The sequence below is a fragment of the Protopterus annectens genome, chromosome 2.part0 (genome assembly GCF_019279795.1).
Source record: "Protopterus annectens isolate FY-2018-M chromosome 2.part0, PAN1.0, whole genome shotgun sequence".
In the NCBI taxonomy this organism is placed as follows: domain Eukaryota; kingdom Metazoa; phylum Chordata; order Ceratodontiformes; family Protopteridae; genus Protopterus; species Protopterus annectens.
Window position 1 is genome coordinate 960,747,753 of NC_056728.1, and position 144,179 is coordinate 960,891,931.

Genomic DNA, 144,179 nt, shown 5'->3' on the forward strand with positions numbered 1-144,179 from the left:
GTTAATGTGGGCGCTAGATTTGATTTTAGCGCCGTATGTCTTTTCCGGCGGTTGCCTTTTCGGTTTAGCCCCTGAAATAAGGTAGATGTCCTCCTCATTATTTCGGGAAGCCGGAATAAAGTTAAAAGAAGCTGAATTGTTATTTAGTTGGGTACGCGTATCTTTCCTCGGCGTGCAGGTGAGCAGAAATGGTGACGAACTCCTCCTTTGCCCATTCGGGATGTCATCTTCACTCGCTTGGCCAATAGAGGAACGAGACAGCGCTGGTACATCCGTTGTTGTAGGCGGGTTTTGAGTTTTTAAAGAGCCCGGTTTGGGAGTAAATAATTCAATTAGGCGAGTTAGTTCTCCCTTGATTATAGCCATCTCGGAGTGCAGTTTATCCACTTCTTCACGGGTAATGGAAGCTCCTAAACCCGATACATCCTGCAGTGAATCCATTAGTCAACTAAACTCACACCAAAGTTCCTGAAGTCCACAAAATAACTCACAACTTGTAAGCCCAACACGGCTCAAAGAATCAGGAACCACGATAGTACTGCAGTTAGTTTATTTTATTAAAAAAACATGCACCAACGATGACACTATTGGCCTTAATGAAGTAATTCCTACTAAACCCTTAGTGAGGGTATAACCTTGATTTTGTGGAAATATTGAGGTAAATAAACAAGGTTTGATATCATACAAGACAAGCTATCACTTTGTATGCAAAAATAGTTATCGTGTTGGTGGATTCTTTTTGTACTGCATATTTATCAAATTTTGTATTTTGAGCATAACATATATATCTATATATTTTTTAATCTATAATAGCAGTATTTGTACATACAGTAATAACATGATCCATTTGTGAATACTGATGTATTTTTAAGTTATATTTTAATAACAGTATATTATGTAGTAAGTTTGCAATAGAGTCAAATGATATGATGGCTATTCAAGTTTGAGATGGATATCCTACTGCATATGAGATGTATAGGGTTAAATATATGCAATTGGGTAATTGTTTTTAGAAAAAGGCGGGTAATTTAAGGTATTTAAAGTGTATTCACATAGTTTGACTGATGTTCTGAAGAAATCTAGAGTTACTAGATGAAAGCGCTCAACTAATAGTGTCATCGTTGGTGCATGTTTTTTTAATAAAAGAAACTAACTGCAGTACTATCGTGGTTCCTGATTCTTTGAGCCGTGTTGGGCTTACAAGTTGTGAGTTATTATGGTGCTGCACTGACATATCATATGTTTGCAACCCTAGACTCCATCTTAGCAACTTGGCATTTTGCTGGCTGGCTATGTTTAACCATGTTAGGGGATTGTGATCTGTCACTACAGTGGAATTTCTAACATACAGATAAGGCTAAAGTTTCTGCAGTGCCCACACTATGGCTAGACATTCCTTTTCTACAGTTGCATAGAATTCCTCCCTGGGTTGGAGCATACAATTGAGATAAACCACTGGGTGCTCTTCTCCCTCTGAAGAAATCTGGCTAAGTAGAGCCCCCACCCCATAGTTCGAAGCATCCAACTGCACAACAAATTATTTGCTGTAATCTGGACTAGCTAACACAGGGGGTCCTCCCAAAGCTTCTTTAAGCTTCTGGAATACCTGTTCCACATGCTGTGGTCTACATTAACTTATCTGGCCTGTTCTTCCTTTTCAGGTCTGTGTGGGGAGCAACTATGGTACTATAACTGGGGACAAACTTTCTGTAGTACCCTGCTGTCCCTAAGAATGCCCTCACCTGCTTTTTGGTAACAGGTGCAGGCTAGACCTGATCGGCTTCTACTTTGGCAGGTTCTGGCCTGATCTTACCACTCTCCAGTCTATGTCCCAGGTAGGAGACCTCTGCCATACCCACCTGACATTTGCTGGGCTTAATGGTCAACCCTGCCCTCTATAGTCTGCCCAGCACCTCCCTGACATGTTGAAGGTGCTCTTGCCAGGAATGGTTGTAGATGGCAATATCATCTAGGTAAGCAAGGGCAAACCCTCCTGCTAGGATATGATCTACCTGGCTCTGGAAAGTTGCTGGGGCATTTGCCAACCCAAAGGGCATCTTTGTGAACTCATACAAACCAAAAGGAGTCACAAAGGCTGACTTATCTCTAGCACTGGGAGTTAAGGGCAACTGCCAGTAACCCTTGATAAGGTCAATGGTTATAAGATACTTAGCCCCACCCAGCTGCTCTAGGGCCTCATCTGTCCTAGGCATGGGGTAAGCATCTGACTCTGTGTGACTATTTAATTTCCTATAGTCCACACAGAACCTGGTGCTGCCATCCTCCTTTGGCAGCAGCACCACTGGGGAGGCCCAGGGACTGTTGGGCTCTTAAATTACCCCTAGTTCCAACATCTCCTGTATCTCCTCCCTCAGAGTCTGTTTGACTCTCTCAGGCTCCCTATAAGGGGCCTGTCTAATAGGCATTTGGGGTCCTGTATCCACCTGGTGCTGCACCAGGCGGGTGCACCCTGCTTTCCAGTGAGCACATCCCCAAATCCCTATAATACTGCTCGGATTTCTCGAACCTGGGTAGGAGATAGCTGCTGGGACATTAATCTCCTCAGTGAGGCTCAGACTGACACCCCAGTAGAAGAGGTAGCAGTCACCAGATCTCCCCCAGACTCCTCTTGCAATCCACTGCAAATACTCGGCACAAGGGCCTCCCTATCATGGTAAGGTTTCATCATATTAACATGTTAAAATTTGTGCTCCTGCCTCCTGCCTAGCAGTTCCACCATGTAGTTAACATCACTTGCCTTTCTTACCACCTTGCAGGGTCCCTCCCAAGCTACTTGCAGCTTGTTGTGCTTGACAGGAATGAGAACCATTACCTGCTGCCCTACAGCATACTGTCTAGCTCGAGCATTCCTGTCATACCATACCTTTTTCTGTTGTTGGGCTTCTGCCAGGTCCTCCTGGGCCAAGCCCATGAGTTCCATGAGCCTTGTCCTGAGATTTAGGACATATGCCACAGCAGACTCCTTGTGAGTGTCACACTCACCTTCCCACTCATCCTGAATTAAATCTAGAGGTCCCTTCACCCTATGCCCATACAACTCAAAGGGTGAAAAACCTGTGAATTCCTGGGGAACTTTCTGTAAGCAAACAGACGGGACAAATATTTGTCCCATCCCCTCTTAAACTGGTCTGCAAATGCCCGTAGCATGGACTTGATTGTAGAGTTTAACCTCTCAACAAGACCATTAGTCTGGGGATGGTAGGGGGTGGTCTTCAGGTGCTTCACCCCACAGTACTTCCACAGACAAGCCAGCAGGTCTGACATGAACTTGTCACTTCTGTCAGTCCGTATGTCTTTTGCGAAACCTATCCTGCTGAAAATCTCCAGCAAAGCATTTGCCACTTTTTCTGCCTCAATGGAGGATGAAGCCACTGCCTCAGGGCATCTTGTAGCAAAATCTACTACCACTAGGATATACGTTTTTCCCTCTGGAACTTGGGGTACTCAGAGGCCCCACAACATCCATAGCTACCCCCTGAAATGGCTCCTTAATCACAGGCAAATGAATCAAAGGAGCTCTCACCTTGTCTCCTGGCTTGCCTACCTTTTGGCACTGGTCACAGGTCCTGCAGTACCCTGTTACATCTCTCGAAATTCCAGGCCAATAAAAGTTCAGCATAATACATCTCTTTGTACATTTTATGCCCATATGACCTGCAAAGGGAATATCATGGGCTATGGCTACAAGCACCAGATGGTAGGCTCTAGGTACTACCAACTGCTGTTTTCTCTCACCTTCTAGCCCTCCCTCAGGAGTCCACTCTCTATACAGTAACCCTTTGTCCCAGTATATAGATTCCCCCTTCCCTTGAGAATCAGGTGCCTCACTAGCTACCTGCCTCAGGCCTTGTAATGTAGGGTCTGACAGCTGAGCTTGTCTCAACTCTCTCTTTGTAACCCTTCCCAGCTCCCCTTCCACAGGAAACCTGGCATCCTTTGACAGTGGTGCCTCACTGTCAGACTGGGTACTAATACTCACCTCTACCTTGCAGTCACTATGTCCAAGGGAACATCAGTACCCACAAGCAGCTGTGTCTCACCTCCCATCTCACTGCTACAGAGTAGCTTACTCCCTGAAGTAACCACCTCACCAGTCCTGGCTGCAAGTATGCGGTCTGACTGGGGCTCCCCCAGGCTACCAGGCCCACATGCTTGTTTTCAAACCTGACCGCATGTAAATGCATAAACACATGGTACTGCCTCATCAAAATCCTACCTTATCAGGACATCTGCAGGATGGTAGTTTGGTACCCCTGTTGTCTCAAGACAACCTACTATTGGCATTTTGTCTTTCCCACTTACTGGCTCGCTCACCTTTTGTTCACCACCTTGCCTCCATGGACATCTGTATGCCACATGGCTCCACTGGTTGCATTCAAAACCTTTAACTCAAGGTCCTAGATGTGTACCTGGACTAGTGACTTCCCCTGCTACTGGCAGATTCTGTTGGGGCAGTCTGGGCTGCCCATCATGGGTTCCTTTAGACTCATGAGCAGTACTGGGGGTCCCTTTCCTGTGCAGGGATGCCCTGCTTGCTAGGTATAGGTCTTCCTTCTTCCACAACTCCTCTGAAGTAGCACATTGACTATTAGCTAACAGGATCCTCATGTCCTCAGGCAAAGTGCTAAAAGCTTGTTCCCTCAACAAAAGGTCTGCCAGCCCTTCAGACGTGGTGACCTGACATCCACTCACCCACCTATGAAAATAAGTACTCAGTTCAGCAACATATTCCACACACTTTCATCTGCCTTGTGTCTATGCTCACAAAACATTTTCCTATAAGTTTCAGGTGTTAGCTTAAAAAATTCTAACAAACAGTTCTTAGCAGCAGTAAAATTAAAACAGTCAACATCAGACATTTTGGACAAAATAGTTACAGCTTAACAATGGAGTAAGGGGGTCAGGAACTGTACCCAGAGCCTTTGGTCAACAGCATACTGTTTACATACCCTCTCAAACATATGAATGAAACTATCAAAATTATCCCCCTCTGTAAACTGTGAAAGAAATTTACTGACCTTTTGTTCTAGGATCCGGTTACTCCATTCCCCATTACCTCCATGACTCTGGCGAAGTGTCAGCATCTCCTTTTCTTGCTGCCTCTGCCTTTCCTTGTCCACAGCTTCCAGGTGTAGCAGTTTCTCATTCCCCTCAGCCTGTAGACATCTCAGTCTCTCTGATGCTTCTCTTTCCAAACACCTGGCCTCCAACTCAAGTCTCTTTAGTTCCAGATGGATTTTAAGTCCTCTGCAGAAAGGTTGAGCTGTCCATTCTCTGAGTGTTGTACAGCTCCACGGCCAGTCTGATCTCCCTCCTGATTGCTGTTTTCTGATGCAGCTGTGACCAAAGCTGCAATCATGTCTGCCATAGTCAGGTTTCCATGCACCAGTCCCTTAGCCTGGCACATCTCAGCCAACTGGCTACTTGACAGCTTGCCATACTCCTCTGCTGACATGCTTGCCTGCTGTCCCTGACTAACTAAGCTAACAAAATAAATAAAACAATTGTGATCTGAACTCAGAATGTTCACTGTATGGCTGATTTAGAGTACAAAAACACCTGCAATGATCACTGTACACAAGCTGCAGGAATTCACTATCCAAACCACTACAAGCCAATTCTCAACCAATTAATATCTTCTTCTTTTGGCTGCTCCCATTAGGGATTGCCACAGCAGATCAACTTTTTTCCATTTCTTCCTGTCCTCTGCATCTTGCTCTGTCACACCAACCACCTGCATGTCCTCTCTCACCACATCCATAAACCTTATCTTAGGCCTTCCTCTTTTCCTGTTAACTGGCAGCTTCATCCTTAGCATCTTTTTCCCAATATACTCTGCATCCCTCCTCAGCACATGTCCAAACCAATGTAATCTTGTCTCTCTGGCTTTGTCTCTAAACCTTCCAACCTGGGCTGACCCTCTAATATACTTATTTCTAATCCTGTCCATCCTCGTCACACCCAGTGCAAATCTTAACATCTTCAACTCTGCCACGTCAAGCTCTGACTCCTGCCTTTTTGTCAATGCCACTGTCTCCAACCCATATAACATAGCTAGTCTCAATACCCTCTTGTAGACCTTCCCTTTCACTCTTACTGGTACTCGTCTGTCACAAATCTCTCCTGCCACTCTTCTCCACCCACTCCATCCTGCCTGTACTCTCTTCTTCACCTCTCTTCCACACTCACCATTACTCTGAACTGTTGATCCCAAGTATTTAAACTCATCCACCTTTGCCACCTCTACTCCCTGCATCCTCACCATTCCTCTATCCTCCCTCTCATTCACACACATATATTCTTAGTCCTGCTGACCTTCATTCCTCTTCTCTCTAGAGCATATCTCCACCTCTCCAGGGTCTCCTCCACCTGTTCCCTACTCTCACTACAGATCACAATGTCATCTGCAAACATCATAGTCTACGGGGACTCCTGTCTGATCTCGTCTGTCAACCTGTCCATCACTATTGCAAATAAGAAAGGGCTCAGAGCTGTTCCTTGATGTAATCCCACCTCCACCTTAAAAGCATCCGTCAATCCCACCTCAGATCTCACCGCTGTCACACTACCCTCGTACATATCCTGTACCACTCTTACATACTTCTCTGACACTCCCGACTTCCTCATACAATACCACAACTCCTCTCTAGGCACCCTGTCATATGCTTTCTCTAAATCCACAAAGAAACAATGCAACTCCTTCTGACCTTCTCTGTACTTCTCCATCAACACTCTCAGAGCAAACATTGCATCTGTAGTGCTCTTTCCTGGCATGAAACCATGCTGCTGATCACTAATCATCACCTCCCTTCTTAACCTAGCTTCCACTACTCTTTCCCATAACTTCATGCTGTGACTGATCAGTTTAATCCCTCTGTAGTTACTACAGCTCTGCACATCACCCTTATTCTTACAAATAGGTACCAAAACACTTTTTCTCCATTCCTCAGGCAGCCTCTCACTTTCCAAGATTTCATTAAACAATCTAGTTAAAAACTCCACTGCCATTTCACTTAAACACCTCCATGCTTCCACAGGTATGTCATCTGGACCAACAGCCTTTCCGTTCTTCACCCTCTTCATAGCTATCCTTACTTCCTCCTTGCTAATCCACTGCACTTCATGATTCAATATCTGCACATCATCATCCAACCTTCTCTCCCTCTCATTCTCTTCATTTATCAGCCCCTCAAAGTACTCTTTCCATCTGCTCAACACACTCTCCTTGCTTCTGAGTATGTTTCCCTCATTATCCTTTATTACCCTTACCTGCTGCACATCTTTACTAGCTCGGTCCCTCTGTCTAGCCAATCAGTACCGGTCCTTTTCTTCCTCCTTAGTGTCCAACCTTTTATACAACTCTTCATATGCCTTATCCTTAGCCTACGTCACCTCTCTCTTTGCCATGCACCTCATCTCCTTATATTCTTGTCTACTTTCTTCATCTCTCTGACAATCCCAATTCTTCTTTGCCAACCTCTTTCTCTGTATACTCTCCTGTTCCATGACCAGGTCTCTTTGTCCTCCTTCCTCTTTCCAGATGTCACACCAAGCACCTTTCTAGCCATCTCTCTTACTAGCTCTGCTGTAGTTACCCAGCTATTCAGTAACTCTTCACTGCCACCCAGTGTCTGTCTTAACTCTTCCCTGAACATCACCTCACAATTACCGTTTTTCAATTTCCACCATTTGATCCTTGGTGCTGCCCTCACACTCATCCTCCTCTTCTTGATCACCAATGTTATCCTACAAACCACCATCCTATGCTGCCTAACTACGCTTTCCCCTGCCACCACTTTACAGTCTCCAGTCGCCTTCAGACTGGCCCTAATACCTAAGATATAATCCACCAGTGTGCATCTTCCTCCACTCTTGTATGTCACCCTATGCTCCTCCCTCTTGTTAAAATACATATTCATCACAGCCCTGTCCATCCTTTTTGCAAAACCCACTACCATCTGACCTTCTGCATCCCTTGTCTTAACACCATACCTACCCATCACTTCCTCATCCCCTCTGTTCCCTTCACCAACATGCCCATTGAAATCTGCTCCAATCACCAGTCTCTCACCCTTGGGTACAGTCATCAATCACCACTTCATCCAACTCACTCCAAAATTTGTCTTTCTCATCCATCGCACACCCAACTTGTGGAGCATATGCACTAATAACATTCATCATTCATCAATTTCCAGCTTCATAAACATCACTCTATCTGACACTCTTTTCAATTCCAAAACACTCTTAGCATACTGTTCCTTCAGGATAATGCCTACGCCATTTCTCCTCCCATCCACACCAGGATAAAACAATTTGAAACCGCCTCTGATACACCTAGCCTTGCTCCCCTTCCATTTTTTCTCTTGCACACACAATATACCAACCTTCCTTCGGTCCATCATATCAGCTAGCTCTCTCCCTATACCAGTCATACTGCCAACATTCAAAGTTCTGACCCTCACTATCACAGTCCTAGCCTTTACCTGCCTTCAGGCATGCCTTCCCCCTTTTCTCCTCCTTCGGCCAACAGTAGCCCAATTTCCGCCAACACCCTGTTGGCCAACAGTACTGGTGGTGGTTGTTGTTAACCCAGGCCTCGACTGATCCTGTATGTATATCTGTACTGTTGTCTGCATGTATGATTTGGCAAAATTTTACACCGGATGCCCTTCCTGACGTAACCCTCCCCATTTATCCAGGCTTTGGACTGGCACAAAGAAATGCACTGGCTTGTGCATCCCCAGTGGCTGGGTTTCCCAACCAATTAATATGTGGTTTAGATATCCCACCACTGCCACCAATTAATATGTGATGTCCATGCACTGCCCCAGCAATCAAGGAGCCTCAATCCTCACCACTGACACCAGTGAAGGGTATCCACATTGGGAAGGATAGCAAATACACATACAGTAAAGTACAGTTTCCCTTAAGAACACACATAGATCACAGTCAGTCTGGTTCTGGTTTCTCCCTTTGTCTCCAGATTTCCAATAAGACTCCCCACTGGCACAGCTGTAGGGTCCAGATCTCAGCCTAGTGGTCAAGCTACAACCTCCAGCATCGTCTCTGTCCAGCAACTGCTTCGTATCCCTGCCCAAGTAGCTGACACACACACACACACACACACACACACACACACACACACATTGAGATATGAATTATATACAAACACACAGACACTGTTGGGGAAGGCTGGCACAGGTTCTCCAGGTATGCCCCTTCTGCCCAGACTATACGGTAGTACAACTTGTCACCAACCACTAATATCAGCTACTAATAAGGCCCTTATCAAAGGGTGTTCAATTATTACTGTGCAGTATTATCCAAATGGTAAGTGTGATGAATAACAAGGCTTATTTGAGGTGGCTTGAACACTATACACATGCAGTGTACTCTAGAGCTTAAATTATCTCTACATAAAACAGCCACAGTTGAAAGGTTTAAAATATTTAATAATAAATAAGAGCAGAAGACAATATTTCTTACTACACAGTGCTATTCAAGAGTTCAGAGACCACAGGAAAATCCTTAATATAATACAGTAGAAAATTTCTGACATTAATACAGAACACAACTAGTCTAAGCTTCCTATTTCCTAGATATTTCTATAAGAGACACTAAAGTCTAAGATCCTACTTACATACAGAGCACAGGCAGAGTGCTTGTGAGTTGGATGTTCTCAAGTCAAATGCAAAATGCTCTCTCTCTCTCTCTCTCTCTCTGTCTCTAAAAAAGCCCTTTAAATTGATAATACATCCTGCTGACTCATTTTAGATCACATCATTCTTAACAATTCTCTGGTTCCAAGGCTGATTAGAAACTCTACATTTACATTTTTTAGTAAGCTTGCACCTGGTCAAGAAACACAGCAATAAACGACATTATACATGTAAATTCTAGCAATGAACTCTGGTCTCAAAACAGTAGGAAGAATTTCTTCATCCAGACATCTCAGCTCCGAGTTTTGAGATCAAACAATTATACAATGCTTGACTTATCAGCTTTCCTCCAGCACAGTACAATGTGGTTACATTTTTGAAGTTCAACATCCAGTGCAATTTTCTTATTTAACAGAACAAGTCTGTGGCTTATCTTAATATTTACCAATGACAGAAGTATCTACAAAATTCCATCTAACTAGGCTGGCAGCCTTCACACCCTTACTTCTAAGTTGCTCAGCATAAAAGGATTTCCTCACCACTGTGGCCATGTGGTGGTGAAAGGTCAGGTACTGTCTATGCGATTACCCAGTTCCTTCACTACTGGGTCAACTCTTAGGTGTGTATTACCAGTATGATAATTAAGGGGTACAATTATGCATTTATCAGCAATGAGTTGAAGATCATGGCTTTGGTACCATTTAGTAGTCAGAGATCTTCTTGAAGAATGTTAGTTTATATCCCAGTTTGTAATCATCTGCAAACTTAGTCCTACATAAACCTTTACATTTGCTTCCATTTCAGGGAAACGGATGGCAGAAAGGAGCAGGCCTAGTACTGAGCCCTAGGGGGTATTGACCTCACTTATTTTGACCTCCTGGGTCCTGTCAGTGAGCCAGTTGGCTATCCAGTGAGTGTTAAAAGTGTTTATAGTTAAATTAGTGAGCTTGTCTACAATTCCTGAGTAGGGTATTGTATCAAAAGTCTTGTCCAGATTGAGGTAAGCTGTGTGCATAGTCTTTCCTTTATCCAGTGCTTTGGTGACCTCTCAAAAAAGTTCACCAGAAAGGAGGAGGTATTGTACTCCTCTTTCCTAAATCCTACTATGTAGCCTCCTTCTCTAACAACTTTACTGCAGGAAAGAATAAGGTGAAATACCAGATGAAAAGGCAAGAAATGTGGAAAATCCATAAATATAGTCGGAAGTATAGAAAGGTTCTGGTAGAAGCTCGTGTTGATCAGGACTGAACATAGGAATGGTTAAGGAGAGGTGAATTCAAACCAAAAGATGAAAGGTTAATATTGACTGCCCAAGATAGTGGACTACGCACACAATGGTTTACAAAGTCCATTGAACATGTGGCTGAACAGACAAATATAGGTTTTGTAAAACAGAATAAGAAACAGTTGCACACCTCGTTGCTGGTTGCGACATACTAATGGCAGAAGGACTGTATACTGAAAGGCATAATAATGTGGCAAGACTGTTTCACTGGGGATTGGGTAAAGATTATGGTACTGAAGTAGCTGAAAAACTCCGGAAACATGGGACACACAGCATTATAGAAAACAATGAAGTCTACATCACATGGGATCACCCATTCCCAACCATTCATACTCCAGTTCCAGATATAGTGGTCCATGAAAAGAAGACAAAAGTAGCATTGATCACTGAAATTGCTACACCCAGTGACTACAGTGTCTTGAATACGGACAAAGATAGTCACAAAATATCAGGATCTGCAGGCAGAAATGAGAGCAATGTGGAAGAACGATACCCAGACAGTTTCAACAGCAATAGGATCAATGGGTCTTATAAAAAAATAATCTACAATCATATTTAGATATGTTACCAATACATGCAACTCCATAAGAATTGCAGAAGGAGTCATTACTCGGCACATTACAGGTTCTGCAAAGAGCACTTTTGGCTGAAATCAGAGATTGAAACAATACTAATTTCATGAACTTTAATCGTGCTTTGACTTAGGAATGGGGGTTCACTCCCACCATGGTAATAGAAACCCAAAAGATTTGAAGAAATTAAAAAAAATACAGAAATTCTTATCTCATTCCTGAAAATAAATTAAACCAAAAACCTATGCATTGTATTTCTTTATACTCCCCCCAGGCAATAATATACCCATTCTAGAAGCTATCCTAGCCTTGCTCTACAGTACAAGTAAAAATGAATCCATTATATTAGGATATGTTATTATTAACTGGTCATATCTCCACATTAATTTCCCATCCTCTAACATCAACTTATTTAAATTTACTCAATTAATTACATCCCCAACTAGATTTAATAAAGGTAATATTGAAGGCTCCATCTTAGATTATGTACTTGTCAGTGACCCAAACAAAATTTACTCAGCAGGTGCTCTCCCAAATGCTCTTAGTGATCATCTCCCTCCATATGTACTCACAACATCCCCTTCCCTCCAAAAAGGACATCACTACAAATAGACACAGAATTACATTTACCAACATATTGAAGCACATGGACTGGAGTATCTTGAAAACCACTGTCTTAGATGATGCAGTCAACTACTTTAACACCACATTTCTAGAAATTCTTAACAAACTTGTACCCCTTCAGACTACAAGAATTAAATCTAACTGTGCCCTTTGGTTAATCAAATCTACAAAACAACTAATACAAAACAGAGATAAAATGTAGAAACAGTGGCAAAAAAACAAAACAAAAATCAATTCATCCTTTAGAATTTCAGATGACTCTGAAATCAAGTTAAAAAACAGGTTACCAAAGACAAAAAAGAATATTTTTCAATCCCAAAACATGAATAATCCTAAAAAAAAATCTGGACAGACATTTCTTCACTTCTAAACCCTGGCTCTAAAAATAATCCTACTCCTTTTCCTAACAAAAGTCACCTTGACATTGCCAATCTCTTTAACACCCACTTTATTTGCATCGTATCTAACATTACATCTAACTTCCCCCAACCCCACTCTGATCCAATCTGCACCACTATTGGACCATCTTCTCCATCCCACCTTACTCACCACTCTTCCTCCCCATCTTATCTCAATTCCACTGATGCTTCCACCCAACTAATGTGTTTTTTTACTCTAAAACCCATTCCTACCTCTATCATTAAAATACTCCTCTTCAATCTACAACCTGGCTGTAACGGAGCAGACGATCTACCTTCTGAATATCTAAAACTTTTGGCAGAAGTTATAGCTTACCCTATTATCATAATTATAAACAGATCCATTCTTGAATTCTATGCCCCAAACACCTAGAAAATTACTTTTATCTTCCCTGTCACAAAGGTGGTGACCCCACAGATCTCACCAACTACTGCCCTAAACTGTAGCTATTCTTTCTCTCATTTCCAAAATCTTTGAGAAGTGTGTACAAGCTCACCTTCTTGACTGTCTCACTCATAATCAAATTCTATCACCCACACAGCATGGCTTCAGACCAGGTGACAATACTATGACCACTTTGATTCATTTTATGGATACAGTCAACAAAGCTAGAAACTCTGGAAAATTAGTCTCCTCACTATTTCTAGACCTTTCAAAAGCATTTGATACAGTAATTCATCCACTTTTTCTTAACCAACTCCCCCAAACTGAACTGTCCCCTTCATCACTCAATTGATTCACTAGCTATCTGTCTAACCAACAATAAGCAGTTAGATGGAACTCCTCCATGTCCTCCTATCTCCATAACCCCACTGCTGTTCCCCAGGGCTCAATACTACGGCCTCTCTTATTTAGTATATTTATCAGTAATCTACACTCTTCACTCACTCTTGGCTCTACTAGTCAATATGCTGATGATTCAACTGTCATCTGTTCAACCAACTCACTAGCTGACTTCCAACAGACTACACAACTTACTTTCACCTCCACAGAAAAACAGCTTTACAAAAATCACGTTACTTAACCCAAACTAAACCAAGCTAATTCTATTCACCCCTAAGAAAAATTCTCATAGACAAATATCATTTCACTATACTCTCTCAAAACAAAACAGTTATTGAAGTAGTATCCCACACTAAATTATTAGGGGTAATTATAGATGAACACATAAAATATGACCTACATATTCAGCACAATATCAAAAAACTCACCAAAAGCTCGGCATTCTATATAGATAAAAACACTTCCTAAGTTCCTCCAGTAAGAAAACCTTTGTCATTACATACCTATTACTCTCCCTAACCTATGGAGCACCATTACTCAATAATTTACTTTATACCCTCCAGTCAAATTTAGAAGTATGTTACAACAAAGTTATTAAGTTTGCCACCAATGCGATGTCCTTCAAGGATGCATCTGCAGTCCTAACATATGGGTTGTCCTGCCTCAGGCAGCCCTTCGGTCGGCCGGATTCCAAAGTCTGGGTCTGGCCTCGGCTGATGTCGCACTTCACCCGACGTCATAGCTGCTGTGAATTGGGTATAAAGGCATCAGCCGACGCCATTTTCCTCAGTCTTTCTTGCTGTGCGGTGCCCGAAGCAGAAGCTGTTCGCAAGTGCCGGTCGGTCAGATCCAGAGATTTCTACTACCGAAGACTTCTAAAAAGCTAAGTACCCCGTTGGGGACTCTTTCTTGCCTCAGCCGATGTCAGAAAAAGTAAATAATTGTTTAACTTGTGGGAAACAAATACCTCATAAGGATTTCCACTCTTACTGCCTTCCTTGCTTAGGCCCTGACCACGACGTATCAGCTTGTCTAGCCTGTGCTTCCTTCAACCGACGGACACTTAGACGTCGGTCGGAGTTTGTGGAGGAGTTTTTTGGTCCTGCTTTTGCTTACAAAATGCCGTCGGAGACCCCGACTTCACAATTAGCTAAATAGCATAAGGAAAAGGACCGACACTCGCGGTCCGCGGTTTCGGCCGAAACCACGGTTAAGCCAACCGCGAGTGTCTCGGTTTCGGCCGAAACCGAGTCCTCGGTTCTTCCTTCGGCCAAAAGCTTGCCTCCTATAGCCGAGGCCTCACAAAGCATGGCTGAATCCGCTACTGAACTTGCCCCTGCTGTAGCAGGCTCCCAGGATTTATCAGATACTATTCCTTTAGACATATCTACTCCTGCACGTGGAGCTGCTAGGCCCCCTGCATCTATGTCTATCAAGGCTTTTTCTAGGGCTAAAGCAGCTAAATCTTCTAAGGCCTTGTCTGCTAAAACCCCCTCACATAGGCCTACCTCCAGTTCCCAAATGCTCAGCTTGGCTGAGGATCTCATTTCTTTGATCAGGGGATCCCAACCTCACCCAGACAGGGCCTCTCAACCCCCTCCAGAGAAGAGGCCTAGAGCAGAGCCCCCGGATCCTGTTTCTACAGACTATTCCTCGGATGATTCAGAAAACTCAGGCCCTCCAGAAGGCCCATATTCTCCTTATGAGGATTCTGATGCAGAAGACTCCATTCCTTCTGCCTCTCCTCCTGAGGAATTTTCTTTTGGGGAAACCTTACATGCTATGAGAGAGCATTTTCAATGGCAGGGCCAGGATTTTTCAGATTCAAGGAAAAGGCTAAGGACCTTTTTACATTTACCACAACATAGGCCTTTAGCCATTCCTCCAGTACTTACAGTTGTTGATGATGCTTATAATGATGCCTGTACTGCCCCTGACTCTCTTCCCCCGGCCCCTGCCAAGCCCGACAGATATTACAGGGTCCCGGACTCACACTTTCACTTGTATAAGGCTCCTATTGCAGATCCTGAAACCATTTCTCAGGGCCCCAAAGCTGTAGCAGCTGCCTCTGCCAAAAACCTCCCCTCTGAAAGAGAATCTAGAGCATTAGAGAGATGGGGTAAAAAAGTTTATACTTCTGCTACTCTTTCGGCTAGGGCCTTAAACTGTCAATTCCACATGATTCAGTATCAGGAATTTTTGTTAGACCAGCTAAATAAAAAACTGTCCTCTCCTGAACCTATAGACCGTAAGTCTCTTCAGGATTTGGTACATAACACTCAGCAGGTCAGTAATCATTCATTAAAATGCGGCTATGATGCACTGGAGGCTTCCTTTAGATCAGCTATGACTGGAACAGTGATTAGAAGGCATGCCTGGTTAAAAGAACAATCCTTACCAGACCATGTAAAGTCAAAGCTTCTAGATGCTCCCATGGAGAAACAGAGTTTGTTTGGCTCCCCTGCACAGCAAGTGCTAAAGAAGGTGGAAGAAAAAGCAAAATCTGTCCAAACAGTCAAGGATTTCTTACAGGTCCAGCCTCCGAGGTTTAGTAGAAATTGGCCTTCGAAGAATTAGTCCTTTCCAGACACCACCAGAGCACAGATAGGCAGAAATAGGCACCCAAGAGGCAGAGGTCAACCCAGAGGTGCCTACAGGGGACGTCAGTGGCAACCTAACAACCAGAGAAGTACTGCCACAGATTCAGCTACGACCACCCCCACAGGACAGACACAATGACTTGACTCTGATACCGCCTACCAGGGAACAACTGCAAGCACCCTTAGGCGGAAAGCTTGCCTTATTTTCCGTAAATTGGCATTACATTACAGGAGACAACTGGATTTTACAGACAATAGACAAAGGCTACAGGTTTCACTTCCACACTCTACCAAAAAAGAGAGGAATGCCAAACCTACCACCAAACCAAAAAACAAACGCTCTAGCACAAATCAACCACCTACTAAGGATGAGTGCTATAGAAAAGGTACCGCCTATGGAACAAGGGCAAGGATTTTACTCCAGACTTTTCCTGGTACCAAGGAAAGAAAACCAATGGAGACCTATTCTCGACCTGTCCGCTCTGAACACATATCTCATTGTTCCAAAATTCAAAATGCTGACACTACAGCAACTCCTTCCCATGCTGGGCAAGGAGTCTTGGCTGGTGACTCTAGATCTCAAGGAGGCATACCTGCACGTCCCTATATGACCAGATTGCAGAAGATACCTCAGATTTCTTGCAGGATCAGAGCATTATCAATTCTCAGCATTGCCCTTTGGCTTATCTACTGCGCCCAGAGTATTCATGAAATGCCTGGCATCAGTAATTGCTCATTGCAGGCTTCAGGGAATTCAAATTTATCCATACCTGGATGACTGCCTGATACAAGTGGACAACAAGACCAAATTAACAAAAGATTTGGAAAAGGTTATACAACTACTGCAGGCCCTGGGATACACAGTCAGCATGAAAAAGTCAAGGCTGGTACCATCCCAAAGGATAACATTCTTGGGTGCAGAACTGGACACATCAAATCAAATGGCATTTCTCACAGCAGAAAAGCAAAAGCAACTACCACTCTATTTCATGGCATTAACAACGCAGAACCAGCTTGCAGCAAGGAAAGTCCTGCAAGCCCTGGGATACATGGCATCCTGCATAATATTGATTCCACATGCCAGGCTACATATGAGGAAGTTGCAATGGTACCTAAGGAATGTATGGTCTCAACACAAGCACAGTCTAGAAGCCCAGATTCCAATAATTCCATGCCTGAAACAAGAATTCCTGTGGTGGGCTCAGGCCTGTCAGTTGAACAGAGGTCTGCCCTTCCACAAACCTCACCCAAGCCAGACTATCACCACGGATGCCTCGGACCTAGGCTGGGGGGCACACATGGTGGACAAGTGTATACAAGGCCTATGGACACAAGATCAGCTGAACCTACATATAAATCAAAAAGAGATGCTGGCAGTGAAACAGGCACTGCAGACATTCAGACCTTTTCTTCAACAAGGTCATTTGCTGATAAGGACGGACAACACCACAGTCATGTGGTATATCAACAAACAGGGAGGCACACACTCATATCCTCTATGCCGGATGGCAATGGACCTGTGGAATGTGGCCCTGAACCACAACATTCAACTCCAGGCCAAATTTGTGCCAGGAAAAGAAAATTCACTAGCAGACGCCTTAAGCAGAACTACCACGGATGCCCACGAATGGATGCTGCATCCAGACATCTTCAAAACCATTACAAAGAAATGGGGACTACCAGAAATAGACCTGTTCACATCCCCACACAACCACCAATTGAGGAAATTCTGCACAAGGACATACCATCCACTGGCTTGGAAGGTGGACTCCCTATCCTTCAGTTGGGAAAACCTAACAGCATATGCATTCCCACCTCTTCCTTTGATGCACAAAGTGCTACTGAAGATCAAAGAAGATCACCCAAGGATCATCCTGATAGCTTCAGACTGGCCGAGGCAGCATTGGTACCCGCTACTGAGGAGTATGTCTCGGACACACGCATGGCCTCTACCTCTAGTTCCTTTACTACTAACACAGAACAACTACAAGATCCTTCATCCAAACTTGAAAACACTGCAGCTAGCTGCTTGGAATATTACATAAAGCAAAATAACCCAGACTTATCCCAGAGGGTTAAAGACATTATCCTGGAGGCTCGCAGACCCTCCACAAGGAAGACTTATTCAGCCAAATGGAAAAGATACCTCATTTGGAGTGCAGCAAAAGGAGAAAAAGTATCATTAGCAAACATAGCTAACATCCTGGAATACTTAGCAGAACTTTTCCACAATGGCCTGTCTTACTCCTCCATTAAGATTCATGCATCAGCAATTTCAGCAGAATACAACACGGATCCTCCAGTCTTCTCTCATCCTCTACTCAGGCAGTTTCTGAGAGGAATTAAAAATGTAAAGCCTCCAAGGAAGCCACCTTTGCCTACATGGGACCTTAACTTTGTGCTGGAAAAGTTAACACTTCCCCCTTTCAAACCAGCAGCAACAGCAGAATTACAGTTCTCATCTTGGAAAACTGCTTTCCTGCTTGCAATCACTTCAGCAAGAAGGGTTTCTGAATTACAGGCATTAATGGCAGTACAGCCCTTCCTTAACTTCCATCAGGATAGAGTGTCCTTGAGAACTAATCCTACTTTTATGCCAAAAGTGGTCTCCAGGGTATCATTGAACCAAGCAATCCACCTGCCAACATTTTTCCCCAACCCACAGAACAGGGGGGAAAGACTACTACATACATTGGATGTGCACAGACAATTGCGCTATTATCTGGACAGAACCAAGACCAACAGAAAGACTGACCAGCTTCTGGTAGCGTATGCATCAGGAATGGAAGGAAAAGCAATTTCAAAACAGACAATCTCAAAATGGATAGGAAATTGCATTAGATTTTGTTACTCTTTTCATGAAAGACAACTCCAGAAAACATCAGACCTCACTCCACAAGGGCTACAGCCACTACTACAGCTTTCCTACGAGGAGTGGCTACCAAAGACATTTTAGAAGCTGCTACTTGGAGCTCCGTGCATACATTTGCCAAGCATTATAATCTACCTTTATACTCCAGATCCCGAGCAGGTTTTGCAACTGCTGTTTTGCAAGGGATCTTATCTACACCATAATCATCTTAGTGCCTCCACCCCCAGTTTGGCTATGGTATTCTACCCATATGTTAGGACTGCAGATGCATCCTTGAAGGACATAGTACAGTTTTGTACCTACCATAAATGTAGATGTCGGAGAGGTATGCATCTGCAGTCAGGATTACCCACCCTCCTTCCCCTCTATGGTACTCCTAGGGTATTTGCCCATCTTGTAGCTAGCTGGGGGAATCTATTATGGTGTATTTGTTTGTATATATGTATATACATGCTTATATTGTTTTTTCTCTACTGTTTGGAACCATTTGCATTTATCCAAATTTAGCCTTCCTAGAGGGCACCTGGCATCTGGGGCAAGAAACACTGAGGAAAATGGCGTCGGCTGATGCCTTTATACCCAATTCACAGCAGCTATGACGTCGGGTGAAGTGCGACATCAGCCGAGGCCAGACCCAGACTTTGGAATCCGGCCGACCGAAGGGCTGCCTGAGGCAGGACAACCCATATGTTAGGACTGCAGATGCATACCTCTCGGACATCTACATTTATGGTAGGTACAAAACTGTACTTTATATTCCACCCAGCATTATAAAGCGCTACACTATCTTAAGTGGCTTGAACTGTCAAATTATCTTTCCTACATACAATTAACAACTGCTCACAAATTAGTAAACAAACCTTCTGAATGTCCTTCTCTCACCACACTTTTCAGTAATTATATACCCAAACGGTCCCTTAGATCCAAAAATCAACATCTTCTGCAGGTATACAAACCCAACCTACCTGCAGGTCAACATCTATATTCTTACTCAGTAGCCAAAATATGGAATTCTCTTCCCTTGTCACTTAGATCTAGCTCAAACCTTGTAGCCTTTAAAACTTAATTGCTTGCTTACTTCTCCTTTATATGTAGATGCAATTGTACTTCACCTCCAACTTTTATGTTCCGACAACATTCACCTCCATAGTTCCTCTCTCATTCCTTCACTGTATATTCTGTTTGATCACTTTTTTATTTAGCTATTAACAATTGTGCAAAGTTTATACACTCCTTGTAGTGTCAATTTCCAGATGCTGAATACCTCTGTGAATCTCACCAAAATGTCAAATAATCAGATTTATCTAATACTCTTCTGAGTTAACTTGCTTCCTATTGTAATTTCTTTGCATAATCTTGTTTAATTGTTCATGCTTGTTATACTTGTCTGTGAAGCTTTTCTCTGTGGGCCTCCACTGAAAATGGGCTCTTTATGGCCAAATGCAAATAAAAATAAAATAAATAATAATAAATTTAATAGGCATGACCTTCCCTTAACAAATCTGAACTGTAATGGGTCCAGCTTTTGCAAGTTGCCTGTGTCCTCACTTATGTCCATGCTGATTCTTTCCATTATTTTACATGTGAGGCTGACAAGACTTATGGCCCTGTAGTTATCTGGATCAGTGGTTGGACCTCATTTGTGCAAGAGAATGACTGTAGCCATCTTCCATTCCTTGAGCATAAATCCTGAATGAAGGCTCCAGTTGAAAAGTGATTCAAGTGGACCAGAGAGGCCTTGTAGCATATACTAGATCCAGGCCTGCTGAATCTAGCTTTGTTTCCATAACTTGAGCACTAATCCAGGCCTTCTTAAAAGTATTCAATTGTAATTATTACTGCTTGGTAGTAACCTGATTAAAGTGTAGCTATCATTCTAAGCCTTTTGGTTTAGGCACTTGGGCTACAGACTAGTTGTTTTACATTAAGAAGGTTTGTGGTCTGCACTGTTGTGGCAGGACAGGTAGCTTACATCCTTCTAAGTTGGGAACTGCTGATTGAGGGTTCAGTGTCTGTTATTCTAAAAGTGTATTTGTTCTGGTTTAAGCACTTGGGCTTCAGGCCAATTATTTTACATTAAGAAGGTTCATGGTCTGCACTCTTGTGGGAGGAGAGGCTGGACTCCGCCCTTCTGAGCTGGGAATTTCTGGTTAAAGGCTTATAGTGCCTACATATTTGAACTGTTTCTTACTGAAATTGGTGCTCCTTGTTTGCTGTAGCATAGACTAGATCCAGGCCTGCTGAATCTAGCTTTGTTTGTATAACTTGAGCACTAATCTAGGCCTTCTTTTTTGGAGAAGGTTCCCCTGCACCCCAGTAGCAGGAGTGTGCTGTTAGAACTTGTCTGATTGAAGACTACAGGAACAGGGCTCAGTTTTGAGATTTCTTTACTGGTTAATTGGGTACTTTGTTTAAAAGCCTTTTATGATTGCTTGTAGTCATCTAAAGCTGTTTTAAGTGTATTTTTTACTATTTGTAGTCGTTCAAAGCTGAAGTGTACGTTTTACTGTTTTTGCCTTATCTTTTAAAAAAAATGTTTTCCTTTTTTCCCCACCTTTCTAAGCTAGTATAGTCCAGTTTTCAAGCTAGTGCTGAATTCAGGGCTGTTACAATTTTCTGAGTTGCCCATACCTTACTTGAATAGGGGGAGGTTTCTCTGTTCACCTGTGAGAGAGGGAGCTTTAAGCAGCCATCTGTCCCTGGAGGAGTGGTTCCAGCCCAGAAGTTAGTGGTTTATAGACCATTTTGGGCTAATTTCTCTTTCTTTCATTTCTCTGCTGTAAAAAACGCTTTTGCATGGTTTTGCACGTCTGGGCAGTGCCAGTTAGCTAGGGTTAAATTTATCCCGGCTCCACCAAATCTCCTCTTCAGTCTTTCCCTTGAAATTAGTCTAAATCTCAACCTAAGCACTTAAAAAGCATCCTACAGTCCAGCACTTGCTCAGACCTAATAGCAAGCACTAATATACCCCGACACTTGATTGCCCAGCAGGGCAAGGCTCATTATTCACCCCTCAGCAACCAAGTGACTAAGCAGCTCACCCTACTATTCAGACATGACCAAAGGGCAATTTCAGATATACTTTCCAGTCCAGCTGGTGAACCTCAGTATCCTGAGGCAATGTTACAACTGCCTCATGTACACAGACAATCCTCTCCTCCTACCACAAAACATTAACATATGCAAGAGATGCAATTATATAGATAAACTGGAGGCTAAGCTCTCTCCACCCAACACTGGAACAGGCAGTCATGAGGAGAAGGTTAACACTTGCACCACACCTCCAGCCTTACATAGACATACTAAACCAGCACTGGCAAAAAATACACATAAATACAGGAAATCATACTTGAAGGCTCTAAATAAAAACCTGCAAAAGCATCACTGACCTCCAAAGCAGACACCCAAAAAACCTGCATCTCCCGTCACAAACCAGACAACACATAAAACACAAAATCAGTGTGTCGCACAATCACTGCCCTTAAGGCGAAATAACATATAACACACTAGTAATAGGCGACTCTATAGTCAGGCACATTGACGTCCCACTCACTAGGCTGGACAAGGAGAAGGTTACTGTTAGCTGCCTGTCGGGAGCCAGAATCCGCCACATAACACAAGCACTCAGGTTACTCCAGAACAAGTACAAATATGACTCTGTCATTGTTCATGTTTTTTTGAATGACCTGAGACGTACCTCCCTGGATTACATGAAAAGAGACATAGAAGAGCTCTCTGATCATGTAGCCCAGGTGGGTATGACCCTGACCCTGGGTAGCATCCTGCCCTCACCAAGAATGATACCGTAGTATAAAGAAAAAATGATCAATTTCAACAATTGGCTCAGCTTCTGGTGTCACTCAAAGGGGATCCAGTGTCTGTCAGCCTGGGACGACATGCTCAACAGGCCTCATTGCTTCCCAAGAGATGGCTTGCACCTGTCACCCCTTGGCTTTTGAATACTGGCCAAGGTTCTTGCTACCCCCATAGTGCCTTTTTTAGGCAAGGCTCAAAAGTCAAACCCACCTCCATAAACAGCAAACGTAAAAAAATGAGGGTTATGCTACTCAACGCCAGGAGTTTAAATCTCAAAATGCATGCACTCAAAACACTCCTCAGTATGGAGAATGTTGACATCTGTGCAGTAACTGAAACCTGGTTCAAGGCTCCACAGAACACCCCAGTACTACCGGGCTACAACTCATACCACACATTTCAGCCACAGAACATGGACCAAAACACAAAAGGAGGGGGTGTATCCATATTCATCAAGGATACCTACACCTTCAGGTTAGTGGCGCAGCATGATACCTCCAAGTTCATCCATGTGCAACTAACATCAGGCAAATCTGCAATGCAAATTGTGGCCTGCTACAGATCACCCTCCATGACCCAGGACTACCACTCCACCTTTCTGGAGACACTGGAAAACATGAAGGTCCTACCAAACACCCTGATATTGGGCGATTTCAATTACCCTACTGTTAACTGGGAAAACTACTCAAATACAAACTCCCAGGTCCAGCGCTTCCTGGAATTTATCATCTCAAATGCCCTGGATCAGCTGGTAAACTCCCCTACCAGAGGTGAAAACATATTGGACCTGGTCATCACCAACATGGGCGACAGGTGTTCCACACCAGAGGTCAACCTGTCACTGGTTGGATCAGACCATAAATTAATTACTCTGGATGTCCACACCACACCACTACCTCCAACCAAGGAAACCACAGTGAAAAAAGGAAACAACAGTGAAAAACTTTTCTACAGCAAACTTCACCTTACTTAAGACAGAGGTGGTAAGTTTCACAGCCCCCATGCTAAAGGATCAGTGTCCAAGATGCAGGAACCTTTACAAATGCACTCTATGAGCACCTACAAGGATGAATGGATCATGCCATCCCTAGCAAAACCAAGAATCACTCCCCTAAGAGAAGGAAACCAGTCTGGTGGACCCCTGCCATAAACAGGCTATACAATAGAAGGAGGAAACTAGTTCAGAAAAAAAAGCAAATCCCAAGAAGGAAAGACATCCCTGATCAGTATCAGTAAAAAAATAAGGTCCCTCATAAAATCATCCAAGACTAACTTCGAAAGAAAAATAGCCAAGAATTCAAAAGATAACTACAAAGCTATCTTTAGCTATGTCAAGAATCTAAGTGGCAACTCACAGATATGCTCTGAGCTAGTGCAAAATAGCACAAAATATACTGAACCCACTGATATTGCCAACATCCTGGCAGATAGATTCAGTGCAAACTTCACCCCCCCTCTCACCTCCAAAAGGGCCCACAACAATACCGGAAAAGTGTAGTGTCCTGGAAATAACAGACGCACTGGTGAAAACAGCCCTTTCAAAAGCCAAAAGCACAGCGTCAATGGGACCAGATGGTGTCCCAGGCTGCATCTTGCACAAACTACAGAATGAACTAACCCCCCACCTAAACACACTGTTCAACCTCAGCCTCTCCACAGGCTACGCGCCCATAGAATGGCGCACAACAACAGTTATTCTGCTCCACAAAGGAGGGGCCACAACTGACCCTGGTAACTATTGCCCCATAAGCCTGACTACCCTGGTCAGCAAGGCTATGGAGCGCATCATTATGGAACTCATTAACAAAGACATTGGGAACCTCCAAACACTTGACCCAGCCCAGTTTTGCTTTGTTAAGGGCAGATCATGCCTACTAAACCTGGTTGACTTCTTTGAGACAGTCACCAAGACCATAGATGAGGGGAAGGTAGTTCACACAGCCTACCTTGACCTCACCAAGGCTTTTGACACCATTCCCCACTCAGGAATTATAGATAAACTCACCAGCTGAACATAACCCCCTACATCACGAGATGGGTTGCCAACTGGCTTACAGACAGAACTCACACGGTAAGAATAGTGGGCTCCAGGTCCGACTCTAAACCAGTCACAAGTGGTGTCCCACAAGGCTCGGTCCTGGGAACCCTACTGTTCGGCATATACTTCTCAGAAGTACAGGCAAACACAGGAGGACTATGGCTAACTAAGTTCGCTGATGACTGCAAACTGGGAGCCATAATTGACTCTCTGGCTGACACAGATATTCTCCACAATAGCCTTACTGAGACGGACACCTGGTGTCAAAGTCAGGGCCTCAAGCTAAATGCCAAAACATGCATAGTCATTCCGTTTGGGAAAAACAAAACACCCATGATTTACCACATAGGTGGCAGCCCCCTTAATACAGAAGAGGTAATAAGATATCTGGAGACCCAGGTAGATAGTAATCTCTCCTTTGACAATCATATTGCCAAAGTAGTTAGGAAATCCTTCTATGTAGCCCATCTAATTACTAAAGGGTTTGCATCTGGAAATAAAGAGGTTATAGTGCCCCTCTACTCGTCACTCATCAGACCCATCATAGAGTACAATGCCCCGTTTGGGATGTACCTCACAAGACACTTCCAACAGCTGGAAAGACCACAAAAGTACCTCACCAAGAGGATTACTGGTCTCAAACATATGTCCTATGCAGCCCGACTGGAAAAACTCCAGCTGTACTCAGTGGCATATTGCTTACTCAGGGGTGATCTCTGCCTGACTTACAAAGCCATGTCCAACTTAGAATTGATGGACATTCTTCACCTAAAGAAACCCAAGTCACTGCGAGCCACTCGCTCTAGTGAGCTAAACCTCACTACAACAATAAATAGAACATGCTGGAGGGATAGATTCCTGTCACAGAGACTCCCCATGCTTTGGAACAAAATTCCTAATGACATTAGGCAGAGCCCCTCACTAACACTCCAAGAGAAACCTTGACGAGTGAATGAGTAACAAAGAATACACCCCTGGGATCACTTCATTGGCTCTTCTTGACAGAGGCTCAGTTAATTAATCAATGAGGTGGCAAAAGCTGACGCACTCTGGCTATGCTTACAAATGCCCTCAGGCAGATAGCCTAGTACCTACCTATGAACTTATGAACCTATGTTTCGTGCTGTTTATTAAACATCCTGGAATGTTATCTGGGCCCATTAATGCAGTGTTTTTGGCCTCGAAAAGTGCACTAATGACCTATTATGTAGTAATGGTTGGTGGGATTGTGTTAAGCTGTATTTCCTTTGGACTATCAGGGGGAAGCTGGGGGAGAAATTTGAGCTGAATCTCCTAGCCAAAACATTGGCAATGGCCTCAGGCTCTGTGTGGGTGAAGCCATTTACAATAAGTTCTGCTCATTGTTGTGTATTTCTTCTGAGGTTAAAATCATAGCTGTAGAAAGCTGCTCAGGCAAAAACAAAGCTATTTTTTCTTCAAATTTAGCCTTTGAAGTATTTATTAACCCTCCTAGCTGTCTGTTTAGATTGGTCAGGGGACTTTCAGTATGTATGACTTTGTTCCTCCTACACCTAATGGATTTTGTTTTTTTTTTTCATTTTGTTATATAACCAATTGATAGTGTGATTCCACCAGGGTGTCTTGTCTTTTGAGTTTGTCTTATTCTTAATATGAGTGGGCACAGCTTGCACCCTATACGGCTATTGATATGGTTGTACAGAGATTTTGTAAATAGCTCAGTGTATTCCATGTTGTTTACTGGGTTTGGGGGTGCTTGGAATTTAGCCAAGGTATTGCTTAGTAGAGAGAGGTTGACCTTGAAATAGTTCCTAAAGGTTTTTGGTTTTGCTAAATCCCCAGATTTAATTTTTTTTCAAGTAATGCTGTCTTATGATCAGATGTGACAAGCAAAGATATTACATTGGGTGAGGAACATCACCACTGCTCCATGTTTTTGAGTACTAGGTCAAGTATGTTTGTACCCTTGGCAGGAGAATGGACCAACTGGTCCAGGATGTTGGTATTAACAAAGTTTAGGAATCACTGTTTTTTTTTATTATAAGTGGTGTAGGATTCCCAAGCTATAGAGGGGTAGTTGAGATCTGCCATGAAGATCATAATGGGTTGAATGTTGAGGGACGCTAGTATATTGAGATAGGTAGTACAGGTTTCTTGGGACATTGATAGGGGCCTATAGATTGCAAAGATATGGTATTTGACCCTGTTTATGGTGAGTTGCACATGTATGAGTTCCAGTGGGTCATAAACTTTAACTAGTCTGGATGTGAGACTAGTCTTAATATAGAATGACACTCCTCCACCTTCAGTTCCCTCCTGTGAAGTAGCTGGTTTAAAGGTATGACTTTGCCCCTGGCTATTTCCAAAATAAGAGAGAACCATGGTTGACTGGGCTAGAAGGGAGTCACCGCAATGATTGTGGGGGATTTCTTCTGAATCTTCCGAAGAAACCAGGATATTAGTGCAAAGGGTGGAAAAGCATACAGGAACATTACTGTGCAGGGAAAAGGAAAGGTATATGTCTTCCAGGCCTTCTTGCTGGAGCAGAATCTTGACATAGATTTTTCATAGAGAAGGCAAAGAGGTCTACTTGAAGAACTCCCTACAGATGGCTCAAATCTTGATAAGGCAGAGAAATGATAATGTGATACATGCAAAAAAAACCATGAGAAATATCTGAAGTTTGGAAAAATAGGGATATGATGATAAGCATCTTTTATGTCTGGTGTTGCCAGGAAACTTGAAAGAGGAGGAAGACATAACAAGTTTTAAAGTGACATCATTATGAATTTGGGCACTATCGCAAACAGGTTTAGGAAAGAAAGATCCAGCAGTGGTTTTCAAGACTTTTCTTTCTTTGGCACGTGGAAAATCCTTGAATAAAAACCCTTTACCATCTATGAAGGAGGAACTGGTTTTTATCACTCCTTGGGATAGCATTTGATGAAGTGATTTAATCACTTGGGCTCCAAACCAGTTATTTTAGAGTAGGAAAGTGTGTGGTCTAAACTCCTGTGGCAGGAGATGATAGCCTACAACCTTCTAAGCTGGGAATTGCTGGTTGAAGGCTTATTGTGCTTATTATGAAAGTGTCCTAATTCTGGTTTATACACTTGGGTTCCAAACCAGTTATTTTACATTAGGAAGATTTATGGTCTACACTCTTGTGGGAGGAGAGGGTAGCCTTCACCCTTCTGAGCTAGGAATTGCTGATGAAGGCTTACTCTGCCGGTTATTCTAAGTGTATTTGTTCTGGTCTGTGGTCTACATTCTTGTGGCATTACTGTCTAAACAGATTTTTTTCTTAACTACTAGAGCATCTAGTTTGCTCATAGCTGAGCATTGCTCATCAAGTTGCCTGTCTTACTGACTTGTTCAATATTTAAGTCTTTCTCATTCCTCCCTAGTAGATCAGTGGACATGTAAATGCACTTCCCCACTCTCTCTGTGGCCAGCCTGGTTGAGATGGATATTCTGTGGCATTGTAGCAATTGCCTCATGTATACTGACAACCCACTTATTCTTAATAAAACAGATAGTGTATGTGAGAGGTGTAAATACACTAACACTGGTGGTAAAACTCTCTCATACAACAAAAACTAATACTACAGAGGTTGTCAGTGACACTTGCATCATGCCTACTGCACAGAGTAAAGACCCTACACATAAAACTACTTATACTGAGACACTTACAGGTAACCTTCCTAAAACACTAAGATCTCCTGCACAGTACATTCAAAGAAAGGATCCACAGCCATCACATCTGTTAAAACAGCACCACAGCTACACACATTAACACTGTATCCACTGCCTCCACTGCTAAGCTCTTAAGGCAAACCCAGCCAAATTTACTGGTCATTGGTGATTCTATAGTGAGGCATACTCACCAGACTGAGTAAGGCGAGAGTCATGGTTAGTTGTCTTTCTGGGGTAGGATCCGTTGCACTCACGTCACTGAAATACATTTATCAGTATGACTCTGTCATAGTCCATGTAGATGTTAATGACCTGAGACGTACCTTTCTTGATTATATGAATTGAGACATGAATCAGGGAGGTAACAGCCTAGCACTTAGCAGCATACCACCTTCTCCAGGATGATGCTACATTACCAACAGAAAATGATTGATTTTAACAATTAGTTTAGCTTCTGGTGTCAATCGAGGGGGTGCCATATTTGATGGCCTGGGAGGACATAGTTGACAGATGATGATGATGGTGCTTTACCAGGGTTGGTCTGCACTTGTCCTGTCTAGGGTTTTGAATACTGCCAAAGACCATTTCAACCACCGTAGTGCCTTTTTTAGGCAATGCCAAACTGAAAAAACTACCTACTTAACTGAGCCTATGAAGGAATATCTGAAGATGGTACTGCTCAATGCCAAAAGTCTTAACAAGAAACTCCACTCCCTGCAAGTGTTCCTCTCCCTGGACAGTGTAGAAATCTGTGTAGTAATAGAGACTTGGTTTAAAATCCCCCACATAGGGGGTAAGGGGGTAAGGAGTGTCTGGTGTTCACTGATTCCTCCTCTTGTGGGGGACTACTCCCATCTCACACCCTCACTAATTATATACAGCAACTTCAAGATCAAACCTTTACAAGGGAATAATATTATTGTTTATTAACATATAAAAGGTGTCCTTTACTTTATCTTATACAGTGTGCACTTTAGAAGGTGTTTTTCAGAATGTTATTTTTGTTTAGTTTTAGTTGACAGCATCATCGGACACTCACAATATTGGCCAAATGTAACTATTCAATGATTTGATTTATGACGGAATGCCTACATGACAAAAAGGAGTTTTAATGTTTAGCATTCCATTAAAAGCGGTTCAACAAATGTTTTCTTTGACAATTAAACATAGACCCACTTTTGAGATGTGTTTGTGTTTACCAAAGAACACTGTTTTTGATTTAGATGAGTTTCATTTCTTTTTACAATTAAAGCAGACAGAACACTTCTCTTTTAATACCCTAAATATGCTAATCCACCTCTAACCAATTAAAATCATCTCCCTTCAAGCAAGAAAAAAATAACTGCTTCAATAACAGAAATAACACATAGACCTTACATTCTAGGCCATGGACTTTAGAGCCCAACTGCCCTTTTATTGTAATAGTTAAAACACTTCTTGTGGTGTGGGTTTGCCTCTTGTTGTTGTTGTTGTTGTTGTTGTTGTGTCTTTCAGCTTTTCCCGGTTAGGGGTCGCCACAGCGGAACTCCGGTCCGCTAATGACTGGTAGTTGATTTTTACATGCCGAGTTACCAGCCCTGGTGCACAACCTTCAACGAAGGTACTCCCATTCACACATGTTGCCACGCAGAAGATGCTCTAGCTGAGAATCGAACTAGACAGCGTCTTACTGTGAGGCGACAATGCTACTGCAGCACCACCACCGTGGGTTTGCCTCTTGTTGTATATATATATATATATATATATATATATATATATATAAAACCTACCCAATTCTGCTGACAAATGTTGTAGACCTGTTCTGTTATTTTGCAAGAACATTATGTAATCTTCAGTATAGTCATTTGTTAATTTGCAAGGACTTTGTTTGAACACTAATTTGACTGTTGGTGCTGAATAGGTATATGAGGATATGGTAAATAGGATCTGAGGTTAGGATATGCAGGTCCTAGTTTAACGTCATGACTGGCAAGAAATTCTATGAATGTCTTCAGAGTGGGTGACCATGAGGTCTAGAGTGAAGTTAACTAAAAATTCAAAACACGTTCTATTTACTTGCAGCAGGAATAATTTGTATGATGTGAGACTGACATTGTTTTGTAAGAAGATGGGGTGGCAGGGAAGTAAATGGAATGTGGATTTGGTATTTTTAATAAAAAGATTTTTTATAACTGACCAGCTGGGAATTGATAGAGAGGTGGAGTTTGCTTAAGAAAACAGTTTTAGATGTAGATGAAATTTATATAGTAATAAGTAGATAGTGTTTGCTTAAAAATAGGGTGGTATTCATAGTCCCATGATTCACATATGTGAAAACAATCAGTAAAAAAAAAGCACTATGTCTATATGCAGATTGGTAAGAAAATTTAAGTTCTGTGCCAAAATGCCCATGAGAGATTCACCTACATTCACTGGCATGAAATTGATTAAAACTACAGAAGTTATATGAGGTAGAAGTTATATGTTTTTAAAGTCACAATTTCTTTTGGCCACATTCTCTATATGGCAACCTTGCAGAATGCTCTTGAAATTTCTTTTATGGAAATCTGCAGGGAGAGGCACTCAAAGCAAATCTCCAGCAGTAAATTCAAACAGCTATATGGTTTTATTTATTGAATGCAAAGATATTCTTATACAGACACCCTGACTGGTCTTTAATATAGTTGGAAAGTGGGAAGATGGGAAAACTAAAGATGAGGGAGAGAGAAGGCACGGGACAAAGGATGAATACATGAAGCTGGTTTGCTGGGATAGAAGAGGAGAGGCACCATTTTCTTTTTATATAAGGGGAAATTAGGGAAGTATTAAGGGAAGAGAGTGTAGGACAGAGAGAGACAGAGAGTTTGAAACATAAAAGACAGATGAGATAGATTATGGTGGTCTGACACTGGTGGGGAGAGAAAAGACATACAGATGGCAAATACAAAATGGAGAGGGGGAGGTGGTCTAAAGTGCGGCTCATACCCTGGTCTGGAGGACTTGGATTATTCTCCTCTTTAACACACTATGAGAGGTAGATCCGATGGTGTGGTGTTGCCCCCTGGTGTGTTTGGAGCTGACTGGGTCTGCAAACCTTGCACCTGCTGAAGTACTGAATAGTCTGTAGATATGTCTCCACCGCCCACTCAACTACTGCCTCTATCAGGTCCTGAAGCTTGTGGTCTTCATGGCATACCAAGCTTCCATGCACCAGGGGACCCACAAGACTGTGAAGGTGTCTCCATATGGGCAGATGTGCTCATCAACACAGCTCGCCCACAGATATCTGAATGGGTTTGCGCCTAATATATGGCACACCTACATGAACAGCAGTGAGATTTGTAGAGTTCATGGTTATGGAGACTCACATAATATTTCCTAATTCTATGAGAAAATATTTTCAGTCTGATGGCTATCAATATACAAGTATCAGTTAAATGCAAACCATCTCCATTAGTACAATTTCTCTTTTTTTTTAATTTGGTGCTGTTCTTTATTGTCATTTTTTATCCTCTGTACTTCCTTCATTAATAATTTCTGTCCAGTAAAGTTTAACACATTTATCAAGACCAAATGACATTCTTATATCATCTGAAAAAGTTTTGACAGCTTGCAGTTGTGCTTTCAGTTCCTCATCTGATGAGCTATACAGTTTTAAATCATCAACAAAGAGAAGATGAGAAGTCTTTACATTTTGTTGTTTTCTAGGAGCCAAGTTATAGCCATGACCTAAGCTGTTAAGTATACAGCTTAATGGGTTAAGGGCAAGGCAGAATAGCACCAGTGACTAAGTCACCCTGGAATATCCCCCTTTGAATTTTTATCCCTGGGATAATAATTTGTCCTTTATCATGGCTTAATTGCAAAGTGGTCTGCCACTGTTTCATGGTCACTGTAATGTAGTCAATCAGTGTAGGGTGCATCTTATACATTTTTAAGCACTCTTTTATCCATGAATGTGGGATACTGTCAAATGCTTTTTTATAGTCAATCCATGCCATACTTAGATTCTTCCCCTTTTTACAGTTCTCCACTATGACATTATTTAACAACCACAGATCCTTTGCTCAACATGACTTTCTTTTAGTGCCCCTTTGTTCTACTGTGATAATTGAGCTTTCTTCTAAATAACTATAAACTCTGTCAGCATCAATTCCTGTGTATAGTTTATATGTCGTCAGAAGACAAGTTATTGGTCTATAATTTTTAGGGTAGCTTGCAGGTTCACTGTTAAGCAGAAGCATTGTTTTTCCTGTTGTTAACCAGGTTGGTGTCTGTTCGGAGTGAGCATATAAATAGTTCTCACTCATGGCTAAATATTTGTGTAAAGATGTTAATACTTTCAGCTAAAAGTTAGGTACTGTATCTGGGCCTGGGGTTTTCCAGTTAGAGGCTTTTCTTAACTTTGTTTCAATCTCTCTGGCTGTTACTTCATCCTATTTCATATCCTGTACCTTTAAACTTCTTATACTTTCGTTAACTTCTATCCATTTAGTATCTTTGATATGTTCCACAGGATCTTCGTAGATACTTCTCCAAAATGTATCTATTTCTTCTTTTTTTTGGCAGTCTTTCAATTCCTTTTACCTTGTTTAACAATTCTCTAGAAAACTTTTTGAGGTCATCAATAAGTTGCTTATTTTGTGCTTTTCCCTTATATTTTTCTTCGTATCTTCTAAGTTTTTCCACCTGTGCTGACATTTTTATTCGTTATTTGCAATAGTTAATGATGTTAATGATAGATACTGGTCTGTTCTAATACTCCACATTACTTTTATTACATCTATCTTTCTTAGTATTTTTGTTGATCTGTTCCCTCTTCTGTAGTCTACTAACAGTGCCACTTCTTGTCTTAACTACTTTATAGTTTTCTCTATTTGATACTTCCATGATGTTATTCAATTTCTCTCCTTCCTTTCCATCACTACCCTGTGTTTTTGTGGTAGAACTTTATCAGTTATTAATTTAGCTGCACAGTAATATATCCTGTTTACTTCTGTTATATTGCATGGACCTCTATGAACAGTCCTAATTACTGTGTTCATTTCTTTCATCTGACTTTTGGGGTCTTATTAACCTTCTGTAGTTTATTTTTTTCATAGGTTCATAGGTTTATACTAGGCTATCTGCCCTAAGGCATTTATAAGCCTAGCCCAAAGTTTTGTGGCTTACGCCACCCCTTATATGAAAAAATACTGTGCCCATTAGTTTGTTGTGCCTCTGTCCAGCAGTGACACAGAGATGATTCCCGGGGTAAACCTACGATCTCCCATCCACAGGTCAAGATTTCTCTTGAACAGGGCCAGCAAGGTGCTCTGCCTCACATGGACCGGGATTTTATTCCAAAGCATAGGGAGTCTCTGAGTGATAAATCTATCCCTCCAGCACATCCTATTTATATCCGTGCTAAGGTTTAAGTCGCTTGCTCTAGTGGTTTTGGTGGATTTGGATTTTTTGAGGTGGAGCATGTCCATTAATTCCGGGTTGGACATGGCCTTGTATGTCAGGCACATGTCACCTCTGAGCAGACGGTATGCGACTGAATAGAGCTGGAGTTTCTTCAATCTGGCAGCATATGACAGATTTTGGAGTCCGTTTATCCTTTTGGTGAGGAACTTTTGGGGTCTCTCCAATTGCTGCAGATGTCAGGTGAGATACATCCCGAATGGGGCATTGTACTCAATCATTGGTCTGATAAGTGAAGAGTACAGGGAACAATGACCTCACTAGATCTGGATGTGAATCCTTCATGATCAGGTGGGCAATGTAGAAGGTCTTTCTAACCACTTTAGCAATGTGAGTGTCAAAAGAAAGGCCACTGTCAACCTGGGTCCCCAGGTCCCTGATAACCTCTTCTGTGCTTAGTGGATTGCCACCTATATGGTAGCTTGGGGTTACCTTGTTTTTCCCGAAGGGTATGACTATACATTTTTGGCGTTTAACTTCAGGCCATGGCTCTGGCACCAGCTATCTGTTTCCGTGAGTCCCTTCTGAAGGATATCCGTGTCCGATGCACTTTCCACTGTGGCGCCCAGTTTGCAGTCGTCTGCAAACTTTGTCAGCCAAAGTCCTCCCATGTTGGCCTGTACTTCTGAGAAGTAGATGCCGAACAATAGGGGGCCAAGGACCGAGCCCTGTGGGACACCACTTGTGACCGGCTTGGAGTCTGACATAGCGCCAGCAACTCTAACCCTGTGGGTTCTGTCCTTAAGCCAGTTTGCAACCCATCTTGTGACATATGGGTTTACATTTAAGCTGGTAAGTTTTTCTACAATACCCTTGTGGGGTATTGTGTCAAAAGCCTTTGCAAGGTCAAGGTAGGCTGTTTGGACTGCCTTTCCCTCATCAATGGCCTTGGTGACTGTTTCAAAGAAGTCGACCAAGTTCAAAAGGCATGATCTGCCCTTGACGAAGCCAAACTGGGTTGGGTCCAATGTCTGCAAGTCCCCTATATCTTTGTTTATGAGCTCCATTATGATCCTCTCCATAGCTTTGCAGACTAGACTTGTTAAGCTTATGGGGCGGTAATTACCAGGGTCCGTAGAGGCACCGCCTTTGTGGAGTGGGACCACAGTTGCCGTACGCCACTCCTTGGGCACGTATCCTGTGGTAAGGCTGAGATTAAACAGCTGCCTTATGTGCGGGTTTAATTCCTCATTTAGCTTGTGTAGCACACAGCCGGGGACACCATCCGGTCCCATTGATCCTGTGTTTTTAGCTTTAGAGAGAGCAGCTTTCACCTGCACATTTGAGATGTCTGGGAGGCTACACTCCGCTGGGATAGTTATCTCTCCTTTAGGGGGGGAGAGGGGGGTGAAGTTTGCACTGAAACTGTCTGCCAGTATGTTGGCAATGTCTGTGGGTTCAGTGATTTTTATATCATTGATCTTAATATATCTATGTCTGTCTATTAAATCAAGCAACTCTTCAATTAGCTCATTTTCTTCCAAAGTGAGGGCACATCTCTTGTTTTTCATTTCCTGCAGGCATTCTGTAGAAGGTTCTATAGCATCTTCCTATGGCACATTCTCTTCCATTTCATCCTGTACCATCCATTGCTCTGTCATATGAGAACTCACTGGCCTATCACTCCTCAGCATTGACTGCATCAGTTTCCTGTTGCTTCCCCTGCTGTCTAGCTTCACATGAACATTTATACTGGTTTCCTGTGGAAGGCTCCAAATTATCTTCACATGGTACCTGATCAATTACTTCCTGTTCCACTGGTTTTGCCTCACTTTGGATATATATTGCTCTATCCTGTTGTGGTGCTTTCTGAATTAGATTTTCTACACTGAATCCTTCACTTTGCAGGTGCTCCATAACCTCAATTTCTATTTCTTTAACTTCTCCATTACTAATCTCCTTTTCCTCTTTGTCTTATTTTTTTGTACTGTAAAGTTTTCTATGTCCAGATTCCTTTGCCTGTATTTCTCTTTGAATATCTTTGATGCTGCTTTCTTTATATTGGTTAGTTTTGCTTTCTCCTTTGCATAAATATTAGACCATATTAAATCTCTTTTTCTAGACTGCGGTGGTGGTGCTGCGGTAGCGTTGTCGCCTCACAGTTAGACGTTGCACGTTCGATTCTCAGTTAGAGCGTCTTCTGTGTGTCGACATGCATGAATGGGCATTCCTTCGTTGAAGGTTGTGCGTTAGGCCTGGCAAGCCAGCACGTAAAAATCTACTGCCAATCATTAGCGGACCGGAGTTCTGCTGTGGCGACCCCTAACCGGGAAAAGCCGAAAGACAGCCATTAAATCTCTTTTTCTTTCCTACATCCATATTTCTTCTTCAAATATTTCTGGATGTTCCTGCTTCTCCTTAATTTGGGGACTCACTCTATCATGCAGTGATGAAACAATTTACCTTCATGTGTGCATATTGCACAAGGGCGAACAGCAATTGTCTGAAAGGCAGTTTGCAAAGTTTGCAAACGCCGAACAGAAAAAGGTTTGAATGTGCAATGAACGAATGCACAGTGACATTCGCTCGTTGCACATTCGACATTCTGGGGCAGATTGCACTATAGCGGGGATCAGAAAATGGTCCCTTTCCCCACTGTAGTTCGATCTCGGAGTTAGAATATTAAAGTGGGGGGGCACAGGAGTGCTTGGCCCCTTCCTTTACACTTCTTTAGAAATTTCGTTCGATATTTATGTTCGAAAATCAGCGAATCTGCTTTTCGATTTGCTGATTTTTGAACATATTAAAATGTCACTGTTTTGACTTTCTTGGTTACGATTCGCTCATATGGGCAATCGCACCACTGTCATTCGGTTATGTAAAGGTAAACCGATGAAACTTGTGTTAGACCTTCTAAACCAAATCCTTCACTTCGCAGGCACTCAATAACTTCAAGTTCTATTTTTTTAACTTCTGCTTTAATCAATATGAATAAGGCAGCCCCAAATGCTTCCTGATATGTAAAATGTCACAATAAAAAAATATCTCAAAGATGGAACATGGAAAAGAAGATTAGTAATTTGGCTTTTTCCTTTGCATAAATATTGCACCATATCAAATCTCTCTTTCTTTCCCATGTCCATATTTCTTTTTTACACTTTTCAAATATCTCTTGGTTTTGTTTATATTTTCGCACTTCATCAGATACTGCTTCTCCAAACAGATCAAAGTTTCTTAATCTATATACTGTTTTTCACAAATCTGTTGTATTAATGAACACAAATTTTCATTTGAAGCTTCTGACAGTTTTTCTTGTGGAAGTATTTTTCTTTCCTCTAATTTCTCTCAATTGTTTTGTATATCTTGCATTTGGAAATTTTGGGCTTTTTGCATAATAGTAACAACACATAATTTCTTTCTTATCGTCAATAGTCCACTTTATCGTCTTTATGGCTCTTCTTTGGCCTATCAGTTTCTGTGTTTTTTGTGGACTACTACTTCCTTCTACAACAGGGGAGGGGCAATCCTCCCCCTGGGCCTGGTCTGGCCCCATTGTAGGAATGTTTCCATATTTTGAGGATTCTACACTGTCATCTTTTCCAGTCCTGGCACCATTGTGCCTACCAGGATTGGGCGCTTTTTTATCCTGGGTGTTGTGCATCCAGCTCTCTTTTTTTTTGTTTTTAACCTACTTCTATCTGTGATATTTGCTATATAAATACAATCTATATATCAGTGTTGTTTTGGTGAGATTTAGTGAAAACAAGGTCTACCTCATGAAGGTACTCCCCAACACTTAAGGATAAATTCATTTTCAGCAAAAGTACCCCTTGCTCGCTGACTTATCTCTCCATTCAGACCTATAGCTGTGCAGTGTTAACTGGTGAGTAAAGCTTTACTGCAGTAGAGTAGATAGGATGCTGTGGGAGATTTAATCATACCTAGATGGGCACTGACAGCATCAGTCAGAATACTGGCACATGTCTGTTTGCAGTGGTGACTAAAGAGCACTGATTGGTTAAGTGACTTAAGAGTCATACAGTAGGCAAGAGGAAGGAATCAAACATTGTACCTGAGGTACAGGAAGCATTTAACTTAAAGCCTTAATCATCTGTGATATCTGATATGAGGGTGCATCCTCATATATATGGACTCCAGAGGCAAAGATGTGATGATGTCACTCTACAAGGCCCTTGTCAGGTAACATCTTGACTAGTGTGTAAAGTCCCAGACCTCATACATGTACAGGAATATCTTACTTCTAGTTTCATATGTTTATATTAGGCTAACTATCACCTGCATCTTTACAAGCCAAGTCATGCAACCCAGTCCAGTTTTGTATAAGAGTTCCTGGATGCCTATATGATGCGCTATGTAAGTAAAGGCATAGATAGGAGTTATGTTGGGGGCTATGTTACTTGGTGATTAATTTACTTATTGTCAACCTCTGTCCATCAGAGAGACATGAGGGCCAGACCATGGGTGAGCTCCCACAATTGGCCATACCTAGGTATTTGTTTTGGTACATAAACATTACTGTCTGATGGTTCACCCCCCCCCCCCCCCATCAAGGTGATATAACAGATTTGTCTGTGGTACCTGTTCCGGTGATGCACACAGTACATAAATAGCTGTTTGACAACATTGATAGCATGAGTTACATTTGTGACAGTGTGGATTGTGCCATATATATGCCATGCATACCTGTCAACTAGCCTAGCTTGACCATAATGTCACACACAGGTATAGCACTGTCCCTCTAACACCTTTAGCAGATGTTATAGTATCAGGACAGTGTGCCTGATTACTCTCATAGATTTCTGACAACTCATAATAGTTGTACAAGTGCATTCATGCCGAACCATCTATGATCACTCAGTCACATATGTTATGTCATAGACATGGGATTACTGGTGGTATTATTCAGATATTCTCCATGATGTTGCACATTTTGTTTACTGTTGACCATGAGCCTATAACTGTGTCCCCCACTTGATGGAGACCTAGCTGACATAACAGCCATATTCAGACAACTCATTTTGCACAATTTCACAATATGCAACTAACCCCTATTCTATATAACATTCCTGATAGATGTCCTTTCTATTGTTCATGTCAAAATGCCTATATCGCAAAGACATCCTTCTCCATTGTTATGTCACCTTGTGTGACAGTCACATAATATGCATTTCTATTGTGCAGGCCATACTTTATCATGTCGATATGTGACTGGTGTTCCTGCTGCAGCTGTCTTGATGTACAGCAGCTGAGGACAAGCAAATTAAGATGCATCACCTGTCCTCTTTCCCTGTGTTCATTCCTACAATTCATCTGTGTGTCCCTATTCAGTACAAACACTTCCCCTGACTGTTTATTTTAAATGGCAGTCCATGTACCATTAAGGTCAATTACACAACATTTGTACAGAATACCTGAAATGGGACTCCACAATTATGGTGTTCTGACTAGACACACATATATACACACACACACACACACACACACACACACACACACACACACACACACACACACACACACACACACACACCTGACTTTTAGAAGGCTGCAGGACAATTTATAATGGATGACATCATCATTGCAGATGTTGGGAGGCCTGTATGAAATGGATGGCAAGCCATGTACAACTGTCAAGATCTTAAAGCTCTCCATGTTACCACATTTATGAGTGTGCAATGTGTAGCATTTGCTATTGTGTTTCCAATGTGCAGGTATACTGGACAGCTGTTTGCATGTAGTTTGTGACTCTTAATGTATACCGTATACATTAAGAGTCACAAACTACATGCAAACAGCTGTCCACATTACAGCAGTGTTCCACACCTGAAGTCAGCGCTTCATTGGTCCGATCTGACCATAAGCTAATTACCCTAGATATCCACATCCTGCAACCATCCCCCATTAAGGAAACCATGGTAAAAAATTTCTCCAAAGCCAACTTCATGCTTCTTAAGACAGAAGTGGTGAACATCATGACACCCATGCAGATGGACAATACAGTTACGACTACTGAATCCTACACAATTGCATTTTATAAGCACTTACACAAGAGCATGGATCGTGCTATCCCAAACAGAACCAAGACGCTATCCTCCAAAAAAAGGAAGCCAATCTGGTGGTCCCCTGCCATAAACAAACTGTACAACAGAAGGAAGAAACTGTTGCAAAAGAGAGAAAAATCCCATGAGTGGAGGAGCTCCCTGGTCAGCCTTAGTAAGAAGCTGCAATCCCTGATAAAATCCTCCAAAGCTAGTTACGAAAACAAAATTTTCACTGATTCTAAAGACAACCACAAAGCATTCTATAGCTATGTCAAGAATCTCTGCTCTGAGTTACAGCACAATGGCACTAAATATACAGACCCAACTGATATTGCCAACATCCTGGCAGATAGGTTCATTGCTAAATTTACCCCCTCTCACCCCCTAAAGAGCCCATCTCTATACCGGAAGAATGCAAAGTTCCTGTAATCACGGCTGCACAGATAAAAACCACACTCTCCAAAGCTAAGAACACAGCATCCATAGGACCAGACAATATCCCAGGCTGCATTCTACACGAACTACAGAATGAACTGGCACCCCACCTAAGTACCATGTTCAGTCATGGCCTCACCTCAAGCTTTGTGCCTGCTGAATGGTGCACAGCAACGGTTATCCCACTCCATAAAAGGGGAGATCCACCATGGACCCTGGGAACTACTGCCCCATTAGCCTGATGAGCCTGGTCTGCAAGGCCATGTCATCATAGAACATATCATCATAGAACTTATAAACAAAAACATTGGTAATCTCCAAACTCTGGACCCAACCCAGTTTGGGTTTGTAAAAGGCAGATCATGTCTCCTAAACCTGATAGACTTCTTTGAAGCAGTCACCAAAGCCATAGATGAGGGTAAGGTGGTTCACACAGCCTATCTAGATCTTGTCAAGGCTTTCGACACCATCCCCCACTATGGAATTATAGATAAACTCACTAAACTAGGTATAAATCCCTATGTCACAAGATGGGTTGCCAACTGGCTCACTGACAGAACCCACCCTGTGAAAGTAGCAGACTCCCAAATCCGACTTCAGACCAGTGACAAGTGGAGTACCACAGGGTTCAGTCCTGGGTCCTCTCCTGTTTGGTATCTACTTCTCTTGAGTACAGGCTAACACAGAAGGTCTTTGGCTAATGAAGTTTGCAGATGACTGCAAACTAGGAGCCATAATCGAAACTCCTAACGATGTGGACATCCTACAAAAGGGCCTCATTGAGACAGATGCCTGGTGTCAAAGCCATGGCCTCAAGCTCAATGCCAAAAGGTGCATTGCTATCCCCTTTGGTAAAAAGTCTGTACCCATGAACTACAACATAGGCGGTAGTATACCTAACACCGAAAGTGTGATAAGAGACCTTGAGACACAGGTGGACAGTAGTCTCTCCTTTGATAATCACATTGCCACAGTAGTCAGGAAATCCTTCTACGTGGCACACCTCATCACAAAAGGTTTCTCATCCAGAAAAAAAGAGGTCATTGTTCCCCTCTACTCATCACTCATTAGACCCATTTTAGAGTACAATGCACCTTTTGGTATGTACCTCACAAGACATCTACAACAACTGGAAAGGCCACAGAAATACCTCACAAAGAGGATTACCAGCCTCAAACAGATGCCCTACGCAGACCATCTCAAAAAACTCTAGCTTTACTCTGTCGCATATCGCCTACTCAGATGTGATCTCTGCCTAACATACAAAGCTATGTCAAACCCAGAGCTGTTGGACATGCTCCACTTAATGAAATCCCAATCTGTCAGAGCTGCACACTCTAGGGACCTAAACCTTGTCACCACAATAAACAGAACATGCTGGAGGGATAGATTCTTGTCCCAGAGACTTCCCATACTCTGGAACAAACTACCTATCTATATCAAACAAAGCTCCTCATTAGCACTCTTCAAGAAAAATCATGATGATTGGATGGGAAATAGGAAATTCACCCCGGGGATCACTTCTGTGGCTCTGCTTGACAGTAGCACAGGAAAATAATTTTCTTGGGTGGCAAAAGCCAGGGTACCTTTCTGGCTGGGCTTGTATAGGCCCCAGGGCCGATAGCCTAGTACCTACCTATGAACCTATGAACTACTGGAAAATATGATGTGTATGGTATGTAAGAAAGCATTTATTTATTTATATAGTGTAGTTGATATACTTATGAAGAAGTACTGAGAGACCAAGTTTGCAGTGCATGGAGGGAGGTAACAGATGGCTGCAGTGTAAGTGTGTGTTGGTTTCTTTAAAAGTGCCTTTCTTTTGTTTGTGTTTTTATATGTACTTTCATGGGATTAAGACTACATGTACACTAAACATAAATAATATGTCCTTGTGGGATAGGTGCCCATTTTTTTTAACTTCAGTAAGAGAGGAATACTGGGTAAGGGATGTAGGTATTTGTGGGTCAGGTAAGTAGGGTAGGTGAGGAAGCAGATGCAAACAAATAGGGCAAGCAGCACAATACATAAGGATGGTGAGGGACACAAAAGGTTGGGAGACACAATGATTTGGGTTAAGGAGGTGATAGCAGAGGTTCATGCCCATCAAACATGGGGACAGTGAGAATCTAATCCTCACCTACAGGACTCTCTGCCAGTACTCCTGGAAGGTACCACAGCACCAGCTGCTGGGGTAGTGCAAGAGCAGCAGAGGCAGTACTGCCAGGTTGGGTCCCAGATGTGCTGGGCATTGCTACCGGAGCTAGAGGAAAAGGGACAGGCTGAGCCACTGTGGCTGGCCTACCTCCCTGTGCTGTATTTTGTGATTTGTCAGAAATGGATGACATGGAAATGTTTTGACAACACATATAGAAAAAAGAGATAAGGGTTTGGGTGACAGGAAAAAAAAAACAGATAAAATTAGTATCATAATATGTGACATACAATGCATTACCACAATAATAACAGTATTTTATCTGAACATTTTAACTACTACATCTTAAGAACTACAAACTATAATTAAGGATTGCCGAAAGTAACCCTTGCAATGTGCAGATATTGCACAAATAAAGACAAATAAAAAATACCAAAATGACATAATTCAGTTCATCAGTCCATCTAATATACCTTATGATTAATATCATACTATCATAAGGTATATTTAGATGTGCTGAACTGAATTATGTCATCTTGATCTCCAGGGGGAAAAAAGTTACTGGATCAGCCAGGGTAAAGAAAGCTCTGCATACATACCTGAAGTACACTTAAAAAAAAAGTCACACTTACATTTTTACTGGAGTGGAGGTGTGCTTCTGGTTCTGCCGTTGGTATCATGAAATAATTTGAACTTTTGTGGAGTGAGTGGACTGGACAAGTATTCTGTACCAGGTACAGACTTCCTGTGTGTGCCACAGACACAACCTTTTTCCCATCTAATCAATACTACATAAAAGATCATTTTTGTTTTTTTTCTGTCACTGTTACTTTTTCCATAAAATGGTGATCAAAGCATGTTGAACTGGTACTTTTATAGACCTCTCACTCTTGTGAGATGCAGGATTTCAGCTTTGGTTTCTGGTGCGCTGCTGAATCTGTGCCGTTTGGTTATCTTGGTTTCCAGATGCAAGCTGAGCTTAATCAGTCAGCTTCAAGAAATATGGGATTTTTGGGAGCAGGACAGAATTCTGGATTTACATTTCAAAATCCAGATAACTGTATAAAGCCCTTTATTTCTGGACAATCCATAAAAAAATGGGCAGGTGGCTCCCCTATTAACACCTGATGTCAGAGTATCAGCAAACTCTGATGGTGATAGTGGGCCAACAGAGGCACAGTCAGGGGGTGCAGAGGATGAATCTGGCACTGAGGTTGACATTTAGCCATCCCCTGTAATTCCATTGGACACAGCCAGTGGGCCTATGCTAACCCATTCCAGTAAGCCTTCAGATATTGGCCAGGTGGAACTTGAGGCACTCAGTCAGGGTAGTGTGGTTACTGCAGCTTCAGTGCTTGTTGACTCTGGAAGTATCCAAAGTGTGGGCAAGGTGCCAAGCAAGAGAGTTGTTATGGGTGCTCAGAGGAAGCCTATTATCCATCCTCTGCCCGATCCATTTGTGTCTTTTTGTGCCATTTGATGTATGTTTATGGCCATCATGAAGGTACAAGCTTGTTCAAATAGGGCCGCTGAAGAAATGCTTAGGGTTGTAGATGTGGCACAGGCTAACGTGTGACATGCCTCCATCATTTTGCCAATTCAGTAGATCTGATGAATGACACTGAATGGGCAGTGTCTGTGATGAAATGTCTGCTTGGAGGGGGGCAGCATCCATGTGGGTGTAGGTAAACCACATCATCTGATGCTAACTGATCTTGCTAAGTGATCATGACTATGCCCGATCATGCTTCCACAGTGGCACTATTTCCACTGCTCCATCAGTGGTTGGAGGTGTCCACACCCTGATGTGGCAGGCAATGGGGTAGTGGTCCTAGGCGTACTCTTGAGGAGAGCTCATTCAGCAGACATCAATCATGTTCAAGTAGTGGCAGTGCATCTGACCACGGGTGCGAATTTGCCAGTACAACTCCTGGCAGAGCCAGTTCTCGTGATCGGTTATGAAGACAAACTGCCACAACTACTATATGCAGCTCACAGCTGTCTGACATATCAGAATATAGAGCAAGCACAGAGCTTGGGTGTGTTCTTGCAGACACTCAAACACCAATTTCACCTGGAGTGCCCACACAACAATTACATGGTTCAGTCGTGAGGCTTAAAGCTCATTCTGTCTCAGTGGCCATACTTTATCCAAATGTCTGCTCATTTCCCCTTCTTACAAACATGCACTCACTTACCTTTTCTGTCAGCCTAGGCTCCCCCCCCCCCAACACCCTGTGCAAGTGATAACTGTGCCATATCCTTGTTTTCTATCTTTTGGATTCAAGGATACATAAGCTTTGTGTCTGATGCTCAAGGTGCATAACTGAATTGGTGCTTAGTATACATGTGTTTGTGATGCTGCTTTGCTAACTGTACTACTTTCTTGCAGGTTTTTGTAATATGTACATGCCTCCCCTACTCTTACAGCAACAAAGCTGCACCAAGCCATAAATAAAAGTGGGACAAAGGCTGAACAATAGGGAGACTTTTTAAATATTTTGGTCTTACTAAGTTAGACAATTGATAGAATCAAACAGTTTTTGCATCACTATTTTTCAGATTTTTCTGAGGGATATGAAGTCTGAAACTGAAATGTGTTTCATTCATTTCTAACTTCTCTCTTTAATGGTTTGTCAGTACAAAAGTATGAATCCAAACTGAGGACATTTGGTGACCATCAATACTTCTGACAGGTATGAATATGTGAATATTTGATGCCTGAGGCTTATTTGATAGAGGACACATGTATTCACATAAGTTACTGCTGCCACATGTTGAAGTCATTGCTGTACAAATCAAGCACATTTTACTTACTTGCATTACCAAGTAACAGTATGCAAGGATATGCCATTCATTTGTATTATTACACTTTATTAACACTTCAGGTTCAACACTTATCTTGTAAATCCAGGAGTTGCTACAATTTTAGCTCAGGGCTGAGTCTGTCTGATGCTAGGAGTACACAGCCATTACATGGAGGTAAAGGTTGTGAGCATTGCCTGACATCAATGTTACTGCATGTATGTCTGTAGGATGAAGGTTTTAGCCCCTTAGGTGGTGTGAGTGTGCTATGTGTTGCCTCTTAGCCAATGCAAAGGCATATTGAGCATGCCTACATCTATGTACACTGACAGCAGCTGTTGGTTCTTCCTCTGACTCCTCACCTGCATGCGGCTGTGATGACCTTGCCATTGGTGGTGGGATGTGTGCCCCTTCTCCTTGTTGATCCTGCTAAAGCTGTTTTCTCAGGATGATGTTGTGAAGCATGGCACAGACAGTGAACATTTCAGTTCATGTACCAGGATTGTACTGCAGGGCCCCCAGATGTATCTAGGCAGTGGAACTATGACTTCAGCAGCCTAAACAAAAGCTATATGATACTTTTGATTTGATGTGTGCCTCATTATAGCATTATTCAGTTGGTGTGTGTGCATTTCTGATGGGTCTCATCAGCCATGGTTCCAGTGCATAACTTGCATCCCTCAGGAAATAACCCTGTGGGATATCACCCCTAGTAAACATCTCATACATCTGCGAGTTGTGCCAGATACGTGAGTCATGGTAACTTCCTGGGTTGCCAGCACACACATTCAAGATGATTCCCTTAGGGTTACACATAACTTGACAGTTAATGGAGTGGAGGCCCTTTCTATCTATGCACAACCTTCCGTGTTGCCCAGGTGGTGCCTTGATTTCTATATGTGTACAGTCTATGGCACACAGTATTTCAGGGTAATGTGCTACAGGACAGAACTCTTGCATATTTGTGTCCCTGTCCTCAGGTGTATGAGAAAATATATGTAGTCACTGGCATGTTGGAGCATAGCATTCAAGAATTGATGGGGGATCCTGGATGCTGATGTCTGTGATGCCCCCAGCATGTCCCCTGTTGGTCTCTGAAAGGTTTCTCTAGCCAAAATTCTAAGTGCTACACATATGTCTGTCTTCACTGGTATTGGTTCCTCTTGGTTTGCCCTTGGTTTGAGTTTAAGATGGTTCCCCTCAGTTTGCCATTGGTCTGAGATGCGGACAACAGATGTTGCAGAGTGTGAAAGCTGCCAGCCCAGCTAGATAAAATTTTGTAAATAATCCTGTCATTGGAAATATTAATATGATCCACAGGCTTGTTTTACAAATGTAAGAAAACTGTGTTATGTGCTAAGCTTCAAGATTGTAACCACAGTCCACCCTGCTGGAAGAAAGGAGAAATGTGTATAAACTCTATGCCTATGTAACATATGTTTCATAGTATAAATTGGAATATACAGAGTTAACTTGCAAAACTCTAAGAAAATAAGTTGGTAAGTAAAGAGTATTACGATGTGTTATAAAGTCAGTTTATCTCAAGCTAAGAGACAGGATGTCTAGGCTAGGAGTTTATTTCTATTGTTTTAAAACCAAGATAATTACTAGGTTTCACATGTAAAGTGCTTTTGTATTGCTCTGTGACTTCCTATCAGCTGTACATCTGAGAAATAAGCATTTTGACAGAGACATGTTAAATTCTGTTGCTATCTGTTTAGCCTGGGAACTAGATGCAAGTGTCAAATAGTAATGTCATCTAACTAACCCAGCAGTAATGTGTATCAGCAATTTAAGAACCATCTCAGAGAGAAAGAGGTGCATTTTGTATTTGTTTCTGAACATGAACACATCATCTCACCAGCACTTTGCCTTGCTCTGTAAGTAAGTTATTTAGAACCTAGTTTCTCTTGGAGATAGATAGGAATATAGCAAGATTAGTAGATGTTTTCTGTTTTTATGCGAGACTGTCCTGCTATGTTATTTTAAAGTATTCCCTGTGAATTGTGAACTCTGCTGTCACTGTGTTGAGTTAATAAGTATTGTCTTGTGCTTTTATTATTTATTATTAAATATATTTAAACCTTTTAACTGTGGCTGGTTTTGTGTAGAGATATATAAGTTCTGAGAGTACTCGCATGTATTTGGTGATACTGTACAAGCCACTCCTAAATAACTTTCAAGTCTTAGTCACAGTTACCAATTGGATAACAGTAACATTGCACAGTAGAATTGGTCACCCTTTGGTAAAGGCCTTATAGTAGCTGAAAAAGGTGGTTGGTGGCAGTTGGTACTACCTTATTGTCTGGGCAGAAGGGGGCATAACTGGAGAATCTGTGACAGCCTTCCCCAAGAGTGTCTGTGTGTTTGTATATAAATCAAATCTCAAAGTGTGTGTGTATGTGTGTGTGTGTGTGTGTGTGTGTGTGTGTGTGTGTGTGTGTGTGTGTGTGTGTGTGTGTGTGTGTGTGTGTCAGCTACAGCTACTTGGGCAGTGACACAAAGCATTGGTTGGACAGAGAGGGTGCTGGAGATTTTGGCTTGACCACTCAGCTGAGATCAGAACCCTATACCCGTGCCACTGGGGAGTCTTATTGGGGATCTGGAGAGAGAAGGAGAAACCAGCCCCAGACTGACTGTGATCTCTGTGTGCTCATAAGGGAAATTGTACTTTACTGTGTGTGTACTTGTCATCCTCACAATGTGCACATCCCTAACTGGTGTTAGTGGTGAGGATTGAGGATCCTTGATTACTGGGCCAGTGCACGGGCGTCAGACAGAGTTTCTCTAGTGTCTCTCTATCTGCCCTGTAGCACTGTACAATTTCCACCTCATGCAGATTGTGATCAGTTAAATGGGTCTAAAAACTCTTCTTCTTCTTGGCCGCAATCTATTAGCAGCAGCAACTGCTGCTGCATAGACTTCAGCCTGCTGCACATACACTTGAACTAAAGCAACAGCAGCCCCTAACATTCTTTCTGTGTAGACTCCTTTCTGTGGCTGTATTCCAATAGGTTTTGGAATTTACAGAGAGAACTAGGACAAAATCTACATGGTTGCTTTGTAGCTTGTTGAATAGCTCCTTCATCTTGGATTGGTTGATTAGCATACATTTCAACTGGTTAATCTGTAATTAGCATGTCATGGTGTTTACCTTGGTTGCATGGCTCTTCATGGTGTGTAGAGCCACTTACTGAATCCAAAATGGATGTGCTATCATGTGCACTTCTTGCCACTATGGGCAAACAGTCTTAGCGAACCATGTAGGTTCACTGAGTATGCCCTGCAGTCTATAAAACACTGTGATAGTCAGTGCATTGCTCTGGATATAAAACCATACACAAGAATGATGCTTATGCATTTTGCCTAACAATCTGAGTATAATACTCTCAGACATATGAATACAGCTGCATATAATGTTTATCTAAAAGAGATTCATCCATTGTATCTGCAGGTATAGAAGTATTGTGCATAAGAATCTCTTGACTCAGGTACATTCCATTTATAAAACAAAATATTTTAGTGCATTGTACTTAGCAAAAGATAGCAAAATAACTATAACCTCAGTACCATTTATATTCTAAAGAAACTGATTTTCATCCTCTTCCTAATACAACTTTTTCTGTGCAAAATCCAAAAATGATTGCAAAGAAAACCAACAAACATCTTCTTTTAATTTTATACTGTAAAAGATTTTCACCTATATGAACTCTTAATAAATGATGTTCAGGCCAAACCAAAGTTTCTGGATCAAAAAATGGATTATCTGGTGTACTTCTTGTGATATAAAGTACATTTTAACCATTGAATATGATTTACATTGAAATGAATGAACGTAGACACTGGAAATTGAATTTGCCACCCATCAATTACTCCAAATTCTCAGTGTTACTCTCTGTTATAACTCTTTTGCTATAAATGTCTTAATCCAAAGATTAGAATTTAGAAAGGACAATAATTGGAAGCAAATATTCAAAATACTCTGGTTATACAAACAACCAAGTATAAGATACTGTACGATTTATTTACTTATCTGTTCTTAACAGCACTGCCCATTATCTGCAAGGCTAAAAGGCTTTTTTTTATCTCCGCTAGATCCAACCACATACTTAATATCCTGACCTTGTTAAAGACAGATAATGCCCCTTCCCTAGCTCATTGTACACCCTCAGGAATCAAGCTACTTTTTTCAAAAGCAATACTTCATTCAAATTATTTAGACCCCAGTTTTCCATAACTGATTGTGAAAAAATAATTTACCAAGCTTGTCACTGTGTGCTGTGTGTATATATTTTATATTTATATATATATATATATATATATATATATATATATCTATATATATATATATATATATATATATATATATATATATATATATACACACACATACAGATACAATGCATGGGCCATGGTGCTTATGCTCCAAAGTTCAGGAAAAGACAAATCAGTTAAGAATTAAAGTGATGCAGGACATAAGTGTAACAATTGTTAAGCACCCCCTGCTTAAGTTACTCTACCAGTAATGACAAGTAAATCCCAAGGGATAATGCATCCCTTCCTCTTACAATCTTCAGTGCATCAGAGCTGAATAGTTTGCACATTAACAACATTGTGGATTCAGACTGGAGGGAGAAGCTAGAAATGAAAAGCAAAGTTTACTTTCTCCCCTTTCTTTGAGATTGTCTGACTTCACAGTAGATACATTTAGAGAATGGGGCCGTGGTTACATTATATATTTGATTTAGAACATATAACAAGTACCCAAATGGAAAAACATGATAGACATGGCCCAAAGAGGTAAAGGCAGGATCACATGCGGGCATGTTGACACATCTAGGAAAGAAATGTATACAACATTATTCCAACCTTATATACAAAAAAATTAAGCAAGCCTTTAAGTTAAAGGTAGTTAGACCTTGGAAAAACAGACCACCACCAATAGGTTACACTACTTATAGTAACAAGAAGGCAGACAAAAATGTAATGAACATTTAAAAAAGAAAAAAATGAGATCTTGGAAGCAGATTATAAAATGAGATGAAATAAAAAATAGGATGAAGCTAAACAAATGTCTGAATTAATGAGCCGGACTCAAGTATAAAAAATAATATTTCTGGTTTAACAAAATTATTATTATTAAACCTCTGTGCATCTTCCTTGACTCTAACATGAGGCCAGAAGAGAAACTGCACACAAGGAAGGAATATTAAGCAAAACCTATAAGCAGTGTTAAATTTGAAAAGGCAATATGGTGTTAAGGTAAAAACGGCATGAAGTGCAGATGACCAGTTGAGGGGAATATGTCTTAAACCTAAGGTAAACAACTAAATCTAGAACATTTTGAATTTCTGAATACCAACAAAACCAAAAAAAATTTAAAAAATATAATCACAAAACTACTGACCCTTAAAAAGCAATTTTGTTACCTCCAGCACCTCTGCAAAAGCCTTTACTGAGTACAAATTTTGAATGTTTGCATGGAACAGTTCTATTATCACTACAAGACTTGGAGAAGATGTTCCTGCAGACAAGAATCTTGAATATGTAAATGTTCAGAAAGATTCTGTTGGGACCATATATTTTGGAATGTTCAAAGATGCTTCAGAACAAAAATGGTTGGAATAATATGCTAAGTCATATACTCAAAAGAGAATTGAACCTGACTCCAGAGATGTGTTTCATTGATGGCCTGTACTAAAGAGATAGATGTGCTGCAGTCTTAATTCTTATAGTAGATAAGAAAGCTATGAACAGAAAATGGAAATTGATAACAAACCATCAATAGAATAGTTGAAAACGATGATTACACAAATTAGTAGTTCTCAGTTCCTTATTTTCTTGGAGATTGGAAACAGACCTCCATATTAAAAAAAAGGGGCTTTTCAGTGGAAATTGTCCCAGGTCTGTCACCTCTTCAAGCTCAAAGTACCCATGATATATATCTATTTAATACAGTAGACTGCAATACAAGGCATGAGGTAACTGGATCACTTGTTAAGATTTAACAGTGTGAAAATGAATCAATGCCATCACTAGTTAAACACAAGTTAACTATTAACAATATCATTTGAGATCAGGAATTAAGTGTCTTTGTTTAAGGATGTTAAATCAAACTAGAGATGAAGACTAGATATAACAGTTGGCTGTGATATTTGGATTTATATGCTTAACAATAGCAAAGTTGAATATATGCACCAGTTGTCAATGGATCATCCAAGCCATAATGTACCCTATTAGACTTCAATCGCACTTTTCAAATTCTGAATATCTTATTTTGTTATCGTAGAAACAAGATAGTAACCAATAGATAGTTAACATGAAGATCATAAAAAGTCTTTTGCATAGTCACTTTTTTTGTTAAGGTAACATATAACTAAACTGCAATTAAACAAAATTGATGGGAAAACAGGCAACAGCAAACATAATTTTATATATAGCTATAGCAGATGCATATTATAAGCATTTTCTGATAATGTTTTGTAGTACAACCAAAAATTAAACAACCTATCAGAGATAATGCATTTGAAATATATTACCATGAAAGCTTTAAGCTTATTTATCTGTCAAGGAACCATTCAGAAATTGTTTTAGTTCCCAGGTCCAACTTTTGTAAACAGTCAACCACAAAACTTACTGCATATGTTCTAGATAAACCACATTAATACAGCATCAGTCTTTTTATTTACCCATTTGAGTCAGTGAGTGTCTGACTTACAGATAGGACAGAAGAAGTGGTACAGCAATCTGCTGTATGAGATAGGAAAATGAATGTCGCTACTGAAACTAGGTACAGAAGTGGACAGAGGAAGTAAAAGACAGCATAAGCAGCTACATAACAGATGCAAGACATGTCACAAGTCAAACAGTAGTGGTATCTGGATTATTCACTATCAAAACTCTTTATATTCCTTCAGTGTATAAGATATGGACCAGCACAGAAGGTGTATACCTTGCATGGCAGGGCATACTGTTTTCTAGATGTTTATTTAAACAATTAATTTATATTCATTATGCATCTATTGATGCCCTGTAAAGCAGATTACTGCACTGACTCATTCACTTGATTGGAGGGCTAAACAAAAAAACAGCAGCGTAAGTTACAAAACATGATGGACAAGAGAAAGGACTAGCAATTCATGACCTGTGTATCTATGAGGTAGTGCACAAATGCATTGCATGCAATTACAATGCACTACACATGATATCTGTACCTTTGATCTTGTATTTCATAGTGTGACTGATCTGAATCTCGCCATCTGACAATTAAAGGAATGGCATGCCCCCTATGCAAGTCTGCATGTTATGTGAAGCAGCACTCATTTCAGTACCAAGATCTGATATTACACTTAAAAGTGTTGATAATTTTCTTTTTTGTGTTTTTCATTTGTTTGTGATGTTTACAAGTAGTTCAGTTATGTTTTACTTATTAACAGTATTGTATAAAGATGAATAATACAGATATACCTCCTTAGTAACAATTTTGCCTCCACATCTCTTATATTACATTGCAGTATCCACGGTGGTGCAGCGGTAGCATTGTTGCCTCACAGCAAGAAGTTCTCTCGTTCGTTTCTCGGCGGGAGTGCCTTCTGTGCAGATTCTGCATGTCCTTCCTGCAGTCGAGTGGCATTCGAAAGACATGTATAGAATGGGTGTGCCTTCATTGAAGGTTGGGCATCGAGCTGGCACCTCGGCACCCGTAAAAAAAATCTACTGCCAATCATTAGCGGACCGGAGTTCCGCTGTGTCGACCCCTAACCAGAAAAAGCCGGAAGAACATCTCTTATATTACATTGTAAATTCTTAAGCAACTTATAAGCAGAGGTAAAACAGCTTTGTAATGTAATAATTTCATGTTTGGGATTTTGATATATGCCTGATTGCGTTAAATGTTTATGCCTTTTTCAGAATATGTTTCTTTTGTGTTGATATTCTGTGAGAAATGTTGTTTATTTTGTATGGGCCCAGTTGCAGTAGAAGAATAATTTCATCATGTGTTGTCCCTAAAATTACAAGTTGGTATTCTTCTTCCACTTATTTAGGATTTTGTAATGTGAGAGGTAATCAAAATCAGTGCAAACTTCATAAAATAAATGTGTTTTGTAAATGATTTATTGTAGATGATTCATATTGTATTACCAAATTAAAATGCTTTGGGGGATTCCCTTTTGTTTAGTTTTTCTTTTCTTTATAACATTGCCATATAGTAGAAAATTCAAAAAGTAGCTCATTTTAAATGTAGGCTGCTTAGGGGTTTAAGGAAAGTAATTGACATTCTCTGATGTACTGATCATCCAAAGTGGATACTTTCCTTAAGTCGAAGTTGTTCTTTTTTTGATTAAAAAAATCTGTTTAATTATTTAGATATAAGTGCTTTTGTTGAAAAGAAGTAAATTTTCACATGCAGTAGCAGCAGTACCAGCTTTTTTTACCACCCCCAAATACATAAACAGTCATTTCAGTGATGTAAATATTTTATCTGGCATGAATAGAAAAGGTATGCAAATATCTTAACACATAAAAGCTATTTTATTATTCTTATTTTCCAGTACTGCTTAGTAAGAATAATTAATATGAAACTACAGTTTGAGTAAAGAAATGCTTATAAAAATTATCATTCTGAAACACTTTGAAATTCCAGTAAAAGTAACTCAAGATGTTAAATATATGCAGTTGTACTACTTCTGCAGCATCCTTTTTTAACCAGTAATCGGTCATTTCTATGGTGCTGATAATGTTTTCTTTCCTTCTTTGCAGATATTTGAGCTGTACCATGGAAGCAATGACAGTTTTTTTTTTTTTTTTTAAACAAGTTTATTAGTTTTAACATACAAAATAAATATTGTAACAATCTTATGCAAGTAGTTAACATATAAACAGTTATAACATTTGATAAAACAACTAAAGTATTTACAAAGACATCCACTCTAAATCAAATCAATTAATTAAACTGTAACATCTTACTAATGAAACTAAGACTATTTTAACAAGTTTTGTAAGGTATCCCATATATTATAGTAAGATACTAAACTGAATAAATGAAAACCAGGACTAGTTGCTTCAGGCAGAACAAACAGACACTTTATTACGTGAGCGCTTTCGGGAAATTCAATGACTTCCCATCCTCAGACAAAAGCATATGCTTGCAAGCTTCAATAAATAGCAAGCCTTAATGCATAAATTAAACAATCAAGTAATTAACAAAAATTAGACATTCTTTAAAGATAAATCAGTTAAAAAGCCAAATGTAAGCTTAAGAATTAAATACTACCCATAAAGCAGAACTTTAAAAAGGCACAAGCTATAATAATTATTATAGCTTGTGCCTTTTTAAAGTTCTGCTTTATGGGTAGTATTTAATTCTTAAAATGAAATTCTGGAAATGATATGCCCCCTTGAGACCAACTATTAGTATGTTTCTTTAATGCAATCCTAGGTCTATTAGGTGCCCATAAGAAATTTAACATTTGTGAATTTAATTTCTTAATAATTATTTTTGTAGGTGGGAGTATTATTGATTATATTATGTATAATATCTTCGGGAATATTATCATTTAAATAATTGTGAGTCTTTCTTCCATGGTAAAAAACATATTGTTCCAGCTATTGAAATGGTTTTGTATATTATGAAGACAATTACTATAATTATTATGTATAATAGATTTAATATCTTTAGTTAATATTATGCCTAAATAAGTTATTTGACCTGAATTGGGTATATATTTGAGAAAATCATTAGTGAGAACATTTTTCCCTGTGTATATTGGTAATATTTTAGTTTTTTCTTCATTAAATATCAAACCAGAAATATTCTTGAAATCTGTCATCTTATCAAATAATGACTGCATAGAAGAATTTGTTCCTGCTGATGTAATTAAAACATCATCTGCAAAAAGTTGGATTTTAGATATTGTATTTTCGTCTATATCGAATCCTTCTATATCATTGCTGTTTCTAATCAAATTAGCCCAAGGCTCCATTATTAAAGTAAATAATAATGGTGAAAGTGGACACCCTTGTTTTGTACCTTTTAATATGGGTATTTTTTGTGAGACATATATTCCTATTTTAATGTAAGCCAATGCTCCTTTATATAGATGTTCAATTAAATTCACAAATGTATCAGAGAAATTTGTACACTTCAATAAGATAAACAAATAGTCCCAACTTACTGAGTCAAATGCTGAACTTATATCAAGGCTGATGAGTGTCAAATCTTTCTTTTTTCTGTTTGCATAATCAATCAGAGTTAAAGTTCTCCTTATATTATCAAAAGTATTTCTATTTATAATAAAGCCTGTCTGATCTATATCTATTATACTTGGAATGATTGTCTTTAATCTGTCAGCAAATATATTCATGAACATTTTATAGTCAACATTAAGTAATGAAATAGGTCTATATGAAGTGCATCTAGTTGGATCTTTATTGGGTTTCAAAATTGGTGAAATAAATGTGTATTGCCAGGATGGGGGAATTGACAACTCATTTTGAGCTGAAATGAAAACCTTATGTATTAATGAGTAGGTACTCTTAGGAAGGATTTTATAAATCTCAGGAATAATACCATCATTACCTGGTGCTTTGTTTGATTTAAGTTTATTTATTTGTGTGATAACCTCTGTATATGAAATATTTTTATCTATTAATCTAGTCTGTTGTTTATTAAGTTTTTTGTTCATGTTTGTAATTATAAAGTTCTTTATTTTATCTTTAGAATCCATATTAATGTTATTATTGTTAATTTTATGAAAGTGATTTCTAAATTCATCTAATATTTCTGGTAAACTAGAGACATTCTTCTTTTTCCTTGGAGAGAAAATTTCTTTGATGTGATTTTGTTTATTCAGCCTTTTTGTTTTATTTTTAAGTCTATGTAAGTATTTGGGACTTATTGAGTAAGACAAACATTTATATTTCTCTAATGTTATTTTGACTTTGTGACTTAAAATTTCTTAGTATTTCTCATTTAATTTATTTATTTCCTCAATTACTTTTTTGTCCATAATATTTCCCTTATTATTATGTTTATATGAGTCTAATTTGTTTTGAATGTCTATTAATTCCTTGTCCCAAGATTTCCTTTTATTATTATACCATCTGATACTTTGTCCATATAAATAAGATTTTAGAGCATCCCAAATGTAAATAATGGAGATGTCAGGTGTAGTGTTTAAGTCTAAGAAATGTTGCACCTCTGTAAGTATATAATCTTTATAATCTTTTAGTTGAGTTAGGTATGCTGGTATTCTTTTGATCTGAACATTATAAGTAATATTTACCATAAATTTGAAGACAATTGAATTATGATCTGATATAGGGCATGAAATGATCTTAGAATTAATTAGGTCTGTTACCAGTTGGTTAGAAATAAAGACTCTATCTATTCTTGAATAAGTTTTATGTCTGTTAGAAAAAAAAAGTATATGGTAATGATTTAGAATCTGTCTGATTATTAATATCATTCAAATGATATAAATTAATGAAATCCTTTAAATGTTTTGCATTGGATGTGATTTTCCTTTTTCCTATAGTAGTAGTATCTTTTTCATGCAGGATACAGTTAAAATCTCCTGCTAAAATAATATCTCCTTTAGAAAATGATATAATCTTATTGAGATGGTGTTTCACTGTATTAGTGCCAATTCCTGGTATCCAGTATACATTAATCAATGTATATGTTTTCCCATTAATCTGTATTGTAACCAGGCAGAACATTCCTTTGTCATCTTTCTATGACTTAATAGTTTTAGGTATGGGCATATTTTTGTTCCATAAGATAGCCACTCCTCTTTTTTTCTGTGTGTGTTCTGAGCTAACCAAGACTGTATATTTATTAGTGGCTAATTTACCTATATCTTTTTTCAGGAGATGTGTTTCCTGAAGGAATATTAAGTTGGCTCTATGCAGATTAATATATCTCATTAAACTTGCCCTTTTACTTGGGTTATTCAATCCATTAATGTTTAAAGAAATTCCTTTTAAAGTTACCATTTAACTTTTATAAACATATAAAACTTATAATCAGAATAACATTTACTAAAGTAAGTATTATTATGTCTCCTCCTTTAGGTGTTCTATTAATTATAGCTGTATTTAGTGAAAATCTTATGGAATTTTGTGAGATTTTAACTTTTATTTGTAGTGACAATGAGTTTATAAAATGTGATATGGATGTCAAAACTATATACACATAACAATAATCAGGTGAAAATATTGTTTGGATTAAACAATGCATCCAGCCTGGAGTTAAAAACTCCAACTTCGAGTAGCAAATACCACTCAAGTTATCCCCCTATCCTAAGCAGCAGTACTCCAGCTGCCACCAAATTAATTATATGTTTATGCTCATTTGAATTCAATAACATTTGTTATCTCAGGCTATTATGACTCGGACATTACTTACATTACAGTATTCACATTTTCTGCCATAACAGTACTGTTAGTAGTTTTAAAACTTTAAACTACATGCACTAGAAGCTTCCTTCTCTTACTTATTCTTACCATTTAAATAAAAATGATTATTCTCAGTATATAAGTTAAAAGAACATACTACAAAGCAATGTTGATCCCTAGTTATGCATAAATCATTGTGATGAAAGCCAGCTATATCTTGTATATCTGCACTGCAGTTTTAAAATGTATCACATGACATTTTCTTCTGAAATAGAATCATAATAATGCACATACTTATTTATCTTAGTTAAAATAAATGCATTATAATATTATATATCCTTAAATTATAAGCATCTATATGCATTAAAGTGCAGCAATTATATAAGCTTTCAGAGTCATATATGCATGAGTTTTAGCTTCTATGCATTCTAAATTATCTCATTTGTTTACTATGGCATATTAAGCCAATTAAAATCATTATAACTTTTACATTTTATAAGTTACATCTTAAATAAGTAAATTATTATAAAGAAAAACTCACATTTTGTTATCATAAAGTTCGTTTTTCATCATAATACCGCATTTACAGCAGTTCTACTTCCTGAAACAGGTTTACTTCTTGAATTTGCGACAAGTCTGTGAGAAATCAGGGGCCAAAGTTCAAAATGGCTGCTTTCAGCTTCTCTGTGCATTTTCTGAATGTTGAAGCTTTTAAAACGGCTCGAGGACACTATTCACGAGGATACCTATAACTTAAATTGTCTCTTATAACATTCTGGTGGGAATTTTAATAAAAGTAAGTGACAAACAATCATTTTGAATGCAAATGGATTTATACAGTGTAAAACCTTCTCGAAGTACTTCACAAGTCATTGCAGTCTCTATGGCAGTGAAACCAAACCTTCAATTATTTAACATAAACATTACTTATGTATGTTACAAACACATATCAGTATTATCAGAACCTTGTTACCTTAAAAAAAAAAAAAAAAAAAAAAAAAAGTACCTACATAGATATTTACTTGCTGTTTGTTTTAATAAAGTAAAACCTGAGACATATTACTTACAACTGCTTTAGTTCTAGTCAACTGCAGTTATATCATGACATATTATTTAATATCATGTATTTAAGCAATTTAGTCATAGTATAATATATAGCAGTAATACTTAAACAGCATAAATAATTTTAAAGAGATAATAGATTATTTTTCCCCTTTTTTCCTTCTTTTCATCCTTCCCCCCTCCCTGCCCTCCCTCTCCCTCCTCTATGTGTTTAGTTTAAAGAGAATGCTATTATTTAAAATAAGAAAAGAAAGGAAATATATCATATTACTAACCTTAGCTCTCTTTGTCACAAAAGAGAAACAAGTTGATTTATATCAGGTTATTTGTTCCTCATGAAAGTTTGATTATTCATAAAACAAACTTCAGTTCTTGCACATTAAAATAACTTTGTATAAATCATTAAGATATTTGTGGTTTTCTTGTAAATGCAGAAACTGTAATTAAAGAGTTCAAAGAAATATAAAACATGTCATTTGTTTTTTAGTCTTTTTTGTTTCTCTGATGTCTTCCAAGAAGTTCCTGTTGCCATTCTTTTTAACGAAGGACTTGCCCATTCCATATCCTCTATTTTATCTAATATTTTATTTTTTTTAATATACAACAAAGCAGAGTCCAAGTCTTCAAAAATTCTAGGGCCATCAGGTAAAAAGATTTTTAGTCTGGAAGGAAATAAAAGATGAGTTTTGAACTGTGCTTTCTTAAGCTCTCTTATTAATGGTAAAAAGACCTTTCTTTTTGATATTACCAAAGAAGAATAGTCATTGTCAAAGCGCACAGTTGCTTCATAAATTTTTATAGGTGATTTAGCCCATGCAGATTTTAATACCATCTCCTTGTCATAAGATGATAAAAATCTTACAATAACTGATCTAGGATACTTTTTATTTGTGTAAGAAATGGATAAAGACCTATGGGCTCTTTCAATGCCAAAAGAAAATGCCTCTGACAGATCTAAAGTTTTGGGAAGCCAAGTATTTAAAAAAGATGTAATGTTATTACCTTCTATATTTTCTGGCAGTCCAAAAATCCATATATTGTTGCGTCTGGATCTGTTTTCCAAGTCATCTAATTTGGATTGAAGGTGCATGTTTTGTTTCAATAAGAATTCTGTGTTTATTTCTTCTTCCTTAATTCTGTTGTCCATATCATTAAGTGTCTCTTCTATACCTGTTATCTGAGCTTTCTGATGTTGTAGATCTTGGTGTAGCACATCCATTTGTTTTGTGGTTTTCTCTATAAAGTTATCAATTTTAACATCCAGTCTGTCCATTTTAGTTGTTAGTTGCTGTATAGTTGATAATAATGTCTGAAGCTCTTTCTTAATGCTGGAATCCTGACTGTTAGCCTTGCTGGAACTCATACTGAACAGAAGTGATGAGAAAGAAATTTCCAAAAAGATTTCTGACAGGAAAATTAGTTAAATTTTCTTTCTTTTTTTGGATATTATTCAAGGTACTGATATTCCCAACATTTTTAGAAAGAAAATTATTCCATTAGTTGAATTTTGAAGTAATAATTTCCTGTTAATGTAGTTATGTTGGTGGAGCTGAAGAAATCTGCTGCTATCCTGTGTTCATCCTTGGCCACGCCCCCGGAAGCAATGACAGTTTTGACATAGTCTGAAAGCTATTTCATTCTTTTTTAATATTACATTCATAAAATCACAACAAAACGTTTAAAACTTCATACTCATCTCTGTTTGCTTATGTTAAAGAAATGTACATGCGATCTGATTATGTATGTAGGCATTCTAAATGCTAATATACAGCTGGTTCTGAGTCATTAACCTCACACATACTATGACTTAAACATGTTACAAAAAAAAAAAAAAGCATTTCTTCATTTATGTATTTACATTTGATTACCAGGAAGTCCAGCTGGGAAGGAGCCCATTTTCAGCAGAGGTCCAATGAGAAAAGCTCCAAAAGTAGGGCTTGTAAAATGCATAGCACTAATCATTCACTGTATTGTTAATAGTGTATAAATATAACATACTTTTCAATAAACACATAATTTTTGAAGTCGGCTATCGTGTGTGATGTTACCTTATGATTATGGATTATTTCTAAAAAATTACTTTTGTTTCTGTGGGGATATTTCCTTGTCATTTGTGTATTACTGCATAAAAACGTGCTGTGTAATATAAGCCTAATGCCACTATAGCTTTGAAGTAGACCTACTTTTGAATGATTTGAGCTGAAATTGCTGGTAACTTTTAGTAATCTGGTTCATCTTCTCAAAGCCATGCTGTCTGTTGGTATCAGTTACATAAAATACAGTTGTGTAAGTTGCACTTACCGACAGTAGTAGATGAGGAATAAGAGAGGCCACATGATAACAACTCACATAAGGATCTAAACAACAGTGGTATAAAATCCTTGATGGGTCCCTAGTCATTGGTTAGATGCCAACTAAAAATATTTTGCATTTGCTAATATATGATTTTCTAGTAGTAAACTATTGTGCCTCCTTCAATACCTGCAGCATGTCCTCATGAAAGAGGTGCCTAAAACGTATCAAAATTGAATCATCAAGCCGGTAAACTGAAGTTCTTTTATGCTGGGATGCATCAAACTCCCCTTGTCTTGTGTGAATAGATCCAGTCTGTGTGGAAGCTTACAGCAACTGCTCCTGGCCAATTCCATAAAAACATTGGATTAATTTTGTCTGGGCCAGAAAGGTGTCAGAACAATGATTTTTGGACAGCCTTTTGAAATCTTCAGAATGACCCTGGAAATCATTGGAAAGGGTGGAAATGGATACAGGAACATTCCTGGCCAGAAGAACAAAACAGCATCTGTTTTCCAGGCCTGCTTGCAGGACGTCCTAGGACAGAATCTGCTAATTTGTCTGTTTTGAAAGAAGGTGAATAGATTTGAGGTTCTGTCAGTCTAGAACAACTTCTGGAAGAACTTTTCACCGAGTTTCTATTTGTGAGGGTGTGCCCAGGACCTGCTTCACTTGTCTGGCACTATGTTTTACTGATAGTATTTAAGTGGCCTGAAAAGTTAAGGAGTGCTGTACAGGTAACTCCTAAACTAGCACTTACAACCAGCACAGAGGGTAGACCTGGTGCACCCCGGTTGTTTGTATACCACATCACCATGGCATTGTCTGTATTGATCTGCAGGAGGCTTGTTCATAAAGATGATGCTGAAACTTCATGGCATAAATCACAGCCAACATTTCTTTGATAACCAAACAAAGCTTTAGGCTGACTTCTGATCCTGTGGAGCCTCAGAGATGCATCTGCTCGAGGCAGAAAAAATTACTGAAATTTTTTTGGTTACTCTGGCTGTTTATATGCAGCCAGAGTGACATTGTGGGTGGAAGCTGAGTGGTTCCTGTATCTTTGGCAGGATACAACCCATACGCTATTGCTGCACTGAAAATAGGGAACATACATTGTGCTGGTCAGCTTTGATGCAAATCCTGCCAGGGGGTGAACTGAAGCAGTAGCTTTGAATAGTGATAGCAGTGGTGTGCTACAGTAGTAAATGCTTTGTGTTATGTTTGAACAGGCTGTTTATGAATACCTCAACATGAATGTTTTATGGTCACTAATATTAAGGAAAATACATTATCAGTCTTTTTTTAATTTCTTCAAGTCTTTTGGGTTTCTAATACCATGATGGGAATATTCTGGACCCATTTCCTAAGTCAAAGTATGATTAAAGTTCATGAAATTAGTATTGCTTCAATCTTTGATGTCAGCCAGAAGTGCTCTTTGCAGCACCCACAATGTGCCCAGTAATGACTCCTTCTGCAATTCATATTGAGTTACATGTATTGGTAATATATCTAAATATGATTGTAAATTCTTTTTTTATAAGACCCGTTGCTCCTACTACTACTGGAACTGTCTGGGTATCTTTCTTCCACATTGCTCTTGTTTCTGCCTGCAGATCCTGATATTTTATGACTTTGTGTCTCTCTGAAATCGCCAAACCCTGTGACTACAGTGTCTTGCATACAATGATCAATGCTAGTCTTGTCTTCTTTTCTTGAACCACTATTTCCAGTTTTCTAGCATCTATCTTTTGAACTGTTGGTAATGGATGATCCCATGTGATGTAGACTTCATTTTCTATGATGCTTTGTGGCTCATGTTTCCAGTGTTTTTCGGCCATTTCAGTACCATAATGTTTGCACATTCCCCAGTGAAACAGTCTCGCCACATTATTATGCCTTTCAGTATATAGTGCTTCTGCCATTAGTATGTCGCAACCAAAAATGAGGTGTGCAGCTGTTTCCAATTCGGTTTTGCAAACATTTTCATTTTCAGCAGTGTGCTGTTACCAATGTTACAGCAGTACTGGTACAGAAGTTTATGACAAAATGTTATATTCTGGAGCAGTGCACACATTTTGCAATGTTTCCTCTTAATTTCATGAAGGTATTTTTGCCATTAATTATTAGTGTCTTTTTATTTATTTTATTTTTTTTATTTTATTTTACATGTGTTAATCTTGTTGTTGTCTTTATTTCCTTTGAAACAGGATTGCCACCATAACTTTACAGGTATGACACAGCCCACCAGCTCACTACTTAACATTTTCTCATGCTCACAATTAACATTCTCATTGAACACAAGTTGTAAATACAGAAATTAGGATTCTACTCATTTGCACTGCAAAAACAAAACAAGTATACACTAATCTTTCAATTGTGTAGTCATGCTCATAAAGCAGTATTACAATGTCAGTAACTGATGTTCCCTTATCCTGCCTGCATGTGGTCATAAAAGTGTCATTTCAGTTCTATAGAAAGTACACACACAATGGTATGTCTCCAGAGTCCAGTGTATCCTGCAGTAGCAGATGAGTGGTTGCAATGTATTCAAACTCCTTATAACAAGATCACTGCAGTCAGTGATAAGTTACTGACCTGCTATAAAATTTCACTTTTACCTTATCTGCATTCCAGTGAATAAGAAACGCTGTGAGGTGGTGGATCAGAACAGTTGCCACACTTAGCAAAAAAGCATGCATTTTTGCCAGTTATATTTGCATTGAAAACTTTGACTTACTCATCATATGGTTGAAGTTGACTGTCTGTACCAGACATACAGACAATTTAACTATTGCTACACCCTTACTATGCATCATACCGCTTGACCACTCAGTGCAAGAAATATGGACAAAGTTCAAAATAATGGGGGAACAAAGGGCCAAAAATAGGGACAAATATTAAAAATTGCTCCTAGTTGCTAGAAAAACAGGTTTTGAATTATGTATTTTCTGAAGTATACAAAGTGTTACAGGAGCTTGTATCTGTCATTATTTATTATTATTTAGTGCCTTCAAACCTCAATAATTTGCCAGAAAACCACAAATTTTATGACGTTCAAACCAAAAATCTGGACACTCTGTGAAAATCTGGACAGTTGAGAGGTATGCTATGCATAGCTATTGTGGCAACTTCAGATTTTCTAGTAGCCTAGCTATTCTATTGAGAATAAAAACACAAGTAAGAAAAAGATTAAATATGTTTGTACTTGGGCATCCTTACTCATATAATTTTGGAGAGACCATTTCACAGTCAGACCACATTCTGCCACTCAAGTCTGAGTGCTATCCCTCTGTTGTTATACAATGTGTCATACTGGGAAGGCCTTGATTCTTCACATGTATAGAGAACTTGGCTCTGTACAAGGTCAGAAAGAATTTCTGAATTCCCCTCATATGCTAACAATTGCTTGGGGGGGGGGGGCAGGAGCGGCCCTAGGTCAGCTGGTGCCCTAGGCAAAAGGGCTCCACGGCGCCCCCAACACATTACCTGGTGCCCCTATCCTGGTCTACCTACACCAAATAAATACTGGAAAAGTGCCCCTGCTAGACCGGCGCCGTAGGTGGCCGCCTAGTTGGCCTATGCCTAAGGCCGGCCATGGGGGGGGGGGTAGTTGGATAGGCTTATCTCAGTAAAGTTTGGCTAAGTAATGTAAGGCTACAGCCTGGGGGGATAGGCTGTAGCTTTAAATTCCCTAGTAGAACTTTACTGAGATAAGCCTATCTAACTAAGGGGGAGATAGTTGGATAGGCTTATCTCTGTAAAGTTTGGCTAGGGAATTTAAGGCTATAGCAAAGGCAGACCACATAGAGCACCACTCATCACTCCTCCTTATCAATCCCCATTGAGCAGGTATGAGATTAAAGCAATTTATTTTATTTGAGAAACATTATAAGTAAACAGCAAAATTAAAAATCCACAACTGTAATATGGCATGTACATATATTAACATTAACAGCACTACACTTTTAGTAAATCTGTGTATTTGACTATTGTCACTTAATGAACATTACAGTTATCTAAAACATCACAAATGCTAATCTGTACTAAACTTCACAATGGAAAATGAGCTGTACTTGGTAATGCTTTGAAGGCAATGCTGCAAAATGTCAATAGCAATGTGTACTCGCAGTGTAGCAGTATACATTACCAAGTGACATCAGCTATGATTACTGCTACACAGCAAGTATCATTCCACACCTTCCTTTTGGCTGTCTTGCTGAACAAGCCTCATTGATGGTATTAGATAACAATTCATTCTGAATAAGCTGGTAGTTACAATGTGACAGAGGTAGCAGTTATTCTACAGAACATGTGTACAACGTTTACCACACTACCACCAATAAAATAAAGACCACAAACAAATTACAAAATTTTCTTCACCCATTGACCCTAAAGTGGGTTGTGTGCTGAATGTTCACTTGTGACCTTTTTCACATGCCTTAATACATCTAATAACCCAAGCACTATAACAATAAACACATTATAGCCATGAAGGCATATTAAACAAACTGAAAGCATTGCTTTTAGAGCACTCTCAAATGCAAGAAATGTATTTTGCTTTTCTGGAGATTGCCTCTTCCTCAGGGCAATGTACCTAGAAGGAATTACATGAAAAATAAGAACAAGTACTACAACCTTGATCATAAAAAAACATTTACCATGTAAAAATGAATTAAAATAATTGAACATTTTTGCTATGGCTACCAATGTAATCTGTCCATTCTGGATTACTCATTGCTGTTTCTGTCTGCATCCATTTCATTGCAGTCCTTTTCATATTAATTGGATGACACAGTTTCTGGAGTTATCAATGGAATACATAGTGTTGGAGACAGTGTGCCTAAGGTTTTGCTTCTGTTTGCATTCATCAATGTACACCAAATGCACGTGTTTGTGTTGCAATGCTCCATTCCCTCATGGATTCAGTCTGCAATCTTCATTCTTCCAATACCTTTGTTAAGAAAACATTATTCCAAATGCATTGCTGAACTGTCACTTACTTTGCAGATTTTGAGTACAGTGGCAACAACTACTACCCCTGCTTACAACTGCACAAGCTACTAGCACTGCCTAGAACTGCACAAACTACTACCACAGCCTACAACTGCACAAACTACTACCACTGCTAAGAACTGCAAAAACTACTAACAACTGCACAGACTACTACCACTGCTAGCAACTGTATAAATTACCATTCCTAACAACTGTACAAACTACCACCACTGCCAACAACTGCACAAACTACCACTCCTAACAACTGCACAAACTACCACCACAACTTCATAAACTACAACCACTGCCAACAGCTGCACAAACTGCTACCACTGCCTACAACTGCACAAACTGCTACCACTGCCTACAACTGCACAAACTGCTACCACTGCCAACTGCACAAATTACCACTCGTAAGAAATGCACACACTACTACTGCTGCTAACAACTGCACAAACTACCACCACTATGTACAACTTCATAAACTACAACCACTGCCAACAGCTGCACAAACTGTTACCACTGTCTACAACTGCACAAACTGCTACCACTGCCTATAACTGCACAGACTGCTATGACTGCCTACAACTGCACAGACTGCTACCACTGCCTACAACTGCACAAACTACCACTAACAGTAGCAAAAACTACTACCACTGCCAACAACTGCACAAACTACTACCACTGCCTACAACTGCACAAACTACTGCCGTTGCTAACATCTGTGCAAACTTCTTACAATTAATTATTTATTTTTCAAAGATGTATATGTCTCCATAGCCACTGGCTTTTAATACCACTGGCGATTTACTTAACAGTTGCATGTCATTAAATCTAATGCTTAGAATGTGTGGTACTTGCATGGTGATGTACACTTCTGCTGTCTGCATGCCAGAGTTCAAACTACTAAGATTTTTCAAGAATGATGATATTAGATGTATATTCATGGTCAAATATATGACTTATGATATGGGTTTCCCTGCTGAACTGAGTAGCACATCTTGATATGTCATCACTTTTTGCTGCAGGTGGTGATGTCTACAAAATATTTGCCAATAGTTCATCTTGCTCAGCGGTAGCCAAGTATCACTTAGTAGGCCAAGATCACTTACAGCTCTATAATACACAAAATATATGATTTAGTGTAATTGTAAAGGCAAGGAAAGTTGCACAAACACAACAAAAAGAACCTTGTCTGTCTACCCATCCATCCCTCTTAACTGTCCAGATTTTCAATGTATGTCCAGATTTTTGCCTCGTATATTTGATTTGTTCCTCATAAAATTTCAGGTTCTCCAGCAAGTCATGGATGATTGACAACACTAAATAATGAAATCTGTGCCTATTTTGGGCCTTAGTCTCCTATTGCTGTAGGCCTTGTCCAGATTTCTTGCTCTATGAGGTTGAGAGGTAGATCGATAGATAGACAGACAGATAGGTAGATGTATGGCTACTTAATCTAGCTACCAACCTACCCATCCTTTTGTTGACCAGGTTAGTCCCACTATGCTAGTGACCTCTTTTCAGGAGAGGCCTGAGGTGGTATTTACATTATGACTACTAATCATCATCGTCAACCCCCATATTCCCATTTTCTACATGGGGTTGAGGTGTTGTATTAACTTTTGCCATCTGTCTCTGTTCAATGCCACTGTCCTCCCTGTCTCTGTTCAATGCCACTGTCCTACCTTCTTCGACACTCATACCTGATTGTTGCAGTTCTTCTCCCACACAATCCATCCACCTCTTTGCAGGATGCCCTCATTTCCTCTTATCTTCTACCTGTTTGTTCCAAGTCTGCACATGTGCCCTACCACTATCTACCTTGGTCATCACTGGCTTGAAAAGTGGGTATAAAATGGAGCAGTGTATATATATATATATATATATATATATATATATATATATACTTGCATATATGTGTGTGTGTGTATGCAGAGGGTGTGGGGGGATTGCAAGGGTGCTTGTCCCTCTACAAAAAATATTAGTTTTATTTTTTTCTTATTTTCAAGTATTTTAGTTTCAGTCTAAAATGATTGTTCTTTAGTATTTCCTTATCAACATCCACCGTTTGATGAGACATGCACACACACACACACACACATATATATATATATATATATATATATATATATATATATATATATATATATAGGGACAAAGAAAGACTATCTCATAAAACATTGAATATTGCCTCCTGGGAATTTGCAGTACAGTGGGAAGTCAGAATCTGCCCTTTCCTCACTGTTGTGTGATCTCAGATATGGTATATACAATTAGTTGGGTGTGCGTGGCTCAATGTATTAAGTTTTATTCTGCTGAGACTGATCTTTTGAGGTTTGACATTCTGCTATTTTGATACATGTGGAGGCAGGGTACTGCACTGCAAAGTAGTGAGTACTCCTTTCCCTGGAAAACATTAATAAGTGCCCTGTTATGCAGACCTGGTTCAAGACATTTGAGAGCACCCCATAAGTGAAGGATTTCAACATCCATCACATGTTCTGACCCACTAGATGAAAAAACCAAAACGGACCAGCATGTAGGATGTGAAATCTTAATAATAGTTTATTGCTTCAATAAATCCATGTGTCAGCAATGGTCAAAACCATGCTGAATAAGCAAACCGGTTTCGGCTAATGTTAGCCTTTTTCAATGCCAAATATCCATGAAAATGGAACATCACCATTTTGAGACATACTTATAGTCCCTCTCTTAAAGAGACATTGCCCATTATGAATGAATACATAGTACCAACTAATTTCAAATATACACATAATCCACCCCCCATGTTCAAAAATCCATTATATATTTTAAACAAAAAATACAAATTAAAGTATAAATATATGTCATCCAGGAAATTCAGGCAGATATAAACCTCTGTTCAAACATTATAGTTGGTATAATAATTATAACAAATATACCAAGTATAACCCCAAGCAAATAACCTGCCATTATAAATCTGTACACAATGCATATAAGGCTGGAATATATAGTTTGTTGTAAACACATAAGACCACCCATACTGAATATTTTAAAAAAATATACATACGGCCTGGTTATTTGCAACATAAATAATAGAAATGAACATATGCATGCAACCTGCTAAGTTGGTTCCAATGTATTCAATCCTGGTCTAAAAAGACCCCCTAACCTGATAATCCATTTATACTCCATATCATTGAGTTTCTTGTGCCATCCTGCTTTTATTTTTCTGTGTAAGGTAATTCTATCTATAATAATAAATGTAAAATGAGCAGAAGTGTGTTCCAGGGTGTGTTTATACAGAGCGTTGGTCATACGTTTGTTTTTAATCGCACTAATATGTTCACAAACCCTAAGTTTAACAGGCCTGGAGGTCTGTCCCACATAAAATGCGGAGCAGTTACAGGTGGCCAAGTATACAGCCCAGTCCGAGCTACAATTAGAAAACATCCTAATCTCAAAAACCTGGGATGTATTTCTACTAGAAAACTCACTAGTTTTGGGCATGTGTTTGCAAAATGAACAATGACCACATGGAAAACTTCCCTTCAATGTTCTTCCCTCCAAAGTGGTCTGTGATGGGTTATTTGAACTATGTCTCTTATAGTGAGTTAGAAAAGAATTTAAATTTCTACCTCTGCGGTAAGAAAAAGAACACTGTTGGGGTAATATACGGTTCAGGATTTCATGAGAACGTAAAATGTCCCAGTGTTGATTGATTATATCAACAAATCGATTAGTATTAGCCCCATATGTGGTGACTAGCCTCAAAGTAGAATTGTTCCGTGACCTAGACTTATGCTGTTGTTTAGATTTATATTGCAATAAATCAGAACGTGATGAATTGTTAACTGTTTTCAAAGATTTGAGAATGATATGTTTTTGATATCCACGATCAACAAATCTATTGACAAGCTCATCACAAGAATTAGAGCCATCCTCAGGAGAAGAACATATTCTTTTCATCCTCATAAATTGAGATTTGGGGATGTTGTGGATGATGTGGCGTGGATGACAACTATCCGCATGTAGCAGAGTGTTGTACTGAGGAAATTTCCTATAGACCGATGTAGCTAAAGTATGGTCCTGAAGTCTGGTAACCAAAACATCCAAAAACACAATGCTACCATGTTCTATATTGGCTGAAAATCGAATTCCAAAACTGTTGTCATTTAAATAGTCCACAAAATTGGAAAGTTGTTCCTTGGTTCCACGCCACACCATCCAACAATCATCCAGATATCTTCTCCAAATATCAAGATCTAACAAAAAGGAGTTGTGATGTGTATCATATATATATGTGGCCTCAAAGTAACCCATGAACAGATCGGCATATATGGGGGCAAAGGACGCCCCCATTGCAGTTCCATTGACTTGCCAATAAACTTGGCCGTTGTAATGAAAAATGTTTTTACTTAATACAAATTTGGTCTATTTGGTCAAAAAATTATTAAATTCTGTAGAATATAATTTTGATTTGTAAAGCCAATATGAAACAGCTAGAATGCCTAATTCATGTGGTATACTGGTATATAATGAGGCCACATCAAGGGTACACAACCACCACGAGGATTCCAATTGTGAATCTTGAACTATATTAAGAAACTCCGTTGTGTCCTGTATACGTGATCGAATATGTTTCAATAATGGCTTTAAATATACAGTAAGGAAGCTGGATAAAGGTTCAGTTAAAGAACCACGCCCAGAAACAATAGGTCTACCTGGGGGGTTTTTTGCATCCTTGTGGATTTTTGGTAACATATATAGGTATTGGGGGATAGGTTCCTCCACCTGTAATTCCTTAGCTACCTTTTCCGTAATTACCCCCTGAATAGTAGACACTTCCAAAAACTTGTCTATTTCAGCCTTGAAACGTAAAGTAGGATCCAACTTTAGCTGTTGGTAATAGCTAGTGTCAGACAATTGTCGAAGAGCTTCGTTATTATATGTTTGATAGTCCATTACCACTATGGCACCTCCTTTATCAGCCATTGTAATGACTAGCTGATGATTATTTTTAAGATCTAATAAAGCCTGTCTTTCCATATGGCATAAATTGTTAAATTGTGGTTGATATACATTGGCATAGTATAACTCCTTCATGATACATTCCCTGAAAATAGAAACATGTTTATTCATTGGAGCAACAAAAGTGGATTTTCTGAATCTAAATTCAGTAGATCTTTGAGAATCATTCTTATCTGAAAAAAATATTTTCAGATTAAGTAATCTACAAAAATTGTTAACATCATTTAATAAATCATGTTCCGGAACCACAGAACTTGGAACAAAGTTCAATCCTTTATTCAAAAGTGTGATCTGAGTAGGGGAAAGAACAGTAGAAGAGATGTTATGAACATTATTAATTATTGTATCATTTGTTGTAACAGATTCTGTAGAGTTGGAGTATTTGAACCTAGATCTATGTTTTCTGCCCCCCCTCCTCCTACCCTTTGACCTAAAGGGGGCATCTGTTTTCTTTTCGCCACTGGGGACGCCTGACGTGAGGACACTTCTCCATCTGAGGTGGAATAAGTTTCTTCCTCAGAAGTAAAATCTGAGGAGGTATGTGGGTATCTAAGAATTGACCTAGGTCTTTTCTTATTGTTATTACCCCTCTGAGTAATCTTAGGTTCACTGAATCTAACTGTTTTTTGACTAATAAAGGGCTTTCCTTTTTCATAATCCATGAGATCGCGCTGGAATTTATTGATCTTTCTTTTCATCAATTGTTTTTCAAGAATAGACAAATCTTTAGCCAAATTGGAGATATGCTGAGAGTAATACTGCTGCTTGTTGAATTGTTCAGCCTCCAAGCACAAACCTTGAATGTCTGACAAATTAATAGAGATAGTTCTATCATAATATTTTAACAAACAACCTACAAAAAGCACGGATGCTGAATGTTGTGCATCTGCCCAATCTTTAGATAACTCCTCATCAATATGTGCCACCAAAGGTTGTAGCCGTACCTTCAACCCCCTTGGTGTGATGTTCTTGGCTTGATAAGCCTTGAACAGCTTCATGTGCCAAACATTCGTTCGTGAGATTTTCATCTGTCTTCCCAATTTAGTAAATATATAGCTACATTTTTGTTCATCATTGGTTATAGATTCAGTTATATTTGAACTGGCATTAGTGGTCAGGCCAAACACCTCCAAATTGTCCTTATCAGCTGCCAATCCATGTAAGGTGTCATTTAAATCCATTCTGGAATAATTCAAAAAAGCCAATGTGATGAAAAAACCCCCAATATTATAAAATTTCTGAAACAGTCACAGACAGAAAAAACTTTTTGGAACAATCACAGACTGAAAAAGGGGGATCTATCTATTATTAGAAAAAATATTCTATAAACCTTTCTAGAACATTATAGTCCAAACCAAAAACCAAGACATCCCATATGCACCATAATAGAAACCCATATTATTATATGTAACAAAAGGTACATGGATATCTCTGGCAATAATCATGGACTCCCCCAGTATCGTAATACTAATAAATGGGACACAACCTCAAAGTAAACCAATATCCTGATAAAAAATATAAAAATAGTTTGACATGTTCAAAGAGACAAAAATAATCAAAATAAACCAGAATGACCTTCGTCTCATCTGGTAAAAGATATAACCTATGTTAGACCAGATTGAAATGAGCCAGATTGATTATAATTATTTAAATTGTATTGTTTTCAAACCAGATCAACCTTCATCTCCTCTTGTGTAAATGATTCCCAACTTCAAAAAAGTAAGAATGATTGTTACAAACCAGAATGACCTTCGTCTCATCTGGTACTGATATAATCCATATTAAACAAAATTCAAATAAGCCAAAAAAGGTATTAAACCAGAACGACCTTCATCTCATCTGGTATAATATTGGACAATGTTGCCCCCCAACAAAATTATTTGAGTCTCCTTATTCTGAACTCAAAATGTGGTGAATACAATGTAAAACATATTTCAACCACACATAATCAAACAAATATAATAAATTTTGTGCCCAAATATTTACTGCTGTAAATGTTCCAGAAAAATTCAATCCAATAGAAAATACAGTTAGTGTGTCTCAACCAATAATGCCAGTTTGATATCTAAAAAACAGTTTCGAACAGTGTAATTCCTACCACCTGTATCTAATAAAACCCAAAAGAAACCGGGTCTATCTAATACACTATGTAATGACACTATATAGTGAATAAATAGTGTCCAAAGCCCGCAATTCCCTAGTTTAAATAACCTGTAATCCTAATAGTTACACTGACCGGCCCATACCACTATTATAAAATAGTAGACCGATCATAGTTGTCATTCCCACAACCGCAAAGTTTCACTGACCGGCCCAAAACACTGTAAAAAACCCAGTAGACCGATCGTAATGATCATCCCCCACAAACTCAAAATGAAACTCTGTTTAAACCATGCGACATGAATAAACCTTATAACTTGAATATAACTCCTGCATATCATATATGCAAGACCTTATGCCACTATGAAACCCCTGCCCAGAGTACAAAAAACTTATCTACAATCATGTAACATACATATATTCACAATAAACACATTATAGTAGTGTAAATATGTCCATGAAAAAACAACCAAGAAAGTCAAAATGGCCCCCGCTCCTCAGAATACAAAAGGAACTGTTGTTACACAAATGTCTCCAGTTTAAAAATACACATTTAAATAGTCCAGTCTTAGATCGAAATGCTTGAGTAATGTCCCGATGCCAATAATGACATACAATATGAAATGTTTATAGTTCTCTTGTCGGTAAGGAGCTGTAAAAAAACGATAACGCTCCTCAAAGTTTTAGAATGAAATCATTCCCAACAGTACCTTATAAACATAAGCATATATTTCCATGAGCTGTTCGATCAAAAATGGACCGCGGAGATTGTTGCCAAACAGTAAATCCCGAACCATCCGATCATTGAGTGAAGCCGCCAACTCCAAACCTCATGTGTGATTCAATGTCCAGGCCCCGCAAGATGTCTTGAAAAATAATAAAATGAGCCCAAACCCAACGGCGACAAAACTCCATGAAAAATGGATCTATCAGTATGGGTAGAATTCAAATGCCCACTAGATGAAGACACTAAATGTGGCACTGTCTCAGTATGTGTAAAAAAACAGACCACCTCCCTTAACAAGACCCCTTATCACACTATGTCCCTGTCAGCCTATAACTCCTATCTAACTGAGAGTGTCCTATGATTAACAGAGTCCCCATATAATAAGCTAAACACCATTCTCCTTGTGAGTCTTCAGCTAAGTCTCCATTAACTGGGAGATATATACATCCTCTTAACATCTATGCATAGTAATTCTGGAATTCATCTCTGCAACAGTTAGCCCACACACCACCCAGGGGTGTAAAAAAATCCTGGATTTGGTCCTTACCCATATGGGAAATCTCTGTTCCCTATCAATTTTAACTCCCTCTCTGATCACTTGGACCACAAAGTAGTCACTTTCACCTTAAGACTTAAGTCAGAAGTATCCACCAATACCACTGTTTTCAGGGATTATGCCTAGGTTAATCTACTGAAACTTCAATGATGACCTATGTAAATTCAACAACTTCTTCCAACTCAGTGACTGTACTGCTTGATTACTGCCGAATTCTACACATATTTGAATTTGGTGTTGTATTTAATGCCCTCAATGGCATGAACTTCCTCAATTTCTGCTATCTTATCAATTTCATATGCTACACTCTATTCTTTATAAACCCTCCTTCTGTCCATCTCTATCTTCCTTAGTCTCCATCTACATCCCATCCCGGACCCTCCGTACTTCTAACCAACAATTACTTGATATCTACCATCCAAAAAGGTCAGTAGGCAAACAACTCTACAAACACTCCCTTGTCCATGCTTGGAACAAACTTCCCCTTAACTTACGTTCAATCTCCCACACCTCACACGTTAAAAATGAACTAAAAGCTTATTTTCTCAATTCCAGAACCTGCCCTTGCCATGACCCTACCTAGTCTTCCTTCCCTTTATGTACCATCAAAAGGACCATACGTAGTACCTCATTATACCTCTCTCTCCAATGTGTCTACTATCCATTTGCACAATTTTATACAAACAAAAAATGTTTATTGTTGACCTATTGAATTATATCAGTGTAAAATTGTTACTTAGATTCTTTTTAATGCAACTTTAACTTTATGCATGTAACCCAACATATGTGAATCTTTTTGCTATAACTGCTATTATATCAATATTGTTTAAAATTGTACTTGTTTAAAATGTACTACTGGAGCTTTTCTCCATGTGTCTCCACTGAAAATGGGCCACAAGCCCAGTTGGACAAACCAGGTTAACAAATGTCAATAAATAAATAAATAAGATGCAGGTATTCAAAGTAAACTTCTATGATGAAAGCAAAATATAAACAGGTTCCTTGATCAAGTCAACCAGAGTCAGATATTAGGTAAAAATGGTCACCCAACCAAATGACAACCACAAAGCCTTGTTTGTTTATGTTAGAATCCATAGAAACAAAATGCGGCACTGTGCAGAGCTATCCAGTACTCACACCCAGATCACACAGACAATCTACTAGCAGTTAAATTTAGTTCTAACATCATCCACTAGTTAGTTTTAATTTAAACCACTAGTTAGTGTTAACTTCACCAACTCTCTCCTCCTACATTTCTAGCTCTCATATACTCATCTACTCCCCCCCCCAACATTTGAACAAGTCCTGAAGACATTATTCAAGGCCAAGAACACTGCCTCTATCAGGCTAGCTAACATACCAGTCTGCTTACTGGTCAGCTTGAAACAGAACCTGTCAGACTCCCCAAAGGAGGCTATTCAATGTCAACTTCCAAACAGGCTTTGTGCCGAACAAATAGAGTATAACAGCTGTCATCCCCTTGCACAATGTTGGGATCTCAGTGGTGCTGGGAAAATATAGACTCTTTTTTGACCAGCCTTATCCTGAAACGTATCGAAAGAATCATTATGGAACAAATAAATAAGGACATAGGTAACATAGAAACCCTTGTAACAAACCATTTAAGATTTGATAAAGGTAGATCCTGCCAACTTAACCTAGTTGACCTCTTTGAAAAGGTTACTGAGGCAATGGGTGACTGCAAATTGGTGCCCACTGCATATCTGAACAGCAAAAACGTATTCAGCACCATCCTACACTCAGAGATTATAATTTAACTGGGTTAATCCATTTATACTACCTCTGTATCACAGTGGATAGCAAATTGGATCACAGTACCCAGAAAATTAGGGCAGGAAGCTCTACCTCATCAAAAAAGACCCTGTCACCAGCAATGCATTCCAGGCTTCAGGCCATGAAACTCTGTCCACTTTGGCATTTACTTCTCAGTGGTGAAAGCTACTGCTAAAGATTTATAGCCAATCAAGTTTGCAGATGACTGTAAACATGGTGCCATCATTAACTTCCCAGAGGATACCAAAATCCTCCAAGAGGCCTTTCTCAAATCAATAGCTGGTGACAAAACCATCCACTAAAACTGAATGCCAATAAATGTATGATTATATCCTACAGAAAGCAAGAAGTGCCTTGTAACTAAGACTGACAACACACCTCTGAAAATTGATAAAATAGTTAGGGACTTTGGAACATATGATGTAGCGAATGAGCTGGTCTTTGTTCACCATGTTCCTAGTGTAAACGTTTTCATTGCACGGCTTATTACTAAACATATGTATTCCAAGTCCAAAGATGTGATCGTTTGTCTGCATTCTGCACTCATCAGCTGAATCACTGATTATAATCCTCCCTTCATTATGTACCAATCCAAAAATCTGACCCAACTTTAATGGCCACAATGCTTTCTTACTAAGAAAATTAAGGGCCTATATCATAAAAAAACAAACCATCTCAAAGTCCTGTCCCTTCTCTCAGTGTCATATAGGCTACTTCATGTTCAGAGCCCATACTGTCAGACTTACTGCACATTCCCAAGTCTAGTGGGGCCATCAACACCTGATCAAGAGATCTAGGTCTCTTTGTGACACAAGTGGAACATGTTGAAGGGACAGATATCCCTATCACAGAGAATACCACTTCTTTGTAACTGCACATAAAGCAACGTACTTCCCTTACACTATACAAATGTAATCTGGACAAATGAATGGGTAACCACAAATCCACCTCTTATTTAGCATTCCTCCCTCATAGATAAGGGTAACATGTAAATGTTTTGCTTGTCTCTGACTTATTCATATCCAAATTATAAAGGGTGAAGAATTCAATGCAACATATGGCTTGGCTTCTAAAGATACACATGGATCAATAGCCTAGTGAGTACCTATGAATCTAAAAATATGTAGCTATGTAGGGTGCACTGGGTGATTTATGGTGCACTTACCTACTAAGTATCCATGTGTTATCCTATCATAGAGGAGGTAGCGGTACCGCAAACAAATAGAACCCAATTAATTAAAGTAGGTGGGCTCTTACTCTTCCAAAAGACCTGTCACCAGTGATGTATGGCAGGCTTCAGTCATAGAGCCACTCCTCTTTGGCATTTGTGGTTATTATGGGCACATGCAGGATGCCGGACTGAGATGTTGATGTTAAACCTACATGTACCACGGGACCAAACCACGCCAACCGTGGGTAAATTTAGCATTACCCACACCCAGGCGTGGGTTATTGCTATAATATCCTAGTTAACAAATTTAGTGCAAATTTTACTGCCCCCACAGTTAAAGCTATGCAACAGATTATACAGTCACAGGAAACCCTGTGGGTCCAGAAGACATACCAGGTTGTGTGATCATTAGTAACAAAAAAGGCATATCAAAACCCACAACTTAACCTGTTTAATCTGAGCTTCTCCATTAGTTACATTGCCGAAACCTGGAAAACAGCCATTGTAGTGTTGTTACATAAGGGTGGCAAAAGAACAGACACTGCTAACTACAGATCTATAAGTTTCACTAGCCTCATAATTAATGTTTTGGAATGTATTATCACAGACCTCATTAATCTGCACATTGAAACTGTTAACCCTGAACCCTCAATAGTTTAGCTTTTTCCTACCTCTTTAACCTCAGTAATGTCTATGAAAAAGTCACTGAAGCAGTGGATAGCAGTGGGATGGTACATTCAGCACCATCTGGGCCTGGCCAAAACCTTTGCCACTGTTCTGCATGAATACATTATTGAGAAACCTGTAAATATAAATCCTTACATTGGACAGTTGATATCTAAGTGGCTCTCTAACAGAACCCATGAGATTATATTTCCAGATCTGTAAGCAAAAAGGTTATCACTGTTGTACCACAGGGCTCTGTGCTAGGCCCTGTACTATTTGGTCTCAGTTTCTCAGACCTTCAGATAAGAACTCAGCCTACAGTTATCTACATTTATAGATGACTGTAAACTGGGACGGAGGTGGAGGTGTGTCCATATTCATTAAGGATATCCACACCCCCAGGCTAGTTGCACAGCATAATGCATCCGAGGTTATCCAAGTGCAACTAACTCTGGGCAAAACTGCAATCCAAATTGTAGCTTGCTACAGATCCATCACCATGCCCCAGGATTCCCACTCCTGTTTTCTTGATATACTGGAAAATAATGGGGTTCAACCAAACACCCTAATAATGGGCAATTTCAACTACCCCACCATTAACTGGGAAAACTACTCATGTACCAACTCCTTCACTCAACGCTTTCTGGAGATCATAAATTCCAATCCACTGGATCAACTTATCCACACCCTCACCAGGGGCAACAATATCCTAGACCTAGTCATTACCAACATGAGAGACTGGTGTTCCATACCTGAAATCAACTCCTCATTGGTCAGATCCAACCATAAGCTAATCACACTAGATATCTGCATCCCGCCCCCACCCACCATTAAGGAAACCACTGTAAAAAATTTCTCCAAAGCCAACTTCATGCTTCTTAAGACAGTCGTGGCGAACTTCATGACACCCATGCAGATGGACAATACAGTTATGACTGCTGAATCCTACACAAATGCACTCTATAATCACTTACACGAGTGCATGGATCATGCTATCCCAAACAGAACCAAGACGGTATCCTCCAAAAAAGGAAGTCAATCTGGCGGTCCCCTGCCATAAACAAACTCTTCAACAGAAGGAAGAAACTGTTGCAAAAGAGAGTAAAATCCGACGAGTGGAGGAGCTCCCTGGTCAGCCTCAGTAGGAAGCTGAGATCCCTTATAAGATCCTCCAAAGCTAGCTATGAAAACAAAATCACCATTGATTCTAAGGGTAACCACAAAGCATTCTATAGCTATGTCAAGAATCTCAATGGCAACACCCAGATCTGCTCTGAGTTAAAGCACAACGGCACAAAAATTACAGAACCAAATGATACTGCCAACATCCTGGCAGATAGGTTCAGTGCTAACGTTACCCCCCCCCTCACCCCCTAAAGGGCCCATATCTATACAGGAAGAATGCAGAGTCCCTGTAATCACATTTATGCAGGTAAAAGCTGCATTCTCTAAAACCAAAAACACAGCATCCATGGTACGGGACAACATTCCAGGCTGCATTTTACACGAACTTCAGAACAAACTGGCTCCCCACCTAAGTACCATGTTCAATCATAGTCTCACATCAGGCTTTGTGCCCACTGAAGAGCGCACAGCAACAATTATCCCACTCCACAAAGGGGGAGCCACCACTGATTCTGGGAACTATTGCCCTATTACCCTGACGAGCCTGGTCTGCAAGGCCATGGAACGTATCATCATGGAACTCATAAACAAAGACATTGGTAACCACCAAACTCTGGACCCAACCCAGTTCGAGTTTGTGAAAGGCAGATCATGCCTTCTGAACCTGATCGACTTCTTTGAGGCAGTCACCAAAGCCATAGATGAGGGTAAGGTGGTTCACACAGCCTATCTTGACCTCGCACAGACATTCAACACCATTCCCAATTCTGGAATTGTAACTAAACTCACTAAACTAGGTAAAAATCCATAAGTCACAAGATGGGTTACCAACTGGCTCATTGACAGAACCCACACTGTAAAAGTTGCAGACTCCAAATCTGACTTCAAACCCGTGACAAGTGGAGTACCACAGGGTTCAGTCCTGGGACCTCTCCTGTTTGGTATCTACTTCTCTGAAGTACTAACACAGAAGGCCTCTGGCTAATGAAGTTCGCAGATGACTGCAAACTAGGAGCCATACTTGAGTCCCCAAATTATGTGGACATCCTACAGAAGGGCCTCACTGAGACAGATGCCTGGTGTCAGAGGCATGGCGTCAAGCTCAATGCCAAAAAGTGCATTGTCATCCCCTTTGGTAAAAACTCTGCACCCATGAACTACCATAAAAATGGCAGTCTACTTAACACCGAATGTGTGATAAGAGATACTGGGACCCAGGTGAACAATGGTCTCTCCTTTGATAATCACATCGCCACAGTAGTCAGGAAATCCTTCTATGTGATACAACTCATCACAAAAGGGTTCTCATCCAGGAAAAAAGAAGTCATTGTTCCCCTCTACTCGGCACTCATTAGACCCATTATAGAGTACAACACCCCTTTTGGAATGTACCTCACAAGACATCTGCTGCAGCTGGAAAGGCCACAGAAGTACCTCACAAAGAGGATTACTGGTCTCAAATTACACTGACATGCTACACCTTAATAAATCCCAGTCCCTCCAAGCTACACACTCTTGGGACCTAAAACTTGTCACCACAATAAACAGGACATGCTGGAGGGATAGGTTCCTGTCCCAGAGACTTCCTATACTCTGGAACAAGCTACCCATCTATGTCAAGCAAAGTTCCTCATTAGCACTCTTCAAGAAAAATTTTGATGAGTGGATAAGAAATAGAAAATACACCTCGGGGATCCCTTGTGTGGCTCTGCTCGACAGGGGCACAGGAAATTAACTTTCTTGGGTGGCATAAGCCAGGGGACCTTGCTGGCTATGTTTACTTAAGCCCTAATAATAGTCTAGTACCTACCTATGAACCTATGTTCTTACACTGCCTCACAGAGGCTCCATCAGGGGTTTGACCATGTTATCAACTGGTGCAAGAGCAACAGTCTTAAAATAAATGTAAAAGAAAATGTAGAGATCTAATTTTAGTACACAAAACATTTCTAAAACTACACATAACTGCCCCACCAATCAGATGATTTTGTAATGGGAGGTCTAGGGTAGTGGACTATGTGCATGTTGGTGTACAAAGTCCACTGAAAACATTTGCGAAACAGACAAATATAGGTTCTGTAAAACACAGTTGGAAACTGTTGTACATCTTGTTGCTGGGTATGATACACTGATGGCAGAGGGCCTATATAATGAATTGTGGCAAGACTGTTGTACTGGGAATTTGCAGACACTACATTATAGAAATAACTGAAATGCATTGGAAATGTGAACCAAAAAGCATTACTGAGAATTATGAAGCTTGTAGCACATGAAATCACCCATTACAAACAGCTGAAAAAATTGATGCAAGAAAACCAGATATATTAGTCCATACAAAACAGACAATAGTTGCAATGATTACTGAAATTGCTACACCCAGAGATTAGTGTCTTACATACAGAGCGACACAAATCAGAAATGAGAACAATGTGGAATATAGATACCCAGACAGTTCTAATAATAGGTCTAGTAAAAAAAAAAAAAAAAAAAAAAAAATATATATATATATATATATAAAATCATACTTAAATATGCTACCAGTACATGCACCTTCAGAATTACAGAAGAAGGCAATTCTGTGTTGCACTGCTCTGTGTAGCCAGTGCAGCCAGCTAGGAGCATCCAGAAAATTTCCTAACTCCTGCTAGAAAAGAGCTGCAATTCCCAGGTCTTGATTCCCACTCCTGGTGTCTGTGGATGGAAGAACATAGAAATTAATGGTCTGTTATGCAATGGAGGATTGATAAGAAATGCTCTGGGGAGGCAAAAAGTAATACTTGTATAGCTTAAGGACTTTTGTCTGATGGTCTTATGCTTGGTGAAGGTTAAGATATTGTCATATGATATACAGGACTGTTTAAAATCCCAGCCAACAGCCACTGACATGGTTTTATTTTACTTTTAGAAACCAGTTATTGTTTTTGATAAAGTGCTTTTAATTTGGATTTGGTTTAAGTAGAATGTAAATCTGCACAAACCATTTGTCATAATTCTTGAAGCAATAATTGACATTTTATTTGAATGTACATATGGATCAAGAAATGACTTAGTTTAAGGAATTATTTTCATGCATGGAATATATGCTGATTATTTTAACCTATAACTCAAAAACTTCCCATGTCAAATGGACACACAGATGAGATGTTGGGTGGTTATTCTGTACATGATAAAACATACAAAAGCAATAGATTCTTTGAGGGCTCCATTGCATGCTACATAAAACTGATAAGATCTTATCAGTCTGTATGTATTTCTCTTGGTACAGGGACGTCGGGAGGCATACGCACTGTACTGATTTCAGTACAAATTATTTAGAAGGGGGTAGCTTTTTAAAGCTTCACTTTTTCGCGCTTTTCTGCACGATGACGTCAGCAGCTCACTGCGCATGTATTTCTGGCCGTTTGCAAGCGGGAGGATTCAAGCATTATGTACACGAGCGGGAGATCGAAGCAGCTTCACCTTCAAGGACTTTATTGAGAACCGAAGGTTGGATTCAAGCATGTGGATGTACGAGCGGGATGCAAGCATTACATTTGGATGTACGAGCGGGATTCAATGTTGGATGTACAAGCGGGTCAAGGACATTAGTTAGAAGAACCAAGGGTTGGTGAGTAATATGATGTGTGTGTGTGTGTGTGTGTGTGAAAATGCCCCAGGTGGGACGTACTGGTGATTACTCATGATGGTGTGGTAGGGAATACTCAGGCTTGAACCCTGTACCTTGTATGCAGGTGTTAAAGACCTGAATTCCCTATCCACAATCTACAAGATTGGCCACCTTTTCAACACCCAGTTTCTACAGTCTGTCATCTCAGAGTAAATGTTCAGAGGTAACTTTCTTTTAGCAATTCTAATAATGGTTTCACTATTCCTGCAAAATTAGAAATCTGCTGTCGACAATAATCTTGTTAGTTCCAGAAAAGCTTGTAACTGATTTAACATGGTAGGCATGGTGCAGCTTGTATAACATCAATGCATGAGGGAAAAATTGATCTGAAGCTTTAATAATTGGCTTAATTACTGGTGTCATTCTAAGGGGATCCAATGTCTGTCTGCCTGGGATGACATGCTTGACAAGCCACGCTGCTTCGCAAGGTCACCCCTGGGCTTCCAGATATTGGCAAAGGCTCTTGCCACCCCCATAGTGCCTTTTTAGGCAAGGCTCAAATGATAAAGCTACCGCCCTAGAAAACAAAAATGGAGAAAAACTAAGGGTAATGCTGCTCAATGCCAGAAGTCTAAACCTCAAGATGCACGCCCTCGAAGCCCTCCTCAGTATGGAGAACATCGATGTCTGTGCTGTGACTGAAACCTGGTTTAAGGCTCCTGAGAGCACCCCAGCACTATCAGGTTATACCTCATATCATGCGTTCCGGCCCCAAAATCCAGACCGAACCACAAAAGGAGGGGGAGTATCCATATTCATAAAGGATACCCACACCTCCAGGTTAGTGGCAATGCACGAAGCATCGGAGACCATCCAGGTGCAATTAACCATAGGTAAAACTGCCCTACAGTTTGTAGCATGCTACAGACCACCTTCTCAAACTCAGGAAACCCACACAGCCTTCCTGAAGACACTGGAGAGTATGAATGTCTCTCCAAACACCATCATATTGGGTGACTTCAACTACCCAAACATAGACTGGGAACATTACTCAAGTCCCAACACCCTAGCCCAAAGGTTCCTGGAGTTCATAAACTCAATTGCTATGGAACAACTAGTCACCATTCCCACAAGATGAGAAAATATACTAGACCTGATCATCACAAACATGGGGACAAAATGCTCCACACCGGAAGTATATCCCTCATTGGTGAGATCATACCATAAATTAATCTCATTGGAGATCCACATCCCGTCCCCACCCCCAGCAAAAAAGACCACAGTAAAGAACTTCTCAAAAGCAAACTTCACACTTCTTAAGACTGGAGTGGTATCCTTCAAGGCCCCCGAGCCAGTGGAAACCACAACCCACGCTGCTGAAACCCTTACAAATGCCTTCTACGAGCACCTCCAGGAATGTATGGATCAAGCAATCCCTAATAAAATCAAGACCCTTTCCACCAAAGGCAGGCGCCCGGTCTGGTGGACCCCAGCCATAAACAAACTCTACAACAAGAGGAGAAAGCTACTACATGACAGAGCAAAATCCCTAAAAGGGAAGGCATCTCTGATCAATACTAGCAAAAAACTACGATCACTCATAAAATCATCCAAGGCCAACTTTGAGAGAAAAATCGCTAATGACCCAAAAGACAATCATAAGGCCTTCTTTAGCTATGTTAGAAACCTGGGTGGAAACTCCCAGATATGCTCAGAATTAGTCCAAAATGATAAAAAAATCACTGAACCCACAGACATTGCCAACATACTGGCAGACAGGTTCAGTGCAAATTTCTCCCCTTCCTCCCCCCCAAAAGGAGAAATATCTATCCCACCAGAGTCTAGCTTCCCAAACATCTCAGATGCCCAGCTGAGAGCTGCTCTCTCTAAAGCAAAAAACACAGCATCAATGGGACCGGACGGTGTCCCCGGCTGTGTGCTACACGAACTCAATGAGGAACTAAACCCACACATAAGGCTGCTGTTTAATCTTAGCCTTACTACAGGATACGTACCCAAAGAATGGCGTACGGCAACTGTGGTCCCACTCCACAAAGGCGGTGCTTCTACGGACCCTGGAAATTACTGCCCCATAAGCTTGACAAGCCTTGTCTGCAAAGCTATGGAGAGGATCATAATGGAACTCATAAATAAAGACATTGGGGACCTACAGACACTGGATCCTACCCAATTTGGCTTTGTCAAGGGCAGATCCTGCCTCTTGAACTTGGTCGACTTTTCAAAACAGTCACTAAGGCCATTGATGAGGGTAAGGCAGTTCACACAGCCTACCTTGACCTAGCAAAAGCGTTCAACACAATACCCCACTCGGGCATCATAGAAAAGCTCACCAGCTTAGATGTAAACCCATATGTCACAAGATGGGTTGCAAACTGGCTCAAGGACAGAACACACAGGGTTAGAGTTGCTGGTGCCATGTCAGACTCTAAGCCGGTCACGAGCGGTGTCCCACAGGGCTCAGTCCTGGGCCCCCTCTTGTTTGGCATTTATTTTTCTGAAGTGCAGGCAAACATAGGGGGATTGTGGCTGACAAAATTTGCACATGACTGCAAACTGGGAACCATAATTGACACTCCATCAGACACAGACATCCTCCAGAGAGGTCTCATAGAAATGGATAACTGGTGCCAGAGCCATGGCCTTAAGCTAAATGCCAAAAATGTATAGTCATACCCTTTGGGAAAAACAAGGTAACCCCTAATTACCACATAGGTGGTAATCCATTAAACACGGAAGAAGTTATCAGGGACCTGGGGACCCAAGTTGACAGTAACCTCTCTTTTGACACTCACATTGCCAAAGTGGTTAGGAAGACCTTCTACATTGCCCACCTGATCATGAAGGGATTCATATCCAGATCAGGAGAGGTCATTGTACCCCTGTACTCTTCACTTATCAGACCAATGATTGAGTACAACGCCCCATTCGGAATGTACCTTACCCGACACCTGCAGCAGTTGGAAAGACCCCAAAAGTTCCTCACCAAAAGGATAAAGGGGCTCAAACATATGTCATACGATGCCCGACTGAAGAAACTCCAGCTCTATTCAGTCGCATACCGCCTGCTCAGAGGTGATCTGTGCCTGACATACAAGGCCATGTCCAACCCGGAATTAATGGACATGCTCCACTTAAAAAATCCAAATCCACCAGAGCCACGAGAGCAAGAGACTTAAACCTCAACACGGATATAAATAGGACGTGCTGGAGGGACAGATTCATCACCCAGAGACTCCCTACACTATGGAACAGAATCCCAGTCCATGTGAGGCAGAGCCCCTCACTGACTCTGTTCAAGAGAAATCTTGACGAGTGGATGGGAGATCGTAGGTTTACCCTGGGAATCATCTCTGTGTCACTGCTGGACAGAGGCACAGCAAACTAATGGGTATAGTATTCTCATCCTAAGGGGTGGTGAAAGCCACACACACTCTGGCTAGGCTTATAAATGCCCTAGGGCAGATAGCCTAGTATGAACCTATGAACCTATGAACCTATGAACCACCATTTTAAAAAAAATTGCAGATTTTTTCCTCATATTTGATCTGATCAATATATGTATCTTATATGTGTTTTTTAAATATTGCAATGCTTGAAATTTGATGGTGCAGTGGTAGCAACGTAGCATTGATGCCTCACAGCTATAGGTTCTTGCGTTTGGTTCTTGGCTGGGGTGCCTTCTTTGTGTGTGTGTGGGGGGGTCTGTATCTTCTCCATGTGTTTGTGTGGGTTTGCTTTTGTGTCCTCCCATGTTATACAAAGACATGTCTGCATTATTTTTTCCTGGGCCTCTGCTGAAAATAGTTTTTTTTTTGTTCCAAGTCAGACTGTCCTGATTAACAAATTGACAGACATTTAAATTTCAGACTTCAGGCTTCTGAATGCTTACTTCCTTACATATTTGATGGTGCAGTGGCAGTATTGTTGCCTCACAGCTATAGGTTTTCTGGTTTGATTCTTGGCTGGGGTGCCTTCTGTGTGGAGTCTGCATCTTATCCCTGTGTTTGTGACATAGTAAAACAACTTTTTGTTCTAGCAATAAATATATACTAACACAACCTTTTTATAGCAATTTTTAAGTTTATGACTATTTGAAATTTGTCCTTATTTTTGGGACTGTAATACCCTGTTATTGGCTTTGTCCAGGTTTTTTGTGCTAAGGTTGACAGCTATGGCAAGAACTGAATTCACTGAATATGTTTGAGGGCTGTATTCCCTCATTACTGGGTTTGTCCAGGTGTTTTGTGCTAAGAGGTTGACAGCTATGGTGAGAACTGAATTCATTAAATGATAGCCATTTAAGTTTCAGTCTTCCTCTCTTTCACAAAGCAGGTGATTTGGCATAGTGGTATGTTGTTCTGACTATTTTGCACAGTGACCTTGGCAGTAAAATGTATGATGGTAACACAGCATTTTATTCTAGCATCTTTCCAAGATTATACAAGCAATGTTTAATGTGTTCCTGTTTTTTGCCCTTTTGACCCACCCCAATAAATTTGGCTTTTCCAGACTTCTTGTGCTGCGAAGTTGAGATGTAGTTGAGTATTGCGTAGATTTTACAAGGAGCTGAGAGCTGCAGGGGAAGAGAAGTTTAGTGCTGATTATGCTAAATCGGCTCACATTGCTAGTAGCACAAAATGTTGTGTACTTGCTTTTAATGCAGAAGGTTGTTGGTTCTACTCCCATAAGGGGTGAATGCTGCTGTACTGAAAGTTAAGACACTAACTATGAGCCTGTTATCAGTTTGCCATCCATTTCCTATTGCAATATTACTAGCTTATTATTAATGTAATTTAGGCAATTTATTCCTCAGGGGCATCAGACACTTCATTTTTCGGTGAAGTCATGAAATATAAAGGTGATTGCTAGCAGCAACCTCTTCATTACTTAGATGTATTTAACGTGGAATTATTTAGATGACTTTTTTTACTACTTCAGAGATTGCGCATATTATTTACTGATAATGGTGGACTGTAAAAGTTTGACTAGACTTTTATGATGGAAATGTTCTGAATTGGGCAGTTTTGTTTCATTGTTTACTGGAAAAATGTTCAAAGCAATAGGAAGGTGTATCAAAGAGCACATGTATGTTTCATATGCAAGGGGCCTATGATTTAAAAGCAGCCCAGAATTAATTTTTATCTGCCACGGGTAAAATGTATTTTTCTTTGAATGTGGGTTTTAATGTTGTTTCAATGAATGTGAGTTTCAAGGGCAGAGAAGTTTTAATGCCAAGTTTGTTTAGCAGATGTCTTAGTGTTTGTGATGTAAAATGCAAAATAAAACTTTCAAATGAAGTTCAAATCATCATAGAAGTAAATCAGTATGTACATTAGTGTTTATGGTAAATGGAGTGAAATAGCAAAGTAATGGATCATTGGAATGGCTGCAGGGGGAGGCTCCATTCGACCATGGTTTTGTGAGGGGGAAGGGCGGCAAACATAGACAGCCCCAGCTGAACTATACCTCCCAACTGTCCAGATTTTCAAAGAATGAATAGATTTTTTGCTTCTTATTTTTGGTTTGTTCCTCAATTTGTGGTTTTCCGGCAAATTATTTAGGAATTAAGTCACTAAATAATGACACACTAGTTTCAGACTTTATAACCTTCAGAAAAATGCATGCTAAAATAAGACCTGTTCTATCAACTGTCCCAGTTTATACAAGAGCAATTTTTAGTACTGTTTATATGTTCCTTCAGTATATTTGGCCTTGTCCAGATTTATTGCATTAACAGGTTGAGAGGTACATGCAAATAAATTGCTTTATAGAATTAGGCGTAGCCAAACCTCAACTGTCCCTGATTTTGGCTCAAAATGTTGCTCTTCCCCTAATGATCCCTCCACAAAATAGCAATTTTGGAAGAAAACATAGAGGGTTTACTTTACTTTTATAAATAACTGTAATGATCAGAGTTATACATTACTTTTATTTCAGAAATGCATGTAGATTCTCTAATTTTGTCAGCTGCTCTAAGTTAACTGTGCTCATATTAAAATGGTGTCCCTCCTTTGATAGGTTCCCAGCTGTATTGTCTGGCAATTTTATATTTTTGCATCACATTTTTGGTCCGTTTTTCATAAAATTGCAGTTTTCTGGCAAATTAGTGGCAAATTGTTAAAGACTGAAGTTAGAAAATAATGCAGACATTTCAGTTTCAGATTTCATACCTTTCAGAAAATTCGTACTGATGCAAGACCTACTACTATTCTATTATTTTTCTAAGTTTATAAGAGCAATATTTAAAAAAATGTCCTTATTTTTGGGCCTTTGCCTCAGTTTTATTTATGAGTTTGTTGCTGTAAGAGGTTGAGAGGTTTTGTGTGTGTGTGTGTGTGTGTGTGTGTGTGTGTGTGTGTGTGTGTGTGTGTGTGGTAGGTAGCATACCTCTCAACTGTCCACATTTTGCAGAATGTCCAGATTTTTGCCCCATATTTTTTGTCTGCTCCTCATAAATTTTGTGATTTTCTAGAAAATCATTGAAGGCTGATAATGACAGACATTTGAGCTTCAGACTTCATGTCCTTTAGAAAAATTCAAACTAGCACAAATCCTGTTATTCTAGCAACTTTCTAAGTTCACGAGAACATTATTTAATATCTGTCCCTGTTTATTTTAGAATTTGTCCATATTTCTTGCACTAAGAGGTAGGTAGGGGTGTATGTGTGAATGAAACATCCTAGTTAGTGGTAGCAGGTGGTTAGTAATTTACTCAAGCTCAAAACCTGTACCTTGGTTACAGAAAACAAAAGCATAAAGTCTCTACCCCAACTACCATGCTGCATTTTTCAAAGAACTGACATTTCAGATTAATTTTCAATTCAGGGAACCGAGTTTGAGTGAATTTATATTAGATTACTGAAGAGGCATTACAGCGAATGCCTCTTCATCGACACTAAAAGAGCGAACCGTGAATTACGAGAAAGGCCGTAGCTTGGCTGGGGAGGGGGTAGCAGTTTGAGAGCTGTCAGTACAAATTTGAAAATCCTAGCTACACCCCTGTCTTGGTATATATAAATTCACACACACATCGCACTTTACAAGTAAGCTGCAGACATTATTTTATGTTCTAGTCCCTTGCTCAATGCTATAATTCATCTGAATGTTGAACTGATGATATTATTCATCCATTTTGTAAATAAAATGCTTTCCTATCTTTTCTTTATATCACCACCACCAGTGTGGCATGCCATACCTCTTTTTTAAACTAAACCAGGGATGCTGATGTATTTCAGAATAATCTTGAGGCTCTGCTAGTTCCATTTCAATTTTCTCAAGCTTTTATTTGACCTGAAGTTTGTTAGTTTGACTCCCGATGCTTGATTTCATTGCTGCCTTCATAGATTACTGCAATTATAAAAGTTATAGAAATACCTAAATTACAAACAAATATTTATCAGTATTTGTACATTTGTTGTCATAAATTTGTAGATCCTTGACCAGCCATTTAGTAGCCATTGCATCCAGTAACTCAATGTGTTTCCCAAGTTAAACATTTATGTGAAAAGCTTTCAAAAATATAGATACCCTACATCTGCTGTAAAAGCCTCAAAGTAAAATGTTTACTACCTTGATGTCACTGGATAACAATAAAAAGCTGGAGAGATTACAACAATGATCTGTTGTATTTGTAACCTCCAATGAGTTGACTTCAGAGAGCAATTTCTAAACATAGATAGAAGTCTTGTACACAACAACAGCTTGGCACATACTCATTTTCCAGTATGGCAACAGAGCTGTTTAGTGGAAACCTTCTTATTTTTTTACCTGTCTTGTAACTGATCTGACAGTCTTTTCCTATGAAATGCATATATTTATTTTCCTGTCATGGTACATTTTGAAATATTCCATTTTAACAAGTGTTATTAATTTCTTAGCCAGCTCTTATGTGAAGAGGAAGAGGATACATGAGGAAGACCACGTGCCTCTGATGTCATTCTAATTAGACAACAAGCAGCAGTTACTCTCCAGCTTCTCATTTTGCCCCATCTCTGGTCACACTAATAGTGACTGTTGGATGCCGTAACAACAGTTCTCCCCAATAATTTCTCCAGCTGTTTAAATAACCAAAGTCTGTTTTGTATGACACTTTTCAGTAATCTGTAGAGTACAGTGTTCCATAAATGAAAATCAAATTATTTAAATATCCCCATTGCACAGTTAAAAGAAAAGAAAATTTGTATTTTTTTATCAGTTGTTAAAACAGATATGTAATGAAATAGTGTGTCTCAGAAAATTTGGACTATCACAGCTAATGGATTTAAACACCTAAATAATGCAAACACACAAATTACACAGTGGTACCTTGTCAATATTCAAAAACATGCCCACTAACTGGTCAGCCCAATCCACGTGCCCATTTTAAATTAGACTGAAGTACCATTGAGAGGCCAGACTTTTTTTTTATTGGTATATAGTACAGAGGCATTAGTCTCAACTATTCAGACTTTTGCCTCATATGGTTTTCTGATAATTCACTGAGGAATGAAGTCATTAAATAATGCATGCATTTCAGTTTCAGACTTTCTTTCCTTCAGAAAATGCAAAATTATTATTGTAGCTTTCTAACCTCATAAGAGCAACATTTACAATTAGTCCTGTGAAAGCTGCCAGACCAGCTAGCTGGAATTCTGTAAATAATTCTGTCATTTGGGAATAGTAATATATGATTTGTATGCTTGTCTTACAAATGTAAGAAAACTCTATGTTATGTGTATATTAAACTACTGGTGCAGACGTATGTGTGTTAAACTGTATGTTATGTGCTGAGCTTCAGGAATGTAACCACAGTGTACCCTACTGGAAAAAAAAAACAGAGTTAACTTGCAAACTCTAAGAAAATAAGTGAATTGATTGCAATGGTGTTTATCTCAGCTAGGAGACAGAAAGAATTTCTAGCTGCAGACATTCTATTGTCTGGAAACAGAAATAATTACAGGTTTCAAAAGTAAAAATGTGTAACTGTTTTACGACATCCAGTTCCAGGCAAGCTTCTAAGACTTAAAATTTAGCACCTCTGTGTGAAAAATACTTAAGTCTCTGTTAGCCTGGGAACTAAAGACAGAGGTCAAAGAATGATGTAATCTGAGATAACCCAGTAGAAATGTTTGATAGACATTTAAGAACTGTCTCAGAGAGTGAGTCTGTGCATTTTGTATTTGTCTATGGACCTGCAAACATTATCTCATCAGCACTTCTCAACTGTATTTGCCTGGCTCTGTTATTTAGATACAGTGATTTCTCTTAGATATGGATAGGAATACAGTAAAGATTAGTTTAGATGTTTTCTGTATTTATTTGAGACTGTCCTGCAATGCTGTTTTAAAGTATTTTCTGTGATTCTGAACTCTGCTGTCACTGTGTTGAGTTATTGAGCATTGGCTTGTGCTTTTATTATTTATTATTGACTATATTTAGGTTCATAGGTTGGTACTAGGCTATTGGTACAAGCCTAGCCATAAAAATTCCCTGGCTATTTCTTCCCACAATATTTACTTCCCTGGACCCCTGTTTAGCAGGATGACTGATGTGATCCCCGGGGTAAATTTCCTATCTCCCATCCAGTCATTAAGGTTCCTTTTGAAGAGGGCCAAAGAGGCGCTCTGCTTGACATGCATGGGCAGTCTATTCCAGAGTATGGGGAGTCTCTGGGTCAGGAACCTATCCCTCCAGCATGTTTTTTTTCATTTTGATGACAAGATTTAGGTCCCTGGAGCATGTGGCTCTGATGGATTGGGATTTCTTTTAAGTGTATGATGTCCAACAGCTCTGGGTTTGACATGGCCTTGTATGTTAAGCAGAGATCATCTCTGAGTAGACGATATGCGACAGAGTATAGCTGGAGTTTTTTTAGTCGGTCAGCATAGGGCATCTGCTTTAGGCCTGTGATTCTTTTAGTGAGGTGCTTCTGCGGCCTTTCCAGTTGTTGCAGATGTCTTGTTAGGTACATACTTTGGTAAGTGTGACCAAGACTATAGCTATTTAAGAGTGGCCTGTACAGCGTCACCTAATACATATACAAGTCCGCTAAGAGCTTAAATATCTCTAAACAAACCAGCCCCAGGTCCAAAGACAAATGCAAAATGCACAGACTCATTCTCTGAGACAGTTCTTAAATGACTATCAAACATTTCTACTGGGTTATCTCAGATTACATCATTCTTTGACTTTAAACCTTTTAATTGGGGCTGATTTGTTTACAGATATTTAAGCTCTTAGAGGACTTGCATATGTATTAGGTGACACTGTACAGGCCACTCAAATAGCCTCAGTCTTGATCACACTTACCATTTGGATAATAGTAACATTACACAGTAGAATTGGTCACCCTTTGGGAAGGGCCTTATAGTAGCTGATAAGAGTGGTTGGTGGCAGCTGGTACTCCCTTATAGTCTGGGCAGAAGGGGGCACAGCTAGTGAACCTGTGCCAGCCTTTCCCAGGAGTGTTTGTGTGTTTGTATATAAATCAAATCTCAAAGTGTGTGTGTGTGTGTGTGTGTGTGTGTGTGTGTGTGTGTGTGTGTGTGTGTGTGTGTGTGTGTGTGCATGTGTATGTGTGTCAGCTACTTAGGCAGGGACACAAAGCACTGGTTGGACAAAGAGGGTGCTGGAGGTTTTGGCTTGACCACTCGGCTGAGATCTTAACCCTATAGCTGTGGCAGTGGGAAGTCTTAATGGGGATCTGGAGAGAGTGGGAGAAGCCCGTGTGTGTTCTTAAGGGAAATTGTACTTTACTGTGTGTGTACTTGTCATCCTCCCAATGTGCACTTCCCTCACTGGTGTTAGTGGTGAGGATTGAGGCTCCTTGATTACAGGGCCAGTGCAGGGGTGTCACAAGTCCCTTCCTTTATTAATGGATTTGTCCACATTTCTTAAGCTAAGAGGCTGAGAGGTACATATGAGGGCACAGAAAATATAAGGACAATCAGGTACATTCTGCAAAACTAAAGAAATGTACCTTATTTTCTCTGTATTTTTCCAATCTCTCTTGTCCAGATTTTACAGTTTGTATTTTCCCCATGTCTCTCTTGTCCAGATTTTACAATTTTTTTCTTTATTAAAGATAAAAAAAGGATTGGAAATGTTCCTCTCTATGTTGCTTGCCTTCCAAGTCACATATACATACGCAGTACAGCAAAGTCAAGGAATGCGGAAACAATGTGGAAGAACACAATAGTGCCACAATACAAAACATTGTTTAAAAAAAAAAAAGTAATTTCTTATTTAAATAATGTCATTGTATAATAGCAATAACCAACTTGTGGATGTGGGTATATTAAAGATTTATCCATGGCTGCCTTTGTTTAATGACTCGGGCCTTGCCCTCATGATTAAACCACACCAACTGCAGATGAATCTTCAACATACCCACACCCATTCATCAGTTATTGCTAAAATAATACATCAGTGCAAGGGAACTCTGACCCATACCCACACTTTGCTCTCTAACTGAAAATTAATAAAATAGAGACAAGTTATATCATTATCTGAGTTGCCTAAATGTGGAGATGAGAGTAAACACTGTGTGCAACAAAGCACAGTTGGCACAGTCAAGGCAAGGCATCACTTAAGAGACACGACACTTCAACTCTTGACCAAATGTAAGCAAACGTATCATACAGCTCTTCTGAAAACAACAGTCTGCTTTACAACTCTGCTGGCTGAAATTGCTAGTTGTTGCTTGTCCTTAGTGTATAGAACGCATGCAAAATGACTACTATATGCTTTGCTTTTCCTTTCTCAGTGCTTGCATAGAATTTTCTTTTCACTCCCTATAAACATTTTAATATTTGTAGTTATTAATCTTTAAACCTTTTCCTTCTCTTTTAATCATCAGTACCATCATCATTGCCTACAATGTTACCACTGAACACCCCATACACACAGGCACACAAACGTGTGTCCTGTGTCCTGTGTTTATGTGTTTATTTCTCCTGTTCTTTCATACAAGATATTTCTTTGAAACTAGTTCTTTCTATGTCTTTCTATACAGCAGGAAGCATCAAGCAGCAGTCCATCACAGTTGGATTACTGAACATGATTTTGGATATCTTCCTTCTGTGAACACACCAAAGCTTTCTTAAAGAGGTAATGTCATGAAAGTGGAAATGTCACATTTTAGTCAAGCATTCAAGCAACATTGTCAAAATTGTTGAATTATGTATTTTTCATGCCATCATTTCAAATCAGAAAAAAATTGCAAAATATTATTCTTTTAATACTGAACCATGACTAAGGTTCCTCACTAAAAGAATACAGGCTGTAAGTAAAATGTCCTGTGCAGACCCCCCTCAAAGCCCTCTCCCTGTATTCCATCTCCTACAGACTTTTGAGGGGAAATAAATGCCTGACATACAGGGCATTTCCAGCCCTCACTCTGATGGACCTTCTGCATATCCACAAAACAAACAGCACCAGAATTACCCATTCTGAAGACTTAAACCTTGCCTCCTGTGATATAAATAGGACCTGATGACAGACAGTTATGTATACTAGAGACTACCCTGTCTATGCAACAAGCTTCCCATCTATGTGAGGGAGAGGTGCTCTCTAACCCAATTCAAGGGCAACTTGGAAAATTTGATGGGGAACAGGAAATTCATCCCTGGTTTGGCACCTTTGTCTCTAATTTTCACAAGCAACCCCTAAATGTTTCATCTCCCAGGCCCCTGCTTGTAAATGCTTTATCTCCCAAACTCCTGCTTACACTTATCAAGGGTGTCAGAACTTGTCAGAGATTTGGGATGCATGGCTAAAAAGGTCCCTGTGGTCGTTAGCCTAGTAAACACCTATGAACCTGCTATATTACAAATAATACTAAACCATGACTAAGCCTGCCCCCTAATATATCGCAAATACAAAAGACAACATGAAGAGCTACAAAAACAATGGATTTTTTTGCAGTTGAATAATTTTATTTCAAGTTAATACCCACAATATATATATTCTGCAGACTGTTAGTTTCTCTTTATAAATTGTTTCATTTAATTTACAACAGCAGTCAGCAGTACATGACATAAGCCAAGCAGCATTTGTGTTAGAAATAAATACTTTTCCCATGAACTGATTTCTAAGCTTAAGAGTGATGTTACTCTATAAACCTCTACTAATGTCTGTCCCTACTGGAATGTTCATAAGGATTCTGGATTGCTTACAAAAATCTGTTTCTGATAGACATATCCTGTTCTAGATCCTTATATTTGTGTTTTAATCCTGCATACCTGCAGACGTATTCAAATAGCTAACATGCAATTACAACGTTATTTTACAAACATACCAGTTCTGTGCCATAAATCCACGTGTAGGAAATGTTGGGAAGAATTCTTTCCAGCTGAGCTGACCTCAGCCAGCCTGAGACTACTCGTGAACCTGACACTTAGAAGCTAGACACTAGAAGGCTGACATTTATGCTATTTGTACTGGTACAGCCTTATGCAGTGTGTATAATTTCAACATAATTCTAATATCTTGGCAATGCATTAAGCCAAGAAAGAAAGGAGTGTTTGTGCATTCCTCAGTCTGTTCATCATTTTCATTTACCTGTCAAAAGCTAAATACTTCTGTAAAATGCCAAAGCAAGCAGAGGCCTATGTTTCATAAACATTAACCTGTAATGTCTTATAGACATTTTAATCTGAAAGATGCAAAAACATATTTTTCTCATACCTGAACACTTCTATTTGAAAAAAAAATGGATGAGGTCTGGAATAAAGCCAAATTGGGCAGAAGAAATTATCCAAACACAATTCTCTAAATTTCTGAAAAAAATAAGGAACATATTTTCAGATGTTATGTTGGGTTAGAGATTTAGAAAAAAAAAGCCTATGACTGAAACTAAGATTTTTACTGAATTGATTGATATTTATCAAAATTATACCATTATGAAAATGTTTAGATTTTTAATATTAGTGAAGCTGTTTAGATCTAATGCCTTAGGTTTATAAAGCACCTGATTATGTAGACAAATGATATAAAATACATATTTATTATTGGTAATACTGATAGTGATATACAGATCATCTCAATATTAAAAACATTTCTAAGCTATAATTCAAGTAGTAATGCTACAACAGTGGGAAATAACCACAATGTCTCTAATACAGTTGTCTTCATTTTTGTGCTATTGTGATTCATTTAGCACAGAACTGAATATTTTAGTGTCACTTTTTAGCCTTGAAAGAATCCATATAATTCAGAAAGTAATGATATTTATTTGCCTATACAGGCTCCGTTTTGTAGCCATGTTGGTATTGCACATGGCATTTTCTTTTTTACTTTTTGCAATTGCTGAAGGTATGCCCTGCCATCTGTTATGCATTAAAATCAGAACAAACCAAGGGTTTATTCTGAATCTGGAACTGTCCACAGAGACACTTCTTGAACTGACATTTAGTGAATTTATTATGGTAATTAAATAACTTGTGAAAAACATTCACACTAACAAACATTGGGAAACCGAAAGAACTGAACATGTTTGCTTCATAAGATGTCACCTTCAGTGTCTAACTTCTTAAAAGAATACACCGATGGAGAGGTGGGTGAACCACAAAAAAATGGCAAGCTGTACAATATAATAACAGAGTCTTTGCATAGGTGTAGTTAGTATTTGTTTCATATTCATTTTATATTGCTTTAGCATGATTTATATGGGATAAACCTCAGTTTCCAGAAGTTCTGTTACAATTTGACTTCTTATAGCTTAAAACAAGCAGAACTTAATCAGACTTGGGTAGCAGTTTTTCAATTCATTGGGATCTGCAATGATGATTAGTCATTTATTTATTATAACAATGAAGTGCTGGGTACTGAATTGGATTCATCACCTATAAATTAATCCAAATGAATGCAAAATCTTGTTGTAATAAACAATTAACAAAGCTGATCCAGTTTTGAATTTTAAATAGCTGTAAGTAATATATTAATACAACATAAATGCACTATAAACCATTTTTTATGCGTTCAGATATACTGTTCAAACATTTTACAGGTAAAATATTATAGTTTAGAAATGCTACAGTAATTTAGTTATTTAATACAATGCCACAAGAAAACTACATCAATGGAATATAAAATATTTTGGAGCTTTAACATCTGAACCATGTAATTGAAGTTGTCTTACTAAACCTTCATTTGCCTGGCTGGATTATGATACTAAACTTGAAACTCATAAAGTGATATCAAGTTATAGGTGACTGCATCCTTTGTCTGTGCTTAGTAAAGTTGAACAGTGGTTAAGGTTTCTTCCTCAATGTTCCAAGTTACAGGGTTCAGCACTGAGCTCTCCTCACTGTTTAGGAGGAGTTTCTATGTTTCCTGTGTCTAAGCAAGCTTACAGGTACTCTGATTTCTCCTACCACTCAAAAGTAACTTAGTTAACTGGTTATTCCAATTATTTGTTCTTGTCCTGAATTTATGTTTTCTATTACAGCCAAGATGGCACATGAAAGAGTCCAACTGGACAATACTATTTACTTATTTACTTTATGTACTTATTTAATTCATTTGATGTTTGTTTACTGGGATAGTCTAACTGGGCACAGGCCCATTTTCAGTGGAGGCCCAGGGTGAAGCCGTAATAGATACAAATAGCAAAAGATATAGGTTGTAAAGTTATTCAGTGGTATCATAAATAAAAGAACACAAATTATGCATAATACATACGGTTCTTTATATATGTTTTTTAAAACTTGTATAAGTAATACATAAAATAGTAGAAAATAAACAATTGTTTTATGTGTTATACATTTATAATCAAGAATTTCAGTAGATGCGGCTATGTCACTATTTGTAGTATACAAAACATTGTATAGGTGACGAGTTTGATTGCAATGAGGTAATTAGGGTGACAGTGAAAAAGTTTGGACAGAGTATCTAGAGAGAGAAAGGTGATTCTTATGATAAATTTATGGGTGAGATAAGTTATATATATCAACTAGACAGAAAACATCTACAGAGAAAGATAGACAAGTTAAGTATGAGAAAACCAATACAGCTGGATGCCAGCCAGGAGTTAGACAAGAGCAGAGCCGAGAATTAGATAGAGGAGACTTTAGAACTATTTTGAACTGCTTGGGATTGGCAGTGGTTAGGATGTGCTGGGGAGTTAAGTTCCAAGTCATGGTGACTCGATTAAAGAGAATCTCCAAAGTGATTATTAGCTTTTATGACTTGCGATAGGAGATTGCCAGAAGATGTCAAGTGTCTTGTGTTAGATTAAGGCTGAAGTAGATTACGGAGTGCTGGACACTTGTCAGGCTGGTATATTATGTTATGGGCCATTGTAAGTTGGGTGAGAGTTAGGTAATTAGGGAACTCAAGCCAACTTGTTGAACAAATGAATGCAACTGAAATAATATTTCTTTGCTTGTTGAAGCAGTATCGTCTCAGTCTCTCCATGAATTGAAACATAAACAACAAGAATCGCCCTGTAAGTGTAAATCTCTCTCTTTAAAAGAGCTACCTAAAATACATCTCATTTGGCTGGCTGTTTTCTGGTGTAATGTACACTGTAAAAACACTGTTGAAAGGTAAGAGGGTTTTCATGGCTTTCTATGTTGTTTCTTTTCCTTCACTGCCTGAACTTAAGCTCATAAGGTTTACAGTGCACATAAGACTAAATTAATAATTGAAAAGGATATTTCAGTTCTCCCATGCTAATGGCATTTGATGAAGGATACTGTCATGATGCTCTGGTGAAAACACGAATGAGAGCAGGCCTTATGTTACAAATCTATCTGTTGTTACTAATCAGTATGAAAATCACCCTGGTGCAAATATGAATGAGAGCAGGCCTTATGTTACAAATCTATCTGCTGTTACTGCAGTCAGTATGTAAATCAGCCTGTCACTTTATTCTCATTAGAGAAGTTGGGGAGAAAACATGTATTTTCTACCAGGACACAATCATTGTGCTCTGGTAGAGCAACCATGTTTGACTAGTCATCCCTTTCAGTTCATAACCAAAATGGCAGTCATTCAATCCATGCCATATCTTTTGGTGACTTAATTTATCAAGCGAGCTTAGCAAGGCAAAAATGGCACAGATAAAAACTGTATTTCATTTTATTTACTAAAGCAAACACTGATAAAAACTATTTATTGTTGGGTCTGTGTGGCTCATCCAATGACTTTTGTTAATGCTCACTGAGGGTTAGAGTCCAAAAGGTTTTACACTTGGACACATACCACCTCCAAGATTCCTCAAGCCACATAGGATAGAGAGGAATTCCAGAACTAAACACCCCGTTTCAAAATGCTGCTTTTGCTTGCTATGCCACAGCAAACAGAGTACACATTAGTGGCACAGCACACCAATGAACAGCTTTAATGGAATGACATAGGCTACTGATGTAAAATGGAGGTTCTCATATGGCAAGAAGCTCCTCCTCTTTGTCAGAAGTATAACTGAAGGCATATGCAGGGAAAGCTTATATGCTCGCTGTAACACTGCTGACATAAATGAGAAGCAACAGACAGGGCCACCACAGCTTTTTACACCTTTGGTGATGGCTACACACACACACACACACACACATATATATATATATATATATATATATATATATATATATATAATATATATATATATATATATATATACACACACACACATACACAGTTATCTAGTATGAATGCTACCTGTAATATGCAGAATGAATTTGCTCTGGCTATGTAGCAACTGGTAATGTCATGCTACAGAAGTTATGATATTTAATTCTGCACCACTGCACTTTGAATATTTTGTATATCCCATATGTGTGCATTAATAAGACAACTGTAATGGCAGCAAATGGGGGGGGGGGGTGGCCAACAAATATTTATTACAACCAAAAAAAAAAAAAAAAACACACGACAAAACTGGTTAAGTACTTTCATCCCTAAACCTTGACTTGTTCAGAACCAGTTAAAAATGTTTGCACTTCCTTAAAAACATTTTTTTAAAAATAATGTGACAATTTCAATTAATTGGATTTAATACAAGCTTCTAATTCAAAAGAAAACATTAAAAATAGCAGATTGCAAATATATAAAAACCATAAATAAAATGTATTCAATAAATAAATATATTTTAAAAGATATTGCATAACTTAATTGCCCTACATTTTAAAATGGGCAAAATATAAATATATTCATTGATTCCTGGAAAAATAGAAGCATTTAGCTCTCTTTCAACCTGAATTTCCCAAGAGTCTCCCAGTTCATTGCAGGGGGCAACTTTCAAGAAACCAAACTTAAAACTGGCATGACCAAAACAAACAAGGGTGTGTTTGTAAAGAGAATTGTTAATGTTTTCTTTTGCTATGTCCCGGCAATATTTGTAAATTCTCTTATGAAATTGCCTCTCCATTTTACCAATGTAAAACAGGCAATTAGAACATAAATCAATGTACATCGCACCTCCAGTGCAACAATTATCATCTGCCAATTTTAGTTCAGAATGACAAAAGTTGGGTGATGGATTCCTATTGTTGTATGTAGTGGCATTGTGCACAAGCTCCAAACGTATGTGTACCTTTATTTAATTTTGTCGGATTGTGAGAAACGGAACACTCAAAAAGACATTTAATCTTTTTCCCAAACAGAAAAATTATACAAAGAATAAAAAATAGACAGAGTACTATATAGTACAGTAACAAAGCAGATGCAATACGTGTATGCTATTTGCAATTATAAATACAAATATTTACATAATATACAATTAAAGAAGATATTCAATCAGTGGTTATTTGTTAAATGCATGTCTAGCAAGAAATATGTGACTATAGCATTGCATATTTCATACTTCAAGTATATACTTAACTCTTTCAGTTCTGAGCAGTTGGAGGCTAATTAATCCGTTTACCTCCTAAAGTTTTAGAGGCAAGGTACGTAGTTGCTTCCTGACTGGTTTTATCAAAAAACACCTACTGTAAGCACATTATAGATGAGTTGCAATATCTTATAAATGATATAAATCACAAACTATAAAGCATGAAAGTGCTTTGTCAGACAAAAGACAAAATACATGTTAGTATGAAAGGTTTATTTAGTGACACTGATTTTATATAGGTTTATAGGCATTTACCATGCTATTTATATGCAAGGATCTTAAAATGCCTACCCTTACATTCCTATGCTAGTTTATATTTTGCATATGAATAATGCAGAGATCGGCTGAACAAAGATATGTTCGGGCATTTACTTGTTTCCCCTATTCATGAGAGAAAGGAAAGGTACAGTTGCAGTTGCACATGCATTCATCCAAATTATATTTGAACAAAGTAGAGGAAGTACTTTGATAAATGTATTGCAAATATATGAAAGAAAATATTTCATGTGGCAAAATTTTCTAGCATGATGGTCAAAGGGTAATATAATTCTCTAGCATGCAAGATAAAACCAAAGCATTAGTGGGAGCATTTCCATCTGCTTAAGACCTTCCCAATGATATAGTACAGGACTGGTTAAGCACACCATTGTTTTGTAGTGCTGCACACTTTATGCAATGATACAAATCATTTTCACAGGATTTGAAAATGACAACATAACCAACAAAATTGTCCATATCAGATGGCATCAGGGACTAAATTGTGTGCCTTAATGTTGTGTATAAGATGGCATTTGTTCACCATCAGGTCACATTTCTCTTACAGTACTGATGTATTATGAATTAAGTAGCTATGACAATATTTTTATTTATTATTATTTGACATTTGTTTACTGGGAGTGTCTGACTGGGTAGATGCCCATTTTCAGCGGAGGCCTGGGGAGAAAAGCTCCAGAGACAATCAACATATTACACTAGCTTATTACAGAGCAACAATGAACATTTTCACATACAAGAAAGAATATCCATTTACGAATACCACATCATTTTTATATACATTAGATGAAACATACTTGCACATTCATTACAGACATTAGATATTACTAAGGACAATGTATGCATGAGACAAGTGTTCTTTACAATTATATGATTCAGGTCAGTATGATTCTGCTTGATAGTTAAATAACTGTTATTATAATTTACTTGGTATACATATCATAGTACAGGGTTGATAGAGGAGAGGAATCACAGAAGAGGGAAAGTAGGAGATATAAACGTATGTGTTTATTAATAAAGCGCGGGGCAGGGGCGGCTCGTGGCATCAGACTGCCGGACTGCAGCCCCCTCAGTTGTTTTTGGTATTGTTTACATGTTTTTAATTTAATGTAAAAAAAAAAAAAAATCTTTTTTTACTTTAAATTTCGAGTCTGCGACTCGAAAGTACGCGCATGCACATTGCGCACCTTAACCGCTGTTGTAAACCGCTTTTTTTTTTATTTACATTGCAGCCCGGAGGAGCAATTAAGGCATCATTGTAATGCCCAGAAGTCTATGCGGCAGCGGTTCCAAACCGCATAGACTTGGAAGGGACTCGGACTGTGACATCCGCAGGCACGTCAGTCATAACGTGCCTGCTGGGCTAAAACCTAAATGCTGCTGATTGGTTGTCGCTCTCTTCCCGGGCTTTATGTGCTGGGAAAAGAGCGAGAATCAGTCAGTCAGTTGTCGGCTAGTTTCTGGATTGACGGTATTTTACCTTTATTAAAAATTTTTTTTTTGCTTTGCCATTGGATTGAACTGGATGGGATTCTGGGTGTGCTAGAGAGAGAATGAAGGAAGAACAGAAGAAAGAAGAACAGAAGAGAGAAGAAGAAAAAAGAAGAAAAGAACAGAGTGAAGGTTCAAGAATTAAAGTAAGTATACTGTTAACATTACTTTTCACCCCAGCAGCTTTGATTTTTATATTGTAACATGCACGATAATTCTTTTCTTATACAGCAAATATTTTGAATTGCTGTAATATTGTTATTATTTGTCGTGCAAATCTAGACAATAAATGTGCATTATGGGAATCAGAGTATATGAGCAGAGTTTTTGAGCGGGGGCAAAAGACTCCTGATCTAATCTTACTAGATTTATATATTTTTCCTATGATTAAATTGCTGACAAATTTTGTTTTAGCTATGACATGCTTTTGAATGTAAATGTAGTTGATTTTTGTTGTAGTCCAACCCCCAGAGTCTGCCATTTAATCACAGTTGCATGGAAATGGAGTTAGTGTATATAATTTATAAGTAAAGTGGTGTGGTGGGTAGACCCCCTCCCAAGTCAATACATGTTTTTGTTTTTGTTCATGCTTTGTTCAGATGGGGAAAAGCTGTAAATGCAGGTAGTTTTTGTTTTTTGAAGCTACAGTGCAGTAGGAGTGATTAGAGATGGAATGTGATGTTTTTGTATGGAAGTCCAGTTGATGGCATAGCCAGTGGTTTGTGGTCAACTGTATTGCTATTAGGTTCATATGTTAAGAACCATGTACTAAGATGTTGATCCATAAGGATAGTTAGAAACCTAGCCATGCATTCCTATGAAGTTTGTAGCCCTTATAGTTTTAGTACAAATAACCCAAAGATGGGGAGAACATGTACATGTTGTCTCTCCTTTGTAGAAGCTTGTCTTATGGGCTTTTGAAATGAGACACTAACTCTTAGATATGTTATAAGGTGGATGCCTGTGTTGTATGTTTGTGAGGTTGCTGAGGGTATTTGTTTCTTAAGTAGCATTTGGGAGACCTTTGTGGTTTAGGTAGGTTATGGACCTCATAGTATGTACATCTATGTGTGGTCTGATCTGTATGTGTTAGATTTAGTTTGGTGTTGTACTGCCAAACTGCTTGTTATTTGTAGCATCTTCATGTGAGAGGCTTACCTCTTAGCTTTAAAAAAAACTGCATCTCTCACACAGTTAAGTTAGTTTCTTTAATCAGTAGGTGACTATTAAACATGAGATAATGGCTACATTGTCTCAGGATGCCTATTTCAAGCAAGCTGGCTAAAGATATATTTGGAAAGTGCAAATCAATGGTTCTATATGCTTAATGATATTGGCTAAAAGGGGAGTAATGCCTTAAGAGAGCTGGAGGTGCTATCAGTCTGGTAGTGGAGATAATGCTGGTCTCAACACAGCTGCTTACAGCTAGGAATCTATGATCCTTTACTCATTCTTTCACCAGCAGCAAAAGACTGGCATTTATCCCAAGCTGCTTCCTGCAGTGTAGCATTAACCCAGACTTTGAGTTTAAGTACACTTGCGGGAGTATTTTCTTACTAAATGCCCTGGAAAGAACCTACAGCATCTTGATGCAACAGACAGCTAAGCTACACAAAGGCCCTAAGAAGTTCTCACCAAACTGCCAACAGACCACTCTGTGAAGTCCCACCCACACTTGATTGTGTGTGTTTATGTGCTTTCTATTCCAGTCTTTCCCTCCACATCCCATATATGTGCTTGTTGAATGTTGAGTAACTATGTAAAATGTACTTATTGCCACTAGGACATCAAAAATCCGAAAAATCAAACTTGGTTATTGAGCGATTCTCTTCAAAGGCTTCTCAAGTATCTCAGCAGATTAGCTGGGTGCACAAGTTGTTCATTTCAAGTGCTAAACAAATATTTCCTCTGATATAATAGCGTTTTACAGGACTCTGCTTGGTTGCTTATGTGAACGCTAATTCAATAGCTGAAACTTAAGTTAGTTAGATGAGACAAAGCAGTAAATGACAAATAATCTATAAATAATTGTGGAATTTAGTTTTCCTCTTGGGGTTGGTGGGGAGATCGGATTTCCTACTTATTTTAATGACTATAATACTGTACATCTTAAAAATCATAGAAATTGTGTCATGCCCAGAATCGATTTCTATTTGACTGAAGTCATTGTATCATTAAAATAGTTGGTCCTAATAACACAATCTGCCAAACACCCAATGGCTTTTTAGCTGTGCTTGATTTTGCAGAATGTTCTGGTTTTCTGTCATATTTTTATACTGTTGATTTATGTTTCTTATTATTCAGAAAATGCATGTTGTTGTTGCAGTGTCTGCTGCTCTGTGTTTAAGTAGCAATGCTTTAATGACCATAAGGTAAGCTTGTCTGAGATTGTAAGATGCCAGAAAGCATTAATAAGCTTACTGTTAAAGAATTGCCAACATTGAAAGCCTTTTTCTTAGTGCCATTCAGAGAATATTTACATAACTAGATAACATATAAGCCTTAGGTATTGAAATGCATATGACAGCATTTGTAATAAAGGATAGGATTACAGTATTTTCAGAAGCTCATGACATTTGTTGGAGAATTGCAGTCATATTTGCAGGCTTTACCCATAAACTAAACAGAATGCCAATCTATCATGTGTGGTCTATAACCTGTGCGATAATCCTTTAAGCAATTTATCTAGAGTTTGATTCTTGTTTGTTCATTTTTTACTTTGATCACATTTACCCCATGAAATAAGTAGATAGTTGTCAGGCAGCAGGTCTTTTTTGGATAAGAAACTTTTTTACAAGTGGGGTATCACAGAGATTGCTACTTTCAGCATGTTACTTGGTACTTTTATAAAGCTGAATATAAATTATAATTAGAAATGCAGTGCAAGGAGAAGTGGTTTGGGTTGAGATCTGCTTGTTTTTTATACTTGATTTTGACTGGCATTCCAGTAATGTATTTTAAAAGTAATTTATTTTTTCATGCCTCACAACCTTTTTGTTTCCATCTAGATATTAAGGAAGCTGTAATGTAGCCAATGCATTGAAATGTGTTTTTTTTTTCTTCTACGCTTCATTTAGTCTTGATTGGACTCTCATAATGTCGGTTTGGCACCCAGGGCAGTGCATTTAAAGTCCCAGTTTTTGTGGTTTTGAGCATAGCCCCACCCCTTTCTAGTTGGTCACACCCCTTCCCATTGGCCCCACCCATTCAACTGTCCCCTGCAGCCCCCCTTTGATTTGAAGTCACCAACCACCACTGGCGAGGGGTATGGATAGGGAAGAAGCAAAAGGGAGAAAGAAGAGTTAGGTTGACTGTATAGGGATGATAGTGTAAGATACAGGTAAAAGAGGCAAGAAATTGTCAGTTGTTTAAAATATAATAGCAGGTTGGAGGGTAATGTTGTTACAGTTACAAATTAAGGAGCTATTTGATTAACCTGGTATAGAACATGAGCAGAGCTGTGCACTTTTTAGATAGTTTTTAAGTGTGTGTGAAGGATTTGAGGGGAGTGTCTGTCCTTATGCAGACATAGTGATCCATATTTTAGCTGTGGAGTGTGAATACAGAGAATACCCTGCTGATTTAGTTGGTTTATCAACAGTGAGTTGAACTTGGGGAGTGTTTTTGTAGCATACAATTTAAGGTTGAGCAGGTGGCTGGGTAATGAATGATTTTGTGTGTAGTGATTAGCTGAATATATTTCAGGTATTTGGGTAGATCTGACTAGTTAAGTATTTTCAAAGCAGTGCAGTGGTGGGTACAGCAGTGAGAATTTCATGCAAATCTGGCTATTTTATTGTAACATTGTTCAAGTTTTTGAGTAAGTGAGATTTGGAGATTAGTAAAGATGGGGGCCTCCATAAAGAAGAGGAGGAGGAAGATAACTGTTTGCAAGGGTGTATCTGGATGTGGAGGTGAAGAAGATTCTAGCGCTGAAGAGTAAGCCTAGTGTTTGGTGTGTTTTTTGATGGCATTTTGTATGTGTAAATTAAATGTAAGGTTGTCATCTATGGTCATGCCTAATAGTTTTGTAATGGTTACCACTTCTATAGTGGTATTATTGAAGGAGTTATTTTAAAATTGTGTTTTTCATGAGACAGAGATTTAGGACAGCAAAGTAAAAGTTTGTTTTTGGGTTAAGCAGTAGTTGGGAGTTTTGTAACCGTTTTTTAGTGGCAGTGAGTGTTTCTTATTGAATTTGGTTGAGGTGTCTATGGTTGTATGAGAAGCATGTTGTGTGCAAGTGTGAGGAGAATATGTAAGGATATTAAAGAGAAAAGGTCCAAGGACTGATCCTTGTGGGACATTAGTGTTGACAGGGAGAAAAGGTGAGAGCACTGATTGCCATTTCAGAAATCGGCATCTATCAGTGATATAACTCTTGAACCAATTTAGGGTGTTTGGTGTTAGACCTAAGGCTGACATTTGCTCTAGTAGTGTAGTATGGCCGACCATATCAAAGGCCTTTGATAGGTCAAGGAATATGGTAGAGATAAGTTGACCACTATCTCTGACATTGTTCACTGTATCTGTAAAAGCTATAAGATCTGTATTTGTACTATGGGAGGTTCAAAAACCATGCTGGGTTTGAGTTAGAAGTTTTTATTGGTTGAGGTATTGTAGGAATTGTTTGTGGATGTATTTTTCTAAGATTTTAGAGATGGGAATAGGATAGCTCTTGGTCTGAAATTAGTGATATCTGTAGAAGTACCGCCTTTATGGAGGGGAATGATATGTGATTTTTTTTCTAGATTTTGGGGACTTCGTTTTCCTGTATGGATCTATTTATGAGTATGGATATGGGGTAACATATGCTACTTGCTGTTATTTTAAGGAATTCACTGGGTAGATTATCTGCAGATTCAGAGCAGCTTTTTAGTTTGCTTAAAAGTTTTTTATATAGACTGTAGATACTGGTTGACGTGTAAATGAGGAGGTAATAGTTGTTTGTAGACAGCATAGCGTCTATAGAGACAATTTAGACATAGTACTACAGGTCACAAAGTAGGTATTAGGTTGTGTAGCAGTGTACAGAGGTGTACTATTTGGACATGGATTGGGATTATATTTTTTCCCCTGGTTGCAGTATTGTTTTGATGGTTGACCAGAATTTCTTGGGATTGGTTTTGCAATTTTTTTTTCGGGCTCGCTGTAGTATTTATTTATTTATTTATTTCCAGTTTGGTTACCGGGGAAGTCCACTGGGCCAACATTACCCGTTTTCAGTGGAGGCCCGGGGAGAAAAGCTCCAAGAAAGCATTGTACAAAATCTGTTACAATAAAACACGGGAGTATACAAGATAAAATTGTAAAAAGAGTTAAAAAATAAGAATATTCACAAGCATAGTTAGCAGAATTCCTAGAGAGAGGCATTATGGGTTATACAGTTTCCTTTAAGCAATGGTACTGAAGTGTTGAGTGTGGAAGTCAGTTACATATATAAAGAGAGGAAATTTTGGATATGCTTGCTTAACATGCACATTTTTGAAGTAGAAAACTATTCACAATATTTACATTATTTACAAAGTTGATTCTTGTGAGCATAGTTGTAATTGTTAGAAGGTGAGAGGGAGTAAAGTTAAGGAGTTATAGGGAGCTTGTGAAGGGTAATAGGTATAAGACTATGGGAGACTGTAGAGAGTTAAAGTATGAAAAGAAGGGACCCCTAGGGTATAGACTGAGAAAGGAGATTAAGTAGGGTGGAAGCAGGTGCATTTCCATTTAGTGGACAGGTGTTTGAAAAGCTGGGTTTTGAAGTTGTCAGAGTTAGGAGTGGTTCTTAGTGAGGTGGGGAGAGCATTCCATTTTTTGCCTAGAGCATATGAGAGGAGAAGCTGGCCAGCAGGACGCTTAGGTTTGTGGATAGCAATTAGATTCTGGTGCTCTGATCTGAGTGTTCTATTAGGAATATAAGGGGGAAGGATATTAGCTAGAGCAGGGCATTTTGTAGGATGAAATACAAGTCTATGTGCTGTGGATAGTTGCAGGTGGTCAAGGTGGCTTGAAAGTTCGAGCCAATGTAATGATTTAAGGGTGAGGCAGTGGTGAGTGGAATTTTTTGAATTTGTGGCAAATTTAGGGATTTTATTGTAGCAGTTTTCTAGTTTGGAGGTTGTAGAGGCGGACAGGTTGGTTAGGCGAGGAGCCACGTATAATAAGGAAGGGAGAAGATATGTAGTGGCTAGAGTATGTCTAGTGGAGTGAGAGAGAAAGCGATTGCTCCTATACAACATACCTAGCTTTTGGTGTTTTTTTTTTTAATTTTGTTGTATATGTGTGTCGAACTTGAGGTGTTCGTCCACAGTTATGCCTAGGAGTTTTGCAGAAGGCACCACTTCTATGGGTGAGTTAGTTTGGCTAAGAATTTTGAAATCATTTTTGTTGAATGAAAAGGTCTTAGAGGGGGGAATAGTAGGATTTTAGATTTATTTGCATTGAGAGAGAGGTGGTTATGGTGCATCCAGTTTTCTGCTGTGGAAAATGCAGCTTGGATTTTTGTCAGCAGTTCAGAGAGGTTAGTAGCAGAGCAGATTAAGGTAGAATCATCTGCATGTTGAATAATTTTTGTGTCAGGAATAGCAGTGTGAAAGTTATTGATGAAAATGTTGAAAAGCATGGGCCCAAGGATGGATCCCTGAGGAACTCCAGTTGGGGTAGATAAGAAGGAAGAGGTGGAGTTCTTCCATTTGACTGCCTGAGATCTGTCAGATAGATAGCTGGAGAACCAGGATAATGTTTTTGGTGAGAGGTGAAGGTTTGAGAGATGGCAGAGTAAGTGCTTGTGGGAAATGGTGTCAAATGCCTTAGACAGATCTAGTAGTACGGTAGAAACTAGGTGACCTGAGTTTTGGGCTTGATTGACAGTTTCAAGGAAGGAGAGAAGAGAGGTAATGGTGCTGTGGGCAGGGCGGAAGCCATGCTGAGTGGGTGTGAGGAGACTGTTTTGGGTCAGGAATGGCATAAGTTGGTGGTGGATGCACTTTTCAAGGATTTTGGAGAGTGGAGAGAGCAGGGCAATAGGGCAGAAATTAGAGACACTGGTATTTTTGCCATCTTTGTGTAGAGGTATGATATAAGCTGTGCGCCAAAGTTTAGGGACATAGGATTCATTTATGGATCTGTTTATGATGATGCTAATTGGGAGAGCAATACCATCAGCAGCATAATTTAGGTAGCAGGCGGGAATATTGTCAGGAGCATTAGTACATGGTTTAAGTTTGGATAGGAGTCTTTTTATGAAGTTAGTGGAGATGGGTTTGAGCTCAAACAGTAGAGGTGGGTTGTTAGATGGGTTTGAGGGGGAAGTGTGATGGGTAGTTGGGTTATTGTCAGGAAAGGATTTGGTAAGGGCAGAGATGGATTCGGTGAAAAATGAATTGAATTCAGAGCCTAGTTCCAGATTGGATTTACTTGGGTCTGGACATGGATTATTCTTTGAGCCTGGATGGAGGAGCAATTTTATTGAGTTCCAGAATTGCTTTGGGTTTTTATTGTTATTGGACTGGAGTGTGATATAGTAGGATTTTTTGTCCTTGGTTATTAGCTGTTTTGCAAGGTTACGAAGATGTTTATATTGAAGCAGGGTATTGGGCAGTTTATTATTTTGGTAGAGCTTCCAAAGTTTGTCCCTTTGGTGCATGACCTGTTTTGTTTGTTTGGATAGCCATGGAGCTATGTTAGTTTTTATTCTTTTATATCTTAGAGGGGCTAGGGAGTTTAGGGTGTCAAGGAGGATAGAATTGAAGTAGTCATGTAGTATTTTTTTTTTTTGTCAGAGATCTGTTTTTGGCCTGGTTACGAATACTTTTATATTGTTGGAGGTTTTGCTTGTCTGCCAGTTTTTCCAGGCTTTGCCTCTAGTTTGCATTAGTCATCTTGTAGTGGTAGTTAACCAGGGTGCATCTCTTTTTATTCTTTTATTTCTGGGGGGTACCATTTTGTTTAAGGTGTTGATAAATACCGAGTAAAATTTCTCAAAGGTATCATCTAGTGTGATATTTCTTAGTATATTCCAGTTTATTGAGGAAAGGATATTGTTAAATGTGTGAGGTTAAAATTTGTTGTGTTGCAAATAGTTTTTATAATTTGCTGTTTTGGAGGATTGTGTCTGTGACCTTTGATAAAGGCAGGAAGATGGTCATTGAGGGGACTTGATAGGGCACCAGACAAGGTAAATTTAGTGGTATCGGATACTATGATCCATTCTAGTATGGAATTTGAGTTTTTGCTAAAGCATGTTGGAGTTTGTATCATTTGCATCCAAAATGATTTATGCTAAATTTAGGAGAGGTAGATATAAGGTCAAGTCACTTAATATTAATATGTCCTAGTATGACTGTTTCATGAGGGATGGAATTTGAAGTCCAATGTAGAATGTCTTCTAATACACTGATATTATTGCCTGGGAAATATATAAGGTAATGATACAGATTAATTTCTGTTTGTTTAGTTTGAGGAAAGTGACAATAAGTTCTGCATTACTGAATTGTGGTATGGGGGCATTATAAGGGATTAAGTTGAGACAATCTGGGTATATTCTTGCTACACTACCACCTTTCCTTTTAATTTGGTCATTCCTAATTATGTTATAGTTTGTTGGTAATATTTCAATGTTGCTAATATTTGGTTGTAGCCATGTTTCTGTTATGGCTAGGATACTGGGTTTTTGAACAGCATGGAGTTCTGTGATTTTATTACAAATACTTCTAGCATTTAGAATAATAAAAGTTAGTTGACTACTGTTAGATGGATAACATGCTGTTTGATTTTGTTCAGTACTACTGACTATGTTTTCTTTTTTGATGAGTTTTGTTGGGCCTGAATTAGGGCGAATATCAACACTGATTAGGATCATTGTGTGTTGGACTAGTTTTTTTAAATATTCTTTTTCTTTTTTTTACTCCTAGCAGGGGATGTTATTTTAAGTTTACTTGATGGTACACTGACTGGTTTAAGTTTGAAATAGAGGTGCAGTGTGCCCTGGTAGATGTTGGCTGTTTTTATGATATTAACTTTTGGTGGGGTAAGTTTATCTGGTAGGTACGTAGGTGGGGAAATGATAGTGTGACTCTGGTGCCTTTGGTAACAGGTGAGGTGACTAAGGTACAGCAGTAGTAGGGTCAAGCCTATAGTTAAGCAATTCATACTGCTATTGTTACCTAACTTGGGAGTGATAGATACAGGATAAGTAGTTTGGAGGAGAGATTGTGGGTTGTGTAAGTAATATATGTTTGCTGATAGAACAGATAGAAAGTATGTAAGATGTGTGAAAACAGTTAGTGGTTGTATATGCACTGGAAGTAACAAGGAAATGGTGAAAGGCTGAGCTACCGCTAGGAGTGATGAGTAACAGGGAGCTAAATGATGATGGAATCTTAAGGGTTACGTGAGCAGGATAGGGGAGTGAAGTGGAGCCCGAGCAGAGCGAGGACAGAACTGAGCAAGGCCCACACTTGGTGTATGTGCCTATGACAAACTATCTGTTGGGAAAGACATAGTCTGTGAAGGTAGGAATGTTTGTATTAGTACAGCATTCAACATTTATAATAGACCATTTCTGTTAAAAAAAATTTCAAAAATACAATGTGCCTTACACTAGAGTGAAGCAGCTAGATGGAGTGGAGTTCACTTGGGTCATGAGATAGAAATGTGATGTTGGAGAACAACTAAGATGAGAGGAGGACAATCAAGTATTTCAATGGACTGCAGTTACCCCCCCCCCCCCAGATGGTTTACCATCAAATGCAATCAGTGAGGTAAATGTTTGTGGCTACAAAGACAAGGTCTTTGAACTCTAAATACCTGATGCGAATCACAGCATTTAATTTTATTGTTAAGGGATTTTATTGCCTTTCCAGGGAAATTTTACACTGCAGGGTAAAAATTGCTAGTGTGTTAATTTAGCTTCACCTTCATCAGTATAAGGCGTGGGGGTGGGGGTGTTCCTGCAGCAGATTCAGCATGGCAGTTCAGAATACACCGATGAATAAGTGAGGGAAAACAATTAGGTTTAGTGTGATTCTTGGAAACTGCCTTACATAGATTTTAACTGACAGTATTGCTTCTTTTGTACTTATGCAACTGAAGGTGGGATTCAGCTGGAGAAGTTACTTTGACAACTGCTGCTGCTGCAAATGTTAACATAATCATAATACCAGACATACTATGAGCTCAGTACAAGAAGAGTGAAGCAGATGGATGGAGAGGTGTTCACTTCCGTCATGGGGTAAAGAAGTCATAATATTCACAACTGTTTTATCAGACAAACATATCTCTGGATGTCATTTCATTAGCTGCAATGTTTTAATGTACCTTTTTTAATAATACCTATTTTTGCATTATTTGAATGTGGAAATATGTCATACATTTGACAACTTTTACCAAGCACTCCTCATTAACTCTGTCCTGTACTTCCCACATGGTGCATGCCTACCAAATCATACCAGTTTGTAAGATGCCACTATACCCCATAATTCACAACCTATTGTTAATGAGATTTTAGACTCGATATTACAATACTGTTAATATGAATACATTATACTTCAAACAAATAGTTATGTATGTGGCTGTGTTTTTCTTACTACGTGTGTGTAGCATCATTCTTCTTGTAACACCCACTGTTTATATAGGCCACCAAAAAAATAAACCATCACTCTACATGTTTGCTTTATTAGCAGAACTACTGTTAATTATTTCATATTTTTCATAACATTTTACAAAGGCATTTGACCCCATGTATAAAAATGTAAAAAAGGGGGTTTGTGGATAGATGGATTGAAGTTACTCAATCCCTGTATACCCCCAGAGAGATGTTTTTACTGTAGATACCTGCCTTATCCTCTCAACTTGATGAGAAGACCTGGCTCCCTAATGCACAAACTATTGTCCATGAGATAGTATCTCAATATTAGAATGATATTACTAATAATAAACTATAACCCAACTAAATCATTTCATTTCTAGCCCGTGTATTTTTGCTACCCCCAGTACTTGCATGGATCCGTGGTAACATGACAGTATCACACTCTAAAAAAAAATCATATTTTTAATACCATATCCAGCACTTAGCACAAAGGATTAAAGTTCTGAAGTATTAGTGAGCTGTTTCTAATCTCCATTCTACAACATGTAATTCCTTCCACCTTCATCTGCCCACTGTGTGACTATGAACAAGTCACTGAATCTTGGAAAGGGACAGACTTGTCCAGTGGGCGTACCAGTCACAAACAGGTAAAGCAGAACAAAGCTGCAAAAATTATTCAATAACACAAGCCCTGTGCAGCCCACTATTTGTATAAACCCCCATAAATTCATAGGTGCACTCAGAATGTGAATAAGAGACATGCAGGATTCTTTGGCTTGAAAAAATACAAAATGTACACATGTATGTGAACAAGAGCAAAGTACTCAGTGGTAATACTTGACTATTAGTAATACACATGAATAGTAGGCCATAGCTCTGTAATCATATCATCCATTACAAGAAATTTCTCAAAATAATAAATCAACATTTCTCCTGATCTAATCCACAGCCCCCCTCCATACACACACACATTGCCCATACTTTTTGCACAGCACAACTGTCACCAATAATGACTTTCTTGCCACCATTATAATGCCTTTAAGAATGGACAACTGCACACACTGCAGTAGCCATTTGAAAGTAATCCCATACCATACAATCATTCATGCACACAACACTGTCAAGAGAAATCACGTGCACTGAATAATGTCAGACTGTAGCAGTGAACACACTTCACAAAAATGACTAATTTGTATACACATAAATGAAAGTACAGCTAAAATAGCAACATTGTATTGCTCTATAGTGCTTTAATGACTGCCTTCATGGGGAGACGAAACCAGAATAATGATTACAGAACCTTTTAATATTTTTACTTGATATAACAGGAAACAATCTAAAAGTCTATTTCTCATTTAATCATTTTGTTACATAATAAAATGTACATACTATAAACAAATTATTATTAATATAGTTAAAATATTTTACAATATATTCTAATTAAATGCTGCTTTTGTTATTCCTAATTCATACCTTTCAGTGAAAGTAAAATTTTAATATTTAATATTAATATTTAATATTAAAATCTTATAATGTAGCAACTCTCATTCTTAATACAGGCTGAATAGAGGTATGTTCATTTAATCTTGGATTGACTGTGGCATCTAATTTTGCCTGCCAAAATAATTCCTCATACTCAAGCTTATTTTCCCAATGGCCACCCCTAACATTTGGGAGGACTAATTCCAGTATACCAAATTCAAATTTCTTAAAACCTTCGTATACCTGGGAATGCTTACATAGTATGTTGTTAAAACTAGCCTTTTTCGTATCATATCTGTGTTCGTATGTTCATTTAGATCGTTTCCTTTCCATTATCCCCACATAATATGATCGGCAGTTATTACACACTGCTATATAACCTGACCCTTTGGACTCGCAGTTCCCTTTAACCAAAACAACTTTGAACCACAGTAGTAGTTTAAAGCAAACTTTGTTCTCCAAAATGTAACGATATCTACACTTTCCACATTTTGTGGTGCCTTGATTTCCGATTTTTGTACCTTTTCTAAGACTTCCTTAATGTTGGTATCAACTTTATGTATGAACATAATGGAATCGGCCACCATTTTGTATATTTCTTTGTCCGTTCTAAAAATGACCTAATTTTTTAACATGATATTCTTAATATGGGGACTGATGTCCATGTGTTTAATAGCCATAGCTTTATAGAAAATATTATCTCGAGCATTAGAGACTACATTTGTGGAGGCCAACCCACTCATACTGTGCAAATGACAAAGAATGGGTGAATACCTAGTCTCGCTGTTGTTAAAAACTTCCACTGTTGTGGCAGAACAGGTAGCTTACATCCTTCTAAGTTGGGAGTTGCTGATTGAAGGCTTAGTGTCTGTTATTCTAAAAGTGTATTAATTCTGGTTTAAGCACTTGGGCTTGGGATGAGTTATTTTACATTAAGAATGTGTGGTCTGCACTCTTGTGGGAGGAGAGGATAGATTCTACTCTTCTGAGCTGGGAGTTTTTGGTTAAAGGCTTATTGTGCCTGCTTATTTGAACTGTTTCTTTCTGAAATTGATATGCCTTGTTTACTGTAGCACAAAACTAGATTCAGACCTGCTGAATCTAGCTTTATTTGAATAACCTGAGCACTAATCCAGGCCATCTTTTTCTGGAGAAGGTTCCCCTGCACCCTAGTGGCAGGAGTGTGCAGCTAGAACTTGTCTGATCGAAGACTGCTGGAATGGAACTCAGTTTTTAGCTTTTCATTGGTTAATTTGTTTAAATCAGTTTGCTCATTTGTACCATTAAATTAAAAAAAATGCACTTTATGCATTGCCGCTTAGCTAGGGTTATAATATTCTCTGTGCCATAAAGTCTGCTTTTCAAATTTTCCCTTAGAACTAGCCATTTTTTTTTAAGTTTTAACACTCAAATCTGTTTCTTTGAGCTCAGCACTTGTTCAGAACTCATTGTAAGCACTAAATAAGCTACAAATAACTACAGCACTCAACTTTCCTCACTTGTCTAGAGGAAAACTATTTTTGGTACTTAATAAATAAGCACCTATCCAGACATGTCTATGGGTCAGCTCCTGGTGTTTTCTCGTCTACCTGATGAATCTGGGCATCTTGGAGCAATGCAGCAATTGTCTCATGCACACAGACAACCCTCTCCTCCTACCACCCAACACTACAACCTGTGAGAGATGCACTTATATATCCAAACAGGAAGCAAGGCTCTCTTCACCCAAGACTGGACTAGACAGTCAAGAGGAGAGGGTAAACACTTGCACCACACCACACTCATCACATAGTCTCTCAAAACCTACACCACCAAAACACATACATAGAAACACAAAACACACACCTACATTCACGGAGGCTCTCAATAAAAATCTGCCAAAGCAACAGAGACCTCCAAAGATGAAACGCAAGCAATCTCCACCCAACAACACAACCCAAATGCCACATAGTCCACAAACTCAGTGCGCCACCCAACCTTAGCCCATAAGGCATAACAACATACCCAACACTCTAGTCATAGGTGACTCTATAGTCAGGCGCACTGATGTTCCACTCACCAGGCTAAACAAGGAGAAAGTGCTAAATTTACCCCCTCTCACCCCCTGAAGGGCCCATTGCTATACCGGAAGAATTCAAAGTTCCTGTAATCATGGCTGCACAGGTAAAAAGCACACTCTCCAAAGTCAAGAACACAACATCCACGGGACCTGACAACATCCCAGGCTGTGTTCTACATGAACTATAGAACGAACTGGCATCCCACCTAAGTACTCTGTTCAATCATAGCCTCACTTCAGGCTTTGTGCCCACTGAATGGTGCACAGTGATGGTTATCCCACTTCACAAAGGGGGATCCACCATGGACCCCGGGAATTACCACCCCATTATCCTGACGAGCCTGGTCTGCAAGGCCATGGAACGTATCATCATGGAACTTATAAACAAAGACATTGGTAATCTCCAAACTCTGGAATCCACCCAGTTCAGGTTTGTAAAAGGCAGATCATGTCTCCTAAACCTGACAGACTTCTTTGAAGAAGTCACCAAAGCTGTAGATGAGGGTAAGGTGGTTCAAACAGCCTATCTAGATCACAACAAGGCTTTCGACACCATCCCCCACTCTGGAATTATAGATAAACTCACTAAACTAGGTATAAATCCCTATGTCACAAGATAGGTTGCCAACTGGCTCAATGATGGAACCCACACTGTGAAAGTATCAGACTCCAAATCCGACTTCAGACCAGTGACAAGTGGAGTACCACAGGGATCAGTCCTGGGTCCTCTCCTGTTTGGTATCTACTTCTCTGAAGTACAGGCTAACACAGAAGATCTTTGGCTGATGAAGTTCACAGATGACTGCAAACTAGGAGCCATAATCAAAACTCCTAATGATGTGGACATCCTACAAAAGAGCCTCACTGAGACAGATGCCTGGTGTCAAAGCCATTGCCTCAGCTCAATGCCAAAAAGTGCATTGTTATCCCTTTTGGTAAAAACTCCATACCCATGAACTACTACATAGGCAATAGTCTACTTAAAACTGAAAGTGTGATAAGAGACATTGGGACATAGGTGGACAGTAGTCTCTCCTGTGATAATCACATTGCCACAGTAGTCAGAAAATCCTTCTACATGGCACACCTCATCACAAAAGGTTTCTCATCCAGGAAAAAAGAGGTAATTGTTCCCCTCTACTCATCACTCATTAGACTGATTATAGAGTACAATGCCCCTTTTGGTATGTACCTCACAAGACATCTATAACTGGAAAGGCTGCAGAAATACCTCACAAAGATGATTATCGGCCTCAAACAGATACCCTACGCAGACCGTCTCAAAAAACTCCAGCTTTACTCTGTCGCATACCGCCTACTCAGAGGCAATCTCTGCCTAACATACAAAGCTATGTCAAACCCAGGGCTGTTGGACATGCTCCACTTAAAGAAATCCCAGTCCCTCCAAGCTACATGCTCTAGGTACCTAAACCTTGTCACCACAATAAACATAACATGCTGGAGGGATAGATTCCTGTCCCAGAGACTTCCAATGCTCTGGAACAAACTACCTATCTATATCAAACAAAGCTCCTCATTAGCACTCCTCAAGAAAAATCTTGATGATTGGATGGGAAATAGGAAATTCACCCCGGGGATCACTTCTGTGGCTCTGCTCAACAGAGGCATAGGAAAATAATTATCTTGGGTGGTGAAAGCCAGGGTATCTTTTTGGCTAGGCTTATATAGGCCCTAGGGCCAATAGCCTAGTACCTTACTATGAAGTCCCTTAACAGATCATGAGGGTAAACCCTTTCTATAAACATTCACCATAATATCTAATTATTTTACAAAAAGTGTAGCTTTAGAGGTCATCCTTGCTGCCCTTATAAAGTGCCCTTTTACCAAATTCTTCTTATAGAACCAAGGATGGTAGCTGGTATAGCAGGGGTCAGAAACCTTTCAGCTGTGTTGTACTAAACTAATGTTGTAAAGTCAACCAGGATGCCAACCTAAGCCTATCATATTTTTATGTACAACCATTGAAATACATTAACTTGATCTTGTACCAACATGTTTCCATTATATTAAATAACTATTCTATTTTTTCTTGATTAGTCAACATTTTACTATAAATAGGAACAAATAGAAAAACTATGTTATGCAAATTTTTTAAGTTTTAAACACATTTTGAAATTTTATTATAAAACTGTCAAAATGTATATTTTGTTAAGAAAGTCCAATAGTTTGAAGAACAAAACTCAATTTTGCTCAACGTTACTTTTATCTTTTTATAAAAAGAACATACTTAATGCTTTTTATAGACAGATAAAATTCATGTCGAGCAGAATAATCTTCAGCTGCCACTGGTAGATGTTATGATCACTATCTCTCTCTCTCTCTCTCTCTCTCTCTCTGATCTCTCACACACAGTCGCTTCTGCTTTCATACATGCATCCACTCACTCTCTCTCTATCCAATCTCTCACCCACACAGTCTCTTCAGCTTTCATACATGCATTCATTCACTCAGTCTGTCTCTCTGACCTCTCTCACACACAGTCTCTTCAGCTTTCATACATACATTCACTCACTCAGTCTCTCTCTCTCTCTCTCTCTCTCTCTCTGACCTCTCACACACAGTCTCTTCAGCTATATTAATTCACTTACTCACTCACTCACTCTCTCGCTCTGATATCTCTCTCAGTCTCTTCAGCTTTCATACATGCATTCACTCACTCACTCCAATCGCTCACCCACACAGTCTCTTCATCTTTCAAACATGAATTCACTCATGCTCGCTATCTCCAACCTCACACACACAGTCTCTTCAGCTTTCATAAATGCATTCACTCACGCTATGTCTATCTCCAATCTCTCACACACAGTCTCTTCAGCTTTCATACATGCATTCACTCTCTCTCTCTGATCTCTCACCCACACACTCTCTTCAGCTTTCATATATGCATTCACTCACACTATGTCTATCTCCGATCTCTCTCACAAAGTCTCTTCAGCTTTCATATATGCATTCTCTCTCTTTCTGATCTCTCACCCACACAGTCTGTTCAGCTTTCATACATGCATTCACTCTCTCTTAATTCAATTTTTTTTTTTTATGAGATCATAATTACTGTATTTCAAGTCACTCAGCATGCCATTGAAAATCGTTCCATATGCCATGCTTGGCACACTTGGTTCCATACCATGCTTGGTAGGTTGCTGAAGTCTGTACTACAGAATAAATATGAGATGAAAGGGAATCTTTTCTATAAATAATAGAAACCAGAGCATTGTTTTCTACCCCCAACCTTATGTCTAAATAGTGTATATTATGTGTCTTGTACTGGTGGGTGAACTTCAGTAGTGGTATCTGAAATATACCTCAAAAATGTTCTTTATCTTCCTCAGTCCCCTTTCAAATGAAAAAAATATAATCCAAGAATCTGCCATAGAAAGACCAAAGTTGGGTGAAATGGGTATTAAAAATATAATGCTTTTGTCAGGTGAGCACAACTTAGTTGGCAAATGTAGGGGCACAAGCCACCCCATTGCTACACCATTCACTCGCTGCCCCCCTCTGTCTGGTTTCATGATTCTAATTCCTTTATCTTTCGTCAGTTTGCCCAACAAGGTGCATTTAGCATGAGTTAAATTTAAAATACATTTCCTTTTCTCTGAAAATAGTGAATAAAGATGTCTTTCGCATGCCTTTTCAAATAAATGACTAGTTCAACTAAGGGTGGGGTTGTAAACATTTTCTTTGTCAAAGATCTGTCAGTATACAGGAGACCTCTGTCCTTATTAATACAAGATATGTTTAACTTTCTAGTATACAGCTTTAATTCAAGGATAGTATCAGTAATGTCACCCCTCCTTTTTTGGGGCAAATATAAAACCTTTTTCAAACAGGCTGAAGAAAGTAGTGTTGATAGTCACTCAAATTATAAATATAAAACAAAATCCTATTGTCAGTGGGAGTAGCTGAATCTTTACTCTCCAGCCTCAAAACCATCCTCTGTCACTGCCACGTGTGCATTTCCCTAAAGGGTTCCCTTCCTACCCCTCCAATAGTAACAACTCAATGATTATCATCTGTTTGGCAAATATTTCTCCTGCCTCTTGACTTCATTTCTTATTGTCTGTGACCGCCTGTGAGGTGGGGGTAACTCTAAAGGGGGAAACCCGTGTATCCTGATTATCCAGCTCTCTACATTAAAATGTACCAGTTGTGGTCCCCAATTAGTAAAATCATATATCAAATTTTCCTTTTTATCATTAGAATCTGGTATTGGATAAGCCTTTCCTTCAACATAATGTGTGTTATCTCTAATACGTTTATTTTGCTTCCTAGAAGTCACAGTACCAACCAGGTCATTCACAGATTTAAAATTATTATACCTGGGGTTGTAATCATCAAACAGTAATAATACCCTCATTTAAAACCAGAGACTCACTCATGAGAGAATCAATACATGAAGTGCTAAATTTCATTATAAATTCTAATATTTCCATACCATGTTTGTTGAGCATATCATTTAAATAACTGTACTCTTTCATTTCTTTATTAATACCAAAAGAGAATATAACTTTAAACACCTAGGTATTTGCCCCTTTGATACATTCCCTTGGATATGAATGGTATATTTGCAAAGTCCAAACCTTTTTTAACTTCTTCTCAAAGTCTCATAATCTGAATTCTAAATTGATCTGTTCACTTCTGTGATGAATATTCTCAGTCCAAAACATAAAGTCGTGGTCTAACCAAGATTTGATATCATGGTCTTTCAAAAACAGCTAAAGGAGTCCATTCATTGTTTGGAAGATTAGTATTGCTGGCATTAATCCTTGAACCACTCGCACCTCCTGATGTGAATCATGTTGAATGCCATTTGCTGTAACTGCCACCATCTCTTCTTATAAAATTTTCGTTGGAATAAAAAGTTGGAGGGGGGTTAATTAACATGAGCATTATCTTGCTGAATTCTGATGAAAGTTCTTGCTGAATTATTTGTAGGGTTGAAGTTGGAAAGTTTTTGAATACATTGTTGTGGCAACAACCTAATCAGTTGAGTTAGATTAGTGGTAGAATGTATTTGGGAATATTCCATCTCCACTCCTAATGTAGGGTGGATATTAGTATCGCCTTCATTCAAACCCATGCTGCTGTCCGGGTAATAGTACACCATGTTCATTCGAACCCATGCTGCTGTCCGGGTAATAGTACACCATGTTCATTCGAACCCATGCTGCTCTCCGGGTAATAGTACGCCATGTTCTTTCGAACCCATGCTGCTGTCCGGGTAATAGTACACCATGTTCATTCGAACCCATGCTGTTGTCCGGGTAATAGTACACCATGTTCATTCAAACTCATGCTGCTGTCGGGGTAATAGTACCCCATGTTCATTCGAACCCATGCTGCTGTCCGGGTAATAGTACACCATGTTCATTCAAACTCATGCTGCTGTCGGGGTAATAGTACACCATGTTCATTCGAACCCATGCTGCTGTCGGGGTAATAGTACACCATGTTCATTCGAACCCATGCTGCTGTCCGGGTAATAGTACACCATGTTCATTCGAACCCATGCTGCTGTCCGGGTAATAGTACACCATGTTCATTCGAACCCATGCTGCTGTCCGGGTAATAGTACGCCATGTTCTTTCGAACCCATGCTGCTGTCCGGGTAATAGTACACCATGTTCATTCGAACCCATGCTGTTGTCCGGGTAATAGTACACCATGTTCATTCAAACTCATGCTGCTGTCGGGGTAATAGTACACCATGTTCATTCGAACCCATGCTGCTGTCCGGGTAATAGTACACCATGTTCATTCAAACCCATGCTGCTGTCTGGGTAATAGTACACCATGTTCATTCGAACCCATGCTGCTGTCGGGGTAATAGTACACCATGTTCATTCGAACCCATGCTGCTGTCCGGGTAATAGTACGCAATGTTCATTCGAACCCATGCTGCTGTCTGGGTAATAGTACACCATGTTCATTCGAACCCATGCTGCTGTCCGGGTAATAGTATACCATGTTTTTTCGAACCCATGCTGCTGTCCGGGTAATAGTACACCATGTTCATTCGAACCCATGCTGCTGTCCGGGTAATAGTACACCATGTTCATTCGAACCCATGCTGCTGTCGGGGTAATAGTACACCATGTTCATTCGAACCCATGCTGCTGTCCGGGTAATAGTACACCATGTTCATTCGAACCCATGCTGCTGTCCAGGTAATAGTACACCATGTTCATTCGAACCCATGCTGCTGTCCGAGTAATAGTACACCATGTCTGCTTCTTAATGTTAAGTGACCTACTTTTAAAAATAGTTTCAACTCATAGTTCAGTTAAATAGATTAAACAAAAAATCACACTAGGTGGTCTTGTTCCCAGCTTTTGTGATTCCGACTTTAGCAATGGACAACTATATTACCCTTTAAATTCTCCTGACATGAAAAGAATGTTGCTGATAAAATATTTGCAAATATTCCATGATTATGAATATTATAAATACACAATTTAAATGTAAACTTACAGTATCTAATATATTAGAAAGCTCAAATAAGATGTTAATCAAAGAATTTGGGAACAGGGAAGTATAGGAACCATACTTGATGTCAGATAACCATAATTTGCATAATGGGTACTCAGCAAATTTTCCTTCCGTCATATTGCAATACATTGGACATAACATATGAACTGGAAATAAAAATAATTTATTTATTTATTTATTACATTTGTTAACTGGGAAGTGTCCGACTAGGCTGAGAGCCTGTTTTCAGCAGAGGCCTGGGGAAAAAGCTCCAGATATACAGTACAGTATATAACGTGCAAATTATTACAAGCAGTAAATTCAACTACAAGGTTTATCCAAAGTTAAAAATAAATAAACTATATTTTCTAACAACATAATTAGGCATGTAGCATATATAGGGAAATAGCTAGTTTGCCATGGTTAGGAGATTCAAGTAGTGTGACTAATAGGAAGTACATTGGGTGAAAGTAACAGAAAGGACAGTAAGAGAGAAACAGCAGCCAGAGAAAACCCCTTTAAGGTAGAAGGAGGGTGCAAAGATGTGAACAGTGGAATTAGTCAGGAGTATGGCAGGAGCAGAGCCAGTGGTTTGTTAGATATTTAAGTAGTTGTTGTTTAAACTCAGGATAATGGGGACAGTTAGTAATGGGTTGGTGTAGCGTGTTCCAGAGTTTGGAAATATTATGGGAATATAGACAGTCCCTGTGATAGTTGTGTGAGAGGGATACCTCTAGTAGTAGTTTATTTGAGGACCTGAGGGTCCTGTTATTCCTAGTGGGTTAAACCAACTTGGAAAGAGCTGGACAATTGGTGGGTTGGTTTATTAATTTTTGGATTATAGTAAATTGGCTGATAGATAGAAGATTTGGGAGTTTGAGCCACTGTAATTGGGAGAAGACAGAACAGTGGTTTGTCCTGTGTGTGGCATTTGTAGCAAATTTGGCAATCTTATTATAGCAAGTTTCCAGGTCATTTAGGTCAGATTTTTGCAGGTTGGTGAGAATTTGAGAGCCATAGAGGAAGGAGGATAGCAGGAGGGAATGGACAGTGGCAAGTCTGGCATTTTGGGTGAGAAATGGTCTGACCCTGTATAAGGTGCCCAGTTTGATGTGTATTTTTTTAGTTGTAAGGGAATCATGTTTGGTGAAAGTTAGATTCTTATCTATAGTGACCCCTAATAGTTTTGTGTCAGTAGTGGGTTTGATGATGGTTCCATTTGAGGACTGAATTGACAGAGGAACTTGGCAAGGTTTGGGTCAGTAGTGGGTTTGATGATGGTTCCATTTGAGGACTGAATTGACAGAGGAACTTGGCAAGGTTTGGCTTTTTTATTTTCGAAGACTATTGATTTGGTTTTGTTAGGGTTTAGCATAAGTTGATGTTCTAATAGATATCTTTCTATGCTCTGGAAGGAGGATTGCATTTTTTATTGAAGTTCTTGGGGTGTGGAGGCAGAGCATATAAGGATAGCATCATCAGCGTATTGAACAATGTCTGCTTGGTAAGTTGCAGAGCTAAGATCGTTGGTGAATAGAATGAAGAGGAGAGGGCTGAGTATTGAACCTTGGGGGACACCCACTGAGATGGGAAGTAGGGGGGAAAGGGAATTTTGCCATTTGGTTGCTTGATGTCTATTATAGAGGTAGCTAAGGAAGCAGGACAGAGATGATGAGCTGAGCACATAAGTTGAGAGTTTGTTAGGCTTTAGACATGTCAAGAAAGATGGAGGAGACTGCCTGGCCTTGATTTAGGTGTGAGTGAATTGTGTTAGTAAATGAGATTAGAGCAGTGGAAGTACTATGTTTGGGTCTGAAACCATGTTGTGAATTTGATAAGAGAATAATTCTATTGAAAGTGGACCCTTTTGCATTTTTACAACCTATATATTAAAACCATATGGTTTAAATAAATGACTATGTCATTTTGTAATATTTAGTTTATTGTCTCTTATTTGTGGAGGAGATGTCTGTTTAAATATGTGTTTTATGTGCACTTTCAGTTTATGCTGAAATTACACTAGACAGTAATAATACATTATCTGACTTTTAAGCACTTTGTGACAAGCTATGAAATTTTTTTATCTATAAATGTATGCACTTTAGTCCTTACTTTTTGAATACTTGTCAACTATGTAAACAGTTGTTTTCATGTGTGGCATTAACTGTATTATGTTTAAGTGCTTTAAACCTCTAGAACTCCTCTGGCAACTATAAACCTGCAGTAGCTAATATACTTCAGACTCTGCCCCTTTTACATATTTTTCAGCTATACTTGTTTAGTCTATGGTTTCTGTAGCTACTTCATCTTGAATGTAGTGGTTTCCTCGGGTGTAGAGGGACGCTCATGTTTAACTGCAAGGTGGTATTAGGGCAATAAAGACAACTGCATGATACTGATAATGTAATGCCACAGAAACACTTACAAGGCTAAACTATTTTTAAAGTTCACCTATATTATATTTTGCAACCATATATTAATTTCATTAATTAGCAGACGTCTTGCTTGGAGGTGTCATTAATGGGATAGTCCCAGGCACTTTCTGTTTACATACTTGATATTGTAGAGTCCATCTATGATCATGGCCCAGCTTTCCTTCATATGGCAGTTGAAGGCAATTATCTTAGATTAAATTCTCTACTCTAAGAGGTCTCAGAGGTTGTCATTCATTGTTGAGTTTGCCAGTTTAATTTTTTGTGAAGCTCTTGAGGTGTTTCAGTGACTTCTGGGACATGACGTAAAGCATATTAGTGATGTAATGGCACAGATATTAGCAGATACATTAATATTCTGGTTCCGTGTAATTGTTTCCTTTTTGAATTTTTTGATGCTGCCATGATTTTACTTTATGTTAATGTCTAAGTACTATTCTCAAGCAGATTTCATGTAATATATGCTGCATCTTTGTAACCTACTGCATTGTATGTTATGTTGTTCACCTTTGCAGTACTTACAGATGTACAGCATTGGTGTCGTGACATCATTTTCAAGGTACAGGTAATTAGGTTTAGGTATCATCTTGACATTTTACAATGGCTGCTGAGTGGATAATAATCTGTTTGGTTCCACTGCTATCACATGGTGCTGTTCAAACTATTGTTGTCATTCAAGCTCACCCAGTACCAGTTATAAACACGCTAATTGGCAGACCTGTTATGATATAGGTTCATAGTTAGGTACTAGGCTATTGGCCCTAAGGCCTACATAAGCCTAGCCAAAAGGTACCCTGGCTTTCGCCACCCAAGAAAATTATTTTCCTGTGCCACTGTCGAGCAGAGCCACAGAAGTGATCCCTGGGGTGAATTTCCTATATCCCATCCAATCATCAAGATTTTTCTTGAAGAGTGCTAATGAGGAGCTCTGTTTATAGGTTCATAGGTAGGTACACACTTGTTGTTGTATCTTTCGGCTTTTCCCGGTTAGGGGTCACCACAGCAGAACTCTGGTCCGCTAATGATTGGTAGTAGATTTTTACGCACCGACTTGCCAGGCCTGACGCACAACCTTCAACGAAGGTACGCCCATTCACGCATGTCTCCACACAGAAGACGCTTTAGCTGAGAATCGAACAGGACAACATCTTACTGTGAGGCGACAACGCTACCGCAGCACCACCACCGCGGTCCAAGTAGGTACACACTATCATGTGTAATACAACATGAATCCTAAAAGAAACAATAGCATCAAAAGTAACAGCGCTACCTACAGACAGAATATGGAAATGCAAATATATACATGCATGGATGAACCAGTATGTCAATCTGAGAAAGTACAAATTTATATATAGGGGAGTGGGTATGTAAATCAGCATGTCATTAACAGTCAGTGTTCTATTACATCTGTAGCAATTCTATAGCAAATTAATTGATGCCAGAATATCAACTGCAAACAGCATTAAAACAAAATGTAAACAGTAAATCTATCACAAAATGACATATGGCTCCTCTTTGAAATCACTAGTACAAAAAAATTAAAAATATATGTTTAAAGTTGGGGGCTTTTCCCCCTACCCATTGTAAGGGCTCTTCCCAGCACCCCTAACTTATCTATACTAAAAACCTCACAGTTGTACATCACAACCAAAAGAAAAACTGCAGAATGTAAGCTAGAGTCAGTTAAGGGACGTGATTAAGCCTGGACTAGATTATGAGTTTGACCGTTTGTGACTGCACAGCTTGGCAAAAGCTGTTGTTAACTGCATATACATGTGTGTGTAAGGATGGTGAGGCTACAGTAATAGATAGACTTACCTTTGACAAAATGATAGTGTCTTATGAGTGAACCGCAAATGGTTGGAAAAAATGAGTGTGTGTGTACACTTGACTGAAATAGCATTTTGTTGAAAAACTGTAGAAGTCTATACATGGCAATTTCGGGTATCATTTTTGATAATGGGAGTGGTTAGAGATGTTATTTAGAACATTTTGTGTTGCTTAGCAAAGCCCACTGTCATGTTCTCCTCCCATATCCTTACATGAGTGTAATAGCATCAATTCAATGTGGGTGGTTATTTTTTTTCTTTTCTCCATGAGTATTTGACCATACAGTTAGCCTAGTAACCTCCTATGAACCTATTATATATTCTAAGGCCCTAGGGCCTTTACAAGCCTAGCCATGTCAAAAAAAATGTACCCTAATTGACCATAGTTAGATGGTCATTGTTTGCCGAGCGATTCTATGATCAACACCAACTGTCTCTGTCCATGAGGGACACAGGTGCCACCCCACAAAGTGAATTTATGGTTACCCATCCAAATGGCAAGGTTGTGCTCAAATATAGTCATTGAGGAGCTCTCCTTCACATGAAGTGGGAGCTTATTCCAGAAGAGCAGCAATCTCTGGGAGATGCATCAGTCTCTGGGAGACATATTTGTCTCTCCCACATGTTTTGTTAATGTCACAGGCTAGGTTGAGTCCCTGGAGCAAGTAACTCCTGTCCCAGTTGATTTGCAGATATGCAGCATTTCCATTAGGGCAGGGTCAGAGACTGCTCTGTAGGCCAGGCACAGGTCACCTCTCAGCAGCCTGTATGATACAGAGAACAGTGACAGGGCTATCAGTCTTTCAGTGTAGCTCATGTCTTGAAGGCCCTGTATTCTCTTGGTTAGAAACCTCTGTGGTCTCTCCAGCTGCTGCAGGTGTCTGGTGAGGTACATACAGAAGGTATCATTGTACTCAATCAATGGTCTGATAAGGGTTAACTACAGTGAAGTTAGAACCTCCTTGGTCTTGCCCTTATTTATGAGATGTGCTGTTTGGAAGGCTTTTCTTACCATTAAGGACATAAGGTGATCGAAGTTTAAATTGCTATCAACCTGCATTCCCAAGTCTCTCACCACAGTGCTTGAGCTTAGATGGGTGCTAGCTATATCGTAAATAGCATATTAGCGTGTTTATAACTGGTACTGGGGAGGACTACTACTTTGCCAATGGGGATGAGGCAATTTTTGCACTTAGTTTTAGCCAATGACTTTGGCATGCTGGAGGACTCTATGATTACACCCAATGTACAGTTGCCTGCAAACTTGGTAAGCCACAGGCCATCTATTTTTGCCTGGACTTCAGAGAAATAGATTCCAAAGAGTAGAGGGCACAGTACAGATTCTTGTGGTACACCACTGGTAACTAGTCTATTGATGGAAGTTGACTCCCCAACTTTGACAGTGGGCATTCTATCAGTGAGCCAGCTGGCTACCCATCTAGTGACATATGGGTAAATTTCTAGCTGGGAGAGTTTCTCGATTATGCCCGATTGGGGACTTGTGTCAAACACCTTGGCTAAATCAAGACAGGCTGTACGTACTGCTTTCCTCTCATCCAGGGCTTTGATGACATTCTCAAAGAAGTCCACCAGGTTTAATAAGCAAGATCTACCCTCACAAAACCAAATTGAGTCAGGTCAAGAGTTTAAAGGTTGCCTATGTCCTACATGATATGGTTCATGATTATTCTTTCCATGGCCTTGCAGATAAGGCTGGTCAGGCTAATGGGTCTTTAGTTCCCAGGGTCAGTTGATGGACTCCCCTTTGTGTATGGGGATTAGTGTTGCTGTTTAACCACAGCCTGAGCACTGTGTTTTGGCTGGCAAAGAGACAGCTAAGTGGTTTCACTAAGTCTTTTTTTAGATTGCTAAGTAAGCAGCCTGGGATGTTATCTGATCCCATAGATTTGGACAGTACTTGTATGACCTGTTCTTTGGGGATATTTGGTAGAGGACTGGTGTCAGGATTGCTATGGGGTTGTTGGAGACAGGGGGTTTTAATTATCACCAGATCTGTCAGCTAGCAGGTTGGCAATTTCATAGGTTCATAGGTTCATAATTTCATAGGTTTATACTAGGCTATCTGCCCTAAGGCATTTATAAGCCTAGCCCAGAGGTTTTGTGGCTTACACCACCCCTTATGTTAAAAAAATACTGTGCACATTAGTTTGTTGTGCCTCTGTCCAGCAGTGACACAGAGATGATTCCCGGGGTAAACCTACGATCTCCCATCCACCGGTCAAGATTTCTCTTGAACAGAGCCAGCGAGGTGCTCTGCCTCACATGGACCAGGATTTTATTCCACAACATAGGGAGTCTCTGGGTGACAAATCTATCCCTCCAGCATGTCCTATTTAAATCCGTGCTAAGGTTTAAGTCACTTGCTCAAGTGGATCTGGTAGATTTGGATTTTTTGAGGTGGAGCATGTCCATTAATTCCGGGTTGGACATGGCCTTGTATGTCAGGCACAGGTCACCTCTGAGCAGACGGTATGCGACTGAATAGAGCTGGAGTTTCTTCAGTCTGGCAGCATATGACAGATTTTGGAGTCCCTTTATCCTTTTGGTGAGGAACTTTTGGGGTCTCTCCAATTGCTGCAGGTGTCGGGTGAGATACATCCCGAATGGGGCATTGTACTCTATCATTGGTCTGATAAGTGAAGAGAACAGGGGAACAATGACCTCACTTGATCTGGATGTGAATCCCTTCATGATCAGGTGGGCAATGTAGAAGGTTTTTCTAACCACTTTAGCAATGTGAGTGTCAAAAGAAAGGCCACTGTCAACGTGGGTCCCCAGGTCCCTGATAACCTCTTCTGTGCTTAGTGGATTGCCACCTATATGTTAGCTTGGGGTTACCTTGTTTTTCCCGAAGGGTATGACTATACATTTTTTGGCATTTAACTTCAGGCCATGGCTCTGGCACCAGCTATCAGTTTCCGTGAGACCCCTCTGAAGGATATCTGTGTCCGATGTACTTTCCACTATGGCTCCCAGTTTGCAGTCATCTGCAAACTTTGTCAGCCATAGTCCTCCTATGTTAGCCTGTACTACTGAGAAGTAGATACCGAACAACAGGGGGCCAAGGACTGAGCCCTGTGGGACACCACTTGTGACTGGCTTGGAGTCTGACATGGCGCCAGCTACTCTAACCCTGTGGGTTCTGTCCTTTAGCCAGTTTGCAACCCATCTTGTGACATATGGGTTTACATTTAAGCTGGTAAGTTTCTCTATAATACCCGAGTGGGGTATTGTGTCGAAAGCTTTTGCAAGGCCAAGGTAGGCTGTATGGACTGCCTTTCCCTCATCAATGGCCTTGGTGACTGTTTCGAAGAAGTCGACCAAGTTCAAAAGGCGTGATCTGCCCTTGACAAAGCCAAACTGGGTCGGGTCCAATGTCTGCAAGTCCCCTATGTCTTTGTTTATGAGCTCCATTATGATCCTCTCCATAGCTTTGCAGACCAGGCTTGTTAAGCTTATGGGGCGGTAATTACCAGGGTCCGTAAAGGCACCACCTTTGTGGAGTGGGACCACAGTTGCCGTACGCCACTCCTTGGGCACGTATCCTGTGGTAAGGCTAAGATTAAACAGCTGCCTTATGTGCGGGTTTAGTTCCTCATTGAGTTCGTGTAGCACACAGCCGGGGACACCATCCGGTCCCATTGATGCTGTGTTTTTAGCTTTAGAGAGAGCAGCTTTCACCTGCGCATTTGAGATGTCTGGGAGGCTGCACTCCGCTGGGATAGTTATCTCTCCTTTGGGGAGAGGGGTGAAGTTTGCACTGAACCTGTCTGCCAGTATGTTGGCAATGTCTGTGGGTTCAGTGATTTTTGTATCATTTTGGACTAATTCTGAGCATATCTGGGAGTTTCCACCCAGGTTTCTAACATAGCTGAAGAAGGCCTTATGATTGTCTTTTGAATCTATGGCAATTTTTCTCTCAAAGTTGGCCTTGGATGATTTTATGAGTGCTCGTATTTTTTACTAATAATGATCAAAGGTGTCTTCTCTTTTATGGATTTTGCTCTATCATGTAACAGCTTTCTTCTCTTATTGTAAAGTTTGTTTATGGCTGGGGTCCACCAGACTGGACGTTTGCCCTTGGTGGAAAGAGTCTTGGATTTATTAGGGATTGCCTGATCCATGCAGTCCTGGAGGTGTTCGTAGAAGGCATTTGTAAGGGCTTCCACAGCTTGGGTTGTGGTTTCCACTGGCTCGGGGGCCTTGAAGGATACCACACCAGTCTTGAGTAGTGTGAAGTTTGCTTTAGAGAAGTTCTTCACTGTGGTCTTTTTTGTTTGGGGTGGGGGCGGGATGTGGATATCCAGTGAGATTAGTTTATGATCAGATCTCACCAATGAGGGATATACTTCCGGTGTGGAGCATTTTGTCCCCATGTTTGTGGTGATGAGATCTAGTATATTTTCTCCTCTTGTGGGAACGGTGACTAGTTGTTCCATGGCATTTGAATTTATGAACTCCAGGAACCTTTGGGCTAGAAAGTTTGGGCTTGAGTAATGTTCCCAGTCTATATTCAGGTAGTTGAAGTCACCAATATAATGGTGTTTGGAGATACATTTATACCCTCCAGTGTCGTCAGGAAGGCTGTGTGGGGTTCCTGAGTTTGAGAGGGTGGCCTGTAGCATGCTACAAATTGTAGAGCAGTTTTGCCTATGGTTAATTGCACCTGGATGGTTTCTGATGCTTCGTGCATTGCCACCAACCTGGAGGTGTGGGTATCCTTGATGAATATAGATACACCCCCTCCTTTTGTGATGTGGTCCAGGTTTTGGGGCCGGAACGCATGATATGAGGTAAAACCTGATAGTGCCAGGGTGCTCTCAGGAGCCTTGAACCAGGTTTCAGTCACAGCACAGACATCGATGTTCTCCATACTGAGAAGGGCCTCGAGTGCGTGCATTTTGAGATTTAGACTTCTGGCATTGAGCAGCATTACCCTTAGTTTCTTCCCATTTTTGTTTTCTAGGGTGGTAGGTTTAGAATTTGAGCCTTGCCTAAAAAAGGCACTATGGGGATGGCAAGAGCCTTAGCCAATATCCGGAATCCCAGGGGTGACGCTTGACAAGCCACGCTGCTTCGCAAGGGACGGCTTGCACCTATGTCATCCCAGGCAGACAGACACTGGATCCCCTTTGAATGACACCAGAAATTAAGCCAATTGTTAAAGCTGATCATCTTGTCTCTATGTTGTGGCATCATTCTTGGTGAAGGAAGGATGCTGGTCAGGGTCATACCTGCCTGGGCTACATAATCAGAGAGCTCCTCTATGTCTCTTTTCAAGTAGTCCAGGGAGGTACGTCTCAGGTCGTTCACACCAGCATGGACAATGACTGTGTCATATTTGTACTTGCTGTGGAGTGACCCGAGTGCTTGTGTTATGTGGCAGATTCTAGCACCCGATAGGCAGCTTACTGTGACCCTCTCCTTGTTCAGCCTGGTGAGTGGGACGTCAGTGTGTCTGACTATGGAGTCACCTATGTCAAGTATGTTTGGTGTTGTATTTGGCCTTAAGGGCTGTGACTGCTTTGCACACTGATTTTGTGTTTTATGTGTTGCCTGTGGTGTGTCATGAGGTGGCGGTTGCTTGGGTGTCTGCTTTGGAGGCCTCTGCTGTTTAGGTAAACTTTTGCTCAGAGCCTCCGAGTATGTCTTTGTGTGTTTATGTGTTTGATTCATTGTTGTGATAGCTTTATGTGAGACTGGTTTTGTGGTGTGTGTAGTTGCCTTCTCCTCCTGTCTGGTCTTGCCAGTCCTGAGTTGAGAGAGCTCAGCCTCCAGTTTGGCTAAATAGCTGCATCTCTCGCAAGTATTTGTGTTATGTGGGAGGAGGAGGAGAGGGTTGTCTGTGTACATGAGGCAATTGTAACATTGCCTCAATATTCCCAGATTCACCAACTGGACAGGAGAGGACGCCAGCATCTGGCCCTTCGACATGGAGAAAAAAAAAAAAAAAAAAAAAAAAAAAGCTGAACAAGTGCTGCACTTTTTAGTTAAGGGATATACTGTTTAGAATACTAGTAGAGCAGTTCTAAGGGAAAAAATGAAGAACAGACTTTATGGAGCCAGAAAAGGTTTAACCTTGTTAAACTGGCGCTGCCCGATGCTGCTCTAGTGGCAACTCCGCGTTAAATCGCGCTAAAGCACGCTAAAGGGTGCTTGATAGCAGGGGCTGGAAAGAGCCAGGAATTGACCCAATACGGCCAATAAAACTACAGTTTCAAGTCAGTAACCACTCCCACGGGGGGCAGGGGAGCTGCTCAATGTTTTTCACTGCTACTGATCAACAGAGAGACTTTCCTTTAGCCCAAGCAAAAATGGCCTCACAGAAACTTACAAACAGTTCAGGAACAGCAAGCCTGTAACTGAACTTTTTTAAATCACAGAAAAGTGGGAAAAAAGCAAGATTTTTTTTTTGTTTTTGTTTTATCAGAGATAGCAGAGGTTCACAAGTAATATCAGGTTATAACAGTGTAGTAAATGACCCCACACAAGAGTGCTAGGTCAAAGACAGAAAATATGCAAGTTTTGAGAAAAAACGATTTTAAAATTAAGTCCAAACAGGAAATTCAGTAAACAGCTTTTGGTTGTGCTCTAAATACAGCTACTAATGCAGAAATCAAGTTTAACAAGCCAGAAAATGCTCAAACTAGGCAACTATGCAGAAAAACTTAGTAAATAAACAGAGAAAAAATACTTAAAATCTCAAAAGTGGCTCCCTTCTTCTCTCAGCGTTTTCTCCTCTTGGTGGGTGCTTCACCAACAGCCAACAAGCCTGAAAAGATGCCAAACCCACAAGGCAACTAGGTTTTAAGAGAGGAAGATGAAGGAGATTTGGGAATGACCCCTACTGGTCAATAAAACTACAGTTTCAAGTCAGTAACCACTCCCACGGGGGGCAGGGGAGCTGCTCAATGTTTTTCACTGCCACTGATCAACAGAGAGACTTTCCTTTAGCCCAAGCAAAAATGGCCTCACAGAAACTTACAAACAGTTCAGGAACAGCAAGCATGTAACTGAACTTTTTTAAATCTCAATAAAGTGGGCAAAAAGCAAGATTTTTTTTTTGTTTATGTTTTTTCAGAGATAGCAGAGGTTCACAAGTAATATCAAGTTATAACAGTGCAGTAAATGACCCCACACAAGAGTGCTAGGTCAAAGACAGAATATATGCAAGTTTTGAGAAAAAACAATTTTAAAATTAAGTGCAAACAGGAAATTCAGTAAACAGCTTTTGGTTGTGCTCTAAATACAGCTACTAATGCAGAAATCAAGTTTAACAAGCCAGAAAATGCTCAAACTAGGCAACTATGCAGAAAAACTTAGCAAATAAACAGAGAAAAAATACTTAAAATATCAAAAGTGGCATCCTTCTTCTCTCAGCATTTTCTCGTCTTGGTGGGTGCTTCACCTACAGCCAATAAGCCTGAAAAGATGCAAAACCCATGAGTCAACTAGGTTTTAAGAGAGGAAGATGAAGGAGTTTTGGAAATGACCCCTACTGGTCAATAAAACTACAGTTTCAAGTCAGTAACCACTCCCACGGGGGGCAGGGGAGCTGCTCAATGTTTTTCACTGCCACTGATCAACAGAGAGACTTTTCTTTAGCCCAAGCAAAAATGGCCTCACAGAAACTAACAAACAGTTCAGGAACAGCAAGCCTGTAACTGAACTTTTTTAAATCTCAGAAAAGTGGGAAAAAAGCAAGATTTTTTTTTGTTTTTGTTTTTTCAGAGATAGCAGAGGTTCACAAGTAATATCAAGTTTCATCAGGCTTAGTGTGAGCAGTGCCATTCACTATAAGTTTGGGACACAGTTGGGCATTCCCTTCTAGGTTTCAGCCAGAGCTAAAGAATGCCTTATGATTGTTTTTAGCTAGGGTTGCTAGTTTAGGCTCATAACTAGCTTTAGAGATCTTTACAAGGTTTCTGATTTGCTGTTTAAGCTGTGTAGGGTAAACTTCCTTTGTTGAGCAAGTTCTCTTTTATTTACTTCAAATGAGACTGGTTAAGTCAGACCATAAATCTGAGAGGGCAGTGCACTGGGGGTAGTGCAGTGCCCCCCTCCCATGTTGGTGAGTAGTAGGCCAAGACCCCTTGTAAGGCGTGCAGGGCATTTGAATTAATCAAGTCTAGGAACCTCATAATCATATTTGTGCATGTTTAAGTTGCCCAATCGATGAATGGGTTTTTGGTCACACATGACCAAGGTGTTTGGCTGTATATTGAGCGACTCTAGCAAGTCCAGGTAGGTGATGTATTTATCCTGGTTCATGGTGAGGGACTTGTAGCTAGCTATGATGTGTTATGATGTTCTATCTATAGTTATTTGGGCCTGGAGTAGCTCATGAAAGTCATATTGTTTCACTAGTCTCAAGGTATATTTGGATTTAATGAAAATGGATACACCTCCACCTTTGGTTCTGTCATGCTTGTGTTTGGGTCTGAATGTGTGAAAGGCATCGTAGCCTTGTATGGTAGGGGTGCTTTCTGTGGCCTTAAACCAAGTCTTGGTGACTGCACAGACATCAGCATCTTCCAAGGTAAGGAGTGCTTCCAGGGAATGCAGTTTACTGTTTAGGCTCCTAGCATTACGCAGCATGACCCTGAGTTTGTCTCTAGTGGATTTTTTTATGTTGGAAGTTTTGTTGTTTTGACATAGCTTAGAAAAGGAACTATGGAGGAGGTAAGCCATCTCTGGCAAAGCATCTTGGTCTGTTGACCATGTCTTCCCAGGCTGATAGATACTGAATCCCCCTGGAGTGACACCAAAAGCTAAGCCATTTGTTGAAATCAATCATTTTTTTGTCTGTGCTGTGGCATCATCCTGAGTGAAAGTTAAATGCTGCTAAGGGCTAAGGACATACCTGCCTGGTACACATAATCTGAGACTTCTATCATGTCTCTCTTCATATTGTCCAGAGAGGTACATCTCAAGTCATTCACTCCAACATGTACTATGTCAGAGTCATAACGGCAACTGTTGCTGAGTGACTTGAGTGCATGCATGACTTGACGGATCCTGGCACCAGGACATTTGGTTTTGAGGTGTTTTGCCCTAGGGGCTTAATTGCTGAGACACTTATGCAAGTTATGTGTAATGGTGGATTATTTTTGTGCTTGGGAGGTCTCTGGTCTTTTGGTAGGCTCTTGGTGAGTACCTCCGCTTATTGGGTTTATGTGTCTTGATTTTATCTTGTATAATATGAGAAGTGTGTGTGCTGACAACCTGTTTGATGTCTTGTTTATTGTTACGTGAGAGGACCTATTCAAGTTTCATGGTATAGTGACATCTGCCACATACTGTATTTGTTTGCTCTAGGAGTAAATAGTTGTCAGTATACATGAGGCAACTGCTACATTGCCTCAGGATGCCCAAGTCAATCAGACGGGCTGGAGAAATGTTGGGAAAAGTACTAGTTTGTTAGAGTGCAAATTAGATCAGCCATTTCTCTGGGATTTACAAGGAGATGTAATTCTATACAAGATCAGGGATGAAAAGTGGGGCGATGCTGCTCAGTGCTCAGCTGAGTTGCCTGCAGTGCAAATGTGTGCAGCTGAGTTGCCTGAAGAGCAGCAAAGAAGCCTGAAAGGGTTTCACTGACTGTTGTCTAGGGAAAAAAATGTTTCTAGGCATTCGTGTCTAAATTCACTTGAATTTAAGCAGTTAATGGTGTCTTGTATAAACAGTTTAAACACAAACTGCCAATACAAACGCCCCACACAGAGCCTTATTCCAGCAATCCCCAACTCAGATGGGTCCTGAGCTACACATTTCTACCGCAAGGGTACAGGGAGGCCCATTTAATGTAAGGTGGCTGGTTTTAGTGCTCATGTGATACTAAACAGTCTATATTCACCAAGTCAGAATGTAGCCTGTGCTATTTAAGGCAGAACTAGCAATGATACAAAGTGCTGAATAAAGCAGTCACAGCAGTAAAAAAACAGTACAAATAAAGCAGCAGTTCAATAAAATACAGTTCACAAAGTGCAATACAGGCTTAAATTATACTTCTTTTTAGATTTCAGTGGATGCCTTGGATTTCTGTTCAGATGCACTCCAGACCTCTGGCTAAGAACACCAAACTCTGAGCAGCTCTGGTAAATTGAGTTAACTAAGAGGGTGTTGGCTGCTGAACACGCCTACTTAAAAGATGCAGGGATCTTGCCCCCTTTAAAAAAAAGCTTTTTATGGTATGCATGTTTTATAGAATATTTTCAGTGAAATGGCTTTCAGTCAAGTATGCTTTTAATCAATTATAACTACTGTTGCTGTTCTTTGAATTAAATGATCCAAAATTAGATATGTATATGATACTTCATTAAAGTGCACAAGTATTGAGCACAATGTTTTGATGTTATCACTTCAAAAAAATGTTTCCTTCATGTTCACTATTATTTGTATTTTTTTCTCTCATGATATCATGATAATTTAATCCAAACTCTGCCTGCAAATGGTCTATTGTGATCAGTGTACTGTCCCATTAAACAAAATAAAGCAACCCTAACTCTAACAATCAGTTTGGACCAAATTTGTCTTAATAGTGATACTGTTAAAGTATTTTTCATAACTTAATGTGTACGGCTAGGGGCAGGGGTCAGGTTTAGGGTTAGCAGAAATGAGCAGAATGGATGGAAGACTTCATTCACCTGCCTCACCTTATTCATCAGCTATTGCTAATCCTGCCCCTAATATTACATGTTAAAGGAAACCTTCACCCTGAAACTAAACAAAATGTATTTCTTTCATTCCATTTTTCTTTTTTGAGCTGTTTAACACATCAGTAATACCCTAGGTGCTTTTTATAAACTGTCTGCTATATTAACATTGCTTTTATTTAGTACATTACTTCCCAGAATCTATTTCCAAGCCCACGTGATATGAGTTATGCTGCATATATGAAATTAATGTTGTCTGTCTATCTCATTTGAAATACAATGGCAGCCATGAGAGTCACAGGTGTCATTATACACCTTCTGCAGCAGGAGTGCTTGCGTATACATTTTTCTCACAGCCTGTTTTAAACTATTGCCAGCAGTTATACAGCTCCTGCTAATGAAAATAGATAACTTGCAGGCTTTTTTAAGGATTATCATTTTATAATCCCCATGGACACTGACAGACCCTTCCCAACACTTTTCCTCAGGATACAAAGCTAGCATTGTATTTTATGAGCTGTTAGCCATTAACTTAAATAACTCGTTCCACTACCACCAGTGTTGGTAGCATCGGGAAGATGACTGCTGCCTTTTTGTGTATGTGTATATGTGTTGATGTGCTTGCTGCTTTTGCTCAATAGTATTTTATAAACACAGTGCATAAAATGTACAATTACCCATTCTTCAATTTTTGTGTTATGAGATTTCTTTTATTTTGTTAAACTGAGACGCACATACCTTCTTACTTTAAATTCTCCCATTCTTTTGTATTGCTACCACCTGAATTGCTGTACTGCACTTCATCAAGTGTATAATCCTTGACCATGACAAATCACCAGTTGTGGATGTGTATGACCAACACTTCATTCTAAAAAACTACTGCAGTAACAGAAAATACAACTTACAAGTAGATTATTATACAAACAAAATGTGATCAACTATTGGAGTTTTTTAGATGCCAAAGAATACTTGTTCTTTCTGAAACTTGAGATTGCAAAGGAAAAAGTATGTTATCATCAAATGAAAATCAACTATTTTCATCTTATTACCAAAATAAAGGCTGCATTTGTGTGTGTGTGTGTGTGTGTGTGTGTGTGTGTGTGTGTGTGTGTGTGTGCGTGTGTGTGTGTGTGTGTCGTATACTTACACACTGTGGTGGCTGGTTATACTACTTTATATGTTATTAAGATGACAATCAATTTCACAGCTTTCTGTGACATTCAGAGAAAAATTAGAAAATATTTTCTTGTGAAACATCAAAACATTTGCCATTTTTCATGCTACCCTTCAGAACTCCCCAAATAAGGACTGCTCTGCAATAAGAGAGACAAATGTTAACCCTATCAGCTAGGTGCATTGGTACATATATTCTTGCTTTCTGTGATAAAGGCAATGGAAAACAGTTTCACAGTAGTCTATCCCTTTATTACTATCCACTGTACTAGAGCTGATGTCAACCACCATAGACTGAGATACAACCCCTCAACCCTATAAGCTGTGAGACACATGCAACAACTGTTAAACAGACCTGGGAAATGTGTGAAAATACAGCTGTACCCAGACAATGACATGGTTGATGTGTTACTACACTGCCATTCCCCTTATTGGTGATGTCTGCAGGGCCGCATCCTGCTGACACACAGACACCTGAAACAGAATACAGCATGTGAGAACACATTTGCTTAGTGTTACTAACATCAATAATGCATCAGAGCTGAAAAGTTACACACACTCTGTGTACCCATTACAAATGACAGATGACAGCACCTTACACAGCATTAAATAGCTACACTCTACTAAAGTCACCCTGTGCATCAGACCCATATAAGCATGTCCCTGCATCGATGGTATGGATGGCATGGATGTGGCACAGGTATCATCATATGTACATGGTGTTGTGTGGGTTTGCCAGAAGCCTAGGCTGGGCCACACAGTTGACATGTGTGTGTGTTTGGGGGGGGTGTTCATTAAATGGGCAGTGCAGGGCTGGTGTGTGTGTGTGGAGGTGATTCTTCTGATGGTGATGTGTGTGTGTGTTTATATGCACACAGTCATGCCATGTGTGCACCCTACACAAGGGTATTTTGGACAGCTGTGGGCCGTACATGGCAGGGTGTACAGTTCACCATCTCTGGCCACAGACATGGGAACTGGGCTTGCTAAGGGTATCACAGGCACCACTAGGGCTGAGTACAGATGCAGTACGTCTCCCCACTGGTGACTGCTGCCTGCTGGGACTGTGTCCCTGTTGGGACCAGCCAGGATTATGTGTCCATGGCCTGCTGTGTTGTGGCATGGACAGCACACCCCCTTCAGTAGTGCTGGTGGTACTGCCAGCATGGGAATGTGATGGTGCATAGCCAGGTAGACCCTCAGTCGATCGTGGTTTTGCCCTACAGGCACACAGCTGCTGGCCAGCATCCGCCAAATGCTCAAGCACAGATATTCCATGGTCGAGGCATGTCAAGGTCTCCCCCCACCATCTATCCATGACCCCAGTATGCTTACAGATGGCTGCAGTGAGTTCATATTGCAAAGGACACCACGGACGTGCTCATCCATGACCCTGTGTATATGTCTGGTATTATATTCATTACATGCCTGTGCCCCCATGACAGCCTAAAACATGTGTCTGCTGACTGCTGCCATGGCACTTGCAACAGGGGTATGATGGGCTGCAATCCTCCTCAAAGCACTCCTGCCCATCTGCCTGTGTGGGACCTCACCAGCACTCTAGCTATGGCTAGTGCCTGCACCCTCACTTGCTATAGTCACCACAGTAGCTTGTTCCATGCCACCACCCACCAACTGTTCATTATCTGTGGCCACTGGTGACAGAGTACGTATGGGCATTGTGACTGTGTGCGGGGATGGGGTTGACAAACAATAGTGGGATGCCAACTGATAGCACAGTATCAGCCCCTGACAATTCCACCTGTGCCTTAATGTGTGTATCACCATGGTCAGATTCTGCAGAGAGACTGACATCAGTATCAGAGAGGGAGGGACTGCAGCCACCATGTCCACCTGTGAGGGAAGAACAACATATGTAAATTACTACTGACACTATAAGGTTTGCTGGTACACACACAAAGACAGGTGAGATGCCTCAAAGGCATTACACAGACCTCACATTAGCTGACTGGGGGTATTCATGACACACAGTCAGACAATAATATACACACTCTGGATGGACCCTCAGCATCATGTAGTGCAGGCCTTTCCAATTATCGTTACTACTGCTAATATACACCTCTGGGATACGTGAGTGGTGTTAGTAGGTGATGGCCTTTCTACAGAGCATACCCCGCAACTGTACAGGGTTTTGCTGAATGTCTACATGTGTGGCTCATATGTTTGGTCTGTTCCTCATAACTCCTGTGTTTGTCTGATACATTACTGGGTTGGCCTGTGGATTAGTGCCACTAAGTAATGGCCTAATTGGAGGTGCAGACTGCATAACCTGCAGTTCAAAGATATGCATCTGGACAGTTTCTCCCCGGGCCTCCACTGAAAACTGGCTCCGTTCCAAGTCAGACTTTCCCAGTTAACACATTTTAAATAAATAAATAAATAAAATAAATAAAAATAAAATTTTAAAACAAAGCCGGTTATTCAAACTTCCCAAGCTTACAGTGGATATAGCAAGTGTACACACACCTGCTAACATGCCAGGTTTTTATAATGTATCACGAGACCTTAGAAATCAAGTCATAACATTGCCATCATTTCATATGACATTTAACCTGTGCAATCCAACTGAAGAACATACACATCAGTTACAGGTAACTGAAATAGGTACAACAGGCTGGTTGCATGAGTGTGCACATCCTTAAAGTAATACCATTACAGCAACTTTTGATTTAATCACAGCATGCAGTCTTCTTGGGAAGGTGTCTATCAGCATGGCACATCTTGACTTGCCGATGTTTGCACACACTCCCTTGCAAAACACCTCCAACTATGTCAGATTGCAAGGGCATCCCCAGTGCACTGCCCTCTTCAGGTCACCCTGCATTTATCTTACTGGACATAGCTGTGGGCTCTGACTCATCCAGTGCAGAATGCTGTATGTGTTCTAGTGAACCCATCCTTTTGTTGATATGGATGTATGGTTTGGGCCATTGCTGTGTGAAAACATGGAATTCCTCACCATCCACAGCTATGTGGCAGACACTAGAAAGTTTTGGAGACACAAGGGACCAGTGTTTGGAACTGTTCATAATTCCCTCTAACTTGACTACAGCCCCAGTTCCAGCTTGTGAACACCAACCCCAAAGCAGGACATGCTTCACCATGGGGGTTGTGGTGATATGCAGTGTTGATATTGTGCCAAACACACCTGTCAGAATTGTGGCCAAAGAGTACAACCATGGTCTCATATTACCATAACACATTTTCACACTTGCTTTTTGGAGACCTGATGTATTGTTTTCAGACTTTCACCAGTCCTGGATATTGTTTAGTGTGAGGAACTTCTGCCATCTTCCAACCCTACCGTATAACCAGGACATATGGAGACCATGGAAGGTTGTTGGGACATGTAGTACACTCCCATTACCTGCTGGAGATTCCTGCTACTCCTTCACTGTTGCTGTAGGGCTCATGGCGGCCTCCCTGACCAGTTCTGGTCTTGTATTCTCATAGTCTTTGCTGGGATGTCCACTCCTTCGCAATGTCACTGTAGCCCCATATTTTCACCACCTTTTGATGACTGTCTGCACTGTGTTCCATGGTATGTGCAATGCTGTGGAAATGTTTTGGTACCCTTCTCCAGGCTGATACATCTCAAACATGTGGTCCCTTAGCAGCTTTGTCAGCTCTAGGTGAGCCATGGCTGTTGCTGTAGCAGGTAAATGGGTATATGTTAGGATAATCCTGGTAGCATAGCTGACCGTTAGTTGCTGTTAATCAAAGAGTCTCTGTGATTGATGGCTGTTGTGTACCCAATAAGATGTACTGCTGTAGTTATTTTGAAAGCTGCCTCAACACAGTACTAGCTTTTGCTTGTGCACACATATGCAGCTACGTTGTTGTACTATTGTTGTGTGTCATTATTGTTCCCCTAACAGATTTGCTTGCTTTACAATTGAATTGAACAGGTTATGGGTCACACGAAAGGTTGGCAGTATTTTAAACTTGTCTATTGTGCTTTTATTTTTGTATATCACACACACCTGGCATTTTAACAGGTGTGTATACCATTTATATGCACTGTATACCACTAATTTCTACAATATCACCCTAGATTTGGGCCTTTGCCCCCCCCCCCATTTTATTGGTCTTTGTCCAGGTGTCCTGCAATGACAGGTTGTGAGGTATG